The sequence below is a fragment of the Schistocerca gregaria genome, chromosome 7, assembly GCF_023897955.1.
Source record: "Schistocerca gregaria isolate iqSchGreg1 chromosome 7, iqSchGreg1.2, whole genome shotgun sequence".
Taxonomy (NCBI): Eukaryota; Metazoa; Arthropoda; class Insecta; order Orthoptera; family Acrididae; genus Schistocerca; species Schistocerca gregaria.
The window spans coordinates 115,783,357-115,927,535 of NC_064926.1; positions in this window are offsets into that span (position 1 = coordinate 115,783,357).

The window sequence follows — 144,179 nt, forward strand, 5'->3', positions numbered from 1 at the left end:
AGCAAGTATGGTGCGTCTGACACACCTGTGTCAATGTGTTCTTTTTTCCATTTCCAGGAGTGTATGTTCACGGTTAAAACTGCAAAGAAACTAACCAAAGGCAAGAAAAAAGTGTTGCAAATCAAAATAGAAACCAAATGGACGAACCAAATGTCTGAAGAAGAAAGAAAAGAAAGATTGGAAAGAATGAAAAAATACCAGGCTGATAGAAAGTCACTGAACATTAAAAACCGATTCAATTTACTTCAAATTCTGATGAAACGAAAGAAGAAGAGGAAGAAGAAGAAGAAGAAGAAGAAAAAGAAGAAGAAGATTTCAGGTTGATACATTCCAGCTTCCGCCTTTGAAAATTATTGTAACTCTAACAGATGCATTTGAACTACAGATTTATTCATATATTAGAGAGAATATTGTACTGTTTACTAATAACGAAGTGGGAATGGTTAATAAGGAAAATAACTGTGAGGAACGCTGCAGCAATGGTGAAAGTGTACAAATAAGAGCTCTGATTGGTCTTCTGATAGCAGCTGATCAGTATATGAGTTCAAAACGCAATAAGCATGGAATAAAGTGTTGTGTGTGAACCTCAAGACTCCAGTGCAGTAGTAAGACAAAAAACTACAACAAGGATGAAGTGTTGTTACGTGTGCAGCCCAAAAGAGGGAAGACTGCAGAAAACTGTTTGGAATAACTGGAGAAGAATCGTTTTGTCCAGCATTCATGTTTACAGTGAAGTTCAGCAATTGTTCTGTATGGAAACAAGACACAAAAACAGAACTTGTACAAGACTAGTTGATCAATATAATGTAAATATTTGTAACACATACACAGAATCTTTTTTCTAGAGTCCACCATTGAGTGAATTTTGAAAAACAAATAGAAATTTCCATATTTATCCACTTTAAATATTTGTATCTCTGTTAATAAAAATTTCTCGAAATTGTATTTGTATTTACTGCGCTTTCTTACTGAAAAGATAATATTATGAAGGAAATGTACCTATGAGTCTTGCAGACTCGTCTCTGATGTCTACAGTGATAAAATAGCTAGGCCATTCTAGGGGGAAAAATTCATAAGTCAATTTTAAAATCTCGTAGCCTATAATTCATTTTCAGAAAGTTCTTGGATAATGTAGACAGACAACTATCATTCTTAAATGGCTTCCTGTGTTCTGCGTACCTGAAATTTGGAGTAATCTGTGCATTTGTGTTAGTGTTAACTGTCCACAGTTTCTTTCAGCCCTTGTCTGTTTAGTATGATATCAACACTGTAAGGATGTTTATTGTTGTAGGCAATGGTATACCATTTTTAATTGTTGTGGATGCTTCTCTTTCAGGTGTGTGATAAGCATTTGTGGTCTGTGTGGTTATCATCTATGTACCTATGTTTGTTTGTTGGTATTGACCAATCTCTTTTTTTCTGTTGGAAGTCTATTTCATCTGTGTTTTAATCTTGTGGATCAGTTTGTCTATTATGTTTGTTTCATATCCACTGCCAGCGGCTATTTCTTTCATTGGCTGTATTTTTAAAGTTGTCCTCACTGACTTCAGTTTTATTCAATCACTGTAGAACATACTGCAAATTAGTCTGTTGTGTGTTAGAGCATGCTTTGGTGTTTCACATATGGCTGTGAATTTCCTGTATGTGGAACGATGATGTTGATAGTGTCCCTGTGTATTGTGGAGTATAAGAATTTTAATGTTTAGGCATGTTCTGTTTGCTTATTAAATTATATCTTTAGTTGGATTGTGTTGATATCACTATAGAATTATTGTATTTCATGGAAAGACAAATGATGTAATTTACACTATGCTGTCAATATATCATTCAATACTGCATGCGGTTTCACTACAGTTTCAAATACTTTGTTCCTAATGTGATTTATGAAGATGCTGAATAGGGGCTAAATGATTGGTGATCCTATACGGAAATTTATACTCTTCTGAACAGAACTGGCTGTAAGATGAGAAATAATTTTGTCTGGTTATTAATTTTACGTTATTTGTTATTTGTACAGCTTCAAAGAGGTTTGAAAACGTGGAGAAACAGAAAGTAAGTACAAAGAAGCTACGCATACCCTCTCTCCTACGATCAGCGATAACAAACCAACGAATAATACTTTATGACAAGACTTTTTCTACCTTATTACATTAAACTAAGAAATATTACCTGAAAGATAATTACACAATTTTGACCCGCGAATGTCAGATATACAACTGCAGTAATACAATCCCACGTAAACAAAATGATGTCCTGAACACAGATAGTTTCATTTTAGGCCTAACATTAAATGTGAGAAATATAGTTTATATAAATCGTTATTAGTTCACGAGAATAATGTGTATCAAAATATCAGCTGCACTGCAGGTGACAGATAGTTACTTGCACATCAGTATGTGAGAGTAATACATGTTGATCTACTTTTAGTAATACTCAGATGAATATAAACACTATAGTACTGAAAATGTATATACTATCAAGGACAATTTTTACCCATTATTCTATAGAAAATAAAATGAACGCACTGACGATGGTAAGAGTCTAGTGAAACCTGTATGAGAGTAAAACAAGAAAATGGTATTTGCACAAGGCATAGCCCTATTTATGTAGCACATTTCAGAAAGTAAACACAGACAAAATGTAAGCTTCAACAACAAGATAATGTGTGTGCTTGGAGTTTTTGTGGTGGCATGCCTTAATAAAATCTTATTATTTAACAAGCTGCATCATTTGGAATAAAGCACCCAAGCTTTTGATAGCTGTCTCCACCATTGTCATCAAAGTGGAGAACCGACGATTAAAACGACAGTAACAGCTATTGAATGCTTAAGTGATATATTTGAAGTGGCACAGCTAGTAAACTCAGAAGATGGTATTCAACAAGTCATCTTTCTTCCTTGTTTTTTCGTGACTGGTACAGGTAAGGACTTTGTGTGGTCACATAAGGTGATGTGACGTATTTTTCCCGTTTTATGGGACGCCAGCAACGCTTGTATATGAAGTGGCCTTACGACAATCACTGGAAAGGGAAAGTTACGTTACAACAGAAACCGAGGAGTGTAGCGTACTGTGTAACGTAATTCAGTGTGTCCGTTTCCCTTCTGTCCTCACCACACAATCAGACAATTTTCGTCACTCGATCCGAAAAATTAAGACAGCCGTTTTTGCCTCATTGTGATCTATAAATAATGGAATTTAATTGTGTTCGAGGAAAAAAAGGAAGCACAATTACTGAAGAAAGGACAGTGAAGGGAATCCTGGACCGGTACCTGCCCAGCTGAATAGTGCGAAATATGGCGTTCAATTACGCCTGCTCGGCCATTCTTACAGGCGGCTGGGGTGCACGGCTTGGGCTGGGGGTCCGGGGGACTGCAGTATTTCACCGCCGGCGCGCCCTGAGGCATGGCCGCGCTATACATCACATATTTCAGTTTCGGGCGCTTCGCTTCGCGTCGCCTGAGCCACCCCGCTGCGGCGCCGGTATTTATGGCGGCTGCCGGCTTAACGCAGACAGCGCCGCCGGGGGCCGCAACCCGCAGCACGCAGTCCGCCTGCTAGTGCGACTCTGGATCTGGTGCAGCGGCGGAGGCGGCATGCCAGGCACATGTTGGACTCATTGAATTCCTTTCGCTATAGTCTCAGAGAAAAAAAAAACTGACCAAATACGGCGGTGCCATTGCCTGGCTACACAGACGAATTCGTAACAGATTGTGTGGTCAAGTGACATCAAAATCTTTTGGTCCAGAGGTTATTTGAAGATGTAGGATGTACTTATGTTCGATGCCATGTAAGAAGCAGTGACATCCAATAGTTCACCAGCGAAAAACTATTGTAGCACAAAAAATACTAAAATGTTGCTGCTTATATAAAATACTCTTACAAGTGGAGTACCAGCTCCTTCCTTCTACCATCCTGGTTTTTAAAAATTTTCCCAATAAATTTGACATGAGAACTTAAACGTCGGTTTTTTGAAACTTACAACTCACCTCAAACTCCCACAATTTCCCCTAATTGCAACTCACAACCACTAGTCCATCACTGTATGTAGGTCATACCAATCCATTACTAGTTGTCCTTTCTCACTCACTCATTCATTCCCACTCATTCACATCACCTCTTTCGGTCTCTCTGATGTTGTGTCCATGTTACAGTCACAATCCCTTTCCTTCAGTTCAGCTCCTATAGTCTCCTCTCATTGTCACTGTCTCCTTCTTGTTCTCTCTTACTGGTAATGTCTCATTCCTTCCTTCCTACTGATGCTGTCTCTTCTCACTGTTACAATTTCCCGCCGGTCGCAGTGGTCTCGCGGTTCTAGGCGCGCAGTCCGGAACCGTGCGACTGCTAAGGTCGCAGGTTCGAATCCTGCCTCGGGCATGGATGTGCGTGATGTCCTTAGGTTAGTTAGGTTTAAGTAGTTCTAAGTTCTAGGGGACTAATGACCACAGCAGTTGAGTCCCATAGTGCTCAGAGCCATTTGAACCATTTGAACCACAATTTCCCACTTCCTTGTTGTCACTGTCATACACTCTGTCTCTCATTATCACTGGCTCTCCCTCACTTCTACTTTAACATTCCATATATTCCTCACCCAATTGGACTATCTCCTTCACACTTTTCCGAGCACTGTTCTGACAGTGTCCACTATGTTCCACTGCCTCTTCGTCTCTCTCTCTCTCCTCTCTCTCTCTCTCTCTCTCTCTCTCTCTCTCTCTCTCTCTCTCTCTCTCTCATTGTCTTTGTAAACCTATCTCTTCCACATTACAGCCACTGTCTACTATTTTCCAGCATTTATTACTTCTCTGTGTCTTCGTTACTACCACTGTCTTCTTTCTCACATGTGAAAATTTTTGAACAAATATTTAAAAGTGCTGAGGTGCACTTCAAAGTCCTTTAAATGAACAGAAATATTTGGCATTTTTGCATCGTTAGGAGCATTTTTCAGCTAGTTCTCTCCTTTTCTTTACTGCATCAGCGCATGTAACTAATACGAAAAGAAATGTATTGGTCAGTTAAATTTCAAATAGTTTAATTACGTGAAACTGAAGTAAGGCGAAACTAATTTTATACTTCAGAACGGATTTTACCTGCAAAGTTTTTGTATGTGTTTCAGTAACTACAACATGGGGTTTGTAGATGGTTACTGTGACGCGTTGCATTATATTTCTCAGTGACACATCAGTTTGTAAACTTTTCGTCTCACACCGAATCATACGTGCTTAGTTTACGTGCACAAGCAGGTAAATTGGAGCCTCTGTATCTTGGAAACGGATGAAGATATGGAGAATATTTTCAGAGTCGTTCTAGATCAGCGTCTTAGGAATACATCGTCAAAATTAAGCCATTTGCTGTGAACAGCCGACTTGGAATCCGCGACTGGTTTTTTACAGCCAAAAAGAAAAACAAGTTTTTTCGCTGTTTCCAAATAGTGGGACACTACACCGTAAAAATCTGAGCAATTTGCTGCAGTTATTTATTATTTACATTTCGCCTCATACCGGATTTTACGTGTAGAAGCAGGTTACATTCTAACCTGTGTATCTTGAAAACGAATAAAGATATCAGGAAAATTTTCAGCGTTGTTCGAGATCATGATTTTAGGAACATACCGTAAAACTTTCAGCCATTTGCTGCTTATAGCCGTTCTGGAATCTTCTGCTGGGTTTTGGTCCGCTGTCGACTGTGAAAACAGAGTAAAAGAGAAACTTTCTTGAGGACTTTTCCGAGGAAACGTCCATGAAGTATTGGTGCTTCCTGAAGTTTCATCTTGCCCACCCTAGCCTAATAAAATGCAATGGGTTGGGTTGTTTGAGGGAAGAGGCGAAACAGCGAGGTCATTGGTCTCATCGGATTAGGAAAGGATGGGGAAGGAAGTCGGCCGTGCCCGTTCAAAGGAACTATCCCAGCATTTGCTTGGAGTGATTTAGGGAAATCACGGAAAACCTAAATCAGGATGGCCGGACGCGGGATTGAACCGTCGTCCTCCCGAATGCGAGTCCAGTGTGCTACCATGCAATGCTCCATTTGCCCAAGGAGGAGGAAATGTGTAATATTCATATTTTCATCATGTACAGTAGGATAGAGCTACTAAGACGATTATTCTGTTGGGAATACGAAAGAACCCTAGCCCAAGGGTTAACCAAAACACTTGATCCTACGTTTTCATCATCAACCGAGATATGACCACCGTAGAATCCCGCAATTATGTGCAGCGTTTTGGAACATACTAGGTACACATGCTGTTGCATGCATACCGACTACCGAGTGACTTGTTATTGTTGTAAATCATGTTTTGGAATAACTTTTTGCATTCACAGAAAATAAGTATACAATGTAAAAGGACGATAAGGAACTTCTGTGATGTATGTTCGTGAACTGAGTATTAGCCGATTTCAAACTGCTTTTTGGCTTTTGTCTTGGTTTCTTTGGCCGACGTTTGTTTAATGATTTTTCTGACGTTTCGCCAGCACGAGTGGCTGGCATTGTTAGAGCCTTACCCTTCATTGCTGATGGTGGGATAGATGGTGAAACTTTGTCAATGCCAGCTACACGTGCTGGCTAAACGACAGGAAAATCATCAAACAAAAGTCGGCCAAAGAACCCGAGACAGAAGCCAACAGGCAGTGTATCAACAAGAGGCTAAGAAAGCCTACATAGTTTTCCAGTGGCTGTTTTTGTAACATCTTGTAAGCTGCAGCGTCCAGTTCCGTCACACTGTTCGATATCAGAGGCTCATAATACTAACTCACTCAAATTCGATGGTATCGTTCACTCAGTAGATATTTCACAAGAATATTAAATAATGGAAAACAAATTTGGAATAACAACAATGTGAATTAGGATAGTTTGCTACTCACCATATAGAGGGTGCTTTGACTGACAGACAGACATTTATCTGTGGACTGTTAAATTCTAATAGGCTATCAGACGATGTCATTCGTCAGTCAGTTACTCGTCGGTCCAATAGCTTAAGACCACGTAACACTACTTTTAAATGCCCATGTCTGCCACTCAGTGCCTCATATATAGCGTGTAGCAGTCTATCCTAATTTATAAGGATCGATCAAAATGTTTCAGTCCAGAATCGATATTTTAATCAGGAGAAACCACAATGAGCATTGAGGCCATCATCCGATCGACCACCAGGTTGTAGATTCGCTGCCACACATCCTCGGCCGACAGTAATCGTTGACCTTTCAGGACTTTTTAAAGGGACGAAGGCGTGATAATCGCATAGAGAGAGAACTGTAGGGCAGGAGCGTCTCGCACTCGAGTTGGCGTAATGGATGAGGCTGACCTCACAGAAAGACGTGCTCCCATGATCGATTCGCAACCAACATGGAACCTAGAACACTATTCCACATTTCGAAAGAAATACTTCCCCGTAAGCCTTGGTTGTCCGGTAGATATCTACTGGTGTTTGATCTTCAGCAGCCAACGTTGTTCCAATTTGGACGTATCTGGTAACAGCTAATTACTCCAGTTTGGACTCCTTTGGTAATGACGTCGCCACAGTTCGCGTTTCAGCATTTATTTCAAACACGTCGTCAAAATACGATTTCAGTCACAGTCGACAACACTCCCCTCAGTGCACCGCCCACTCGCTCTCTCACTCTGCTGACAGGCACATGACCCGCCACCTCGCAAATATCCCCGCACCACTCGAAACCAAACTTGAAGGACACTGCAACCGACAAGCTGTGTGTGCTTGAACAGTCTTTGAGACAAAGAGCTTCTGACGAGAATCTCTGGTTCAACGACGCCCATCGATAACTAGATAGACACTACCCTCGACGAGAAGTCTGTATACATGGTGCAGTCCTCCCGCCCGTAAGATGAAAACCCAGGGTTGGTGACGTAACTGAACCTTTACACAAATGGTTTCCTATACACTTGTCACTGACAAGTTTCAGCTAGCTAATACCTTACCACCAAGTGTTTCCTGAATCAGGAATGTGACTGGAAACAGCACCTTGATACCCTCACATAGTCCCAAGAGACGTGGCATCATCTTGGACGACACCTTATCGGCGCATTTGTTGTTTGCTCAAAAATGTTTCAAATATACTAGACAAACAATATGCAGAATGATGGAATGTCTACCTTTGTTGTATCGGGCAGCCTGCCTCCAGTGTGCACACAGGATGTTCTTCCCAGCCGCCTCGCAATTTCTTTAATAGTCTTGGTACAATTATCGACCGGCAAGATATCATTATTTACCAAACATTACACAGCGAGAAAAAAAAAGGGAACACAAATCCGAAAATGGTAGGTGTTGCCGGATGTGATTCGTGATGTGCAGTATTCATTGCAAACGTAGCCATCCAATCCATTGGTCCCAACGAGCTACACTGTTCGAATGAAACGTGATGAGAGCAGACCTGAGGTTGCGATTGACATGTTCAGCGAAGGGCGCTAGTGGATAGTATAGTATGTTCGTCGCATGGCGTATGACACTTCCAAAACGAAACCTTTTAAATTCTGTGAATAAGAATGCTTGAGCACTCATCAACACCACAGGTGCACCAAAAACAGACAACGCTTTGGACGGTTGTATCGTGATCTTGGAGAGCCTTGCTTTACACAGAAACAACGATATAAAACGAGAAAACCACCAACAAATGCCTATTTTCTTGCATAGTGCGACGGAGGGCTCCAACATAGCCAATAAAAACCATTTTCATGCGTGTCTCCGCTATCTCAGAATTCAATTCACCATTTCTGCAATTAATATTGAGTTTATCTCTCAGATAATACTGACAGTAGCTTTCTAAGCGCTTACCATCCTGATTCAGGTTAGGCCACATCCAACTTTCCTTAATTTTCATTATTGTGTTCAATGTACTCAGGTGTCCTCCACGTGTCGATCATGGAAGTACTTGAAGATAGCTGGGACTAAGTGGTTGGGCAATCAGAATGTATGTTTGTCATCATTCTTAGTTCTGTAACACAAGATTCGTTTACTCAACGAGTCCCCTTGTACTATCTCACCTGCTTCAGCACGGTTCTTAATTAGTTTCAACTTCAGGTCGTTCTTTTGCTCACCGTCCAAATTATGAAATAAATAATGTACTTCGGCATTCTACGAGTGACGTGCTTCCAAGATCAAAAGCTGCCTCGTTGGCTTGCTCCTCAGGCTGAAATATGTGACTTAGGGAGTTGACAACTTGCTTATCAGTTCCTTTAATATGCCGAACCTCAAAACGGAATGTATATATCCGCACCGCCCATCTTGCTAGCCTTCCTGTCTTTCGAGGACGCGATCACATCCAGCATAAAGCTTGGTTAGCTGTGGCCAATACAAGCAGCATATGTTATAAATAAAGTTTAAACGTTTCGAGACCAAAAAAGACGGATAACCGTTCCGACTCGTATACAGAGTACTTCCTTTCAGCCTCAGATGGAGCCCGGCTGCATTCAAACGGCAGCAATCCAGGGGCTCGATGCATCCGGTTGTTATCAAAATTTGGAACGCTCAGCACTGGATCTTTAGCCAGTACTGTTTTTGAAGCCTGAAATGACGCCTGCTATGATGGCACCCACACAACAGGTTCGTCCTTAGACTTCAAATGTTTAAGTGAAGCAGCCAGTTGCGCAAAATTTTGAAAGAAATTCGCCATTCCAATGAACTCTGCCATCTCTTTTCCACTCTTGGGCACAGGAAACCTCTACACGACTACAATTCGTTGCTGATCGATATGGACTCCCACATCAGAAATTATATGGCGAAAAAATGAAATTTCCTGACGCACGAAATTAATCTTCGAAGTGTTGATAGTAAGTCTCGACTCAAGCAACTGCTCAAGAACCTAAGCAACATCACGCAAGTGATAGTCAAAATTTCCACTATAAACAACCACGTCATCAAGATAGTTTTGGCAATATTTGTATTTCGATCTCCCAACACACCGTCCAATAAACGACACAATACCTCCGCTGCCGTAGTAAGACGAAAAGGCTCCCGTTTGTATTCGAATAAGTTCCACTCCATGGTAAATTCAGCTTTCGATTCTTCAGCCAAAGGTATCTGATGATTCGCCTGAGTCAAATCAGAAAGGCATGTAAAACAATTATTCAGATCACATAGTGGAACCGATTCTAAAACAACCTTGGCTTGAGTGCCCTATTGTTCATTACTGTCCGATAGTCTTGTCTTTAAGATTTCTTTACAAAAAACATAGGCGAATCGTAAGGAGATGCAGACGGCCTAATTTCCCCTTCAGTAAGCATGTTATCTACCAGCTTGCTTAATTCTCACATCTTAGGAGGAGACTGACGTATAGAAACCTTACAAGTGAGCTGTATGGTATATTAAGGACGGTCCGTAATCCCTCCTCCCCCCCCCCCCCCCCCCCAATTAGTTCCGTAAGCACCTCAAGAAAACGTTCTAATACCCTTAATAAGGCCTGGCATTGATCCTGATCTGAATGAGATGTTTAAAACTTGGGATCGCTGTCCTGAAAGTTACATATTCCCGATCGACACTGATATTGACACCATAAGAACTTAACGCTTGAACGGAATTGAACCTGAATAGCAACATTAGTATAACCTAACAGACAATGGTTTTTCTTAAGGAAATCACTGCCAAGAAAGTCACGCGTAGCCAGCTCTTTTGCAATAGGAAACTAAATAGGCCAAGTCAATTCCTGAATCTTGACACAAAGAAAAATCCTTCCTACCACTTGGATAACGTCCCCATTTACACTATGACAAAGCAAATCAGACCTCTGAATCCGTGGCTCCTTGAACACACGCACGAAGTGTTTATAGAATTTTTTTGGCAATAAGAGGAAGCGTACTGCCAGAGTCTAACAACAGACAAACTAGCTCTGTCTGAATAGTGGCAGAAATAAAATGCAAAGTGGTGTGCGAACGTGGTATAGATTTACACGTTCTTCTGATTAATGGCTTAATTTTGTTACACTACTCCCCTCTCCTCTGGCATCTATTTCCACTAGTTCCATTCCGTCCCTCCTGCATTCGCCCTCGAAATGCCCTTCATGATTACGTTTAAAACACCTTTCTTACCAGACACTTTGTCTCAGTCACGCATATATGCCCTTCTTTATTACATCCGAAACATACCGGATTTCTTGCAAGACCGGTTTTTTGGTCAGGTTGCTTACTCACTGCCTCTTCTTCCCGGTTGTAATTAGCACTTTCTTCCGCTATATCATGTCTCTCATCACTAAACGAAAACTGTTATATATGAAATCAACTCATCCTACTCCACAAAGTTTGAGGTTTATGAAAAACTGTGGCCTTTACCGGTTCAAATGGTTCAAATGGCTCTGAGCACTATGGGACTTAACATCTGAGGATAACAGTCCCCTAGAACCTAACTAACCTAAGGACATCACACACATCCATGCCCGAGGCCGGATTCGAACCTGCGACGGTAGCAGTCACGCTGTTCCTGACTGAAGCACCTAGAACCGCTCGGCCACAACGACCAGCCCCCTGACCGGTCTTCTGCACGAATGCCTTGCGCTATATTCTTCACGGTATCAACTTCAGAAATCTCTAGAAACAAAGCAGATGTGGCTATACGAACATGTATTTACTGCGCAAGACTCTCTGAACCGCGCTGCTCGAGATAAACGACAAGCGAGAATTCGTAACGGCACCGTTCTGCGAGTAGGCTCCGTAAAATTCTCCTCCTAAATTCACTCGAGGACATTGATGCCTTTCGTGATTACTCTATTAAGTCTATCAAGCGGATACAGAACCTGCAGTACTTCGGTATCTGACTCAGTACCTCACTTAAGTTTTGCAATCGCACACTCAATAACAACAGCTGTGCTACTTGGTCATTAGAATCTACCGCAAGACTAGAAATTCCTTCCAGTAGGTCCGAAAAAGGACTGGGTAACTTACTGTATTTCCCTTAACTCCCTGAAACATAACCTACATTCCAGGAATTATCTGACGCTTCCCTTGCCTACTCTCATACGTGATTACTTTCCCTGCATTCCCTAACCTCCAAATCAGTAGACTGCTTTCCAATTCTAACTTGATTACCGTGTCGCGCAATACGTTAATACTATCAGTAATCAAGTTTACATCCTCAGTATGATTTACTAAATGGTTGACCTGGGTCTTTATTCTACACACCTGAGATCGGCTTGGAACAATACCTTTCAATAGCTGTAAATTAGCATGCACGTGGTCAAGAACACTATCGCAACAGTCAGTCTCCTGGCCCAAAGTGTCGAAGTGTCGCTTTTGATCACAAGACGACCCTCCCCCCCCCCCCCCCCCACCCCACCCCCAGCATTCGGTGTAAGCGTTACGCTAACTGATCTGCACCACCGTGACGTTTTTCCCCTCGGATTGCAAGTTCACATTCTAGTTGCATTTTGGTCAAGTGTGATATTCCCAGCACATTCTTGGCCTCCATACTCTACACTGATGACGCCTGCGCCAGATTTAGTAAGAGCAAATATCAGTCACAACTTAGTACTACCATAGCACGGCATCAAAACCGCACGAATCTCCTAGAACAAGCTCTGCTACCATTGAAATGGTAGGAGTGGGAGGAGAGTGGTAGGGTGCCAAGCCACTTTACAAACGTATCTTAGAAACAGATCTACCATTAGTCTCTTCAAAAGTTTAAACACCTGAGCACAGTAGTCAGTTCAGAAGGCATTAAAGAAACTGATGAGGAGAATCAGATAACGTTGTTAACTTCACAACTCTGATCGCTGACAGTAAAATAATATTGACAATAAACAATGTTTACAAAGAATTCCAAGAATACTTAAGTATGGAATTCTCTCGTTAAAATAAATAATTACAACCCATAATTTCACAAATGTCTGTCTCGGTAAATCAAGATACAATGCTTGCAGATCCATTGACAACCAGGTGACAAACAGCAGTACTTAACTTGAGAGGGGGAGGGGGTGTTTATAGGCCAGAATACTGGTCTTAGCTTTACAAATGGTAGGTGCTTCAGTGAACTTCCTGGGATTTCTCTTTAACCTAGTCCACGTCTTGACCCTTGAGGTTAGAAAAACTCTTAACATAAACCTGTTAGCACCAGACAGAGACCAGAAGTCAAAGCGCTTGATGAAGATGTTTAATAACGACAGCAAACATACGTAAACCCCCTATTCCCACCGACACACACTCACACACGCACACACACACACACACACACACACACACACACACACACACACACACACAGAGAGAGAGAGAGAGAGAGAGAGAGAGAAAGAGAGAGAGAGAGAACATGCAGTGAAAAGCAATTCCGAGCATTAGAATGATCTCTTGGCATTAAACGCCACAAACCATTTAATTTTAACTTTTTAATTTGTTTGTCTGTGAATTAGGCCAATAGATGATTGCTCTTTCTCATACCAATTTAACAAATCTACTATTACAATTACCTGCAGACACTTCAAGCAAGAAACAACTATTTGACCAATGGAAACAAGAGCACTGCGTGAAGCAACTACGGATCAACAGCAGTTTAAGCCAGTTACTCGTATTCCACACGCACTCACTAAGTCAACAACCTGTTCACGAATGCCTTCATCGGTTTACGAGAAGCAACAGGGTCAGCGCTTAATCGTACTAGAACTATAAGCAATTTAGCTGCTATCCACCTAGTTAATCTTTATCTAAGGGCTGAGTAAAAGGAACTCCCTTGAAAGCACAAAATATTTAAAATATGGTGAAACAACAACAGCACATCGCAGTTCTTTAAATATGCACAGCGTACTAAATTACAGCCAACTGAAGTTAACGGGAGAAAGAAACTTAAACCGTAAAACGTGTGTAAATTACTAATACCAAATCACTAAGACCAACCAACTGCTTCGTAGCTAAGTAGGGCAATCTGGAGACAGAATAGTACATAATAGAGTAACAGTGCTCATACTTCTGCTGTAGCCAGACTGTGGGACACACTAATGCTTTAAACAGACTTCTAGCCAACCAAACGGTCAGCGCTGTTTGGGAACACCAGTGCAAACTGGCCGCTGAGACTCGAGCACAGTACTCTGTCGGACTCGTACTCAGCGGCCACTCCGGCTCCCCACAGTCACAGGGGAAAGAAAACACGCCCCTCACTGCTCCAACCGCTCACTCGCTCTCTCACTCCGCCAGAGGCTGCGTGACCCGCCACCTCGTGGAAATCCTCACGTCACCGTGGAACCAGTCCTGAACGACTCGAGAGCAACCGACACCCCGCCCACGCTTAAATAGTCTTCCACTCAGACCCTCAGGCTAGCGTCTCTGATCGGAAGACTAAACCACGGATGACCATCGACAATCAGAGGCAGTACTCTGGCCGCGAAGCCAGTGTAAAAGTCTCAGTCACACTATACCCTTACTAGAAGTCGATGTTAGGAGTCGGGTTACGTTGCATATACTCTGCTACAACGCGCTTAATGGCAAACTTCTGGATCGTGCCTTATACATTGTTATCCGTAATATTATTAGTTCGATAAGATTCTTCGATAGGCCTAACTGTTCAGAAAGCCTTGCAGGAGTGCCTTACAATTGCACAACGCCATATTATTTATCATATATACCATAGTAAGCATTGAAAATATTTAAAAATGTCGTCATAAACCTTTATTATTATCTCCAATAAGCATTCTGTGAAAATTAAACTTAACCGTTGTCATTCAAGTTCTCTGCATATTCTCGTTTCTACGTAACACGTGGTGCCCATCGACAGACGACTTGGTGGACACTTTAGTTGCAGAATTTTTCATTTTGATCGTTCAGGAAACATTCCTCTTCGAAAACCACCTCGATCCTTTTCTGGGATGTTGTTCGAATGATGCACACGTTTCCTCATCTGAGAGAAGAAGAAGTCACTGGTTGCCATGTCATAAAGTGTGAGTGTGTTCTACGATGAATGAGATGGGCGTTATTTCTTATGGTTCCACATTCCAGTCTGTAAAAACGGAACGCTAATAACGTAACCTTGTTGTCTGCCTGTTAAGATCGTTTAATCTCTTAATGGGTAAACGTATCAGGTTGACGTTTGTGTCAAGAAGACAGTGAGGCAAAACCGACTGGTTCGGTCAGACCAGCCTCTTAAAGATTTCCAGTTAGGTGCTGCTGTTGGATGGCAGTAGTAGGGAGATGGCGGTACTGGTGCAATTTTGACATCAAACTATTATGAAAATTAATTAAATTGAAAAATTAACTACCCCACACTGTCCAACCAATCCCCATCATTCATGATGTCATATATTTATGCGACTTTCTATAATGATACATCTGTTAATTATCTTCATTTCATAGATACTCCCCACAAGTATGATGTTAGGAATTTTCTGCCCAAATACCTAATGTGGGTCCCTCTTCCAAATAGTGTTCTTACAGATAGAAACATAAAAACCTTGTGTCATTGTGGAAAAAGTTGTGCTTTTTGAAAAGTTTATGGTCATAATGTCCCCTTTTCGGTTGTGGTATCCACAGTATTGTCATATGAGTGGAAACATGTTTACTTTTTACTTTTCGTATTTTTATTTTTTATTTTTCCTTCTTACAGTCATCATCCTACAGTGTTCTTTTGGTTCCTCCTTGTAGAATGTTGTTTAATAGTTGCTGAGTACAGCAGTGGTGTTTCCATTGGTGTAATCCCTTTTTAAAGTATCATTCCTTTACATATACCTACTATAAATTGCACCTTTCTTGTAGTGTAGCACCTTTACTTTGCCTGATATATGATCCTGTTACCTACTTTACATATGATTAGTCGTTCCATTTTCCTCTTTTACTTTTTGACAAAACCAATAGGGTCTACCATGTACAACCAATCATTTTTATAGACAATGGATACACTGGACTGATGGTTGCATTACTATGACACTTCTGTTTTGTAAATACTTCTGTTGGGTTAGTGAGGATTTCACAATATGCTTAAATAACTAATTTCTGATAGTACATATTGCATTGTATAACATAGTTTTTCATTAAGACTGAGTTCTTTTAATTGTGTAAATTAATAGGTGACACTTGTATCTCTTAGACAATTCACTCTGTATTTTAATATATAGTTATTGCTCTGATATAACCTTCACAGTATATATTTTAATTATGTCAATTAATATGCAACACTTGCATCTTTTAGACAATAAGCTCTGTATTTTAGTATGTACTTATAGCTCTGTTATAACCTTCACTGTGGTTGTTACTGCTTTATTTGATCATGTATTTTCCCCAGCCAGTATGTGGTTCCAACCGCTCCCTCTCTCCCATCTACGCTATTGGGGGGAATTTCGAATTTTGGGTGGAATTTCGAATTTTGGCTGGAATTTCCTTGTTCCAGGGCTGTGATGACGTCTCCCTCCAACCCCAGCCTGAGAATTGGCTGGAAAATGAAACACTTAGTGCCCCTTACAGGACAGGAACTCCAGTCCTTCTGGATAGAAAACCCAAGGGTACCCCTCAAAACAATTATACCACCAGAGGAGCTTGAAATTGTTAATAGCCAATATGAACACAACACCCAATAGTATTGGAACAACAGGGGAACGAGCACAAAGAACCGTTATCCAATGATGTCACAGAGTCACCCCCTGTGATGTCATCCAAGATGGCGGCTGTGACGTCACAGACACACCCACTCTGATGTCATCCAAGATGGCGGATTTTGGCGGGAAGAAGGTCAATTGGGCTACCTCCACTAACCTAACCACTCACCAAAAAAATGGCACCAAGTTCACATTGCAACAGGGTAATGTGTCAGATCTAAGAAATGGCACACAAAAAGGACTTGTCTTTATTATTTAACCAATTTCAAGCTGATAACAAAAGGTGTTCACTATACTTTCAACTACCTAGTTTCAACTACTTTTCAAGGTCTAGACCGCCACCTCTTTCTAGGAACTGGTACCGAGTTTGAATTCTGGCAATAAAGGAAGATCACTTCCGCTTTCGCTGCCAACCTAAGAAAATTGTTTCAAACGAAGCTCACCACCACTAACCTAACCAGGGCGCAACATTTTTCCTAGGGGTTTCTGGTAAAAGGACTCAGCCTGCACTAGGCTGATGGAGAGAGGAAGGAGTGTACTTTGTTTATTTGGGGGACAATTTATTTAGGTATGGAGTATATATATCACAGAACACACGCTCTGACATGCCCCACAGCATTCAGACCTACAAACTACTCATACATAACTGATGTATAAGGCTATACACACATGGTTGCTAATTGTAAACTGTCAGAATTAACGCATTGCAGAGCCTACAGACATGCAAATCACTCATAAATAATGCAATGCACTTACGTCTAGATAGCCAAACAACTCATAAATTGTCACAGTAATAATCCATCTAAAAGATTCTGCTTACTAATTGTCAACTGTCATACACCAGCCTTTATTTAAAGAATTACAGGCAACGCCACCACCCAGTGTATTCACAATGGAGTCCAGAGCCCAACTGACTTAGTTCATATCGATGCCACTAGAGGACACTGTAGTGACGTCTGGTGATGACGCAAGTACCATAATCTAAGATGGCGCTACCTAGTGGGTTCACCATGAGCTCCGGTTCCCAACTGTCTTAGTACATTTCGTCGCCGCCAGAGGACGCCTCTGTGACACCAGCTGATGACGCAAATACAGTTATCCATGATCAAGGCAAACAGGGTGTTCTCCAGGAACTCAAGTACTCGGTACTACCAACAGAGGATTCCGTCGTCCTTTACGTGACGTAAACCAAGATGGTGACGGAAAATGGTGGGAAAACGACTCATCCTGCTCTGGACTGCTGGGACGAGTAAGGATGCAGTGCACACTATTTATTTTCAAACAACTTATTTAATAATAGAGTATATCTATCACACTGATACAAAACATCCCCCTTGATGTGCCTGTGGTTATGTTGTACAGCCCACAGACACGCAACCAACTCGTAATTTCAGTTCACAATACAAAACTGCTCCTAAATAATTCTTCAAACTGATGTGTAGACATTCTCAGTGCCCGTATACTGTCTAAATAATGCAATCAATGAGCGCAAGCACAGGTCACCGCCCCTATCCAGTAGAGTTCACAGGAGGTAGCGGTAAGTGTCACATCCGTCAGATATCAGATTGCGCCCAGCCCCTGCTCGGCTTCCGCAAGCATCAGGTGGCAGCACCCCCATTCATACGTAACACACGAGGAATTCCTGTCCACTGGACACTGATGATGACATGAACACACGTACAGTCAATGCTGCCGTTAACTCTCCAGTTCGTAGGAAGAGGTGGCGGTCTGGAACTTGAAAAGTAGTTGAAAGTAAATTATTGATAGTATAGTGAACACCTTTTCTTACCTGCCGGAAATTGGTTAGATTATAAAGGCCTTTTTCTGCTTCTTTTTATTAGGTGTGATGCATTATCCTGTTGGAATTTGAACTTGGCGCCATTTTTCTGGGGAGGGTTTAGGTTAGTGGAGGTATCCCAATTGATCTTCTTCCCGCCAAAATTCAAACTCTCCGCCAAAATCCGCCATCTTGGATAACATCACAGGGTGTGTGTGATGTCACAGCTTGGATGCCATAACGGGGGGGTGCGTTCGTGACGTCAGGGCCGCCATCGTGAATGACGTCACAGGGGGTATGTATGTGAAGTCACGGCCGCCATCTTGAATGATGCGCAGGGGGGGGGGCGTCTGTGATGTCATCGTCGCCATCTTGAATAATGGTGCTTTGTGCGTGTACCCCTGTTGTTCCAATACTTCCAATCACATCAGGGATATAAAGTGGACGCAGGAATTCTGCAAATTCAGTTACATTCAGTCAGTCAGCATAAAGTGCCAGCCAAGATCATACAGTGCTGCCCTGCTGCAGTAGCAGCAGAATAGGAAGAAAAAAATGGGAGAATAAGTTCCCCTTGGTTAATGTTTGTGTTTACTATTGTGGGAAATGAAGAATTCTTTGTGCTGCTATTAGCCTTTATAACGGATTTTCTTCTTTGCTCATCACTGGATGCAACGTCTCCGGACTGTTGGGGGTCTGCAGCAGCGATGTGTCCCAGCCTGTCAGGACCCCTCCTGTCACACACCTGGTCAGCTCGGTGGAGCAGAGCAATGAGCTGTTAATGTCGGCTGAAAACACCCAGGCAGTACCTGACTGACAGAAGGGCACCAGGATTCTTAATCAGTGCGATAAAGGTCGGTACTGGTTCCCATCATATGTACCTTTGCAGAATATTTTAGTGATACTGCATGGACAAAGTGAAGATGTAGTGGATCAGAAAATACCAATTAAGCACTGAACACGATTACTGTTCACTTCTGCATATAATTTAACGGTTAGTGGTTCAAAGCATTAGCATATTGGTACAGAAGCATTTGTAGATGGAGGCTGACATGTTGTAACTGATATGGAGAACGTAGTGAAACGTGTTAAAGTGCAGTTTGAAGAGGTGCAATGTGATAAAGTCAGTCTTTCCAAAATGTACAACAAGCAGCAGTTAACCGCCGAGTGTCATCCAAACCGTCCTGTTCTGGATATTCACTGTCCTGCTCTAACTGTATCTGTTAAAACAGTGTATGATGACTCTGCACTCTGTGTGAAATCAGGTGACACATCCATTTATCTACAGCACTCCACCATTACAAACTTGTTCAGTCTGCATATAAATCTATCCATTGTGTTGGATAGGCTGAACAGATGGCTTCCTTGTACTGTAGCTGTGTATAGAGACATTGCAAAGTGTCTCTATATATAAAGTCTGCATGTGGACGACTTCGAACAGTGGGTCAATAAGATGCCAACGGAAGCTAACGTAGAGCCAATAGGCTTGAGAGAAATACGTACTAAATTCTGTGCTTTATTTTCTGTATTCTGTACTGGTTTTAAGATAAAGAAAGAACCTGTTAGTGTAGCGCATCCCATGCATGATTACTGAATAATGATGTACATAACCATGTATTTGTTTTTATTTCGTAACTGTTCTTATACTGCAATTGCTAAAGTTGTAAATATTCTTGGGCATTACCCGTGAAAGTGACAATAGAGAATGACGTCACGCATGTGACTGCTGCAGACGGGGACGAGTCAAAGCCCAGACAAACTTTAAACAGATCACAGCGTCGAGATTTACAACAGACGTTTCAAACCGATGATGGAGAAGTATGGAATACATCATTACTCGAAATTTACCCACCTGAAGGCGAGTATCGTGGGACGTCTGTACGGACAGTGAAAGCCCAAATGTGGATGCAATTCACTCTTTGTGGCTCACAAAATGACAGATATCTTTCCGACAATAATTGCACAGGAAAATCGAACCATACATCGCCCAGTAAAAATTAGACCAATTGATGTGATAATAGACCTGTAGATACAATATTCAATCATACTAAAATGTTGGATCCAACCAAACAGTAGTTTAATGTAGGTGATTTAGTACGTATTTTAAAACAAAATACAGCATTTGGGAAGTCAAATGGTTGAAATGGCTGTGAGCCCTATGGGACTTTACTTCTGAGGTCATCAGTCCCCTAGAACTTAGAACTACTTAAACCTAATTAACCAAAGGACATCACACACATCCATGTCCGAGGCAGGAATCGAAACTGCGACCGTAGCGGTCGCGCGGTTCCAGACTGTAGCGTCTAGAACCGCTCGGCCACCCTGACCGGCACTACTACAGATTTGGTTGTGTGTGTCAGGAAGAAATTCGTTATTTCGAGATTCTGACGTGTAATTCTGCAGAATACATTACCGAAGACTACGTGAAAATCAGGAGAATGCGGAATTGTGCGTCTGGATGTAGCAGGAGGACCTGGAACTCTCTGGGTAGCCTGTTTAATAAAGAAATACAAATAACGTCTACTATATCGACTCATTCGGCAACCTGTGACCCCTACAAAAATTACGATAATTCACAGCCAAAAGACGTGTCTTCTACATTTTTCGACGCTACCAAGACTTTAACAGATACCTGTGTAGTCATCTATCCATTATTTTCTCATGACACTTACGAATGATATGTAAGAACTTGTATTAAGCATTCACTCACCACTTAATACGTAAATGCAATGTCATACACACTTTCTTTAAAAGAACGATCATCTGTATTACGTGCGAATTTCTTCGCAGCAATTGATTTAAGCATTGAAGATTGGAGTATCGCTCTGATTGGACTGGAGACATAAAAAACTATCACAATTATCACAGAGACTAACAATAAACTATATCTGGAAATTACTGTTAGAAACGAAACTGTGGAAATTGAACTTGGTGTATACAGTTTCTAAAAGGGATTGAGCTCCGTGCAAACATCAGTACACTTAAATCTGAAATAAGGATTGTGAATGAATCGATTGACCATAAACATAAAGATTTAGTAAGCTCAGTACACGACTTCACAAAGGGCCAGGTTTTGAAGACGAATCCCAGTAAATTTTACTAAACTGATCAGATACAACAATTACAACAAGTGTTGAGTGTATTCTTACCGTCAGTTGTAACAGGATATAACTCCTATATACCTTTCAGTGACAGTTCAGGCATTGGAATATCTGGAGCCGCGTATTGTGGACCAGAAAAATCAACTTCTTGACTTCGTGGCGAGGAAATAATTGTACGACTGCATCTGATACATGATGGACGTAAAACCATCACTGACAGCACAGCACTTCACAGCAGAACTGAAACGTAATAACAAGTGTGACCTACGAGTTTGTTAAATCAGTAGTCTTGAAACCTCTCAATGACTTCGTCGTTCAATAATTGTCACCTAGTGTAATATGATGAGGGAATCATACGCCAGGAATACTTCTCACGTAAATCTTATGCTTCAACGACGTTTAACAAGAACGATAAAATTAGGACTATCACCAGCAAGAAGACGTTTTAACTCTTCCGTGTAAGAGTTTCATGTATCTGGATGTATCATTTGAGAAAAAGGGTGGCAGTCAAATCTTCCACGTAATGCTTTGGCATACCTGTTCCAGGACTTATGGGGACAGAGAGTGATCGCAGATATAACGCCGGGATTCGTCACAGCACCACCCTCGGATCCGAGTAGTGCATAAAATGCTGGGTGGTTACTAGACGAGCCTGTGGGCAGAACAACAGAAGACTACCAGCCATTTATTGCATGCGTACTTCTAATAATGCTTATAGGGTACTTTGAGGACATTCAGCGAATCAATATGAATCCTAAACAGGAACTTATTCTCCTACGGAATACAACGGATAGCAACTCATACATTCAAGGAGGTCAAGAGGAGAAGCAGACCATCATCAATAAAATTATATGGAAAATGCCACGCATCACTGTGGCTGAGGAGGAGCGTTTGAAGTTTTTAAAATTTCTAGTTACTGGTACAAACCTGCCTCCAAAACCAAAGTAAGTTCGTTTGAGACGTAACCAAATCTGTAGGCACTGTTAGCCACGTTTTTTATGAAAAATTTCGCAGCAGTAGAACCAGCAGTTTTAGAGAAAGAGTACATTTTAGTCGGAAAACAACAATTTTTAGCTCTGTTTACAGATCGGAAAAATATTGACTCTCCAGAAGTATTAGAGCCAGAGCAGTGAAAGCATAACTATAAACTCGGAATCCATCAAGTGAAACATTGGCCGAAATGTTGTTGGAGGATACATGTGAATTAAACAAAATTTCTAATTATTCCTAAACATTCTGTAAGCACTGTACTGATACGTCTGACGAACTGAAAGAGGACGTATTTTGTTGCAGTCCAATATTTGACTATTTCAGATGGAAGAAAACACCGACAGCTTTTTTTCAAATATTGTGACCGATTCCAACGACAATACACAAGTTGTATCCGTGTCACTTAACTTGAAAGAGCCTTATATGAGATAGAGATACAAGATCCATTAAATGTTTCAGATGAACATTCAACTTCCTTGAATGTAAACAAAGGACCTCATCACGTGGCATAAATTTACGGAATAGGGAGAAGATGATTGTTGAGAGCAAAATGTATCCCCAGCGCAAAAGAAAAAAGACTGACTGAAAGGGCGAAAGCATCCGCGGAACTGAAAATAAAATAACTGGAGTCGGGTACGAATGAATATAAAAATTTATTGCTACTAAGCATAGCAATTCGTACAAGAACACCCCATCCTACTAATTAAATTGGGTAAAAAAAGGATATGGAATTCGGGAATTAAATGATGGATGTAAAACTAAAAATGAGAAGTTTAAGAGTATGTCAGAACAGACATAATGATCTTAGAGGTATGATATATCGTTAAAGTATAACTTTCTTAAAAGCAAAATATCACCTTAATTAATACAATTTATATTTAGTTGTCTGGCAACGACCTTGCCGCAGTGGATACACCGGTGCCCGTGAGATTACCGAAGTTAAGCGCTATCGGGCGTGGTCGGAACATGGATGGGTGACCATAGAGCCGCCCTGTGCTGTTGCCATTTTTCGGGGTGCACTTAGCCTCGTGATGGCAATTGAGGAGCTACTCGACCGAACAGTAGCGGCTCCTGTCAAAGAAAACCATCATAACGACCGGGAGAGCGGTGTACTGACCACACGCGCCTCCTATCCGCATCCTCAACTGAGGATGTTACGGCGGTCGGATGGTCCCGATGCGCCACTTGTGGCCTGAAGACGGAGTGCTTATATTTAGTTCTCTCTGTCTCTTCGCTGCTGCAATCCTGTCGACTGTGGGAGTATAAATGACTTTTATCACACTGATTCAGTACTATGCAGAAGTTTTACCTAAATAATGTACATAAGTACTATTAAGTTTCACTGTTTCACCTTAAAGGAAAAATAAGACAGCACGTAACGGGAAGCATTACAATTACCATCTAAAAATATTTGCTCTTTATAATAAATGAGGAATGACTTAACGTTCCTTGATGTGTTAAAACGTTACGCGATATTAAACCATTACAACTGTGACAAAGAGAAAAATTATTGTAATAATTTGAGCCAAAAATGTATTACGGATGTAAGTTAGCGTCACTACGAGTTTTGCACCTGCACTGATTAGTTCTCTGTAACGTGCCAAATAAGCGCAAACTAACCTACAATTAAGTCTGAATTTGTTATCGTCATTTAAAGGGTGCCTGTTAATCAAAATGTTATAAAACCTTCACTAGCATGTGCAGCAAAAATAGTATTAATCTTCTTCTACAACCTGCTGAGGAGCTTCGGTAATATTACCGTGTCGTGTTTTTCTTGTAATAAAAATATCTAAATAGTTCAAAGTCATATCCAATTCGGTGTCGCTCCTCTCCGTCCCACAACCGCCTGCGCCGCGGCTACGTCTAGCAAACAGCGGCGATTGCGGACGAAATTCGGTCACTTCGCGGTGTATCTGAGCGAGCAGGCGGCCCATTTCGCCGCGGTGGTCTGTCGCTATCGCACCTAAGACAAGGCCACTTAAGAGATAATTAATTCTCAAAACAAATTATAAAGCTGGAAACTACTAGAAGCAAGATTTAGTAAGAATGTTATTTGGTTTTATAAAAAATCTAACACTAAAGAGGTAAGGCAAATGATTGCGATTGCAGGCGGTGACTCCCTTGTGGGTCACTGCCACGCACCACATCAGGAGCTCGACAGAGTTTGCTAAGGTACTCGAAGAGCTGTGCACTGATGAGAAGGACCGACTAGTCAGCTTTGATTTTACGTCCCTTTTCATCCGCGTGCCGCTTCTTGAAGGACACTTCGATGAATATACAATCTGTCTCTTACACCATGTGCTAACTACCACCTATTTCAAATGTGGGGGAAAATTCTATGAACAAATAGATGGGATTGCCTCGGACTCTCCCTTAGCTCCGGATATTGCCAAACTTTACATAGAGCACTTTGAAGGTCTGACATTGGATGCCGCCCGCATAAAACCAAAGGCCTTCTATAGATAAATAGACTATTATTTTGTGGTATGGTCACATGGCAAGGAAATCCTGCAGGAGGTTCTACGTAATGTCAGTGGCATAACTGAAAATAACAACTTCACCATGGAAGCAGAAGAGAACGGTTGCCTATCCTTCCTGGACATTTTAGTCAATAGAAATTCGGAGGATACGTTGGGACACTCGGTCTACAGGAAAAAGACACACACGGACGTTCATCTTAATGCTGTGAGTTGCCACCATCCAGCACAATGCAACTCGGTACTAAACACTTTGGTATATAGAGCCATGTCCATCTGCGACAGGGGTAGTTTGCCACAGGAGTTGCAGCATATGCGGGATAATTTCCGAAAAAACGGCTACGGTGAGACGCGGATAAGACGCGCGTTAATGCCATACCAAGGGGCAGGAGGATAAGGAAGAAGAAGATGAAGCAAGTCGTGTGGCGTTCCTGCTCTACGCTGGCCCGCCAACAGCCTAAACCGCAATAATACAGAAAAGTCACGGTATAAAAGCCATCTTCCACAGCCGGCTGGAGTGGCCGAGCGGTTCTAGGCGCTACAGCCTGGAACCGAGCAACCGCAACGGTCGCAGGTTTGAATCCTGCCTCGGGCATGGATGTGTGTGATGTCCTTAGGTTAGTTAGGGTTAAGTAGTTCTAAGTTCTAGGGGACTGATGACCTCAGAAGTTAAGCCGCATAGTGCTCAGAGCCATTTGAACCATCTTCAACGCAACGCGAAAAGTAAAGGACATACTTGGCTATACCGAAGAAAGACTCTTTAGCATTATAGATGCCGGGAATCTACAGTATTGAGTGTGAATTTGCAAGGCAGTACATGGGACAAACACAACGGTGTTCATCACATCGCTGTACGGAGCACATCAGAAATGTAATCCCCAACCATCGGCCACGCCTCTCGGCACCTGTCTCCGGAGGCGCGTGATTGGCCCGCCTGCAGAAGAGGACTATACAGATATCCTCGCTTGAGAATGAAAGATACGAAACTCGTCGAAACTTTGCGACAAGACGACGCCACCACTCGGCTGATCACCCGAGAAGACAAATAATTATTTTCAGTTTTACAAATGGACTTTAAATTAATGCCGGCCGGACTGGCCGAGCGGTTCTAGGCGCTACAGTTTGGAACTGTGGGCCTGCTACGATCGCAGGTTCGAATCCTGCCTCGGACATGGATGTGTGTGATGTCCTTAGGTTAGTTAGGTTTAAGGAGTTCTGAGTTCCAGGGGACTGATGACCTCAGCAGTCCCATAGTGCTCAGAGCCATTTTTTTTTATTAATTGTTGATCAACTTCGTTGAAAGGAATGGCGACATACTGGTGTCAAATCAAAATATTTATTGCGTAAGGTTTGTATAAGAGATTCTATTTACGTCAATTTTATTGTAAATGAATGTTTCGTAAACTCGTTTGAGTTCACGACAAACCCACGATGGAACGAGATATGAGAGAAACGCAGACGGGAGATGAAACACGAGAATGGATGGACGCCACCTGCATGCGGAGCACCGAAACCTGAGCCTTCTGGCGAACAACTGAGCTCACTGCGTGACATTTTGAAGTATTCCCTGCAACGTTCAGGTGTTGGTTACTTACGTCTTCACAAGAAATGGTTTGGCCCGCTGTGCAAACCTGCACCTCAAGGGGCTGCGAGGTTCGCCGTCTGCACCCCGAATTGTCGTGCAGTCTCGCCGCTGCCCAGAAGAAGGGCAGCAGAAGCACTACTTACGTATACATTGTTTCTGACGTCAACGGGGAATTTCATGCTGCCTCTCTGTAGTGGTAGGGAGCTGCGTTGTTTTGGGAGTGGTAAGGTGCTGGACCAAAACAACAGTAAATACTGAATTTAATCAACCACAATTTATTTGACGAAACAGTTGCGCAATTTGAGGACCGAAGACACTTGACTCGACAGAAACAAGGATACAAATTTTAAAAAAATCATTGTTCCAATGAACCGCCAGCGGCTCCATTCGTAAAAGAAATAGCAGAATACAGTAACACAGTAGGTTTGGCAAATTAAATTGATTATTCAAAACAATGCCCATAATAAAAAGCAATTTCTCTTCCGGATTACTAAAGAGATTTTACAACGTTTCGTCACAATTATCTTTAATTTTCTTGCTAGGACAGGCCAAGCGTTTACAAGAGGTACGCACACTAAGTCATCTTATGTAGGTCTTGAGGTGTTTTAATTGTCCTCACACATGAACATTCCCCAATGTGACTGATCAGAAGTGAAAGGCATAAAGCCTCGGAAAGTCTCACTGAAGCAAGCTGCATACTTCAAAATCAGTCTTCTGCCAAAGACCAGTTAGGGTTCAAATGGTTCAAATGGCTCTGAGCACTATGGGACTTAACATTTGAGGTCATCAGGCCACAAGTTAGGGAGTTAGTCTGCCATTTAGCGTGGTCGACTGATCGTAACAGATATAAACACATCGTCAGTAAACCTTAAAGGAGTACAAGGGAAGAATATTATTGGTCAGGCAGCAAGACACAAATAACTTTTCTAACAAACAATGCTCTGACCGTTACCCTTACAGCACAACTTGGGATTATGTTTACACATTATTCACAGCCATCTAGCAAGTTAAGAGGCATCAAACTAAATGATCTCGCTTAAATTATCTCCGAAAATCACAATACAGATGCATCATTTTGCCAAAGGGAATTGTAGACGAATCTATCACATGTGGCCATCCATATAAGTATACTCAAGAGCAAGAGAGAGAGAGAGAGAGAGAGAGAGAGAGAGAGAGAGAGAGAGAGAGAGACAGAGAGAGAAACACGCACCACGAAGGAATTATACGAATGGGGCGCTGATCGGTAGATGCGATGTACCACGTACAGACAAACAAATGATTACAATTTCAGAAAACTTGGGTAATTTATTCAAGGGAAACGGCTTCAGAAATTGAGGAAGTCAATAACTCTTTGGCCAACTTCTGACGCTTATTTAAGCAGTTATTCGGACTGAAATTGATTGATAGATTTGTTGGGTGTCCTTCTGAGGGATATAGTGCCACAGTACGTCCAATTTGCGTCTTAGATCTTCAAAATCCCGAGGTAAGTGGAGGGACCTACTAATGATGCTCTCAGCCTTCTCAATTCGCATGACGTGTTGAGTGCTATTAACAAGGCATTTCAAATCGATTCCATATTTCCGGATCTCCAGAAGGCTTTTGACACTGTACCACACAAGCGGCTCGTGGTGAAATTCCGTGCTTGTGGAATATCATCTCAGTGATGTGAGTGGATTCATAATTTCCTGTCAGAGAGGTCACAGTTCACATTAATTGACGGATAGTCATCGAGTAGATCAGAAGTGATTTCTGGAGTTCCCCAAGGTAGTGTTATAGGCCCCTTGCTCTTCCTTATCTACATAAACGATTTGGGAGACAAACTGAACTGCCGTCTTAGATTGTTTGTAGATGAAGCTGTCCTTTATCGACTTACAAAGTCATCAGAAGAACGAAACAAACTTAAAAACGATTTATAGAAGATATCTGAATGGTGCGAAAATTGGCAGTTGACCCCAAATAACGATAAGTGTGAGGTCATCCACACGAGTGTTAAAAGGAATCCGTTAAACTTCGATTACACGATAAATCAGTCAAATATAAAGTCCGTAAATTCAACGATATTCCTAGGAATTACAATTACGAACAACTTAAATTGAAAGGAACACACAGAAAATGTTTTGGGGAAGGCTAACCAAAGACAGCGTTTAATGGCAGGACACTTAGAAAATGTAACAGATTTACTAAGGAGACTGCTTACAATACGCTTGTCCGTCCTCTTTTTAGAATACTGCTGCACGGTGTGGAATTCTTACCAGATAGGACTGGCCAAGTAGATCGACAAAGTTCAAAGAAGCACTGCAAGTTTCGTATTATCGCAAAATATCGGAGAGAGTGTCACAGAAATGATACAGGATTTCGGCTGGAAATCATTACAAGAAAGACGTTTTTCGTTGCGACGAAATCTTCTCACGTAATTCCAATCACCAACTTTCTCCTCCGAATGCGAAAATATTTAGTTGTCACCGAGCGTCATAGGGAGAAACTATCACCACGATAAAATAAATCGGAGCCCGTATAGAAGGATATAGATGTTCGCTATTTTCTCGCGCTCTACGAGACTGGAATAATAGAGAATTGTGAAGGTGGATCGATGAACCCTCTGCTAGGCTCTTAAATGAGATTTGCAAAGTATACATGTAGATGCAGATGTAAAATTGGGGAGAGATCCGGCGACCATGCTCTCCAAGACAGGGTTCGGAATGCGCGCAGAAAAACGGTACAAACTCTGGTCGTCTGTAGCCAGGATTTTGCCATGAGAGTCCACAAAAGGAAAAGGTTGGGGGGAGGGGGTCTGGCGAGTGGGGGGGGGGGGGGGGGGGGAGAGAGAATGTCACCGCTGGACATCAGGGCTCAGTTCGAAGCAGGCCTCATCACTGAAGACAATCCTACACCTGTCAATGATATTCCATGTCAACCACGTGTCTGGAAATGCCACTGAGATAACAGTCTGACTGTCACTCGTCATACGGCCCCACATACACCGCAGGAGCATTATGAGCTGGGCCCTCCAAGCAGTCAGTGCCCAGCCAAATAACTATTTCCTTTTTTTCTCTTTTTTTAACAGGCAGAGAGAGATTATGTTGTAGTGCATCTCCGAATACTTTAAGAAAATCTCTCTCGGTGTGTTTAAATTCATACATTAAGAGGGGAAATTCACCGTCTCGTAGAAACACGCCATCATACACTGAGATGAACTAAGTCATGGGATATCTCCTATTGTCGTTACAGGCCTCCTTTTGCCCAGCATAGTGCAGCAATTCGACAAGCCGTGGTAACTTCCTGCAGAAATACCGAGCCATGTTGCCTCTATAGCAGCTAAAATTGCCAATGTGTAGCCAGTGCAGGACTTTGTACCCAAACTGACCACTCGCTTTTTTTGAGCAACTGGTGTTTACAAGAAAGACGGAAATTAACTTAACCAAAACATTACCCTAAGTAGATGTACTTAACAGCAGTTTGATTTTTTTAAATTTTCTTTTAACACGGAGAGTGGGGGGTCCAACGCTCAAGAGCCATGCAAACGTTTCAACTCTCACAAATTTAAAGCTACCCCTGATGGCTGTAGGAGACCTACAAACAAAACACAAGCTCACTAAACGTATGGCTAAACTAAAGCCCGATGTCCAGCGAATAATATTAAAGGAAAGGGTATCTTGATTATGGTTTAAGCACAGAATCAACGCCGTTGGTTTCACAGCGTTACACAGAGTAGTGCAATTCGCCAGCTTGCTCTTTATAGCCGGCCGCGGTGGTCTCGCGGTTCTAGGCGCGCATTCCGGAACCGTGCGACTGCTACGGTCGCAGGTTCGAATCCTGCCTCGGGCATGGATGTGTGTGATGTCCTTAGGTTAGTTAGGTTTACGTAGTTCTAAGTTCTAGGGGACTGATGACCTCAGATGTTGAGTCGCATAGTGCTCAGAGCCATTTGAACCATTTTTTTGCTCTTTACAACATCGATGTTTGCAAAACGCCTCAGTCTGTGCCGCCTGGCCACCAAGAGCGGTTGCATAGCGATTTGATTCACGGATCCAGTTATATGGCTCCTTCTGTGTATAGCGATTTTACGAATATGACGTGTGGAGCCTGAAGATGGCATCTCAAGTTCATAAAATAAAGATCTACAATACATACGGCTGTTGGTAAATTATTGCATCAAGAAATGTAAAGAACTTGGTCACAAGAAGTAACTTACGCCTGCAACTCGCTTATACTCCTATCCATGGAAACTATAAAAATGGATCTACGTATTTATGGATATATGTTCCAAATCTACTCCTAAACTACTGGACCGATTTCACCCAAAATCGTTACAAGTATTATTTACTGTCTGTAAAGAAATACTGTGCGGGTAAGAACCACCCACATATAAAATGGGTGGAGGTGGAGGTGAAAAGCTGTGTATCCCACGACATGGAAACACTCACATGTTGTGATTCAGCGTTTGAGAATGAGGGCACTTCGAGACTTACAACAAACTTTACACGTAATTTCTAACTATTATGAAACATTTTCGCTCAGACGCATCCACAAAATGATGAAATAAGAAAAGTTTCCCGCCTACTTCAGTTTCTCAGCTCTTGCTGTAAAACTGCTGCATGAAGCATGACGTTTTCGTTTATTACTAATTCTTACTAAACGTGTTCGTGACATATTTTTCGGACAGTATTCACATATATCACTGAATGTATCAGAAAAAATACAAAAGCCCGCCTGGGTGGCGGAGCGGTTCTAGGCCCTACTGTCTGGAACCGCGCGACGATTTGTTTGAAATTTCGTTATCTTACGTCTTCCAGCTCTTTAGTATTGTCTGAAGTTACGCTAACATTCACTGGTTCCCTTGAAATCACCGTAATCTATGTCGTGCGCAGTTTGATGTGCATGACGTAGTTGGTCACTATCACACACATCCTTGAAGCGCACAAATACCGGTTTTTGTAACAAGTGAACATTCTCCTCCCTTGAATATCGGTAGTTGTTACGCACTGCACTATCATACTGCTGCGGACTTATTCGACATCTGTTAACAACTGCTTTCTCATTATACTGCTGCTGATCTGCAGATCTGCCTGTGAGTGGACATGTGGCTGCTCCTTCAGCAAGGTCCGAGCAGGCACATGGGGGGAGGGGTTTATTAGTTATTGGGAGCTCCAACGTTAGGCGGGTGATGGAGCCCCTTAGGGAAATAGCGGAAAGGTCGGGGAAGAAGGCCAGTGTTCACTCTGTCTGCTTGCCGGGGGGTCTCATCCGAGATGTGGAGGAGGCCCTACCGGCGGCGATAGAGAGCACTGGGTGCACCCGACTGCAAATTGTTGCTCATGTCGGCACCAATGACTCCTGCCGTCTGGGTTCAGAGGTCATCCTAAGTTCGTACAGGCGGCTGGCGGAGTTGGTGAAGGCGGAAAGCCTCGCTCGCGGGGTGGAATCAGAGCTAACTATTTGTAGTATCGTTCCCAGAACCGATCGCGGTCCTCTGGTTTGGAGCCGAGTGGAAGGCTTAAACCAGAGGCTCAGACGATTCTGCGGAGAGCTGGGGTGCAAATTTCTCGACCTCCGCTATCGGGTGGAGAAATGTAGGGTCCCCCTGAATAGGTCAGGCGTGCACTACACGCCGGAAGCGGCTACGAGGGTAGCGGAGTACGTGTGGAGTGCACATGGGGTTTTTTTAGGTTAGAGAATTCCCTCCCTAGGCCCGACAAGACGCCTCCTGAGACGCGGCAAGGCAGTAGGCAAAATGCAACAAGGAATAACAATATTAATGTGCTTATAGTAAACTGCAGGAGCGTCTATAGAAAGGTCCCAGAACTGCTCTCATTAATAAACGGTCACAACGCCCATATAGTACTAGGAACAGAAAGTTGGCTGAAACCAGACGTAAACAGTAATGAAATGCTAAACTCGGATTGGAATGTATACCGCAGAGATAGGCTGGACAGTGAAGGGGGAGGCGTGTTTATAGCGATAAGAAGTGCAATAGTATCGAAGGAAATTGACGGAGATTCGAATTGTGAAATGATTTGGGTGAAGGTCACGGTTAAAGCAGGCTCAGACATGGTAATTGGATGTCTCTATAGGCCCCCGGGCTCAGCAGCTGTTGTGGCTCAGCACCTGAAGAATAATTTGGAAAATATTTCGAGTAGATTTCCCCACCATGTTATAGTTCTGGGTGGAGATTTTAATTTGCCGGATATAGACTGGGAGACTCAGACGTTCATAACGGGTGGCAGGGACAAAGAATCTAGTGAAATATTTTTAAGTGCTTTATCTGAAAACTACCTTGAGCAGTTAAACAGAATACCGACTCGTGGCGATAACATATTAGACCTTCTGGTGACAAACAGACCCGAACTATTTGAATCAGTTAATGCAGAACAGGGAATCAGCGATCATAAAGCGGTTACTGCATCAATGATTTCAGCCGTAAATAGAAATATTAAAAAAGGTAGGAAGATTTTTCTGTTTAGCAAAAGTGACAAAAAGCAGATTTCAGAGTACTTGGTGGCTCAACACAAAAGTTTTGTCTCAAGTACAGACAGTGTTGAGGATCAGTGGACAAAGTTCAAAACCATGGTACAATATGCGTTAGATGAGTATGTGCCAAGCAGGATCGTAAGAGATGGGAAAGAGCCACCGTGGTACAACAACCGAGTTAGAAAACTGCTGCGGAACCAAGGGAACTTCACAGCAAACATAAACATAGCCAAAGCCTTGCAGACAAACAAAAATTACGCGAAGCGAAATGCAGTGTGAGGAGGGCTATGCGAGAGGCTTTCAATGAATTCGAAAGTAAAGTTCTATGTACTGACTTGGCAGAAAATCCTAAGAAATTTTGGTCCTATGTCAAAGCGGTAGGTGGATCAAAACAAAATGTCCAGACACTCTGTGACCAAAATGGTACTGAAACAGAGGATGACAGACTAAAGGCCGAATTACTAAATGTCTTCTTCCAAAGCTGTTTCACAGAGGAAGACTGCACTGTAGTTCCTTCTCTAGATTGTCGCACAGTTGACAAAATGGTAGATATCGAAATAGACGACAGAGGGATAGAGAAACAATTAAAATCGCTCAAAAGAGGAAAGGCCGCTGGTCCTGATGGAATACCAGTTCGATTTTACACAGAGTACGCGAAGGAACTTGCCCCCCTTCTTGCAGCGGTGTACCGTAGGTCTCTAGAAGAGCGTAGCGTTCCAAAGGATTGGAAAAGGGCACAGGTCATCCCCGTTTTCAAGAAGGGACGTCAAACAGATGTGCAGAACTATAGACCTATATCTCTAACGTCGATCAGTTGTAGAATTTTGGAACACGTATTATGTTCGAGTATAATGTCTTTTCTGGAGGCTAGAAATCTACTCTGTAGGAATCAGCATGGGTTTCGAAAAAGACGGTCGTGTGAAACCCAGCTCTCGCTATTCGTCCACGAGACTCAGAGGGCCTTAGACACGGGTTCACAGGTAGATGCCGTGTTTCTTGACTTCCGCAAGGCGTTTGACACAGTTCCCCACAGTCGTTTAATGAACAAAGTAAGAGCATACGGACTATCAGATCAATTGTGTGATTGGATTGAGGAGTTCCTAGATAACAGAACTCAGCATGTCATTCTCAATGGAGAGAAGTCTTCCGAAGTAAGAGTGACTTCAGGTGTGCCGCAGGGGAGTGTCATAGGACCGTTGCTATTCACAATATACATAAATGACCTGGTGGATGACATCGGAAGTTCACTGAGGCTTTTTGCAGATGATGCTGTGGTGTATCGAGAGGTTGCAACAATGGAAAATTGTACTGAAATGCAGGAGGATCTGCAGCGAATTGACGCATGGTGCAGGGAATGGCAATTGAATCTCAATGTAGACAAGTGTAATGTGATGCGAATACATAGAAAGATAGGTCCCTTATCATTTAGCTACAAAATAGCAGGTCAGCAACTGGAAGTAGTTAATTCCATAAATTATCTGGGAGTACTCATTAGGAGTGATTTAAAATGGAATGATCATATAAAGTTGATCGTCGGTAAAGCAGATGCCAGACTGAGATTCATTGGAAGAATCTTAAGGAAATGCAATCCGACAACAAAGGAAGTAGGTTACAGTACGCTTGTTCGTCCAATGCTTGAATACTGCTCAGCAGTGTGGGATCCGCACCAGGTAGGGTTGATAGAAGAGATAGAGAAGATCCAACGGAGAGCAGCGCGCTTCGTTACAGGATCATTTAGTAATTGCGAAAGCGTTACGGAGATGATAGATAAACTCCAGTGGAAGACTCTGCAGGAGAGACGCTCAGTAGCTCGGTACGGGCTTTTGTTAAAGTTTCGAGAACATACCTTCACCGAAGAGTCAAGCAGTATATTGCTCCCTCCTACGTATATCTCGCGAAGAGACCATGAGGATAAAATCAGAGAGATTAGAGCCCACACAGAAGCATACCGACAATCCTTCTTTCCACGTACAATACGAGACTGGAATAGAAGGGAGAACCGATAGAGGTACTCAGGGTACCCTCCGCCACACACCGTCAGGTGGCTTGCGGAGTATGGATGTAGATGTAGATGTAGATGTAATTACGTTTAGTACTGTCCTTTACTACATTTCACAGGAGACGGGATTTGTGGCTCCCTGTCCGACTGAGATGATGAACTACATGTATCGACACCTTTCACTTCTTAAGCACGTATCGTAATCATTGTACTTCTGATGTATATTGGCATAAACGTCACCGCACATTCCACTGACGCGTTTTGCAGAAACGCTAATAATCTAAGAAATTCCTTGGGTTCCTTGTCTGACGAAATTTCAGCTTCGGCAACTGTTGTTGTAGATATAATGCAACGTTTGCTTTGTTTATCGTTGTCATTGCTCAGTTATGTGTCTACACCACTGCTGCAAGTTCTCGTCGAATAAGCAGTTTAACTACACTCCGTGACCGCATGCTTTGCTCACCTTTGGATACCTTGAGTCCCACCCCTGTTTCCTCTAGCAGCCAATACTGTAACTGCGTGGCAGACAGTATGTGGGGCGTCGACATGCCGTGAACGTTATTGGCCTTTTCCGAACTCGTTCTCCAGGGATTCCTTGTAATTATCGGACAATGCGGTATTTTTTGGTTCAAATGGCTCTGAGCACTATGGGACTTAACTTCTGAAGTCATCAGTCCCCTATAACTTAGAAATACTTAAACCTAATTAACCTAAGGACATCACACACATCCATGCCCGAGGCAGGATTCGAACCTGCGTCCGTAGCAGTCGCACGGTTCCGGAATGCGCGCCTAGAACCGCACGACCACCGCGGCCGGCTACTTCCTCTATTCACATCACGTTTTGCAGACGGCATTCACATATGTCACTGAATGTACTTAGAAAAACATTTCGTTGTATGATCCATAACTCATGAGATATGACGTCATAAAGACTGAAATGCGTTCAAAACTTCCACAACGGAGATGTCGTTTTAACTTAGTACTTCTTTACTAATAACTCTATTCACAATATTGAGACGTGGGACTTGCGGAAAGCAGGAACGGTGTGGACGGGGCCTAAACAGTTACCGTTGTATGCACAAAAACACATACACTTTACTTTTAAAATAACAAAACTCTCAACAATCGTTCTTAGAAGATTTTACTACACTGACGGCTGAAAGCCTTATTAGATGAATAGCAAGATATTGTTGGCTGAAGGCCACAAGCAATGTTACACATAATCAACGGCTGAAGGCCTGATAAAAAGGTTCAAAAGTATTCGTCGGCTGAAGGCCAGAAGCAGTTTGAAAAATACACAACGGCTGAAGGCCTAAACTACTAATAAGGCGGACAATTACACTTTAAAAATACTAAAATCCTTTCTAATAATAACCTGCAACAAGCTACAGTGATGGCAGAAGGCCTCACTAAAACAGGACTGAAAATTATTTGTCGGCTGAAGGCCACAAGCAATGTTACAAACAATTAACAGCTGATGGACTGATTACGAAATGACTCAAAGTTATTGGGGGCTGAAGGTCACAAGCAATTTTGAGAATACTCAACGGCTGAAGGCCAGAATTACAAGCAAGGAAGGCAGTAGCATGTTAAAATACTAAAACCTTTCTAAAACAATCTTAACGACCTGTAACAGGCTATAGCGACGGCTGCAGGCCTTATTAAGAGAAAACTGAAAATAATTTGTCGGCTGAAGGCCAAAAGCAGTGTTACAAACAATTAACGGCTAAAGGCCCGAATTACAAGTGGGGAAGGCAATAACTTGTTAAAACATTAGGGTAAATTTTAAACAATTACGCCAACTTGTCCAAATAAGACGTAGTGATCCTAAGACAGTGCTCCATGGACAGACCTGAGGAAGGTGACTACAGCTGTGTAAGCGGTGAGACAGGCAGCCAAGAGTTGTATTCACGTAACAGGATGGAAACTCACACTAGGGGTACCTTAAGCGCCAACGGACGACTAACCAATCCGCCTAGCGTCCGATCACCGGTACAACGATGGAATATTTTTAGGCAAGGGCGAAGAGACAGACAGCACTACGTCTTCAGAAAACAACCAAGGCCAAAGGAAACACTAGAACCAAGATAGACCTCCCAAGAAATATGCACAGTACAATAAAAGAGGCTGTCGAACTACACACCGTTTCGGACAGCAAAAACACGACGAGGAAAGGTATGCTGCCGGAAAAGCACGCTAACCTCCAGGGCAGGTAACTGGGACGTTAGCGGCCACAAGGCAGAAAAAACCGCTGGTTGTACTTCACTAATAAGAATAATACTAAATTCAATGATGAATAACAAATAGAGAAAGACGGCTGCAGTATTTCACCGCCTCGGAGCACTTCACTCGTTCGCGCCAGGCTCAGCGGCCCTGGGAGGAACAACTCGCCGACCAGAGGCAAGATCTCAGAATAGTCGAGGTTGCATAATCAGCTGACTCTTCACTCAATCGTCCAGGGTTTGGTGTGCAACGAAGTCGTCGCTCTCGCAGCTACCCCTCCTCGATCCGGCAGTGGCAGCACACCGACAGCGGACCTCGGCTTGCCTTCACACTGCACGGACCTGGTGATCCCGAACCGAAATGATGTCCGTTCGCAACTCCTCACCAAATCCAGTACGCAGACAGCATTAAAATAACAACTCATTCAAAACCACAAGATACACACGAATGCGGGATAACAATTCCACCAACAACTCACAATACTAAAACCAGTGCCGGCCGTGGTGGCAGAGCGGATCTACGCGCTACAGTCTGCAACCGCTCACAGCTGCGGTCGCAGGTTCGAATCCTGTCTCGGGCACGGACGTGTGTGATGTCCTTAGTTAGATTTAAGTAGTTCCAAGTTCTAGGGGACTGATGATCTCAGACGTTAAGTCCCATTGTGCTCAGAGCCATTTGAACCATTTTTGAACTAAAAACAGTCACTGTGTAACAACACGGACGAAGTATGAGTCGGCGCTAACACAGAGAATCCAGAAGCGCTAGGAAGACCAAATGCACGTCGTCCGCTGCGACGACCGTCCGAGCGACCAACCAACGGTCGTCCGTACTCAAGTTAGGCAGGGGAAAGATCCCAGTATAAATTGTCGACTGACAGCTTATTGCCAGGAGGTCACTTCGATGGGCAGACACACACACACACACACACACACACACAACACACACACACACACACACACACACACACACAGGTGAAAGTTGCGCTACTCGAATATGAGGGTCCACTCAACTAAAACTCGCTGAATCCAGGCCTTGGCGTGGCCGTGCACTCTCGCGGCCACATCCTACCGTCGGACAGTGCATGTGTGTCGCCAGCGGTCGGGCGAGTACAGCCAGTCCGGACCTCACTATTGCTCCGTCCTAACTCACCTAACTCGACACACGACGACCCGAACATAATAGAGGCCGCTCCAAAAATGGTACCACAGTACGCGCTATCGATAAGCGCTGCTGCTGCCACTCACGGACAGACAAGACGAGTAAACGTAGCGGCGACAGTGAACATACTAAGATAGCCAAACGGCACTATCGCTGTTACAAGATGCCAAGCTATGAACGGCATCAATGCGAGTAGCACACGGCGCGCACGTATTTCGCAGTCTGTAGCCATACATAACTCTGACTGTAACAGCAAAATTATATCGTTGAACGGTACCTAGTTCAGGAGATACGATGTCATAAACATTGCGTTGCGTGAAGAGGAAGTTTTTGGGCAAAATTCGTTACTCATACAAATGAAATATGTGTGCAAGTACTAGTGAAATTTGTTAAATATATTTGAATTATATAGAATGTGCGTTTTCGGGCCAAGTCATGTTTTAAAAGGCCATCCTCAACCCCTGGAACGATTCCAATCAAATTTAGTACGCATATTGTTTACAGTCTGTAACGAAATATCGTAGTGGTAAGAAGCACCAGCCTCCTATTTGGGTGAGTGTGACAAAGTGAAGAAAGAACAAAGGGCGAAGAGATTGACGAACAGCAAGGATAAATCTGGATAGGAGGAGGAGGATATGGACAGAGATAGGGTGGCGGAAATGGACAGAGAAAGTGGAGATGAACAGGGAAAGAATAGAGGAGGAGATGGACAGAGACAGGGGAAGGAAGTGTCAGGAAAAGAGATGGGGGAGCAGGAGATGAAGAGACGGAAGCGAAAGAGGAAATGGTCATAGAAAGCGAAGGAGACGCACAGGGAGAGGCGAGAGAAGGAGATAGGCAAAGAAAAGAAATGAGAGCAGATAACAAGGGAGAGGGGGAGGAGAAGATGCAAAGACGAGGAGAGAGAAGGAGATGCACAGAGGAGGAGCAGCAGATTCACTAAGAGAGAGAGAGCAAGAAGTGGACAGAGAGAGGAACAGAAGGAATGTACAGAGAGTGGACAGAGAGGGAGAGGGGTCTAGATAGAGGCAGGGAAGGATGAGACGGGCCAATAGAAGTTTGGAATAAATATAGTATATACCTAGGCAAAGTTGTTTACTCAGCCACTATGTATATAATCACTTAGGCACAATTACACCAGAATTTAAATGACTGTCGGAATTAGTTGGAATCAGTACACAACAACAAATAATAAATAGCAAGCAGCCATATTCAGTAGTTGGTTCAGAGACCGTAATTCAGATCGAATGGACCATCAATTGCTCACAGTAAAAATACGTCGATAGATTGGAGCATAAGTCTAAGAGAAACACTACGAGCTAGAACACGTAAACCACAACTGGCCAAATCTGTGGATTACAGAGAACAGCAATTAGTTATGACTGGTCATAGACCGGGCACACTAAAATATATTAATATGTCACAATTTCGTTCTCTAACTGAAATACGACGCAACAATACACAATAAATAGCTACTGGCCCAAATCTACAGATTACATGCAACAGAAATATATTGAATAGTCACATAAATTTTTTCACAATATATCCGTACATGTTAAGAAGCTACGGTGTAAATAGCTAATCCACAAAAGCCAAAATTTATACATGTTCTACAGGCACAAGCACGTGCAAAATTACTGACGGGAACAGTAACTGAAGAAATAGCACATGGAACTAATATGGCGCGAAGAAAATAGAACATGCATTAGGAACACCTTCCTCCAACCTCCCCCTCAAGCTTGAACATGCGGTGTCAGGGGTCGTGAATCTATTTTGAGTTGGCTAATGTACATTTGGAACGACTTATTGGTGGATGGACCTTAGACTGGAGTGCCATTCAGCGAGGTCTCCTTCCCTTCCTTAAACTGAACCTCAACCTGCAGCCCCAGACTGATCATCGTCCCCAATTCAGTTACTGAGTTGACGTCGCCTTACAATGTGGCACCCATTCCTGACAGCAGCACCCATGGGTGTTTGCAAATTTCAAATATATTTCACACGTATTTCACAAATTTCACACATATTAGCGACTTTTGCCCGGCAGTTTCATTTTCTCGCACCTCAAAGTTTATGACACGTATCTCCTGAACTACATGTTGTAAAATGACATAATTTTGCAGGTAACTCCATTTCTTCTGTCTGTAATATGTGTCGTTAATAGGGTATCTCCTTAACTGTGTGTTGATCAATGACGTAAGTTTGCAAGTAAATCCAGTGGTATATCTGATTTCTGTCTGTGACACTAAAGTGAACAGAGTTAGTAGCCAAAAAGTAATAAATTCAAATGTCATGCATCATGCAGCAGTTTTTCATGCATCTTAGTATTTGGCATCATATCTCCTAAATTATCTGTGATACAATGACATAAGTTTTCAGATGCATTCAACGGAACACAGGGATACTGTCCCTCAATTTCGTTCTGAACAGAGATAGTAACAAAGAAGTAATAAACCTATATTTCATCCATGATGCGGCAGTTATTCACGCATCTCAGATTTTATGACATATCTCCTGAACGTCTTACAACGGTATAATTTTACTAGCATATTCGATGGTACATGTGAATTCTGTCTGCGAAATGTGTCACGAACACAGGTAGTAGAAAAGAAGTAACAAATGGAAACATTGTGGTGCATGTGGCAGTTTGACAGCATGAAATATAAAAATACAGTAAAAGATGAACTTTTTCCTTAAATCATTTTCTGTGGCTTGCAGAGAGAAAAATTTCATAAAGGCTTTAAATTATGTGTCAAGTTTGTTGCAACTCATCAAGTGCTCTAACTGTCAAATTGAGAATGAATTAAGTATGTATTTTCGAGTGTTGTGGGCTACACTACTTTTTCACCACTACACTATGATAGGTAGGTAGTTCTTACCCCAAATGCGATGATTTAGAGACGCTAAGTAATATGTTTATCAAGTTTTATGGTCCAGTGGTTTAGGAGATGTGGAACAGATATATATATATACATATATATGTACATTGATCTTCACAATAGCTATGTATAAATTGGGCATTTAAAATTATACTTATAAACTTCGAGGTGATGTAAAAGGTGTTTTGAGAAACAAAATGACGATAGGAACCCATGTCTAGAAATGTCATCCAACAATGTTACCGAGCATCGAAGATGTATGCGCCGGCACCTTGCCCTAGACCATCCTTCGGTCAGCAAGCATGACGTTGTATGTGAAGAGACTGGGTAGGTATTCGGTGATTGCAAATGACTGTACAATCGCCAGCGGATAAGATGGAGCTTGCTGCTGCATAGGCAGGCCTACTTCCTATGAATGTGACGCTCTGTTTGCTGTTGTGGCTGACAGTGTCGGGCCTGAGCTCCAAAGTATTGTTTTCAAGAAACCCTATGTGATCTCCAATATGTTTCGTATAGAATACAGGACGTAGCAGACAGAGAACGACAGCGTCGAAATTTCCGGGATGGACGTGAGCATACGCAGGAGCCATAGCCGTATACTGCAATGGAGTGTGCGCGAAATATGTAGGGCAGCTGTGTGCTTATTGAATTTAAAGGTCAGGAGCCATGAATGCAACAAATCAGGGAGGCACCATATGTGTAGACTCTATGGCAGGCATCAGACAATAGGGTACAAGAAATAAACATTACCATATATTCTGTTGGTACAGGAAATAAAATATGTTGTAAGAAGTAAACAACATGTTAAACAAACGATAAAAGCTAAGTGATCCGTTGCAATCAAGACTTTTTTCTTCACTTGTTTAGATTAGTGTATAGGATTTCTGGAATTTCTTACAACAAACTTTCACCTCTTACGAATTAAACACAATCACAGTAGGTGTTCAAAATCCCAATAGTGTCTAATGTCTGCCTATCCGTGACTGCTGTACTCACTTAAAGATGCTGCACAAGGTGCAAACAACCTCATATGCTGCATGTAGCTTTGTCACTTGTTCTTCCCCTGAATCCACCGCCTTTTGTACAACACTACTTAATTCAGACAGCCTCATAGGAACAAGTCTAGCGGGTTGAGGTAAGGTGACCATGATACAGGGCCACCTCAACCAAACTAGCAATTCCCAAACATCCGTTCAGTCTGGGTTCTGGCAGCTTCATCGAAGTGTGTGGCTGCCACCTTGTGCATGAACCACTTTAGCATTCACAATCGTGTTGTATGGAGTCCATTCCATTTCCAGTCCTGTTATTTTGAAAAGAATTACAACTCCTCAAACTGTATAGCATATCTAACGGATCCGTAGCATCAAGAATCCTTGATTTCCCTAAATCACTCCAGGCAAATGCCGGGATGGTTCCTCTGAATGGGCACGGCCGACGTCCTTCTCCACCCTTCCCTAATCCGATGAGACTGATGACATTAAATGTCTGGTCTCCTACCCCAAATGACCCAACTCATTTACGGTAATCCACTTCTCTTTAATCTCATCCAGCAGCTTGGATTTCAGAACTCTGAGTAGGTCTTTATTGCTAATTGGATCAGTCCAGTATCACGTCTTATTTACATATTTTCCAAAATATTTGTGCAGAACCCCTTGCCTCGGATTGTATGGCTTATCCTGAATAGCAACTTGTGCAAACGTTCCTGAACTGATGTTAAACAGTATATTCCAATAAATGCCTTCTCAAACTCTTCATAAGTTTTATAGGATTAGCTGTCTCAAATGCCGACAGTGCCCCATCATTGTGAATAAGCCCATTTAAACACTTATCGTTTGTACATCAGTCCATAAACGTGGAAATGGGTCTCTCAAAGCAATAACTCTTATACAGCAGACTCATCTTTACCAACAATAATACTTTCACTGATCTAATTCTGAATGAGCAAATGGAGTCATCCACCACCATCTTCCTAAATAACTTTCAAACCAACTTTTGAATAAGCATGATATTGCCATGATGGTTATATCAATCTTATATGGTGATTCATCAAAAGAAATTATTCAGGTTCTATTAATACAATACAGATTACTTACACTTTGACTGTAAAATTGAGATTTATACGATTTTACTAGTTGGGTATATAAAAATGCCTTTTATAGCTGATTTCTCTGAATAGTACTGATCAATAAGTAAAACAATTTATACTATTATTAATCAGTATGCATGTGACGCCGTGTGTACCTAATATGCTGCAAAACACCGAGCACAAAAACGCGTTTTTCCGCTTCTTGTACGTCAGGGTCCGTTGGTAATAAAATGGTAGTGTCAACTGTTTCTAATAGCTGTTGAACTAGGAGCCATTTATATTCCCAGCAGAAGGATCATCTTGGTGTAGTATACTACGGTACAGTTCAAAATATAAATATTACGCACCTCCTCCTGCTTAGGTACATGGAGCAAATCGGTTGGCTCTTTTTGAATTTGATGTGATCCACGATGGGTATGGTGGGACTTCCGGAGACACCATTAGTTCATGGGAAGTTCCTTGAAGAACCCTAAAAAATGGGTTTTGACTACACTTTCGCAGTCACTAGTGGACCAAAACCCGGTCGAGAGTTCCAAGACAGCTAGCACGGAAAATAGCTGAAATTTTTAAGATATGTTCCTAAGAGTTATCTCGAGCAGTCTTGAAAATTTTCTTGATACATTTATCCGTTTCCCAGATACAGAGGTACAAAATTACCCGACTTCTGTACGTGAAACCCGGTATGAGGTGAAATCTAAATAATAAAGATCTGCAATAAATTGCTCAGATTTTAATAGTATATTCTCTAGGAATTTCTCTAAAAGCACAATCTCCACGTTTACAAAAATATTTATCCGTTACCGAGACACAGACCCAAAATTTCTTTTCTTGGTACTTGACTCCGCGGCGAATTCTATGCACAGCAAGTGGCTAGAATTTTTGCGACCTATACCTAAGATTTCTATCTCTAATGAATTTGAATTTTTTTTCATATTTTAATCCTTTTCCAGGATACAGAGGTTCAAAATTACAATACTTATACACGTAAAATACGAAATGAGGGGAAAACACTGTTTATAAAGTGACGTAGGGGGGAGAAATATGCCATAAATTGTATCCGTTATTATCTCTGGACCCCATATTGTAATACTGAAACTCACGAAAAATTTTTGTGGGTATAAAATCCAGTCCGAGATGTAAAATCACTTTTGCGCTATTTCAATTTTACCAGCTGCCTAATTCTATCTTTCTCAGCATCTTTAAAAAATTTCCGAACGTTTGTGGTATGGAAACATGTTACAACTTTTTTATGGAAACAGAGAAGAAGACAGCGTCAGTGGCAAAGAGACAGAAAGGTAATAAATACTGGAAGGACGAAGGAGAACATGTTAGTGTGACAGGAATCGGGGGACAAGTTGACAGTGGCAGAACAGTTCTAGAAGAAGAGTGGTTGGAACAGTGCTGAGGAGGGGGGGGGGGAAGGGGCGGAGTAAGGAGATAAGGAGAAAAAGAGAAAGAGGGAGTGGAAGTGGGTGACAGTCAGTGATAAAGACACACAGAGAATATGAAAAAGACAACGGGTAACAGAGATATAGTGACAGTGAAAAGAGACAGTAACTGTAGAAAGGAAGGAATGAGATGTCAGTAGTAGCAGAGAGCAAGTGGGAGAGAGTGGCAGTGAGAAGAGATTGCAGTAGTAGGACAGAATGATGTTAACTGAAGCTAGAAGCTGTGACATAGTAGACAATGACAGGGAAACATAAAGAGACAACGACAGTGAGTTGGGCCGAATGAGTGAGTGGGAAAGGTTAAATGGGGTTGATAGTCAGCTACTTGCTGTGAGGGACTCGTGGGTGTGAGTTAAGTTTAGGGGAGCTTGTGGAAGTATGAGGTGAGTTGCATGTTTAAAATACTGAGAATATATTCGTATGTCAAATTTTCTCGAAAAGATTTTAAAACCGCAGACAAATAAACAGGGATATATTCATAAGTTTTGTGCTTCGATAGAATCATTTTGCCACTGGTAGTGTAGAGTTCAACTCAAGATTCGATATCTAATTTCAGTACCTTCAGTGTATTAGAAAATGTATCTGTATTTTATTCATCTTTTTTTTACTATATATAGTGTAGGTCATCTAATGCCCATGCTCAATGCTGACTCTTTTTGTGTACAAACATTATAGCTTATCTTTTACATTCTAGTCCCTCCTCCACAATTGTGTGGTCTTACTGCACAGGACCCAGGTCTGATTCAATCTACTGTCAAGTATTTTCCCTTAGTGGGAGCAATGGTGTGGAGTGCACTCAGGCTCGTAGGTGCTAGCCAAACACCCCTCCATAACGCATCATGACGCTACATGGCAAAGAGTGAAGTAGCGGTCAAATGACTTTCCTTGGTACTTCAAGGTTTGTACTTGAAGCACGTCTTGCATTATAACTGGCTAAACAGTAAGTTATATCACAATACAATTTGTAATATAAAATGAAACTTTAGATTAGATGTTGACACTCGATTTTATCGCTGTATAAAACAAAAGAAAATCAACAGTGTTTTATTGTGTTCTAGAGCTTATTTTCTAATGCTTATGCTTAATTTTCATGCAGTTACATGTACAAATATTTTATCTCACTAAAATTTAAAATATTTGAAATTCCTTTAGAAAATTCATACATATAAAATATTTTTATTCTTTATGTATAATATGTGTCTGTAAAATCTTAGCTATTCATTCGAATGTCATATTAGAAGTTATTGTACATAATTTTACTTGTCTCCTCGACCGCCAAAATAACTTAAACGCTGTAGCATATTTTACTCTGCTCATATACTGTGTACAGTTTCTATACCTTGACACCTTTACAGTTCTGAAATCTTTCAAATTAATGTCTTTGTTGTAAATAATCTTCACAGGTTGTCCACCGGATCACGTTGTGCAAATTCCACAATATTTCCTCGGAGCAACTGTCCGACATCTTCAGGTGGTAAACCTCGCTGGTGGCTAGGTACGACTGACCGTATCCGCACGTCGACGCCCCGTTCGTCTATGTTACTTACCTGAAGATGGGTCAAATTTTGTAAACGTTGAGTGTGTGTGCTACAGTAAAAAATGGAATGGTGTGAGTCAAGCAATTTCGACTGAATATAACAACACTCGCGTACTGCACATGCAAATATGTGTTAACTTCTTAATATAAAGCAGAAATACAGTACAATCTCGACTAGCAGCCATATACACCACGTAAGCTACTGATCATTTCATGTTCTAGTGATTTCTATACCATTTCATGTGTATTTCCGTGAATGTAAAAATAAGTCGGACGTTCGTTTACAAAAAATAAGGCAAAGGTCAACACAAGGTAATCGAGCAATTAATAATAAAAAGTACATTCCTTGGTTAGACAAAATTAAGGAAAAGACGAAGAAAGCTCATATGACTCAATAACACAAATCATCTGTTTATATGGAGCGGAATATTGCAAAATGGCAAAATAAGCTTACGTAGCATTTAACGAAGACAATGAATAAATATTGTCGAAATGTTGTGGGTGGAAGATGTTAATATACGGAAGAACACCCTTCACTCGAAGATGACTAGATGAGGAAAACGTGAAGTCAGGCAGATGAACTTTTTGAGAAGAAATTCTTGAATGTCAAGGTGACAGTAAGTCCCAAATATTCAAATGAGGCAATGAGTGAAAAGCATCACATTCATCATCAAAGATGTGAAACAACGGCATTTGAAATGGTATGGTAATGTGATGTGTTTATACAATGTTGGCAAACTAAATAGAAGAGAAAAAGAGAAAGACCCTACTCAAACTGGAAGAGAAAAATGTAAGTGGATTAACAAAGAAGAAACTGGAAAGAATATTTACACATGATCGAGAGTTTTGGATGCCAGGTATGCGAGAAACAGCTTAAAGGACAGTAACGAAAAGATGAAAAGAAATTACATAACTATGAAAAAAAGACTATTTTTGTTTATCCTATTATAAAAAACCATAAATGGTTATCATCAAACAAGGTCCCAGTACTTTAAGTCAAAGAAATTTATACTAGTCATCTTAAGACACATTTGTAATAAACCGTGGTCTAGCGGTTCTAGGCGCTCAGTCCGGAACCACGCGACTGCTATGGTCACAGGTTCGAATCCTGCCTCGGGCATGGATGTGTGTGATATCCTTGGGTTAGTTAGGTTTCAGTAGTTCTAAGTTCTAGGGGACTGATGACCACAGCTGTTAAGTCCCTTAGCGCTCAGAGCCATTTTTTTTTGTAATAAACCAGAAACTGGTAACAGTCTGATTTCAAAAAACTTTTTCATACCATATTAGTGACTGGTTGTCGTTTTAATCATATTGTAGGATTTTATATAATAGATTCAGAACATATAGCATATGACGTTATGGTTAAGAGTAAATTTAAATATGTGGTCATAAATCAGTGATAAGTTTGTACAAGCAGGAGGCTCTGTCATGAGAAAAACAGGTTCCCAAGTTTATTTACTAACAAACGGTAAGTGGAGACATACACGAATTAAATGTTGATATGGTTTTCTTTTCATTTTCACTGAAAAAGTTTGTACAAAATACAGAGTGCTGTCGATAAAAGTGCATATATTTTTATATGTGGTACCTTAATATCTGGTTGATTTTGCTCTGTGTCTACCAGACTTCCCACAAACACACGACAGACTTTATGATCTTATGTTTGCTGCCTGGTCGTAACTGCACCACTCAGTGGAGTTCCCCTGTCAGTACAGACTATTATTTTGCATCCACAGGTCCAACTCAACACCTGGCCTGCTGTTGGGTTGGGTTGTTTTGGGGAAAGAGACCAGACAACGAAGTCATCGGTCCCATCAGATTGGGTTCAAAATGGTTCAAATGGCTCTGAGCACTAAGGGACTTAACATCTGAGGTCATCAGTCCCCCTATAACTTAGAACTACTTAAACCTAACTAACCTAAGGACATCACACACATCCATGCCCTAGGCAGGATTCGAATCTGCGATCGTAGCGGTCGCGCGGTTCCGGACTCATCGGATTAGGGAAAGAAGTCGGCCATGCCCTTTCAAACGAACCATCCCGGCATTTGCCTGAAGTGATTTAGGGAAATCACGGAAAACCTAAATCAGGATGGCCGGACGCGGGATTGAACCGTCGTCCTCCCGAATGCGAGTTCAGTGTCTAATCACTGCGCCACCTCGGTCGGTGGCCTGTTGTCCAGGGTAAAATAAGCATTAATGGTTTGCTCTTACCCTACATACTCGCAGCCACTAGCCAACATAAAAACATACGACTTGTGGTAGTTACAATCCTTAGTCAACAAATGACATGAATACTGACGTAATGTTGTATAGAATATCATACTGAGTCAGAAATGGAAATATATGCACTTATATCCGTTTCACCCTGTATGTTATGGCTGAGAGAGAAGGAAAATATGCAGCAAGCTGTTGGTGTTTCTACAAAGAAACTCCGTGGCGGTACAGACTATGCAAATACAATTAAATAGTTGTTTAAAATACTGGTAGTGCTCTCCCCATGTCCGAGCTTAGCTTGGATTTTATGGAAGTTGCATGAGAAAGGACTGCTTGCATAGTCACACGATAGTAGACGCCTTAGGGAGTCCTGCAAGTGCAGTTGACTATTGAGTTCATTTACCACATCTTGCATCAACAATAACATAACAAAGAAATCTTATCAAAATGCGTTAACTTGGCCTGAAAAAAAAGTGGGCAAGTCAGCTTTAAAGAATTGCATTAACTCGTCACGTAAAGGTTTCAGTTTAGCTTAACACATTTTGGTTCGATTGCGATCTTATGCTATTTGAACGAGTAATGTATATACTGTTGCTGTAAGAGGTGGTATATAATCTGAAATCGATGTGTCAGTTCGTATGAAGGTCATGTACTAGGGAAGAGTACGGTTGAAATAACCGTAATTGAAGTAAACTGATCATTTCATTGTTAACAAATCGAATTCAGTTATTACTGGCATTTTCAGAAGAAAATTGTGATCTGGGTAAATTCCGATTAATTTTCATTGTGAAGTACTTCGTCTTTGTAGAACAGTATTCAGTGAGAGTGGTTTATGCTTTTTACTAGAAAATGGATTTTGTGGAACAGCCCTCAGTGCTCGTGGTGGAGTCGAAGACCATTTTTTATTTTTATTTTAGCAGGGAGTAGTGTCGAACACCAGGTATCTTGAGGTGTTACCGAACTAAATTTACCTGACAGCTAAAATTAGGCTATACTTGATTGTGTTCTCTGTCGCTTTTGTGTCGTTATAAGGATCTATTAGAGGTAACAGCATACAGAGTTAATAATAGTCATTTACTACAAAACAGAAGTGATCTTTCATCTCAGTTGTAACAAATACTGGGAAGAATAGTTAGCTAGAAGTTATGTGATGGAAATTTGTTCGTTAGTGATCAAGTGGCAGCGGCACTAGTATTATTTTGGAACACGTATCAAGTTCAAATAACACTAAAATCAGTATGACTCGTAGCATTAAAGCAAAGAACTGGATTATTTATTCAGTAACTATTTGGTTTAAAGAACATATAATTACTAGTATCCAAAAGAAAGTTTAAATCATATGTTTCGAGAGAGAGGCTAATATTACGTTACAACAAAATACAAAATGCGAAACAACAGGGAAGGAAGGACAAGAAACAATGTATTTCATGTGCAAAAATATGATAGTTTAAACTAGGCGTTGAACTAAAGTATTTCTGAAATGCCGTCATGTTCCTCAGTAAGACGTTATTGGGTAAAGATTAACATATGAGTTAATGAAAATAAAACACTGAATAACATAAAATAAAATCATATCATCATGATATGCCACTGATATGTCTTAAAAGGAATTGACGATTTTCATATTCATAGTGTGTCTGACCAGCGAGTTGACAAAGTTTTGCAATCTTAATACTCGCAGTAGCAAAAGAAATGGTAAATGTTAATTTTTTGTAGAGTTCAATTTTGGAATAAATGTTTACCACCTGATTTAGATACTGTATGGTACACGATACTAAATAGGCAGAATTGGATTCTAAATCAAAGTGTATGCAATTTGTAATAACCGAATCAGTAATACTACTTGTTCCAATTTAATTTGTAATAAGACACGCGATCTTTATGTGTACTTAAGTAATTTTCTCTTGCTGACATTCATGTATATAAAGGGTGCAACTGATAATACATTGTATTATTATTGTGTGCGACGACCACTTGAACTGCATATAGATAGTTTCATCTAATTTACGAAGACTGTGCGCTGCTAAGTGTCAAAATATTACTAATTTCTGTGAGAGCTTACCACGAACCACTACAAATATTTAACAATGAACACAGCATAGGTACAGAGATACTGAGTATAGATTATTACAGCAGTAGCTGTCATATATTTGATTTCAAAATTTTGGAGAACTTTCATGAATTTTAACTATTTTTACATGGAGAACACTCATTATTTGAGCCACTTTGCTTCAGTGCAGTCTCAGCACGAGTATGATTTGCCTCTAAATTTTCTTTGCAATTTGAGTGTAATATTGTCTATGAAATGCAATGTAACTCTGGCATAAACTGGCAAACTGAGCACTCGTGTTTACTTTCCTTGAGAGGTGATATCATTTGTAGAAATTACCACTGACTGATGTATAAAGTTTGTTTATTTATTTTAATCATTACAACCAGTTAAACTAAGGGATTGTTAATCGAATTCTGAACTTAAATGGGAAGTGTGTAGCTGTGAATGCTACTTCCTCTGTGTGTTTTTTGGTTCCCCTTCTACTCCACAGCTACTTGCGCTGCACCTTACGTCGTTTTAGCTCAGAAAAATCGATTAAAACTTAAGTTGATACGTGATGTCAGTTAGTTGATACAGAGATAACACTACAAAAGAAACTGAATTTTCTGTACGATTTCAGCTGGTCAATACGAAGATAACAAAAGGAACTGAAGTTGTTATACACTGAAGAGCAAAAGAAACTCGTACGCCTCCGTAATAGCGTGTAGGGCTCCCACGAGCACGCAGAGGTGCCACAAAACGACATGGCATGGACTCAAATAATGTCTGAAATAGCGCTGGAGGGAACTAACACCATTAATCCTGCAGGGATGTCCACAAATCCGTAAAGATAGTAGTGGGTCGAGATCTCTTCTGAACAGCACATTTCAAGTCATCTCAGATATACTCAGTAATGTTCATGTCTGGTGGCCAGGGGAAGTTTTTAAACTCAGAAGTGTGTTCCTGGAACTACTCTGTACCAATTTCAGACGTGTGGGGTGTCGCATTGTCCTGCTGGAATTGCCCAAGTCCATCGAAATACACAGTGGAAATGAATGGATGCAAGTGAACAGACAGGATGCTTACTTACGTGTCACCTGTCAGAGTTGTAGCTAGACGTTTCAGGGGTCCCGTATCGCTCGAACTGCATACGCTTCTCACCATTACAGTGCCTCCACCAGCTTGAACAATCCCCTGCGGACTTGAATCCCCTGGATTCAAGATGTTGTTTCTATACCCATACACGTCCATCCACTCGGTACAATTTGGAAAGATCAGGCAACACATTTCCATTCATAAACAGTCTAATGTCGGTGTTGACGGACCCATGAGAGGTGTCAACCGTTGTGTCTTGCAGTGTCGTGCAGTCATCAATGATACATGTGGGCCTTCTGCTCCGAAAGCCCATATCGACGACGATTCGTTGAATGGCTCGCACGCTGATTCTTCTTGAAGGCCCAGTACTGAAATGTGCAGGAATTTGCGGAAGTGTTGCACTTCTACCACGCTGAACGATCCTCCTCGGTTGTCGTTCTTGCCGGATTCTTTTCCTGCCGCAGTGATGTAGGATATTTTAATCGGATTCTTGATATTCATGGTACACTCGTGAAAAAGTCCTACGGGAAAATCCCCACATCGTCGCTACCTCGGAGATGGTGTGACTCATCACTCGTTTGTCGACTATAATCCCACTTTCTACTCATTTAAATCTTGATAACCAGCCATTGTAGAAGCAGTAACCGATTTAACAACTGCGCCGGGTTTCGTCTTATATGGGCGTTGCCGACCGCAGTTGCGTATTCTGGCTGTTTACATATCTCTATATTTGGCCGAGCCGAGCGGTCTCAGGCGCTGCAGTCAAGGACTGTGCGGCTGGACCCGGCGGAGGTTCGAGTCCTCCCTCGGGCATGGGTGTGTGTGTTTGTCATTAGGATAATTTAGGTTAAGTGGTGAGTAAGCTTAGGGACTGATGACCTTAGGAGTTAAGTCCCATAAGATTTCACACACATTTGAACATCTGTTTTTGAATACGCGTGCCTATACCAGTTACTTTGCGCTTTAGTGTATAATTCTAACTGGTCGACTCAAAGATAACAAAAGAGGAGGAACTGAAGTTATTATACGATTCTAGTTGATCGATTCGAAGTTAACAAATGAGGTTGAGAGGCAGTATGTTAGGGATCGGTAAGCTCTTGGTATAACTTCATATGATTTGAGGAAACAAATTTATGACAAATTTTTCTTATGTTTCCAAGATTTTCTTCCTTATGGTTGTTGCTACCTTATTTCGGCACTAAAAAAGTATATTTTCATACATTTTGACTGTATAAGGCGTAGCTAAACAGTTATTTTCTTGCGTATTCGTAATAACTATCTATTGTCGAACATACATAATTCGGAGACAGCCCATGTCGGTACTGCAGAACTACCCTGGGATGAGCGACGGTTTGCAGGGCGACACAGCGGGTCGTCATACGGGCTGACAGTGCGCCGTCACCCTGAACGTATATCTCCATTCTGGAGCCCGGGGCAGAATCTAATTACCAAATCGACTGAGCGAACCATCAATCAGCTAATGAGCAGCTGTCGCCCATCGACCAGGGACGCAGCTCGCGCCGGCTAACGCTGTCCGACGGGTCTTCCGCCACGTGACCCGCGCGTTAACACCCATCACAAGCGCTACGGCCGTCTGCTGTCGTGCTGTGCTCACCAAGGAACACTAGTGCGATACACGTTGTCCTCTACACGTAGCTTATACAGCCAACACTCTCAATGGTATGTTTCACATATTCTGATCGATAATTGCTTCCGCCACTTTCTCATTCAGTTCAGCACGGATCTCGGGTTTGTTTCATGGGGAGAGTGAAGGGAGGGTTGGAAGTAATCACAACTATGAACTGTCTTCTCCGCTTCCCGCCTCTTCCCCGCTCCACAAATCCGTCACCTCCGGTATTTACGTGCTGCAAATGACTACCATTTTAATAATAAGAGCAAAAGTAATAAATGTTTTAATACCTATAGTAATGGTAAGAATGATAATAAGTCTTTGCATGAGATTTTGGGACTGCAGCCGGATGGTATCAACCACAGTATTTCGACTTACAGCCATGCAGCCACATTCAGGTGAGTGTTCCAAACGAGATTGCTGGCCCACGTTGCTTAGTTTATATAATAAATTAGAGGGGAAACACTTTCACATGGGCTACCGCTGAAAGAGCGTCTTCTGTCGAGGTAAATCACAATTTCCAATACTGGAACGTCGACTGTCTAATTGCGGTCCCAAGGAGTTAAAATTCACGTGTCAACATCAAACATTGTCGACGCTAAACGTGACGTTAAGGATAAAAATGAATTCTTTCGGATGATATTATAGAAATCATCCCACATCTTATCCAGTTGAAGTCCGCTCTGCCAGACTCGGTGGGCGAGAGATTCTAGGCGCTTCAGTCCGGAAACGTGCAGCTCTTACGGTCGCTGGTTCGAATCCTGCCTCGGGCATGGATGTGTGTGATGTCCTTAGGTTAGTTAGGTTTAAATAGTTCTAAGTCTAGGGGACTGATGACCTCAGATGTTAAGTCCCATAGTGCTTTGAGACATTTTTTAGTTCGCTATCACGATTAATAAGACCTAGCTCCAAAAGTATTTCCTGATTACTTAGTACAGTATAACTCCGCCTAACCGAACAAGAAGGATGGAGGGGGGCGGGGTGTATTCGTTTCCCATAAATACATTCTCGGTTAAGCCACAAACACCTAATTTGTGCTACAGTAGTTTCGATTACAATTACAGTACACATTCCCGAAAAGTCTTGAAAGTCAAACGAATTCTAAAATCTTTTTGTAGCTGCACATACATCCTTTATTAAAGATTAACATTACATTTTTAGGATTGCCGTACATCAGCATTCAGTGTACTGTACTTAATAGTTACCAGCAAATGAACGGTTCATCCAAAGAAACTCTTTAACGTTCGTTTGTTTCTTGTGCCCTCGACACGTTTCATTAGGATATCATATGGATTGACCCACTGCATTATTGAACTAACCTTAGGGCAACATATAATAACAGAAACGCATCTACTATAGTTTCTGTGTTACTCTGTATTCAGTAGGTTTTTGGAATGCAGAATAACATCTAGAGCTTTAAAACTATTATCAGCGCAGTCACGTCGTCTACAACGCGTCAGCATTTGACTGCTTCAGTCTTTCTAGAATTTTTTAGTCCCTCAATCCTCGTGAATAATCTGCCAGAACCCACCCGTTAATCCACCTCGCACATAAGCACGTCTTCGCAAAGAGAATTCTTTTGATGATATCTGACAAGTTTTTAAGACTTTCTATCTTGTCTGCATCAAGCCTGTCATACAGTTTTCTCCAGAACCTTCGAAATGTTTCCGTTTTCACACTATCCCAGGCTTTCACACACCGATTGTTACGTGTTTGTAATTTTCTGCCTTCATCATACCATTCATGTCACTATTTTGCACGACGGTTTAACGATCCTGCAACTTCTTAGTTCGCAATGATGAGTAGGTGCATCGTCAATCAATGATATAATATTTTAGGCAAACTGTTTTCAAGCAGAAACTTTTCAAATTTCGGTACCAAACTGTTACTGAACCACCCGGTATAATGTTGACAAGATATACAAGAACTTTCCTGGGTGCTATAAAAGGTAGTAAGTTAGCGCACTTTCGGTAACACTGTAAGTAGGCTGTTTTGGTGTTTATATTGGTAACGCCACGTAGCGCTGTGTATGAAAATCACTGGCTATGCTGTGTGCAGTCTGTGGCTAGTTTACATTGTTGTCTGCCATTGCAGTGTTGGGCAACTGGATGTTGACAGCGCGTAGCGTTGCGCAGTTGCAGGTGAGTCGCCAGCAGTGGTGGATGTGGGGAGAGAAATGACGGAGTTTTGAAATTTGCAAGAATGGATGTCATGAACTGCTATATATATTATGACTTTTGAACGCTATTAAGGTAAATACATTATTTGTTCTCTATCAAAATCTTTCATTTGCTAACTATGCCTATCAGTAGTTAGTGCCTTCAGTAGTTTGAATCTTTTATTTAGCTGGTAGTAGTGGCGCTCGTTGTATTGCAGTAGTTCGAGTAACAAAGATTTTTGTGTGGTAAGTGATTTGTGAAAGGTATGGGTTAATGTTAGTCAGGACCATTCTTTTGTAGGGATTATTGAAAGTCCGATTGCATTACCCTAAAAAATATTGTGTGTCAGTTTAAGCACAGTCATGTACAATTTTTCTAAGGGGACGTTTCAACAACTTTCAAGACGCGAGGATTTTTCGACTTCCCGATACTCACTGGGGGCAGTACGCGTGCCGGAAGTACACTCTTGATCGGCCAACTTTATTGTTAACTCCGAAACGTAGCAGCGTATTGAATTTTTCTTTATTAGTAAATATTTCTCAGCACAACCTACCCTGATACACTCTCGAAAGCTTTTCCGACTGTTTATGGCCACTCTTTATATTTATATAGCGTGAGACACATAAGACATTCCCTTTAATCTAATATCATTTACCGAAAACCTCGTTCCGATTCCTGGAGCCGTCACAAAATAGAGGGGGGCGCTAAGTGTATATGTACTGTTTATCGGCGACGAATGTACGAGTTCAGGCACAAGAGCGGTCGCACTCTGGGCGCAGGTCGGAAGAGGATTTGGGTAAATGGTTCCTTGCTACAGATAATTTCATTCGCAGTTTCTTTTGTCTGGGATGAATAGTTAGTTTTTCCCACCCTCGCATTTCCAATTAGCCTCCAAGGTGGAGCCAATCTCCGTGCAGCAGAGCCGACCAATTGTAGCAAACCGCCATCAGGACGGCGCCTTGCCCCGTACAGTCGGTAACGTATGCAGCTCTGGCCTGTGGGGTTTCCACGGACTTTTTGGCCTCTCAGAATTCGAATTTCGGGTTCTCCGCAGTGGCATTCGTAGAACCAGATTGCCTCCTGGTACTGCATCCGATTACCCACCTGCTTTTCACCTGTTCTCTTTGCTCCCCCTGTCATAGTAGAGATGCACATTAGATTCCAGGCAGTGTCTTTCTTTTCTACGTTCGTGCCAACACCTCGATCAAGTAAGGAACATTTACATGTTTGGTTTATGTTAATCTGTGTTCCATATAAAGAAGGTAAAACCAATTGCAAGTTTTTAGGACGGCAATTATCTGTTAAACAGTCACACTTACCAGACTTCTTTCTCATTATCATTTTTGGAGGTGAACTTTGATCAGATGATTTAATTAATAAATTCATGAGAGGCAAGCCACCCCTCGCAGGATTTATATCAAGTACATTATAGCACTGTGTTACACACTGAGATAGCTGCTCAAGACATCACTTAGTTCCACTAAGATGGACGCAGAGACATTATGGGCAAAGTTTAAGTAGATCGTAAATCGTAGTCTGGAAAGTTATGTGCGTAGTAAGTGGATAAAGGATGGAAAAGCCCCACCAAGGTTTAACAACGAAATTGAAAAAATGCTGAGGAAACACAGGTTGCTGTGCTCTCGGTTCAAAAGAGAGCACGCAAATGACGACAAGCGAAGATTAGTGGAGATTCGTGTGTCTTTGAAAAGATCCTCCCCCCCCCCCCCCCCCCCCCCCCCATGAACCATGGACCTTGCCATTGGTGGGGAGGTTTGCGTGCCTCAGCGGCACAGATGGCCGTACCGTAGGTGCAACCACAACGGAGGGGTATCTCTCTGAGGCTAGATAAACGTGTGGTTCCTGAAGAGGGGCAGCAGCCTTTTCAGTAGTTGCAGGGGCAACAGTCTGGATAACTGATTGATCTGGCCTTGTAACACTAACCAACGGCTGAAAACAAGGGGAAACTACAGCCGCAATTTTTCCTGGGGGCATGCAGCTTTACTGTATGGTTAAATGATGATGGCGTCCTCTTGGGTAGAATATTCCGGAGGTAAAATAGTCCCCCATTCGGAACTCCAGACGGGGACTACTCAAGCGGACGTCGTTACCAGGAAAAAGAAAACTGCCGTTCTACGGATCGGAGCATGGAACGTCAGATCCCTTAAAAGGGCAGGTAGATTAGAAAATTTAGAAAGGGAAATGGATAGGTTAAAGTTAGATGTAGTGGGAATAAGCAAAGTTCCGTGGCAGGAGGAACACGACTCTTGGTCAGATGAATACAGGGTTACAAACACAAAATCAAATAGAGGTAATGCAGGAGTAGGTTTAATAATGAATAAAAAAAAATAGGAGTGCGAGTAAGCTCCTACAAACAGCATAGTGAACGCATTATTGTGTGAAAGATAGTCACAAAGCCCATGCCTACTACAGTAGCACATGTTTATATGCAAACTAGCTCTGCAGATGATGAAGAAATTGATGAAATGTATGATGAGATAAAAGAAATTATTCAGGTAGTGAAGGGAGACGAAAATTTAATAGTCATGGGTGACTGGAATTCGAGAGTAGAAAAAGGGAGAGAAGGAAACGTAGTAGGTGAATATGGATTGGGGCTATGAAATGAAAGAGGAAGCCGTCTGTTAGAATTTTGCACAGAGCATAACTTAATCATAGCTAACACTTGGTTCAAGAATCATAAAAGAGGGTTGTATACATGGAAGAATCCTGGAGATCCTAAAAGGTATCAGATACATTATATAATGGTAAGACAGAGATTTAGGAACCAGGTTTTAAATTGTAAGATATTTCCAGGGTCAGATGTGGACTCTGACCACAATCTATTGGTTATGAACTATAGATTAATACTGAACATACTGCAAAAAGGTGGGAATTTAAGGAGGTGGGACCTGGATAAACTGAAAGAACCAGAGGTTGTAGAGAGTTTCAGGGAGAGTGTAAGTGAACAGTTAACAGGAATGGGGGAAAGAAATACAGTAGAAGAAGAATGGGTAGCTCTGAGGGATGAAGTAGTGAAGGCAGCAGACGATGAGTGAGGTAAAAAGACGACGGCTGGTAGAAATCCTTAGGTAACAGAAGAAACATTGAATTTAATTGACGAAAGGAGAAAAAATAAGAATGCAATAAATGAAGCAGGCAAAAAGGAATACAAATGTCTCAAAAATGAGAAAGTGCAAAATGGCTAAGCAGGGATGGCTAGAGAACAAATGTAGGGATGTCGACGCTTATCTCACTAGGGGTAAGATAGATACTGCCTACAGGAAAATTAGAGAGACCTTTGGAGAAAAGAGAACCACTTGTAAGAATATCAAGAGCTCAGATGGAAACCCAGTTCTAAGCAAAGAAGGGAAAGCAGAAAGGTGGAAGGAGTACATAGATGGTCTATACAAGGACGATGTACTTGAGGACAATACTATGGAAATGGAAGAGGATGCAGATGAAGATGAAATGGGAGATACGATACTGCGTGAAGAGTTTGACAGAGCACTGAAAGACCTGAGTCGAAACAAGGCCCCGGGTGTAGACAACATACCATTAGAACTAGTGACGGCCTTGGGAGAGCCAGTCATGACAAAAATCTATCATCTGGTGAGCAAGATGTATGGGACAGACGAAATACGCTCAGACTTCAAGAAAAATATAATAATTCCATTCCCAACAAAAGCAGGTGTTGATAGATATAAAAATTACCGAACTATCAGTTTAATAAGTCACAGTTGCAAAATACTAAAGCAAATTCTTTACAGACGAATGGAAAAACTGGTATAAGTCGACCTCGGGGAAGATCAGTTTGGATTTCGTAGAAATGTTGCAACACGTGAGGCAATACTGACCTTACGCCTTATCTCAGAAGAAAGATTAAGGAGAGGCAACTTACTTTTCTAGCATTTGTAGACTTAGAGAAAGCTTTTCACGATGTTGACTGGAATACTCTCTTTAAAATTCTAAAGGTGATAGGAGTAAAATACAGGGAGCGAAAGGCTATTTACAATTTGTACAGGCACCAGATAGCAGTTATAAGAGTCGAGGGGCTTGAAAGGCAAGCAATGGTTGGGAAGGGAGTGAGACGGGTTTGTAGCCTCTACCCAAGGTCATACAATCTGTATATTGAGTAAGCAGTAGAGGAAACAAAAGAAAAATTCGGAGTAGGTATTAAAATCCATGGAGAAGAAATCAAATCTTTGAGGTTCGCCGATGACATTGTAATTCTGACAGAGACAGCAAAGGACTTGGAAGAGCAGTTGAACGCAAGGGACAGTGTCTTGAAAGGAGGAAATAAGACAAACATCAACAAAAGCAAAACGAGAATAATGGAATGTAGTCGAATTAATTCGGGTGATGGTGAGGGAATTAGATTAGGAAATGAGATACTTAAACTAGTAAAGGAGTTTTGCTATTTGGGGAGCAAAATAACTGATGATGGTCGAAGTAGAGAGGATATAAAATGTAGACTGCCAATGGCTAGGAAAGCGTTTCTGAAGAAGAGAAATTTGTTAACATCGAGTATTCATTTAAGTGTCAGGAAGTCGTTTCTGAAAGTATTTGTAGGTAGTGTAGCAATGTATGGGAGTGAAACAAGGATGATAAATAGTTTGGACAGGAAGAGAATAGAAGCTTTCAAAATGTGGTGCTACAGAAGAATGCTGATGATTTGATGGTTAGATCACGTAACTAATGAGGAGGTATTGAATAGAATAGTTGACAAGAGGAGTTGAGAAGAAGGGACCGGTTGGTAGAACATGTTCTGGTACATCAAGGGATCACAAATTTATATATGGAGGGCAGCGTGGAGGGTAAAAATCGTAGAGGGAGACCAAGAGATGAATACATTAAGCAAATTCAGATGGATGTAGGTTGCAGTAAGCATTGTGAGATGAAGAAGCTTGCACAGGATAGAGTAGCATCGAGAGCTGCATTAAACCAGGCTCAGGACTGAAGACCACAACAACAACATTGAAAAGATATATGCGTCAAGCATACAACAGTTACCATTGTGACACAATAGCAAAAAACTGGCAGAGAGCTCAAGAAATTTCTAGTCCTATCTAAAATCGTTAAGCGGGTAGGTCTTGTCTGGTGTGGCAGTTGAAGATAGCAACTTCAGATTGCTGAAGTTCTAAATTTAACGTTCAAGAAAACGCTCGCATTCGAGAATCGTACAAGCATACCGTCATTTGACCATGGGATAGACACCCTTATGGATGACATAGTAATTAACATCCCTGAGGTAGACACAACTGAAAGCAAACAAATCTCCAGGTCAGTGTGATATCCTGCTTTAAAAATTCTCTAGGGCATTGGCCCCGTAGCTGCCTTGCATTTATCGTGAATCTCTCGGCCAGCAAAATGTCCCAAGCAACTGGGAAAAAGCACAGGTGGCTCCAGTATATAAGAAGTGTAATAGAACGGACCCCCAATACGCCTAACATCAGTTTGCTACAGAGTTCTTGAACATATTCTGACACAACAAATTTTCTTGTGACTGAGAAGCTTATGTCCGCGAATCAGCATGGTTTTACAAAGCGTCGCTCGCGTGAAACCTAGACTGCCTATTTCTGACATTAGATACAGCGTACTATGTATGAAGGGTGAGCCGTGAATTTCAACATTCAAAATCTTTTCTTGAAGAATTTACTTTATTTACTGGCGATTCACATTGATCATTGACACATTTAATCACACTAAGTTAGCACGGAAGTAGTTACCAGGAAGTAACAGATGGAAAATTACCTTTAACTGTGAATTTATTCCTAAAAGCTTTTTCAAAACGGATTTAAAATTATAAGCAGAAAAACACACTCCAAACATCAAATCACAATTTTACAAATGTGAATTTTATTCCTAAAAGCCTTTTCAAAACAGATTTAAAATTATAAGAAGAAAAGCACTCTCGAAATATCAAGTTACAATTCTATTTAGAGGAAAGAACAGTATTAACAGTAGAAGCTTTAGGGGTGAGAAGCTTGACTGCTCCCTAGCAACACGGCCGTAGTCATGATCACTCACAACAACCTGTGAAAGAGTACACTGGTGCAAACCTGCAACACACCAGATTACTTAAATAAAAATTTTAAACAACTCACACAAACATGGTAACTATGCACCCTGTAAGAGGAATGGAAATAGTACAACACTCAAATTATTTGCCACCCAAAGTGCAATTTTCTTTTTAGGGCTCTTACGGAGGAAGGGTGGCAATTTTATAAAGATGACTTTAAATAAAACCCATAAAATTCAGACTTACATAAAATGTACGACATGCTCTACATTACACATATACTGCCCCGCAAAATGATAGGCAAGATAACAACATATTTCAGGAATTCGGCCTTTACCTTAATTCTATAAATTCCTTTTGAAGATGACTCAGTTTTTATACATTTTCACGTAATAGGGGCTATATTTACAATTGTACATGAGTAAAAGCCTAAAATCGTATGTTTCTTCTGTTAATTCTGTGTATTCACTTAACCCTAGAGGAAGTCTACGCAGGGAATCTGCCAAAATATTCTACTCCTCTTTGATATCCAAATCAACCTTTTGAAGGAAGAGACACTACCTGGCTAATATTTTGTGTAATAGTTTACATGACAGTAAAAATGAAAGTGCTTGATGATCCCTTCCTCATAGGAAATACTGGAATTCGAGAATTCCCACACCACTGCTTCTTTCTTTGTCAAAGGGACTGAATAAGACGTAAAGCAGTTTCATGGAGGTATACTTCCATATGATACACATATCCCTTAATTGCTCCTGGTTTCTTTTCAAAAACAAGTAAATATTGCGACAACAGTGTACCTAATTCTTGATTATGTGCATATGGTAAACTAACACATTCGTGCGTCTTACTTGGATAGCGCGAAAAACTGTTGTTTCTTCTGTCATCTGTTCTTAACTGCTAATTCACGTAAAGGGCTTTTGGATAAATCAGATGGATAATCACTTTATCTGCTAGCTGTTTGTTTTCATTAAATGAACTGATATTACGTTATCACTTGACTAAATATAACATTTGCCCTTGCCTAGCTCAATTTTCAATCGATTTTTCCTGAAAAACCCAGCCCTAGAATAAGTTAACAATTAGTTTTTCCATCACTAAGAATGTACAAGTGGTCGCAGCCCCAGAGAAAGTTATTGGAGTGGAAGTTTATAACATGTTGCATTCTTATTTACTTTCTATTAGCTTTTAAAATACGGCAGTTCTCCTCAGGTGAAGTACGTAGATTTACTTTGTCTTTCATTAGGTTTAACAAGCTGTACGAATTAAAATTAGCATGCGTTCCTTTTTCTAGTATCACATGTACACGTATTGTTCCCGTTTTTGCACTAACAATCGCCTGCACCTGATCGTTTGTTCGTTACGAAATAATTATTTACTTAGCGTCTTGCCCGGCTGCCGTCTATGGTCGGTGGTTGGGGGTGGGGGGATGTAGACAGGGTGCGGTCGCTGCCTTTAGTCATTTCTACAACGTGATAGGTATTTTTCCACGTTCTATTCCGAGCATTACTGGGGGCGGCGTTCCACTGGATTTGGCTTATGCCGCTTCCAATAGCCGCTTTTTTTGGTAACTGTTATCTATGCATTAGTGTTTATTCCTGTTCCTACACACTTGTCGTGGGACCGTGACAATTATTCCAAAAATTACGATTATTTCTTGATTGTGAGACACGGTATCCTGAATTGTAATTTCTATCATTTTTATCTTGAAAGCCATTACTCTGACGATTTTCGAATCCTCCATTACCATTATACCGCTGTGGTGGAGCATATGAATGCCAACAGCACTGTGGGCTGACATACTGATTTCTGCTATTACCGCCATTGTTGTTATTATTGTTGTTATCGTTACTACTATTATAAAAATCCTTCAGTTACCTCCGAACTCGACTAGCTTCGGTTACATTCATTTGTGTTTTGACTGCTCTCATAAATGAGGTCCATCGGATCCATCACTGTGAAAAAGTGTTCTAGATCATAAGTTGGCATAATTACCGGTTTCTCACCAACGTTACTCGGCAAACGGGTTTTCAAAACATCGGCATGTGATATCGGATTGCTCCAGAATCTCGTCTTGGTCACGTATCTTTCGAAATACTAGTTCAGTCCCCCTTGTTTCTTCTTAAATGGCTGTGGGTCGAAAACACCCGTTCGTAGTCTTTTCCAAATTCCGTAGGACCAGTATTTCTTCTGGGAGGTCTTTCACATTCTTCATACGTTCGACAATAATCTACCTCTTCGGCTGTCCACAATCTCGAATCACCTTGTGTGAAACCAAAAACGAACCGAATCTCCTGCATTTCGTAGCATTGCCGAGGTAAAACATTTCTGAAAGCTCTCACAAAGGCAACATTCAGTTATTTAGCTCTGGAGAATTTCTGTTTATTTTTTTGTTTTGATAACGTTCTCCTTTTCTCATTGTATCCTCATGGTAGAATCTGTCCAACGAAGACAGAAAACAACCAGTATTTCAACAATCACTGTTACAGCTACATTACTTTTTACTTACGATTCGAAGATTCCAGGATTTGGTCCCTTTTTTGTAGCAGTGTATTATATTGCATATTTGCTGTTTTATGTCTAATGAATTAGAATTTTTGAATTAGAAACGTTTTATCAGTTTTAAATGTGAAGTCATAAATGGTAGTTAATGAGATGCTTCTATAGCTTGATGCCGACAGACAGCATCAAGTAGATCTCAAGTTTAGTAGGAATTTTGGTAGTAAATGTTATTAGTCATATTTTCTTCTCAATCTTCTGAAGGGGAAACTTTACTGCTTTTTCCTGCTCCTAATTGGTGACCAGGCTGCCTAATGAAAGAAATTTATATGTCGATTTTACTCGACGTTATTTACACTAGCCCATTTACCTAACTGTTACATTGGGAGGAGCGATCTAATGTTCGCATCCTCTCTCCATCCACATACACAACAGATAACAAAAAGTAACAGTCACATCTATCTTCTCTAACAGCATCTCTGCTGCAGTACATCGCATATATATATATATATATATATATATATATATATATATATATATATATATGGAAATATCTAGAAAACGTCATTACAACAGTATACAGGAATATCTGAATACTACTGAACAATAGATCAACATTGTCTGTACATACCAATGGAAAACAGCTGTATGTTGGAGTATGTCCTCAAAGAAAATTACAGAACTGACGATGTTCACTATATTAAAGCTCACACAACAAATATGTTTGTAAGCTTCCATTAACATTTGATCTTCTTAGAATGTTTGGTTACTCTTATCTAACTGTTCATCTAACAAGTAAAGCTGCCTGCAGAATTTAAAACAACAGAATAATTAAATTTAACAGCTATCCATTCGGTTAAGTTGTAAGCATAAAACCCAATTTCAAATTCTGCAAGAATGTGCAGAAGGATTATTCGCAACATAAACCCAACATGATGGTAAATGCTTAAACAATAGCATAATTCAGGAAATAGAATGTGAAGATTGAATCCTTAAATGCTGTCGCCCTGTAGAATTACAAGAAGCAATGATGGTGAAAGGCATAGTTCACAGAATAACTGTATTTATTAAAGTTTTTATGTTAAAACAATTGGATGATTCGGATATAAATTAAAATTGTTGACTAAAAATTTAGTTGAATACTATGTTGTTGTTGTTGTTGTTGTCTTCAGTCCTGAGACTGGTTTGATGCAGCTCTCCAGGCTACTCTATCCTGTGCAAGCTTCTTCATCTCCCAGTACTGCAACCTACATCCTTCTGAATGTGCTTAGTGTAGCATCTCTTGGTCTCCCTCTACGATTTTTACCCTCCACGCTGCCCTCCAATACTAAATTGGTGATCCCTTGATGCCTCAGAGCATGTCCTACCAACCGATCCCTTTTTCTGGTCAAGTTGTGCCACAAACTTCTCTTCTCGCCAATCCTGTTCAATACTTCCTCATTAGTTATGTGATCTACCCATCGAATCTTCAGCATTCTTCTGTAGCACCACATTTCGAAAGCTTCTATTCTCTTCTTGTCCAAACTAGTTATCGTCCATGTTTCACTTCCATACATGGCTACACTCCATACAAATACTTTCAGAAATGTCTTCCTGACACTTAAATCTATACTCGATGTTAACAAATATCTCTTCTTCAGAATCGCTTTCCTTGCCATTGCCAGTCTACATTTTATATCCTCTCTACTTCGACCATCATCAGTTATTTTGCTCCCCAAATAGCAAACCTTCATTACTATTTTAAGTGTCTCATTTCCTAATCTAATTCCCTCAGCATCACCCGACTTAATTCGACTACATTCCATTATTCTCGTTTTGCTTTTGTTGATGTTCATCTTTTATCCTCCTTTCAAGACACTATCCATTCCGTTCAACTGCTCTTGCAAGTCCTTTGCTGCCTCTGACAGAATTACGATGTCATCGGCGAACCTCAAACTTTTTATTTCTTCTCCATAGATTTTAATACCTACTCCAAGTTTTTCTTTTGTTTCCTTTACTGCTTGCTCAATAAACAAACCTGCTTTAATCAAGGCTCTTCACTGAATGATGAAGTTGGTTCCTTTCTTATTGGGGTTTGCGCAATGATTAATATTTCCTGACTCTGTGTTAAGTCTCATTTCCGCGATTTTCGTATTTAGTGGACTACTGGCTCCTTACATGTACTCACAAGGAAATGGAAAAATAACAATATTTTCCTTGAAGTTCTTTGAAAGTAACTTCTCCCTACATCCATGACCTAATGTTTTTCTACTGGTTTAACATTGCATCCGTGTTCTCCTGGCGCACTGTTATCTGTACACAGGGTAATGTGGGGCTAAATAAATCATTTCAACTTTCTGAGCCCCAAAGGGGTACTAATAATTATAATATTATACATCTTAAATTGTATTGGAGAATAGGTCAAAGTTATAAGTTTTATGTGATACAAGCACGTTGCTTCAAAATTCACTCTCCTTCATTGTACATAAGAAAATGTAGGATCTTGAAACACCGGGAAAATTAAAAACTTGTGGAGCTATTTGAGTCGTAAATACGCTTATGTGAATCATTGCCACCTATCATTCAAGTACACGAAATATGGAAGATTACAATTCATTTACCCTTAATGTTCCATTAGTTGTTACACGCGGTTTCCACGGCAGCCCCCACAAAAATTTCGTGAAACCGCTCATTGCACTTAACGCAATTGATCCAGGCCTGTTGCCTCACACACCTAGGATTGCAGTTTTGATGATACAGAAACCACCAGGTACGTTTTTCTCCTGATACTCAGCCGTCGGTGATGTAGATGAATCATCCTCTCCATTTGGAGCTATCTCTTAAACATCCAGCACATTTCTGCAGCGCTTGATGTTCCGCCTTTGGGAGTTTTGAAAATTCAATTTTCTCTTCGCTCTCGTAACACTGAGATGATCTAACGAAGTCAGGTAGCAAGTTGAATTCTTCTCTCTCCTGGCACGTATGGTACCGGTAGCTTTCTTTGGAGTTGTCTAAACAGTATAAACTGAAGAAGGTGATGTTGATGATTACTGACTTTCCCAGTGTCTTGGAGGTTTAGAAAGAGTTGCAGGTTCTAGGTTTACTTCGGATTTTGTGATAACAGGACAAGATACATCATTCAAGTATGTAAACGAAGGGAGGAATTTGCGTGATGGTATTTTTTGTTAGTACTGAATGGGAAAATTCTTGTACACTCAAATCCCTTCGCAGCATTTCCTAAACTAGCTTCACGCCTCCAGGCGACGTCAAAATTTTTACCAAAAGCGAGTTTTGTAGTGGAGGCTGACGGATTATTGTGTGTCAATGAATTGGTTTCTTGATGGTAATACGCCTTTAAGTGCATGAAATCAGTTACGTCCAGGGAGTGCAGAATGTGCGCAGTTGCGGTGGCAGGCACACCAGTTCAATGTGTTTTTTACACCTTATTCCAAGCATTGGAGAGAAAGGTGTGAGCTGTGACCGTCCAAAAGTAGAAGACATCTGCCTTCTGAACGGTGCTTGTTTAAGTGTTCGTGCCAACTCAAAAACAACGCTTATGTAGCCCGCATCTCACATAGACACATGAGTACCTGGAGGGGTTCCCAGTTTGTATTCTTGTTGCATTATTTTGCCTTTGAAGATGATGAACGGTGCAACATAAGTCCCAGTAGATTGTAGGCAACAACGACTGTCACATTTTCCCCTCCTCCAAACTTGTCAGTTCAGCTACTTCTCTTTTTCCTTTTTCCCGCTCACAACTTTTTTTAGGCCTATTGTCCATGGGAAAGCCGCTTTCATCAATATTATATATATTTTGTGGTTTATTTTCCAAATTAGATTCATATAAGGCAGGTTTCAAAATCATGTGACATTTTTTAACTGCTGCCTCATTTAATCCCATGCTCGAACGTTAGAAAATGCCTGAGGTTTCCGTAATGAATTATCTTTCGTGTGTCGTTTTATGAAAGAAAGAAACCAATCCTTGCCAGCCACTTTCATGTCTTCTCCCCATGTAACCACTATGTCATTGATTTTGGCGTATTGGTACCCTGTCCTTCGAATGCTATGTGAGGTATGTCCAAAACCATGGCTAGATAATCTTTCCCGTCTTTCAATCTAATATTTTTCTTGTTCTTCTAATAACACACTTGGATGACCCATTTTTCTTTTTCTCTGAGTGATCCCTTGATTCGTTTGGATCTGTTAGATTGTTCGACAGAAACGAGTTTTCTGAATCCGCCTACAGAGCGTCGTAAATTGCACATAAAGTCCGGCTGCTGCGCCAATTCTTACATGCCTTTCTAAAACGTTGGTTATACCGTTTTCCATAGAGTCTTCTGACCGTTGTAAACGTGAATGGCTTCGTTTATATGTGAGCCGTAGATGTGTCCAGCTCTTCGAAAAGCGCGCCAGGCGGATTGCTTTCGCTTCGCGTCTGGTGTTTGTCTTGGTGCTTTCGGTTTGGCGCGCTGTTTGCATCGCTACCCGTATTTTTCCGAGTGTTTAAAACCGGAAGATGGAAGGTAGTTTGGAATCTTTCGCTAAATTACCTAACCCGATTGGACTTCTTTTGAAGGATATAGAGGAGTTAACTATTAATTCTTTGAATAAGATCGAGGAGGTACTTTGGTTACTGGTTCACTTTGAACAGCACGCCCACTACAGCTTTACTCCACTCTTTAGCCAAAGGAGGGACTTAGAGATCTTGTCTCCAGAGCTCTCGCTGAACAGATGTCCTTGCTTCAGCTTAGGCAGAAGATTATTAGTGAGACATTTACTGCGGGCTTTAGGAAGTATTTAGAGGGTACAGAGGGAGTGCGAGAGCCTACAGCAGTATATGGAGAGGGTGAAAGTTGCCTCACAAGCGCTCTTGGTCTATATGTCTGAGGACCAGTTGGTTTCCGCAATCTTGGAAGGGATGGCTGCTGCAGATAAATTGCATTTCATGTTCGAATCCCTTCCGGTTACATGGGAGGATTTGCATGGAGCAATAGTCACCGCGTCTGCGTTAAAGCTGCAAGATGAAACAGGGGGCGCTAAGGTTTCTGGGCCCGTAAAAGAACTTTAGGTGGCCTAGGAGTGCGCTCGGGGTAGAACCACCGGGGTTGAGACAAGGCGATGTTTTCGTTGTGGTGAGAGATCGTCCTGTTCCTCATTGTAGTAAGAGTAACAAATGACATAATGGAAAGCGGCGCGCCTTTTTTGGTAAATTTTCAGCTTGTTGTGGGCGTGCCGTCGTAGCCCTGTCCCGATCGCTTCTTCCCTATATTTATGTTCAACTTAACCACGAACCCATTTGAGCCTTGTTGGACTCTGGTATTACCTACTCCTTACTTAGTGAGGCTTGGTTTTTGGAGTTTGGCCACCTTACTAAACTTAAACCCCGGACGATCCCACTTCGGAGATGTCGTGTCGCTAATGGTCAGGTATTGCCTCTGGCGGGGTGGCTTGAGCGTAGTGTCTCGGTAGGGCAATTTTCCTGGCCAATCACCTTCGCTTTCGTGACGCGTTTGCCAGTGAACCTGGTACTTGGCTGTGACTTTATTTCTAAAACGCAGCTGGTGTTCAATTATTTCAGTGGGCTTTCCTTCATTAAGTTTACTCCTCTGCGGACGATCGCTCTCTGAGAATGTCGGGAGGCGTTGTCATCGGTGGTCTCTCCCTTTCCGGTAGGTTATGTTGATGAAGTGGATATTAGCCACCTTTCGCCGCAGCAAGGTCAGGGGATGCGTGAGTTATTAGGGGAGTTTCAGTATTTACTGAGAGATAAACTGGGGAGTGACAAACATTCTGAAATATGACATTCGTTTGACTGATGACGTTCCTGTTAGGCAGTGCCCGTACCGGTTGTCTCCTCCCAACATTAAAATACTACGAGGAAAGGTACGTAAAATGATTCGTCCCTCCACATCTTCGTATGCCTCCCCGATATTTCTGATCCCCAAACATCAAGGGGGGGGGGGGGGGGATTTCAGGGTAGTAGCAGACTACCGGCTTCTTAATGAGAAAGTGATTTGGGAATCAGTACACCTTCCCGACCTCCACAACTGCTTTACTTGGTTTGCAGGCGTGACTTAGTTTGCTGTACTTGATTTGAATCAGGCCTGTTATCAGATTCCTTTGACTGAAAATTGTAAGCATGTTACTGCCTTCTGTACCGATTGGAATCTGTAAGAATTCAATCGCGCTCCATTTGGGTTTGCTACTGAGGCTGCGGTTTTGACAGGTTTATTAGATAATGTGTTGTGTGATTTAAAGTTACGTTGCATCTGCTATTACTTAGACGATCTAGTTATTTATAGTAGGTCATTTGAAGAACATATGCTTCATTTGCGTTAGGTCTTGGGTAGGCTCCAGAAGACCGGTCTAACGGTAAAACCATCTAAGGTTACGCTGGCTAAATGGCAAATTTCCTTTTTGGGCCATATCGTTTCGGGGCAGTCAGTCCGGATCGATCAGGATCGCACGAATGCCTTGCACGCCTTGCCCCCTCCTAAGGATAGGCGGGGAGTGGCATCGTTCATTGGTATCGTAAACTATTTTAGGCGTTTCGTACCTGATTTTGCCACCTCAGCCGCACCCTTAAATCAGCTCTGTAAGAATGGTGTTCGTTTTGTTTGGAGTCCCACACAGCAGGCTGCCTTTGAGCACATTAAAACGGCTGTTGCCAACCCACTGGTCCTTGGGGTTCCCGACTTTGAAAAACCCTTAGTTGCGCAAACGGACGCGTCAAATGCTGGAGTTTCGGCTGTTCTTTTACAAGGGCCATAGACAATCTTTGGCTTACGCGTCTCGCAGGTTAAATGACGCCGAGTCGAAGTACTCAGTGTATGAGACCGTATGTCTTCTTATCGGCCATTGAAACCACTGGCAGCTGTTGGCTCTGACGAGTATTTGAAAGCGTGACGTGTTCCCGGCGCTGGGGTGGAATGTGAGAAGTTGAGTACTGAAGAGAAGGTTTTCAAGTTCTAGTGAATTGAATGTTTCTTCACCAGTGGTTTTGTTGGGGTCGTCCCACCACACTTTTCGTTTACCTGTCCGCGGGCATGTGGTGATTGCTTCTCGGTCGGGCCGTTTTCATTCACACCTCGATTGGATGATTTAGTGTTGATGTCGCAGGTCTATGTGGTTCGGAGTCTGAGCAGGCACCGCCCTTGCTAGATCTTCTGGTTTTGAGTAACTTGGGGAGATGACGGCTTCTAATGGAAGTTTTGGTGCTGGTCTGCTATGGCCCTGTAGACCACCAGTAACTATTCCGCCTATAGTGATTTGGGCCCCTTTACATGTGTCATTCCCTCACCGAGCTAATGAAATTTTTTTTGGGAACTGCCTTTAAGGTTTGTGTGCTGGCTTATTCACATTTATCTTGTAGCAACTGACAGGTGTAATATAAGTTATTTAATTGGCTAGAGACAACTATTTTAACTTTAGTACAAACTAGCTACTTAAAGGTTCTTTTTCTTTAAGTAATTGTTCTCTCTCATATATATATATATATATATATATATATATATATATATATATATATATATATATATATATATGTTAAGCTTAAAATCTTATTATTGCGAAGTTGTTAACGTCTTACCTTGCAATCTTCTTTCCATAAAGAAAATTTGTCAGCTATTGGAAATTGTTCTTGAAATTTTTTTTTAAATCTAGACTTAAAAATTTATTGAGAAAGTCTTTAAAATAAAAAGGTATCTTTAGCAATGTGTGTTATTTCACCAGCACCTCCTGTCCCCTGCTTCCACGATAACGTTTTGGAATAACATGTGTACTTGAGTTGTTGTTTGTGAACGGTTCTAACTGATGGTTCAATATGTTCGTATCATTTGAAAAAAAAGCGAAAATCAAAAGTTATTTTTATAATTACTAAATTAGAATCTCTTACTAATTACTATAGCCTAAATTAGAACATGACGGAATTATCGTTGGATGTTATAATAATTGGCTGCATGAGTACTCCAGTGAAGAAGAAATAAGGCATCTTACATTCTAGTTTAGAAAGACTCACAGAGACAAATTCACAAAGCCCCATTGCCTCATATTTTTAAAACATAAGAGTTCCTCAAATTCGCTACAGATGTCACTTCTTGTTCTGATGACCGACGTTATGGACCGTATAAAACTGGTAGGTGAAAGATTTGTAACTAGCACTCATGTATTCGTACACGAGATCTTATTTCCAAGCGACTTAATGTTGCATCTCGGATTTTTGTAAGCAGCTCTGTCTTACCCCTTATATTTCCTTCTGGGTGGTTGCTGTCTCGGTTAAATATATTTGGAAAACCCTTCTTGCAGATAGTAGACGACTTCTCTAGCAAAATTTCTGTAACATAATCGTGTTCTAGTTACGTACATGGGCTGCGCAGTAGAATATTTCACTATCCCTTTTTGCTTTGGATAATGACCATATTAAAATCTCTTTTCAAGGCAGAATCCATCCAGAGCAATTGCTTTATCAAGCGCCTTGACGTTTGAGACCGAATATAAATTTTATTGGTGACGTTCGAAGTTTTCATTTCTTCACTATGAACTTTAGTTCCCTTCTGTAGTCTTAGGTTGCCGTCTGATACCTGTACAATTTCTAAATAGCTTTCCTCTCCATGTTCTCTAAATCCAGTATAGCTATTTCCTAACATACGACTTATGGTCAGTATTACCTTCTATAGCTTCACTTTTCTCCTCGACCTATACTAATCTTCCTCGTAGTCGGCTTCTACGAGATATTCCATTCATCTGTAAATAATTCGTGGCAGTGTTTTGCAACCATAATTTGCTAGTCTCAAATTTAAATTTAATATTTGTTATCACTTGCTTCTTCTGAACTTAGTGTTGCTATATTATTCTTAAAGTACGAGTGAATTCCCATGCTTCATATACCTCGCAGACGGCGGAATAGCTCTCCCTTAATAAAGGGTTGTCGGGTCTCCAGCCGGGTGGTAACGTTGATATCTCGCGACGTTTCGGTAAGTTTCATACTACCCATCTTCTTACGCCGGCAAAGCCTACAGTCATCTAGAGCTCCTCCTTGTTTGCTATCCCAAGAATGTCGATAATTCTTGAGAAGGTGCCCAGAGGAAGCACACGTGTGTGGATAGCTTTAAGGTAGCAATCGCACTCGCTGCGCAATTACCCTAAGCAAACTGTAGCACGTAGATGAGAAAAGATATATAATGTTTTCAAAATGGTTTTCGTTGGATAATATTCAGAGTTAGGATTTGTAAGTACAAGGTTTGACACCGTAAGCGTTTCGTAACATTTTTGAAAGAGTGATTCGTGCTACAAAAATGTTGGCAATGGTAGGTTTTTGTGTATGACTTACAATTTTAACAATGTATATACCGAGGTCAACATTGTGTTTAAATCTAACAGCCTGAATCATAATCCACATCCTTTGCTTGTATTGAATATGAAAATGAGTAGTAAAGTTACCCAACAATGAAAGAACGTAAAGGAAATGAGGTCTCTACGCAATATATATGTTACCCAACAATGAAAGAACGTAAAGGAAATGAGGTCTCTACGCAATATATATGTGCAGTTCACGGTTTGAAATCGATTTTGGTGTAACAAACGTTATCAGAGCAAAATTACTTCAAATAACTAATTTTATCCCATTGCACGACTGGCATTATTCAAGTCAAGATATAATTTCATTAAGTAAACATCAGGGCCAAAAGTTAATCTTTCAGTACCATCTTAATGCCGTTGCACAAATGGCGTTATTCTCTTAAACTTGATTGCTGAGTCAAATACATTTTGCATGTCTGGCAAAAGGGAGGAGCAGTCAGATGGAGGTTTGTTGAATAATTAATTTGGAACAATCTTATCATTGATACTTTCACTAATTAAAAAGGAAACAATTTTGGTTAGAAACTTTCAACTGCTCTGTAAAATACTTCTGATAATATCATATCTTCCACCTCATCTTCATGTGCTTCCAGTTCCCCTGCTATAATAATATTTTGCAGTTCATTTCTCTTATTTAATACTTCTATATGTTTAATGGTATAGATCTCCCTTCTTTGTTTACTACTGGCTTACTGTTCTGGCCCTAATATCAGATAGATGCTTATCTTTTCTTAAAGACTTGTTTAAATTTGCCATTTGCACCACCATCCTTTCATTGTTTTTGCAGGGCTCTAATGCTTTTCACCTCTAACCATGCCAGCTTTGCTATTTTACACTCTTTGTCACTTTCATTTCTCTAGACTTCTGTATTGCCTTCATACTTCTGCATTTGCTGCAATTTTATTTTTTATCACTTCGCTAGTTTAAACTTTGTCTTATGTGTTATCTAATAGTTTTTGCAGAACACCGTCTTTTTGCCTCTAGGATCTTCTGCTAACTCCATTGCCTTTTATGTAAAAGCTCCCCACTCGTCTTTTACTGTAATCCTTTCCTCTGTTTTTGTGACTCACTGACTAAAGCCTCCTTTGAAACTCCAAATAACCTATCATTCTTTGGATTTATCCAAATCCCATTCTCGTTATTTTACACCATTCTGTAAATTTACGTATTTACTCTCTAGTTCGTAGCCAATAAATTATGGGCAGAGTTCACATTTACCCCAGGAAATGTTTTGCAGTTTACAGTATAATATATCCGAAATTTTATAATTTTTCCCAGAATCTTTCGTCGAGCAATTGGAGTAAATTTTCTCGTACCCAAAGCTTTTACGCCGTACGTCCTAGTATCTATGTTTTTCCGTCCTGTATCTGTGACAGCCCTTTTTAGAGATGTCAATTCCTCCGCAGATGAACTGGCTACCCTAGTATTCATTATCATAATATCTACTGCAGTACAGAATTTCATATGCACCTCATCATTCTTCACTGTTTTATTCTCCAACCGCTTTCTACACTGATTCTTCCGAGCGATTCCTTTAAACTCTGCTATTCAACGTTCCTAAATTGTGATATGAATCTTTGTCTCCTGCTGGGCACATCTTACAATCCAATATTTGATTTCTAAAACACAGTCTGACCACGATGCAATACAACTGGGATCTTTAAGTGTCTTCAGGACTTTTTTAAATATACGTCAGCCTCTTGTGATTATAAGAGTGTTATTGCCAGCAGAGATTCATATCAGAACTCTATTAATCTTTCTCGTCTCTCATTCCTACTACCCGTCCTATGTTCGCCTTTAACACTGCCTTCTATTCTCTCCCCTACAGCCGTGTTACATTTATTTATGAGCATCTGATTTTCATCTACGTTAATGCACTGAATAACATGGTTAGTATCCTTCCATACTCTTTCTATTAGTTCAAGTTCTCCTTGTGATGTCGGCAAGCATATCTGTTCTGCTATAAGCGTCAGTTTTTCTTCGATTACGAAGAGAACAGCCCTACCATTTAACTGTTCGTAATAACTGAATCTTCGTATTACTAATGAATTCTATTCCCTTACAACATCTTTTGATTCTCTTAATGTAATTATATATTCGTGTGATCAGAAATGCTTCAATTCTTTCTATTTTATATCCCTTCCTCCTTGCTGTATCTAGATCGAACCTTTGTATTTTTTCAGAGTTTCTGGTATCGACACCACGTTGAAACTTCCTAATATTTCACACCTCGGCACGAAGACTGTTACCCATTCGTTGATCATTCTGTCTTTTCCCGTGGTTATCCCTTCATTGGCACTCTCCTCGTGGAGTTCTGAAAGAGTGACAAATTGTAAATATTTCACTAATGTAGAACCTCCTCTGTCAGGCTCCCAGTGGAGATCAGAATGAGAGACAAAATAGGAATCTCCTTTATGTCTTTTTTACAGTTATAGACCACGTGACCTGAGGTGTTCATTATACGTCTTTATTCCAGCGGCTTCCATTGGCTTCTGCATTCTTATTCTGTTGATCATTGCTGATTTTAGTTTCCCTCGCCAAGGATAAGAGGTTGTTCTGAAACTCTGTCTGATCCTCTGACCGCTTTGACCATTAGCAGAGCGAGCGTGACTCCTTGTACTTTCCTCAACCTCCCAAACAATTATTTTCCCGGAAGGAAGGACTAACCCTTTTTATCCTTTCTTGACCCATTGCTGACTACAATGAGTTAAAATTATATTGGGAGTGTAAAGAGATAGTGTCAGTCAATCCTCAGGAAAATAGAACTTGTCGTATTCATGTGTAGCTGAGTTCAAACTCTATGGTCGCATGTTCCAATCCTGCCACCGGCATGGATGTGTGTGATGTCTTTAGGTTAGTTAGGTTTAAGTAGTTCGAAGTCTAGGAGACTGAGGACATCAGTCCCATAGTGCTTAGAGCCATTTGAATCATTTTGAGTTCAAACTTCTCAAATTTCTAATCGTCCAACGGGGTTTCACTGCGTTGTTTCAGTTGAAAGGTACGTTGTTTTCCTCACGGACGTCTCCATTGTAGTTCTTTACCTGTCTCTCATCACATCATTGTGAATAAAGACTCTTAACTTCATGTCTAGAAAAGACATCTCTCAGGAAAAGTAACGACTTGTGAGGTTAGTTTTAGTGACAAAAGAGGAAATAATTCAGCAAATTGACATTTACCTGATATGAACTGTCTTCCTGAGGAGTACTGGTAAGCTGCGTTGATGTTTTCGCTGCCAGTACGAGTTTTTGGAGTTATTATTTTCGGGAGACAAAACAGAGCGATCTTCTTTTTCCTAAAGAATAAAAAGTACAGGAGGCACGAGACGCTGGCTGGATTTTCCGTTGCAAAGATCATGAATATTTATAAACTCTGTAAAACATTAAATGTACTTGGCACAGAACTAGAGCCACCAGGAGAGTAATTCCGCAGAGTGGGAAGTTTCGTGTCGTCTGGTAGAGATGGCGTTCAAAATATGCAACTTAATTTTTTAGAATAAAATTACGTGCAAAGATGACAACAAACTTGGAGCTACGGCAAGTGACGACATTTCCCTTTCAGAAAACTCGTGACGAGTTATGACCTGATATCATACTATTAGGATGAGGAGGACTATTATTGTTCCATTAAAACAATAGATAAAGCATTGGCATTAATCACAAATTACACCTCAACATTAATTTCTGGCATGATATGCTTCTCGCTCTGGGTTCGTCAGTACAAAAGGCGTTATCGACAGCAAAGTTTTCGTCCACATAGCATAGATTATAAACGGGATTATCTGGAGCACGTATGGGGCTCTCTAAATCTTGGGGCTATGGGGATAGAAATCAGAAAATATTCTACTGAGCAGCCAACGTGCGCAGCTCAAACGCCATTGTGTTACAGAAGCTTTGCTAGACAAGTCGTCCACAAGCTGCAAGAAGCGTTTTTCAAACATATTTATCCCCGACAGTAACCACCCAGAAGGAAATAGAAGGGGTAAAATAGTACTACTTACAGAAATGGATAATTCTGTTTCAAATAAGATCTAGAATTCGAATAAACGACTGTTAGTTATAAATGTTTCCGCTACCAGTTATGTAGGATCTATCAAGTCCATCAACCGAACAAGAAGCGACATCTCTTGCAAATTTGAGTAACTACTTACATTTTAAAAATAATTACACAATGGAGCTTTGTGAATCAGTCTTCATGGGACTTTCTGAATCAGAATATAACGTGTATTATTTCTTCTTTGCTGAAATATATATGTAGCCAAATTATTATAACTTACAACGACAGTTCACTCACGTTCTAATTTAGGCCATGTTTACTATCCAGAAATTTTATATTAGGAATTATAAAAAAATTAATTTGTGTTTTTTTCAGACGCACACGAAGACATTCATGTTCACAATGATCAGAACACTCGATGGCACACAGTATAAACAGTATTTTACATGGGCATGTAAGCATGCAGGCTGCAGCTGAACTATATAATCTATAGATTCAGTCAAGAAATTCGGTTCCTGCAAGGAACAGAACAGAATCAAATGTGTCAAGTGATCACTCAGAGAAGAAGAAAAATGAGCCATCCAAGTGCTTTATCAGCAAAACATGATAAAGATTGGGTTGAAAGATTGAAGAGCTTATCTAATCGTGGCCTTAGACAGCCAGTGTACCAGTGTATCAAAATCATTGATATTGTGGTTCCATGGAGAGAAGGTACGAAAGTGGCTGACAAGTATTGATTCTATTCTTTCATGACATGGCATATGTAAAATATTTGATTAAGAAGTCTGTGGTACTTTCTAAAGCTCAAACCATGGGATCAAATGAGGTATCACTTTAAATATGTAACTAATTTTTGAAATCTGTCTTACATGAATTTGATTTGCAAATTAAACACTAAAACATATATACTATGGGCAAAAGCGCATTTCCCATGAACAATAGGCCAGTAAAAGTTGTGGGAGAAAAAGGAGAAAGAGAAGTTGTTGAATGTACCTCACAGTTCACACCTTTCTCTCAACGCCTTGGGAGCTACATAAACAACCACATTGAATTTATGTGTCTGCTTCCATATAGCACACGCATTCTGCAGCTGCTCTACAGAATTGTTTTGAAGCCATTAAAGGGGTATTACCACCAAGAAGCAACTTCAGTTACTCACAATAATCCGTCAGCCTCCACTACAAAATTCGTATTTGGTAATACTTTTGACAGCACCTGGAGGCATGAGCTATTGTACGAAATGCTGTGAATGGATTTGAATGTACAGTAATTTTCCCTTCAGTACCAACAAAATACCACCACACAAATTCCTTAATTCATCTTCATTCCTGAATGATCTACTCTATTGAGTTATCGCCGATTGCCATGCAACTCCTTTTAATCCTTCAAGACATTCAGAAAGTCAGACTCATCAACATCACCTTCACCAGTTTCTTCCGATTTGCCAACTACAAAGAAAACTACCGGTACCACACCTGCGAGGAAAAGAGAAACTTAGCTTGCCATCTGACCATCAATTCACCTCAGTCTTACGAGAGAGAAGAGGGAGTTGCATTTGAAAAATTCCTTAATGAAGAAAATCAAGCACTCAAGAAATGCGTTGCATGTTTAAAAGAAACCTTTAAATGAAGAAGGTGATTTATCTTCATCATCCCTGGAAGCTGAGTATGAGGATGTAAACGTGTCTTGTATTTCTAAAGCATCAACAATTACGAGAACAGATCTGTGAATAAAGGGGATCAGTTGTGATAAGTGCAGAGTGTCGCTGCTGCCTGTTGCAAGCAATACTGCTGTGAGAATTGCCTGTAAGAACTACTGGAACATTTAATAAGTGTAACTGAAGTGTGATCTCCATTCTTTGTATAACTGAATGACAGGTGGGAATGATTCACATAGCCCCATTTACGATTCAAGCAGCTCCACAAATTTTTAATTTTCCCAATGTTTCAACATTATATATTTATGTATCTAAAATGAAGAAGGGTACGTCTGAAAAGCAGTGAGCTTGTATCATACAAAACTTATAACTATTACCTATTCACCAGTACAATTTAATGTGGGTAGTTAAATAATTAATATCACTTTGTGGCCTATTCAGTTAGCCCCACCTGCACCAGGAGATCACAGCTGCAATATTAAGCCAGCAGAAACACATTAGGCCATAGATGTAAGGAGAAGTTATTTTCAAGAAACACCCACGAAACTATTGTTATTTTTCAATTACTTCGTGAGTATATATAAAGAGCCAGTAGTTTACCACATACAAAAGTCGCAGAAACTCGTCTGTAAACTTAAAAAAGTATTTGGCAATGTTAATCACTGTGTAAACTGCAATAAGAAAGTAACCAGCTTCATAATTCATTGAAGAGCCTCAACTAAAGGAAATCCGCTTGTCACCAATTAAACTGTCAGATTCATATCAAGTATATTTCCATTTTTAGTAAGTTTTTACTGTTTTTAATGACTATGGTATTTCATACACTCGTTTTGTTTTCATATGTAGATAAAAAAAGATTTTATATACATACCTCAAGTTAGAGTCTCCCTCATACTTGTGACTTTGTTATCATAGCCAATAAAAACCTGTAAGTTTCCACTTCAGGTACTCAGTATGAAATTCAAACAGTGCTAATATTATAGTGTGCTTAGATCTGACATGAGCGCCGATCCTCCCTAATGTTAAAGAAAATTGAAGCTGTTGTACTGGCTCACTTGGTGGCAAATTACAGGAGAATTCAAATCAAAGAATAATATTTGGGGCTTCTGTACTTGTTTCATGATTGAATTTCAGATTGTTGTAGTGTAACATTGAACTATGTAGTTGTTTGGCATTACACTGCCTAGAATTCTATAGATCACACAGCAGTCACTCTCCTTTATTAAACTGACCCTGGGTGACCACTTTGTTAGAGTGCTCTCTGTAATGACAGTTGAGGAAACTATCAGCGAAAATTTAATTTGTTTATTTTGTAAGCTGCTTTTGAGCTCATAAGGCCTACAGCAGAAAAGTAACCATCGTCATCAAGGAAAAGCCAGGTGAACAAACAATGTAAATGGATGTAACAGTCGAAATATGTCTTGCAAAGCAATTAAGGTACAATATATTAATGAAATTGATTCCACGACACTCGCAGGAAAGGACAAAATTAAGTGGTGGATTCAACATACTGGGACTTAATTTAGCAATTCAAACGAAAGATACAAATCTTGTCACAAGAGTAAATTCTCACAACTAAGGGAACATTGTATGTTAAATTCATTATAATTTGACATTTTCTGTTAGCTACTCCATAATGTACTTTGGAATTTTCTGAATATTTTGGTATATAATATATTAAAATCAGACAGTTGTGAAACCTTCAAAATAATATTTTGAATGTTGATGTGTGACTGTCAAATTTAGTGGCTAAGCATATACCGCCACAGTTGACCAGTCACGTTTTAGGAACTACACAGTCTAGAAGGCTGTGACTGCTTTGTTTTGTTCCTACTGCTACATCTCAGAAGTTGGCAGTACGAATAAACAGATCAATCCTTTGTTTCTGATACTAGTTTTCGCTGAAAGCAGTGTGATTATCGATTATTTTTTAGCAAACTTACTTGTATTGCTTTTTATAAGTAAATGAAATGTCCAAGCATCAAAGTAACTTCCAGAAACGCAAATTTGCGGCTAACAGGTATGTGAAAACTGCATTTTCTTCTGAAGTGCTTGAAAACACGTGTTAGCAGTGAAGCAAACCATGATAATAGTTTCTGAGGTGGCCACGCCCCTAGTGCACCGAAAAGGAAAGTAACTTTACAAACGAATGACAGTAGTAAAAGTAATTATATTAGGAACAATGTCGTTATTGATCTGCAGATCCTTGCACAAGTTCTTTCTGAAACTGTTTCTTGCTGCCTTTGTGGTGGTGAAGTTACACTTAATGAGGGTATTGTAGCTAGAATAGATGTTGTGTCTAAAGTAACAATTAAATGTTAGAAGTGCAAAAACGAGAAAACATTTCATACTTCATCAAATTGTTCTGGTAGTGAATTATATTAAACTAATGTGAGACTGTTTTATGGCCTTAGATGCATTGGTAAAGGTGCAAGGGCGGGTAATATTCTCTGCACTGTGTTGAATTTTCCAAAACCATCTTCTAGGTATATGAAACATGAGACAGCAATTGGGGACTATGTTAATGCTGTGGCTGAAGAATCAATTGTTGCGAATACATCAGAAGCTGTTGAACAAAATGAGGCTGGCAAAGACATCAGCATTACTGTGGATGGATCATGGAAAAGCGTGAATTTAGTTCTAAAATTGGTTTTACATCTGCAAAAAGTATTTACACTGTTTACACTAGAAAAGGTTCGAAGTTCTCAGTAAATACTGCCAAGGTTTTACAGTAATTCAGAAGAAGAGATTACTTCATAAGCAACATTGTATAATAAATTATGATGGCACAAGTGGAGGAATGGAGTTAAAAGGAGTAGTTAACATTTTCCAGCGTTCGCAGAAGGAGATAGGTGTCAGATATGTGAATTACTTAGGTGATGGAGACAGCAAGGCTTTCATTGCAGTACAAAACAGTAAGCCATATGATGTTCCTATACAAAAAGTTGAGTGTGTAGGACATGTCAAGAAAAGGATGGGACACGTCTGTGTAACCTAAAAACCAAGCTGGGTAATACAAAACTGTCTGATGGCAAGACAATAAAATGTGCTGGAAGACTAATGGAAAAAGTAATTGATGAATTACAGGAATGTTATGGGAACTATGATAGAGGTAACTGTGAAAATTTAGAGAAGTTGAAAAGAGTTGTGTGGAGCACTTTCTTTCATCGAATATCAACCAATAAAAAGCCATGTCATGCTTTGTGTCCACCTCCACCAAACACTTGGTCTAAATATAGTACTCAAAAACTGTCTCAATGATAAAGAAATACTTAAGCAGCCTATTTATGGTGCCTCTGATCCACATACAAGGACAATTGACATCACACACCACATGCACTTTTTGCCTTGTTGCAGAGGAGAGGGACATGAGAGGCGAAGTGGCACCCACCATCCCATCCACCCTCACACACACACACACACACACACACACACACACACACACACACACACACACACACACACACCTGTGTGTGTGTGTGTGTGTGTGTGTGTGTGTGTGTGTGTGTGTGTGTGTGCATATTTGCCTCTCCCAATCAAAATCCAATATATTACCAGCCATTAAAAACGATAAAGCCAACCAGAGTGCCCCTCTTCTGCAAGCTATGTTATTTTTGTGCACTACATGGCGACCAAACGAGAATATAGTTCGATCCCAACAATAATAGTCCAATTTTCCATACAGAAGTTCTGTGTCTAATAATGAATGAATATTCTGCCTGTGCAACAGAATTTCACTAGCGCTGTAAAAATAATCAATTTTACTGCTCAAAATACATGCATTTTGCTCTGTACAGTTACAAAACAAATGTAGCCCATCTGGGTACAGTAAGACATTTACTGTATCTTCTGCTGCCTCTTCGTACTAGTTTTCAAGAGTATCCAGCTGCCAACATTCAGCTACATATCACGAAAAGACATATACAAAATATGGTACATGGAAGAGATTTTAAGTATTTGGACACGGTAATACATATTCTTGTACAAAATCCTTGTCTTTTGCTGTATATGCTTTGCACACAAGAAACAACACTTTTTCATTTTTGGTTGTTGTAGTTTTAATAGTATACAGCTTCGTCTTTACTCAATAATTTCAATCTAGATCCAAATCATGTAATTGTTTATCCAGTTACTAATTTAATGAATACAAAGAAGATATGTTCTAATTCGTACTAACTCCTTCTTTGTGAACTATGTATTTTCCCATCTAAACAGCTATCTCCAGTCAGACTTGCAATTCTTCTAGGCAAGGCTGTTTAAGGATTATGACTTCACATTTTATTTCCTGCATTTTGCTATTGTTCAAATATACTCCATGTTGCTGCGAGTATGATGCCAACACTGCTTCTTCACATTTTTCCAAATTGGGCTTTATGCTTTCATCTTAAGTAAATGAATAGCTTTTAAATGTAGTTATTGCATTGTTTTAAATTCTGCTTACAGCGATACTATTGTTAGATGAAAGATTTCACTCAATAACAATTACATAAATGTAACCAATATTTTAATAAGATCGAAATGTGTGTGCTTTAGTTAATTCTGTAATTTTCTGTGAATAGATGCTCCATCATACAGCCAATCTCCTTTGGTATTTACAGTAAATGTTGATATCTGCTACTGTGCAGTCATATGCAGATATTCCTGTATACTGTTATAATGGTACTTGCTAGAAGCTTGGCTAAGATAAAATCGAAGCCATGCACTACAGCAGAGATGCTGTTATGTAAGAGACATGTAACTATCATCTATTTTCAAGGTGGCTGAAGGAAGAGTCTGTGGTTGATCTTGATGAAGAGAGGAGACTAACATTTTATGTCCTCCTGATGTACCATTTTTGTTAAAAATATTGGATTTTGGGTTAATATAAATAGCATCGTGTAAATCACCCTGGTTCTCAATTTATTTGACAAATAGTTCATCCCAACGATCGAAATATGAATTTCTTCCAGTAGGTGACATGGCCAACAATCAGCAGCGGAAAGAGAGGAAAAATTCCCATTGAGAAGGAAATAAAACTGAGAAAATTTACTATCAGATTTTCTACAAAGTTGAGATCTGTTTGATGGTGTTTATTCGGCACCATGCTGCAAATGTATTTCATTAATTTCCATTTATGACTTCACGTTTAAACATCATAAACGCTTTCCATTTCAAAAACTCTAATTCATTCGCCAGACAGTAGTAAAAGTAGAATATAATACACTGGTGACTTATCAGTGAAAGGGATAGTTTGAACGAGCCATCTTAAAGAGCTAATAAAAACATAAAAATACTAATGGAACTAGTCACCTGAACATTGTTTCATCAAAGTCATGTTATTATACAAGCGGAGAACAGTTTACAAACAATGGAATGTAAGTGTCAGTGCACCAAAAGTAGTACTGCAGCCGCTGAAAAGGCGTAGGATGACGTCGCAAACTGATAATGACCTATCGTCAGTCATAATATAACGAGAGTATAATAAAATAGTCAATTCTGTCTTCTCATGATAATCCAAGAAAATTCACCTAGTTGTCTTACTGAGTCCTATTAGAAACGCTTTACCAATGGTCCGAAGTTCGGTTTCAGACATGATGAATCGCGGTTGTGGGCACCCGAAGAGGCAGATCGATGTCGAACGTATGAAGAATCTGACAGACCTTCTTAGAGAAATACTGGTCTCAGAGAATTCAGAAAAGACTCACAGTCATCTAACGTAAAACAAGGCGGACTGCGCTCGAATTTCGTAAGATACATGAACAAGACGAGATGCTGGATCAATCTAATATCGCCTGTCGGTGTTTCGATCATATTAGAGAGTCGTTTGCCCGGCAAAATTGGTGAGAAACTGGTAACTGTTCCTACTTTCTCACAATCGTTGGATCTGATTGACCTCTTTTGTGAGAGTAGTCAAAACTCAAATGAGCGCAACAGAAAACAGTCTGGTCCACAGAAAAAAACTTTGCTTGATCGGCGAATCAAGCAGATGGACACACACAGATCGGAGGTGAATTATTATATATACTTTATTTTGTCCGTACATATTGTTAGTGAAGTAACCACTGAGACCACATTGACATAGCTCAATCATGTCACGGGGGAAATTCCAACTACTGCCATAGTTCTTTAGTAAAAACAATGAATGACTATTCCATTTACAATTTGCTACTGGATCAGCGAAATGCCAAACCCTGAATAAGGTAAAGTTTTGAAAATCTGAACTTTCAGATATAAAGTGGTGGTGACATCTAGAATTTACTTTTTTATATTATTCATCTCATTTAGCATCGGTTTATTAGATTCTTTCAGTCATTTATCGACAATCGGCGTTTGGTCAACGTAAAACACAATTTGAAAAATTTCTTGCATGAGTTAATATCCAATTTTAGTCCCCGAGTTGTCACTAACGACTTCTTCAGTAATTAATTGTGAAAGTGGAAGGATTTAAAAATTTAAGCAGAACTATCAGTTCTGACTTTCAGCAAGAAGCATCAACACGCTCAGGTCAGCAATTATATCTAGACAATTGAACTGAGAATAGTTAAAACCGAAGATTTGCCTTTTAAAAAGATTACCACCTTCCACCTTAAGATATTAGAGCATTGCGAAACATTACAATTATTTAAATACTGGAGTTGGCCAGAATATTTCTGTAAGATTTACCAAAGGAATGAATTGACATAAATCTAAAAGTTGTATTAAACTTTTATTAGTAGTGGAAAAAATAACCAGAAGTGATGCCTAAAGATCTTTATTTGCGTTTTGTTAGGACTTTAATTCATACACTTTTAACACTTTAAGGATTTGTAAGTAATTGATGAGATATAAATGTTAAAGTCATATCTTTTCTGAAGGTCATATATATTAGGCAAGAAGAGATATTTTAGTTATTTAATTCCACATTGCTACATGCTAACTTATGTATACATATGACACATCTATCGAGAGAATTCAGTACAAAAAAGGACGCTTCATTAGTAGTGAGTTGGCTTGTGAATCTGCTGTATTGTATGTTGATGATTCTGGTTTCTTTCTTTTAAGCATAAACTTAATAAGATACATTCAATTGAAGATGTGCTGTAGTGCCGGGTGACAGAAATACCAATTCGATGAAACACACGTGTCACATAGTTTTCAGTACAGTGTTTCTAGGAATTTGTGTTCTTCTGAGAGCCGGCCGGAGTGGCCATGCAGTTCTAGGCGCTACAGTCTGGAACCGCGAGACCGCATCGGTCGCAGGTTCGAATCCTGCCTCGGGCATGGATGTGTGTGATGTCCTTAGGTTAGTTCGGTTTAAGTGGTTCTAAGTTCTAGGGGACCTGTGACCTCAGACATTAAGTCCCATAGTGCTCAGAGCCATTTCAACCTTTTCTTTTGTTCTTCTGAGAGATTGTGTAGAATTCTATTACACCTCTCGACACGTAATTATCAATCGTACTTATATTTTTTCTTGATTTTCTCGAATACTGGTACGTTTTAACAGTGCTAATATACGAGGGCACTAGTACGCTGCAGTTCGGACAGTGTCCACGTTTTCATCACTCGAGATCGTGTTCATGTCATACTTATGTAAGGCATCGTTGAATGATGCTTTCGATTTTCTTCTGTTTGAGCTTACACATCGTTCTCAGCACTCAGTATTTGATGTGACTACTCAGATACTCTGCAGTTTGTATCCCATCACTCCTGCAAAGCAAAAGTAGTTTTATACGTTCTGTAACATTCCTTATAGTACCTGTACTCATACATGTTATCACCGCCGTATGAGTGTTGATACACTCCTGTGCATTAAATAAATCTAGAAATTCGGGTCTGTTCGTTTCTAGGGGGTCTATGACGTTAGCGTCACGAGTTAGTTCTCTATGTGCTCCAAGTAATTTTCGGACAAGATATTCAGAATAATGTCACACAAATCCGTCTCTGGTACCAACTTTGATAATGTCAGTTTTCCAATCTACATCTGGCAAGCTGACCTCAACTTGCATACGACGGCATGATCAGGAAACATACTCACGAAAATCTTCAAGTTCTCTATGAAGCGTCCTTCCACTACAGCTCCTGACGAAAGGGGCCTATAAAAGCATCCAGTTACCATTTTTGATCCATCTTTGATCGTTAACTTCACCCATATTAATTTACATTCGGAATACAAGACAACCTAGCTAAATATTATCAAATTGCTTACTGCAATTATTACACTGCCAACATTGGTGACTAACCTATCTATACGATAAATACTCGAACCTGAATTCAGAATTCGTTGCTATTCATTTCCGATTTGAAGAAATTTTCTGTTCGCAATACTATATGAGCATTATAACCTTAAATAAGAGATACTAATTCTCGGACATTACCATGGTTGCTCCTGCAGTTTACTAAGACATATTAACCTCACAGATTTCCTTCCCCATAAATGTAATTCAGCAAGAACATCTTAAACTCCGCATCACATATCTTCAATGTAGAATACAATTAAAGCCCCGAACTCTTCTCATTCTTCAATATTTAAAAGTACTTTACTCTTTGGAATCAGAAACAGTGAAGCAAATCCAGACAGCACGTTCTTATGATCTGTAAACATTGTTACAAACGATCTAAAATGGGATAAAGTCCGCCGATCAGTAGTTCTCTTGGGGATCACACGTCAAGCATCGTGGTTTATTCTTTAGAATTTTAGTCCCCTGGGGAACCAAGACTAATATTCTGATCTATTGACAAATTTCAGTTGGCCTCAAAAACAGTCATGGTAGTAGCATCAGAACTTACAGCTCTTCTCTAATGTCTTCAGTTACCTATATGCGTTTTCTCAAACACAGCAGTGGTTCCTGAAGTGACATTGCCTCAACACGTCTGTCTTATGGAGCATTATCCTTATTTTTAATGCAGTTAAAGGCCACTAGAAACAAACTCGATATTTATGATTTAAATGAATGCTAAACCCCTTACCTCAATACTAAGTGGATGATCAAAAGTTACACTTATTATCGTGTAAGGTCAACAAGATTAAATTAACACAACTATTCAATAACACCCCACTCCTCTAAAATATACGTAAAAACCCTTACCGTGAAAAACCACTTCATTTGAATTCACAGACAACACACTCTCAGTCTCTCCCTTCTTGGTGACAGTGTGACGAAACGTTTTAAACCTTACAAACACTCTACTCGTCGCTTAACCCTCACGTAAACGAACACACATTAAGTGATTGGCCAGTGACCCCAGGACACAGACTCCCGGCGTTGTTACGGCATTTCAAATACGTCCAACTACATATATTAGATTTGTTACAGTTGCATCACTAGAATGAAATCCTAAAGCATAAAGCATTAAAAAAACCTTCAATTTTTTGGTGTTGACAGAGTTGTTTAAGCCAAGTGCCTTTTATTTCAAGTTTTAAGCATCTCAGCCGTCAAAGTTTCGCTCTACAGACATTGATAAGGTCGATATAAGTTATTGATGTTGAGTTAAGCTTTAACCACAACTGAGTGCGAGGAGAAAGACTAACTACGTCGCCACGATGAGGAGAGACGTGAGAGAGGGTATGTTGTCTCACTGCTAAAAATGATAAAATGATGCATCTTCAGGCAAGCGTCGCCAAGATAATCACCACCTATAGTATAAATAACGCACCGAAGTAACTAATTTATGTGTAAGCATATCGTACAGTTCTTTACATTCAAACACATTCTTTACGCTATTTATTTTTCAGTAGTCACATAACATGATTTTATCACGATAATATAATGTTACAGCTGTTAGTTCACTGAAGTTGGCAGAAGTCGTAAGTATAGGATAGTCGACACGATAACATGTTGGGAGCCGAAGACCAACTTGGCGCCGAAAACTTACAGACGTCATTCCACTCCTCGCTGCTGCCAAACTTTGCAATTTAACAGTCATTACAGTTGTTCATTGCCATTACGACTAATATTTTCCTTGTTCTAAATTGCCCCGAGCTAAAAGCGCAATAGGTATTTGCAAGTACAGCGTTTGTCGCATATTAGTCCGTCAATCACATCGCGATTACCAGCAACGTGCGGGTCACGGCTGCACCGCAGGTAGTGCAATAGAAGTGCGCGCCTCAATTTCGCGTTCCTGTTTCTCGCGATGTAATTAACGTATTGCAATGGAAGAAACGCCATTGTCATTTTGATTTCTCACGTAATTGATTATTGTGTTTCAACCAGTTTTCACAAGAGTTTACAATGTCTCTTAGTGTTTACTTTCTTTATCCCCTGACGCACAAACAAAAAAAAAAATTGTTCAAATGGCTCTGTGTACTATGGGACTTAACATCTATGGTCATCAGTCCCCTCGAATTTAGAACTACTTAAACCTAACTAACCTAAGGACATCACACAACACTCAGTCATCCTGACGTACATTTATATCAGAGAAAGCTGTTTCTCAGTATATACTGTGGTATCAGAGGTTCTGGCGGTGAAAAGTTTAGGTGGGACACCATGCATATCACGCTATGATTTTGAGCTATTCATGGATGTTGAAGTAAATTTCTTTGTTTCTCCCAGTCTTTCTTTTTCTTGACAGTCTCTGGAGTGTATGGATATGTACAGTGAAAACTAAGTGTAAGGTTTTTTCTAAAATGTTTAAAGAAAGAACTATTAGCCGATTCGTGAAGTTTTCTCGGTGTATCGTCCAATTAAAAACTACGTGTTAGAGCAACAATTTTTTTACTTGCTACCTTTTAGTGAATTGCATGGCTTCCTTTGGAAACATATCTGTTATACATTCTACGAGACCTCCTTCATAGTGAAAAAGCAACAACAGCATTTTCAGGAAATGTTTGTGGGTAATCTGATAAAGAAGTACCGGATTCTCCTAATCTATCAGTTATCAGAAAATTTCAAGAAATACTGATACAAAATGTCATCAGGTCCCACTTTTAAATACTTGAAGACTGTATTTAAATTCCGTTTCCTGTGTCCGTTATTTTTTTAAAGAAAAGCTTAGTATGGCAGCTTTGTATGTTCATTTCAGACATGTGTGACTGTCCAAGGCAAGTGCTCCTCACATACCAGATACATTGGTGCTGTAGTACATTGTATTGATGTTCAGTCACAGAATGTAGTGAACGTTTAGTTGATATCGGAAGGAGCTCAGCGTGTCCTTAATGTGGTGAGTGGAATGTGGATTTTGAACTGTTTCTATGTTTTAAATAATTTCGTAAGTACTTTTTTAGCCAAACTGAGTCACATGAAAGCCACCTCATAGTTATGATGCAGCAGCGTTGTTTACTATGACAATTTTGAAGCCAATATCTCAAATAAATGACATTTTTTGTCTTTGCCCTTATCTCGTATTTTATCATTTCTTCTAGTTCAAAAAAATATTTTCAATGGAATTGATTTCATTAATTCACTTCATACATAGGCTACGTATGTTCTGTTTTGAACGACAAGACTGCGCTTTTGAACTTTCAATTGTAAGATATGCTTTTTAAATTTTATTAAAATCTCTGGCATCATTGAAATAATACTTAATTAAATTTTTCACTATGGCGTTATAACGATATCACTTGTGTATGGTGATAGTTGAAACTTTGTCTCAAACTGGATAAACTTCTCATCACTGTTAAGCAAATAACTGAACCTGGCGATTCAAACAGGCTTTGAGGTCCAACTGAAACAGTCACGTGTCCCACTTACTATTACCACAAGTGTGTAATAAAATTCGAGCTTACTTTCCATGTAAAAGCCCTCTTGGGAAGTATTGTTGGTATAAGATGTGCAGAAGGAAAGATGTGATGGAGAGCGGATTAACTACAACTTATAAGCTTCCCTGTCAACCTCTTGACTCGTTTGCAACAACAAAATCCTTACGTGCCACGAGGTCTTTTACAGAGCTCATGCTTCCAAAAAGTGAATGATTCATTCTGGAGGGTGGATTGCAATGGATCCATTTCCCATTTTGCCTTTTCCCTCTCGATTACTAATTCTGAAAACTGTGCAGTATAAAACTTACAAGAGAGGTAATGTAGAAGTAAAGCGATGAACTGAGTATTGCTAAAGTAAGTCCAGAGGAAGACAGATGAGTGTCTCTGTCTTGCTATAGTGCTTTATTCACTGGGTTGGCTGTGGAAACAAACAAGGGCGTACCCAGGATCTGAAATAGGGGGCACGGGGGGGGGGGGGGGGGGGGGGAGCAGGTCATACTAGTCTCAGGAAACAAGGACTCAAGACAACATACAGCACTTCTTATTAGATAAAAAAGTAAACCAGTGAAAAAACTGCTTTTAATAAACATTTTAAATACAAGAATGCACTTGTACAATCCGAGAAAACATATCTCGTTAAATAAAAGAGTAAACTAGTAAAAAATTGCGAATGTCTTCTGCTCCTGGCTGGGTACGCCCATGGGTGCAATACTTCTGCAGTAGAAGTAGTGAGAGAGATCCGCCGTGGCCCGCCTAATCCCTGTGGGGCGCCGGACCGCAAATGCTGCGACCTGGCGGCGGCGACGCGAACTCTACCGCGAACTGTACGCTGCTGCCTGGCGGCGCCTGCACGCACGTGGTTGGCAGAACCGGCGCGGGCGGCGTGACCTGTGGCTCAACAAGGTACGTGGTATCTTCAGTGAATCATTTCGAAATACACTGACTGAAAAAATGGCGGCACCATGAAGCAGTTGTGCGACGTAAACGAAACTTAGTACACGTGTTTGTACATCTGAAAGATGTTGTCTATTCAGATTTCAGGCCAGATGCATAAGAATTGTGCTTGCATCACCTCTATGAGTATGTAAATATAGTTTGATTTAAATACATGCTATAACGGTCATGAGCTTTAGTTGTCTTTGAAATTGGATGTGGTGAGTTGAATTCAGTCAAGAATGACTTTATAGCGACGAAGATGCCATTATCAACGACACACTTATTTTGAACGATGTAGTAAGGGTGTACTGAGATTGTACGGACACAATAAGACCACGCTCTGGTCGGGCACCTGGCTTTTCCGAGAGGGAAGACCATCATGTTCGGCGTATGGCTCCGGCGCATCTGCAGTAGCAATTGAGCAGGAGTTGGCACCGCAACGACACCACCGTCACGTATCAGTTAGTCTAAGGACAGTCCCGACACAGACGCCCTGTAGCGTGCATTACACTGACCCAAAACCACCGAGTTTGCTGCTTCAGTAGTGTCAAGCAACAGATTATTCAAAGCCAGGGCGGAGGATGTCACGTTTTCCGATGAAAGCTGGTTCTGCCTGGTGCCAGTGATGGCCGTGTGTTGGTTAGAAGAATGGCAGGTGGGGACCTGCAACTGAGTGCGTGCTACACACACTGGAGATACACCAGGAGTTATGGGCTGGTGTGTGATTTCATACGATAGCAGGACCACTCTTGTGGTTATCCCATAACCTTGACTGCAAATCTGTATGTCAGTCAGGTGATTCAACCTATTGTGCTGTCATTCATAAACAGCATTCCATGGGGTGTTTCCCTACTGGATAACTCTTGCTCACATGTCGCTGTCGTAACCCAATGTAATGTGCAGAGTGTCGACATGTTGCCTTGGACTACTCTGTAGCCAGATTTGTCACCTATCGAGCACACTAGGGACATCATCGAACGACAACTCCAGCTCCACAAGCAGCATTATAGGTCCCTGTATTGACAGACCAAGTGCAACAGACGTAGAGCTACATCCCACAAACTGACGTGCGGCATCTGTACGACACTATGCATGCACATTTCGATGCTTGCATGCAAAATTCTAGTGGTGACACCACTTATTAACGTATCAGAATTTCATTTGTGGAATCTCTTACCTCGCACTAGGGTCTTGCAATATTGATCGCTTAAGGATGTCCAAAACCAACCCACTGTTTTATTCGAATGCCGCATGGATCAGTATGTTGAATGATTCGAGCAGCTGGTCAAACGAGACTAGCAACGAAGCCCCTTTCCAACTTCGTCCCGTGCAGACAAGGCAGTGTGACACGAGAACTTTGCATTCCATGTCCTTCACCGTAATCATTCAACATTTGACGCTTTCAGGCCCCTTGTAATGCCCTACCAGGTCTGACAACAACACTGAAAACGAAGAGTATTAATGCACTCTGGGGCCAATAATGCACTTTGGAGTCGTATCTATCACAGTGAATTGTAGCTAAAGTTATTTACATGCCCGTTAAAGGTGGGTACGAGCGCCAGTCTTCTGGGCGCTGCACGTTTCTTGTCAGGTACTGGAACATCAAACTGCTTCTCACAGCATCGCAACTCCACGTAATGTGGCAGCCCTCACCGTTAGAAATTAACATACGCAATGCAGAGCGATATTTGTAAAATGGGGACATCCCGGCCACAGACCCGACAGAGTGTCCTTGGTACGGAAGAACGTGCATACCAAAGTGCTTAGAGCCTTTTTCAATTGTAACCGTTAGGTACGATCTGGTTACGAAAGTTCTCTCTATGACAGAGAATAGACACTAGATCTGTGCCACACCAAGCCCATTTTTTGACCACTCCCCAGTTTCAGATTCAATAGCTCTTAAGTTCGTTTCAAAATGGCGGACTATAGTGTGAAAATAGACAAAGGAACAATTGATGGTCATGAAACGGGTGGCACCACACACGAGTGAAGTACGTCAGATTGTAAAGCCGAGCTGACGACATTTTCTAAAGGCCAAACGTAGCAAGATTGTGTGGATGGTTGGGAACTATGCATAATTTTTGCTCACTCCTGCAAAGCCACATATCGAAGGCTTCTTATACGTCTGTTGATAAAACGTTAGCGAATTAAGAATCGCTCAGTGTGCAGATTTATTTATGTATTATTTTATGTAGCTCACAGATTTGAGGGTCCCCAGGTAAAGTACTTACAAGTCTGACAAAATGGAAGACGATTAAGAAGGAAAATCAGTATAATGTTGGTATTTTACTTTATTTGACTCGACATTCACGCGATTTCATCCCTTGAAGAAGATAATTCCTTTGTTGTGTTTTAATTTTCTGTTCTGTTAACTAGGATGACGAAATACAAGAAGACAAAATGTAGAGGGTCATTTTTCTCTGTTTCCAGAATGAGTAATCATCCTGCAGTGGAGTGTGCGCTGTTTTGATTCTTGGAAGCTTATAGCTGTGTGCCGGACGGGGTTTCGAATCTGGAAATTTTGCCTATCAAGAACTGCTATACCGTTGGAGCTTCATTTTCAGTAAAATATCGGAATAATAGTATTTAGTTCTTCCTCATTACTATAATGGCAACAAAGTCAGAATGCGGAGTGAAATAAATTGACAAGTACAAAGAAAAGTGACTCGGTAGTTATGCTCAGGACTGCAAATTCAGAGGGCGGTGGTTCGATGCCCAGTAGGTCTGAGGTTCTTTTCTGTCACTTTTCGCCCTTTCGCCTCAGGCAATAGTTTTTAAACGTGTAAAATATCAAGATCTCATGTTTCTGAGTCGACGTTACACCGTAGACCTCCCCAAAACTGGCATGAGTTCCAGGACCGGAGGTGCAGCAATAAGTTGCCTTCTATGGGACTTAGTGTAGTGAAGCTCTGTGATTTTCAAACCGACCTCCGGATTAATATCAGCTGCAGTCGGCATGCCTAGAATGGCCAGTGCTCTGTTTTATACGCTGCTGAGTCAAAATTCATTATCGCGAACTTAGTGGTGCGTTGTCACAATTCTGGATAGCAACATAGCAGCGTTTCTGCTTGGCGTGAATTCGGCAAGCCCTTAGTAGTTTTCCGGTGGTATGTGCCACCAGATGTTTACTCACGGGTCACGCTATTCACGTAAATTAGGTGCATGTGCTTTATAGACGTGATGCTGGCCCCCCAGTAGCGTCCTAAATATGTGCCATCGGTCGTATCCTGACACGACCATGAACTTGTCGCAACAGTAAACGCAATCCTTCCAACCAGACGATACGCTTCCATAAATCCGCGGATCAATCTCGATGATCCCTTGTGCACTGCAGTCATTATAACAATTTTTGGGGTCAATGTGGAAACACATTGGCATAGGATGAATGGCTTGTGCTGGAATACTCAAACGGTAAGGCACACACACTGTTGCTTTCACTTTTCCGAAGACTAGCTCAAAATCTGGCATCGTCTAGGTGTCAGTTTATTCCAATGTTCATCTCCTCCTTCCCCCTGTCCCTGCCCATCTACTGACTCTTTTCAGTCCATTTCGTCCTGTTCCTAACTGTGTCTGTCTCCTCCTTCCCCTACTAGTGTCTATCTTGTCCTCTCCTTCTCTTTGTACTCTCCTCCTCCTATCTCTTACCATCCCTCCGCCTCTCGGGCTGTCCCCCTCCACCAACTCCTTTACCCCTCCTCCTCCTGTTAGTGAATATTTACTCCTCCCCATCCCATTGTCCTCCTGTCTGTTTCTATTCCCTCATTCTCCCCCCCTGTCCGCCTCTTACTCATGCCCTTCTCTGTAAATTACCCCTGGTCCAGTAGGAAGTACTTGGTTCTCAATAATGGAGAAGTCCAACGTTCTGACCCTAGATGGGTAAGTCAGACCCGACCGACTTCCGTGTCTTCCTTTGCCAATGACGCCATTGGATTTAATATGGAGGGGCATGTGTTCAGCACACCGCTGTCGCGGTTGCTGTCGGTGTTTGTGTCCTTGCAGCCGGTACTATGCGGTCGAGTAGCTCTTCAATGGCCTTGGGATGCTGACTGCACCCCCTACCGGTCCTTCAAGAAGGAGAAATTCCTGGCAGTATCGGGAATCGAATCCGGGTTTCCCACACAACACCCAGCAGCGCTGACAACTCAGGTATAGGTACAACATCAGCACGTTCGTCGTTTTTAGCTGCACAGTATTTGTTTCCAGACAGTCAGCAATAAATGTGCAAAAGTTTATTGAAATCGATATAGGGGTTTAGGGGGACAGAAGATCTCAACATCAAAAAGATAATTAATTTAGTGTAATGAAATTTCGTTAATACATTTACCTTGGTAACATATTTAAGTGATTAACACTGCAAGGTCACATGTTAATTTATAAGCACAAGATACGCAATTGAAAATATGCAATGCTGGTGCATTAATAACAGGTGTAACGCCAGAATGTTGGGTATTGGAACTTTGTGGTAAGGTATTATGGAACCAAACTGCTGAGGTCATCGGTCCCTAAGCTTACGCACAACTTAATCTAACTTACGTTGACGACAACATACGCACCCATGCCTGATGCTGTACTCGAACCTCCGACAGGGGAGGTGGCGGGGGGGGGGGGGGGGGGGGGGCGGCATGACAAGACGCCCTAGAGCGTGCGGATACCCCGCGTGGCGCCAGAATGTTGAATGAAAGCATGCAACCGTACTTGCAGTGTGTTGTACAGGTGCCGAACAGTTTGTGGGTTAGAGTTCCATGCCTGTTGCACTTGGCTGGCATAGTCAATGCTGGTTGTGGATGACGCAGTAACTGTCATCCTATAACTCCCATATGTGTTCGATTGGAGACCTATCTCGTGATCGAGCATGCCATGGCAACATTTCGATACTCTGTAGAGCACCTTGGTTACAACAGCGGAATGTGGGCGAACGTTATCCTGTTGAAAAACACCTTTTGAGATGCTGCTCAAGAATGGCAGCACAACAGGTCGAATCAACAGGCTGACGTCAGGGTGCGTGGGATAACCACCAGAGTGCTGGCGCTGTGATACGGAATCCAGGTTCGTTGCAGGTGCTGAGCTTGCTGTAGCTTGACACCACTGAAGTCGCAAACGGCGGTGATTTGGGGTCAGAGGAATGCACGCTGCCGGATTTCTGTCCCCGAGCTGTCATTGAAGTAACGTATTTGTAAGATTTTGTTGTGACAACTGCTGCTCAAACTGCTGATGCAGATGCGGTACGATGCCCCAGTGTCATACGCAGAACACGATGGTCTTCCCCCTCGGTAGTGCCACGTGGCGGTCCGGAGCCTTTCTTCTTCCAATCGTACATTCTCTTGACTACCGCTGCGAGCAATGATGTACAATGGCTACATTGCTAGCAAGCGCATCAGCAGTATCACAGAGGGAACAGCAAAATTCTCATAGCCCTGTTTATGAACTCGTTCAAACTTAGTGAGGTGTTGATAATGTCGTCTTCGTCGCGTCAATGGCACTCCTAACTAACATCAACTCACCATGTCCAGTTTCAAAGGTAGTTATCACTGATGTTACAGCGTGTATATAAAGCAAACCTGCTTTTCACCATCATTGTGGCGCCAATAGCACCACTCTTATAGAACTGGAGCGAAATCTGAATAGACGACATTTTTCAGACGAAGAACTACGCCCATCAAATTTCGTTTACGACCCACAACTCTTTATTGGTGCTGTGATTTTTTTCATCAGTGTAGCTCCATTTTTATAAAATGTATAGATTTGAAAATTGTTTCATTTCGCACGCAGTATCTCAAACTGTGCAGTCAATTACTATTAAAAATGTTTTCCCTTTTGTCTGGTTGCGCTATTTGTTACGTGTAATTGTTTTGCGTATACGGCTGTAATAAACGAGTTTAAGACGTAGTTTTGTGTCTGAATGTTGCTCCCACCGGAAACGGATGAAATACAGTGCCCCACATCCGCCAGTAACCAATTAGCGTTGTGCAGAGGTACACGCAGAGGATCACGTCAGCTAGAGTGGCAGTCCACATAATCATGACAAACGGAGAGACTGGACTCCATCTCGAGAGGCGAAGCACAACATGGTGCTATCGAGCGAGGTGGTGCAGTGGTTAGACACTGGACTCGCATTCGGGAGGGCGACGGTTCAATCCCGCGTCCGGCCATCCTCATTTAGGTTTTCCGTGATTTCCCTAAATCGCTCCAGGCAAATACCGGGATGGTTCCTCTGAAAGGGCACGGCCGACTTCCTTCCCCGTCCTTACCTAATCCGATGAGACCGATGACCTCGCTGTCTGGTCTCCTTCCCCAAATAACCTAACCCCCCCAACAACATGGTGATCAGAAAATGTTTGCAATCACCATTCGTATGTTTAATGTCAAATTTTAGAAGCTAGAACTGCTTGCACCGGCACCGATCTCAGTTCTAAAGTCACGGACTACATGAACGCCTAACTGTCCTCACATGGGAGGGCCTTCATTTCCCCAGAGAGGTCTCAGTCACTAAGAAGGAAAATCAATTTTAGTTTGAACGGAGTTGTTACGTATCTCATGCACTGTCCTATAGGCCTGTAGAAATTGTTTTCAGATTTTCCATACGCACTGTTTCCCGATTTCTTCCAACATGTCCAAAGTTTGTGTTAGTATCATCCCCGCCGAAAGCCCGGGGACTGAGTGTTTGTGTTGTCCTCATCATTTAACCATCATCATCATCAACATTCGTGACACTGGCTATACAGGACTGTGTAAAAGTTTGGTGTAAAATTTACGATATTTTACTGACCCTGACGACTGCGCCGTTGAGCACCCTACAGATCAAAACATCATCACATTCCACCGAAACCACAAATTTTATCACTAATGCTGAATGAGGGTGTTATTTTTTACTGACCCTGACGACTAAGCAGTTGAGCACCCCACAGATGAAAACATCATCACATCCCACCGAAACCACAAATTTTGTCACTAATGCTGAATGCAGAAATTGCTTTATACACTTGCTCTGACACTGTAGTGGAGGTTTCACTGTCACACACATTTCAATATGACAAATCACTTTGAACATCTTTTGCTGTATCAAAACATACGGCCATAAGAGGAAACATTGTTACATGTTTGTCATTACTAATATCTGTACTGATTCCGACATAATTAACATTTGATAGTTTATTTCTCGCACTGTCTTTAAAGAAAGCGATATAAAATGTTAGCTACTGCTTTAGTTTTAATTTTTGTGCTTGAAAACTGAACTGGTACCTTTGAAACACTAAAAATCTCAAATACGATTACTGATGTTCATGTGGAAGAATAGTAGAAACAGTGGCGTTTTAGAGCACGAAACGCAAATTTGGCTTCTGGTGCAGCAACCGTATTCGATTTTGTTTGATTGGTACTAATGTAAGTGGTGAATTGTTTCGAAGCTGAAGCAGAATTCACAGTTCTTGTGTTTTTCTTGCTTCTAAAATTATAGTTGAGCGCTCTTTTCCCTCTTTTGAGGTTTGAAATACAACTGCAATTACCTGATTCACGATTAGTGGGTAGTTATCATCTAACATCCTAATTAACGTTTTTGGGCCACATTGAGTCAATGATGGTTTACTAGACTGAACCTAGGTTACGTATACAAGGTTGTTACAGTATATGTACAATGTTATCTTTTGATTAGTGTAGAGGACATTTCAGTTTGCTCGGTTATGTTCTAGTAATGCGATTACTGGTCGAACAGGAATCGTAAAAGCGAGCAAGAACAGCGGACTACAAGCAGCACAGGGCCCAAAGAGTTTACCTTAACGGTTAGCCTCAAAGCTCAATTACCAATATTATAAAATTGTTTACGTGCTGGTTGTAATATAAAACTATCATAATTAAATGTTACTTGATAGTTTTAATGACTATGACAATAAATTATGCATGTCAGTGTATGTACCGAAGTTACTTACCAAGACACTTTACAAAGAGCCACAAGTACATTTTTTCCTCTATTAATGTTTTTAAATCCATCTATATATTCTACTTAGAGGTGAACTTTTCGTTTCGACAACATTTTCGTTTTCAAACTCTATGTGACGCTGTCCCCAGTACCTGTGGTTCAGGTGCAGATCCACAACTGAACTCCACGCAACTGAATATTAACCTCATACGGACCGTAGTACATGAGATGTAAACACGAGGCATGCACCAGAAAAATGTGAATTCACAGAGAATCTTTGATGTCACCGCCAAACACCACACTTGCTAGGTGGTAGCCTTTAAATCAGCCGCAGTCCGTTAGTGTACGTCGGGCCCGCGTGTCGCCACTATCAGTGATTGCAGACCGAGCGCGGGCACACGGCAGGTCTAGTCTAGAGACGCTTCCTAGAACTCGCCCCAGTTGTACAGCCGACTTTGCTAGCGATGGTTCACTGGCTACATACGCTCTCATTTGCCGAGACGACAGTTTAGCATAGCCTTCAGCTACGTCATTTGCTGCAACCTAGCAAGGCGCCATATTCCGTTACTATTCTGGACAGATAATGTTGTCAATCAGGTACCGTCAAGAGCGACGTTGATCATTAATGGATTAAACTTAAGTATGAAACTAATTACGTCCTCTTTCTGAATTCTCATTCCTTGTCATGTTCCAGACCTCACTTCAGTATAGCTCTTCCCTCTTCACGCCGGGCTGTGTGAGCTAAATGCGTGCATTTCGGCCTCCACTAGTAACACGGTGTTGGCTCTTCTGCCAACAGAACAGAATCGATTATGTCATTGCTTTCGCTGTCAATGTTGGCGCGATATATCGATGGTCTTGATCAGAGAGTAAAATAATATGGACTATTTCGTCAGCCACGATGTTGTCATCTGGAAACTTCTCTTTGGAGGAGCAGGAAGGTAAGGTACATTTGCGAACTTGTATGTCTTCAAATATAAACTCGCACACTGCAATTGTGGTCCAGCATCACCTTTAGAATATTTCAGGAGAAATGAAAATTTATTCTTCATCGGGACTCGAACGAGCATACCCTGCTTGTCGAGGGTGGCCGCCTTAAGCACTTTGACGCTGCGAGCACCCTTGCAGAAGAGCTCCAAATCACCACTTTTGTTGGTCTCTATACGTGCCCTTGTGCTAGCTTTATTCTCCCGCATTTACCGCACATGTTCAGACGCTGTTTACTGTAATTTTTCCTTGCCACGGCATGAAATACTGTGATACAGTATCTGTGTTACACTATGCTTCCGAAATGAAATGAAATGAGCTTATGGCGTTGTTGGCCGGGAGGCGTCTTCCGGGGAAGTTCTCTTCGTCCTGCACATTTGTCTTCTAGCACGAAATCGTGGACTCTCTGCTAGTAGAACGCTATTTAATTACGTCCATCTTTATTCGATACAACAAAGTGGGGATATTCCTCTTTCACAGTGCCTATCGATCATGCACTTAACCAGGTGAACCGACTTGCCTACCTCAGCGATACAGGTAACCGCACTGTAGGTACAATGGAGGGGTGTCAGTGGAGAGACAAGAAAGGATGTGGTTTCAGAAGAGGGGCTGCAGGTCTTTCCGTATCTGCTGGGTCTGCCGTCTGGATGACTCTGTGATGTGATCTAGTAACGTTAGCTGACATGCTCTGCCGTTACTGGGAATGGCTAAAAGCAAGGGGAAACAACAGCCATTCTATCTCCAGAGGGCATGCAGCGCTACTGTATGGTTACAAGACGATGGAATCCACTTAGATAAAACATTTAGAAGTAAAATAGTACTCTACTTTGTCGTCGTCAAAAGAAATAAAACTGGCATTCTACGAATCGTACGTAGTGGGAATCATCCAGTAGGAGCAGGACTTTTGGTCAGACCAGTACAGGCTTATAAATACAAAATTAAATAGGGGTACCGCATGAGTTTGTATAGACCTGTAGATATTAAAAGGCTTCAGTTTGATTTTACACTCACGGAAAATAAATTGCAACAGCAGAATTTGAATGCAAGCAAGCAAAACTTGCATGTACTGTCTTGTACGGGAGCCGGACCTCGGTTTGTGGAATGGAGTTCCATGATTGTTCCACTTGGTCGTTCAATGCAGCGACGCTGTAATTGTCGTTAGATAATGTCCTACGTGTGCTCGACAGGTGAGAGGCATGGCGACCGAGCAGTCCAAAGCAATATTTCGACACCCTACAGAGCATCTTGGGTTAGAACTGCGGTGCATGGGCGAGCATTGTCCTGTTGGAAAATATCTCCTGGAATGCTGTTCATGAATGGCACCACAACAGGTCGAATCACCAGACTGACGTATGAATTTTTAATCAGTGTGCGTGGGATAATCACCAGAGTACTGCAGTTGTCGTAAGTGCACACTAGATCGTAACTGCAGTTGTAGGTCCACTGTTCCTAGGACACACAGAGGTTGGTTTCAGGTCCTCAGCTGTCCTACTTCTAACCAACACATCACTGGCACCTGGCCTGAAGCAGCTTTCATCAGAAAACACAACATTTCTCCACCCTGCTGTCCAATGGGCTCTCGCTTGACACCACTACAGTAGCAAATGGTTATGGTTTGAAGCCAGTAGAATGTACACTACAGGGCGCCTGTCTCTGAGCTGTAATTGAAGTAACCGATTTATAATAGTTCGAGGTGTCACCGCACAGCTGCTCCAATTGCTGCTGCAGATGCAGTGCGATGCGCCAGACCCTCACGGTAAACACGAGGTCTTCCCTGTCGACAGAGCCACGTGGCTATCCGGAGTCCGGTGATTTTGCGATAGTGCATTCTAGTGATCACCGCTGCCAGCAATGATATACAGCGGCTATATTCCTTCCGAGACTTTCTGCAACATCGCAAAAGGAACATCCAACTCAGAGAATCCCTGTTACACGATCTCGATCATACTCTTTGAGATGTTGATGATAGCGTCTTTGTCGCCTTAAAGGCATTCTTCATAATCATCAACTTATCATGTCTAATCTCAAGCGTAACTAATGCTTATGAACGTAAGATGAAGTATTGAAGGTGAAAAAGGGTCAGGTGGATAAAAAGTCGAGGCGTGGTACAAGTATATTTCTCCGAAATGAAGTCCAGGGCGTAGATTTTTCCAACGTTCCTCTTGCCGTTACTCTGTCATATCTACGAGGAAGGAACGGCAGCTTTGCCACTTACCGTGTCTCGCAGCAACGGACTTTGAAGGACTTACTACGCAGATAATAGGAAAATGACCCATACATATCCTTCTCCCTTTTTAACCGCTCACTCAGTCCACTTGATCGAAGATTTTAACAAGTGAAGGATTAACACAAGATGGTTCTGTAGATTGTGCCACATTTAAAAGCTTCCTGTTAAGGAGCGTATATTTTTGGTGTAATTGATGTTGCCAAAGTTAGGAATAAGACTGTCTGCCCTAATAGCTAAGAGGTGTTAAGCACTTTGGGGCAATTCACGTTGACACTTGCTACTTCCCACATGCCTCCTTAAATACTCTAAACAGTCAATATGATAGCACTCTGGCGAGTTATCAACGCACAGCAGCGCTACCGTACTTTGTAAATACTGCTTGTTGGTGGCCAACAAATTTACACAGTCTATGCTGTTCCCATGTATGAAGCACTATTGGGACGTAAGCTGGTAGACAACCATTCACTTACTCTACTGCTACTTCCATTAACGGGTGTAATAACTCGATGGTATGTGCTATGTCCGCTCACCTCGAATTGTTTTATGACTAGTGTAGTGTTATTTGGTATGCTGTATATCCTTGACTGAGATTTTCTTGCAGGGATGAACTTCGTTATCCAAGAGAGAAGTGGTTTATAAGACAGATATTTATTTACTAGTATCGACTCGTTAGGCTGGGACCCTTTGTGGAGCAATTTTAAAGTGGTGCCCCTGGATCGTTGTACGGCCAACATGAAGCTTGTGTGATTTGTGACTGCAAAACACCAGTCCAAGTGCCAGTCCAAATGATACAGCTTTTATCGCTACAATGTTGGGGTACGGAGTGTGGGGGGATCTTTGCCCAGAGACTGCTGTTGTGCCGTGACGGTCTTTCCGACTGGGTATGCGACACATGCACTTTTAAATCAACAAAATGAATTTTCGCAGCCTGTACTACGCCGGGGAGAGACAGTGTTGAGCCGACGTATAGAGCAGGACACGTAGCAGTGTTACAGATTGGCACTGGGCAGAGAAGAGGCCTGTGACACCCGGGGCTGTAGATGTTTCCGTAACTTACTTTCATTACGTTACACACTAATAGTCCAGGGAAAATATAGCAGTCACTTCGCTGGTGCATTGCTTATATTGTTTTGCGAGGCTGTGCTTCTTGTTTATCGGTGTTTTTGTTAGAATAATATGCTTCCGTACTGCTTATAAATTCTTTCTTAGACTGGAGGACGAGGTATTTGGCTATCACACAGCAATCTCCGTATCTCCCAAGTTCGTGGAACTCGTTAATTCGTGTTTACTGCCACAGTATTGTCGAACGGAATAGTCATAGAGGCAGTCTTCAAACTAACATACAGCTGCATTCGATAAAACTCAATAATAATAGTTCTAGACATAGTTATGTAAGAATGGGTGAAAGAACTCAAGAAATGTGGGGTATGGAAGCCAATCCGAGAGGGCGTTGCCAAAAGCTACCTCTACATACCACACTTTGCATTTGCGAAGGACCTGGCGATATTAATGGAGGATGAGCAGACTGCAGTCAAACAGCTGGAAATATTCCAAGAATGTGCAGAAAAAGTAGGTTTACCAATTTCATTTGAGAAAACTGAATTCTTCTGTTTAAAAGCATATAATTGCAAGCTTTAAAACAAAATATGGTAAAATTAACAGACTCCCTTTCTTTAAATACCTTGGAGAATTCATCGAACTGACAGGCACAGAAAAAATCTCACAGCAATATCGCCTCCAAAAAATTAAAGGAGGATTTGAGTTAACGGAAAACCTCTGCAACAACAAAAAATCAAAGAGGGGTAAAAGTTTGGCACTACAATACTGTCGTAAAACGATCAACCTATACGCAAATGAAACACTAAATTAACAGAAAACAACAATTTGAAGTCATCAAAAAAGAAGAGAGAAATATCATCAGGAAAGTTCTAGGAGGAAAACATACCCAAGACGGTTATTGACTACAATCAATTAAAACAACAGAAAAGTTTTCAAACATTGAAATTAACACTAGGAAAAGGCGAATGGAACTCTTTGGCCATCTCAGCCGACTACCAGAAAATCGTTTGATGAAGAGAATAATAGATTATGTAACCTCACTTAAGAATTCCACACCATGATTAAATGAAATTCGAAAGGACCTAAGTAATGCAAACATAACACCAGCCGAAATTCCGGAGAGAAACACCTTCAGCCACAAAGTAGACAAATGGGAATCTGTATCAGAGTAACCAAAAGAAAAACAGTACAGACCAAAGTGGTCGGATGAGCGTGAACAAGCCTTTTTGGAAAAAATGAAAGCCTATGTGAAGAACAAGAACTCAAAGAAAAATTTATCGAATTACTTGCCTGATGTCTTCCATTTCTGGGGAGAATTCGCCAATAACAATAATAATAATCATAATAATGCTGCACTTCCATTGTGTTATTACTCCTTTAGCTTTACAGACATTTTCGCTTTTTTTTTTTTTCAACTATCTGACGACACCACCACTATTGATAATGCTGCTGCTGCTCACATGGCAGATAGACGACTGACATTTGGAAATGTTAATTCATTTTTACAGCTACCTGCCCACTGCACTGGTTATTGATACTGGCCCTTGTATCACATTTTGACAGGTAGATGACCCACATACGGAAGTATTTGTTTCATGCACAATTCCATAGCTTTTTCGTTTCGCTTTCTAGCAGTCCGGTTGCTATGGGTCTGTTTATCGATTGTCATTGTTTATTTGTAATTACTATTGCTGTTTGAGTTTATGTATTACTCTTGTTATGTGGAAATAGAGTGTGGAGCTGTGGACACTAGAACATGGATTACCAAGTGGAGAAATCGGAACATCTCCGACATATTCTTATGAGATATGTAGAGGGTTGACAACAGCGAAGGCAGCCAGAATCATTTTCGTCGTGTGTGCGATTGGCAGAGTTCAGGAAGAAAATATTTTTTTCCGTTTTGAGAAGGATCGTTTTGGTACTAGTGACTCTCCACGTTCAAGAAACCCTTCGGAGTTTGATGAAGATCATTTAAACGCATTAATCCACTATGATACACGTGGGAACTGTCAACTGTGGTGAAGTCTGATCATTCCATCATCGTGCGACATACACATGCAGTAATAAACGTTCACATGTTCACATGTTCTAAGCCAAATCACAGAAATCATCTTGTGGCCGTATGTGCATATCTGCTTGCTCGTCTCGATTGTCTAGTGAACAACACGGGCCTTTCCTATCGTGTATTGTTATGACTAACGATAAATAGTATCTTTACGGTAAAATAAGGAAAAAAGAACGGTTGAGTCCAAACAAGCAGCATCTCCTACTACAAAGACCGGAATACATGCAAAAAAGATAATGTGGTGCCTCTTGTGGAATAACGACGGTGTAGAGTAGCAAGAAATGCTTCTACAAGAAGTAACCATCACTGCTGACATTTATTATTCACAACTGAGAAGCCCTGAAGACGCAGTCCAAACACAACGACCAGGAATACTGTGAGAGGTGGTGCTACTCCACGTTAACGCCAAGTCCGCATTCTGCTAGATTGCCCGACAATCCTTTATACGTTTTGTGCTGAGAAGTCACTCTGCACTCACCTCTTTCTCCTGATCTTGCGCTTCAGATTTTTATCTTTCCCGCTATGTGTAGAACAAGCTTCGAGGAACTTCCTTTCTGGATGAAAATGTGCTCCGAACACGGCTCCATGAGCTTATTGCTTCTTCAGTCGCGGAATCGAAAAGTTACACCAGTGTTGAAACACAGTTGTAAATAGTGAAGGAGAATATATCATTGATGACTAAAGTCGCTTACAAGTGTACCTGTCGTGTTTCCTTAGCTACTGAGAAACGCTCCCAACTTATGACTCAACCCAATATTGATTAATATTTTCAGCTATCTTGCTGCTGCCTGCTACCGCTAAAAATGTCTTTTTTATTTTTCATTTTATTTTATTAGTATCATTTTTTGTAACATTGCTGGTTTATGTTGCTACCGATGCTGTGCTGCTGGCGGACGCCTGGCACCGCTGCTGCTCACCCAGCTGATAAACTAAACTGAGTGTCCAGAGAGATCCAGTGCACAATACTGATATAGTTTTGTTTCTTAACTGGGGTCAGGGGCCATGGCCGTAAATTACATAAAAATCTCCCAGTTCTCGCGCTCTCATGCTACTACTAAAAGCTACATACAAATTACGCGACCATGAGACTTCCTATCACAGCTCCAAAACACAGTAACATGATTGACACAGATACGCAGATGGCAACTATTTCTTTTTTTTTTTAAAAAAAGAAAAGAAAAAGAAGTGCCTAAACAAACACGAAACGAATGCCGATGCTTCGAGAAGTGAAAGGACTTGCAATAGGTTCTGCACATAAATAAATGTAACATATTGTGTGTAAAAGAGGCGAAATGATCTGTTACTTTCAGATTACGCGAGTATGAACAGTATGAACCACGAAACACCTCATGAGCAGTGCAGGGGTTAAGGCAGTCCCTTCCCTACTTTGCGTCAGACTAAGGAAAAGAGGACGAATGATCAAATTCCGTTATTATTATAAGTCCTCTGGACCCAGGCATTCACTAACCATGTTCGTAATCAAACTTGTACTTTCTTGTGTAATTAAAGTTCATTCATACTCAATAGAGTATGGATAAAGAAAATTCTTTGTTCACAGTGCTGAAAATGATACCATTCCCAAATATTTTAATCTTAAATGATAGATAGGAGATAAGCACATTGCACCCATAGCCCAACAGTACAAAGTTGTTCTGTTTTACTTCACAGCCACTACATCATACTTAATTCAGAAGCAGCCATTTTTAAATAAAGGCAACAAAAAGATAAGAAGCATGCCATAATCCCTGTCATGATTCTGTATATTGCTTACGGTCCTGTAACTAACGTAAGACTCATGATAAAGTGTCAAATCAAACTGGAATAGATTAATCTCCACCGCATTATGAAATAGCAATTAGTACCGGTTCTTTCCTACTTTAATTTAACTCTAAACGAGAAACCACTATGAGATCAGGTTTGACTCCACGAAGAACGAGGGACACATTTCGCTACTCGTCTGGGTCGAGTGGCTATCATCCAGCTGAGACAGAGAGAGGAGTTTTTGGTGCAGGCCCTGTGACAGATTTCGCTGCCACTTCAGGAACCAGCTGCAGACTATGAGTATGATAAGATGCATTCGCAAAACTGTAGATAAAGGCAAATGATTTGTCACATTTTTCAGCAATTTCAACTTTCATTCTGAATATTTGCTTGCAGTTACAAATTCAGCTCAGGAACAGATGAACACTCGTGTTGTCCTGTAGTATTTGCTATCTGTACGCACAAAACTTTGGTAATCATGGTACATTTCCAGGAATGTAAATGTTTTGCCCAGGTACACGTTCATTTGAATCACATTCCCGATCTCCTATCCAATTTTTTAACTCACTCATTTCAGTAATCATTCAGTTTGTTTATGGTGAATGTGATTACACATGTGTAAAAAACTTAATTCATGGAGATCATTGTTTAATATCATAGTGAGATGAATTCGTTTACCATTCGTTTGATGGGTGATTGTTTACTTCTGCCAGATATTACAGGGCCAAATTAAGTCGCTTAAAGATTCCAGTTAAAGTACTGCCTCCACATGCTAGGCAATGGCTAAATCTACATCTACATCTACGTCTACATATATACTCCGCTAGCAACCGAGCGGTGTGTGGCAGAGGGCACTATTGGCATCAAATCATATCCCCCCCCCCCCCCCCCCCAATTCTGTCTGTTCCACTTGCGGATCGCGCGAGGGAAAAACGACTGTCTGAACACCTTAGTACGAGCTCTAATTTCCCGTATCTGTGAGTGGTGATCATTGTGCGATATGAAAGTTGGTGGTAATAATATATACTCTACATCCTCGTTGAAGATCGGATTTTGGAAGTTAGTGAGCAGCACCTTCGTTTAGCACGTCGTCTATCTGCAAGTGTGTCCCACTTCAAACATTCTATGAGACTTTTAACGCTTTCACGAAGGCTACATGTACCAATTGCGAATTTTGCCGCTCTTCTTTGGACCTTCTCAATCTCTTGCATCAGACCCAACTGGTAAGGGTCTCATTCAAACGAACAATACTCTAAGACTGGAGGAACTAAAATATTGTAAGGAATTTCCTTTGCTGAAGGACTGCATCGCTTCAGGATTCAGCAAGTCAACCGCAATCTATAGTTCGCCTTAACCGTTACGTGTGTAATCTGATCGTTCCATTTGAGATCATGTCGTATAGTCACACACAGATACTTAGCAGATGTTACCACTTCCAAAGACTAAGCATTTATTTTGCAGTCGTACATCAATGGGGATTTTCGCTTTGATATACTCAGTAGGTTACACTTACGAATATTGAGAGATAACTGCCGGTCATTACACCACGCATTTATTTTCTGCAAATCCTCATTGATTTGTTCACAAATTTCGTGTGAAACTACTTTCCAGTAGACTACAGCATCATCGTCAAAGTGTCTAATGCCGTTGTCAATACCATCAACCAGATCGTTTATGTAAATCGTGAAAAGCACCGGACCTATTACGCTGCCCTGGGGCAACACCTGAAGTTGCGCTTGTTTCTGTTGAAGTCACCCCATTCAGGACGGCATAGTGCTCCCTGTCTGTTAAAAAAACTTTCTATCCAACGGCATATGCCATCGGATAGACTATAAGCGCGCACTCTATGAAGCAAGCGACAGTGCGAAACAGTCGAACGCCTTTTGAAAGTCGAGGAATTTGGCATCAACGGAGCCGGTATCTAGAGCCTTTAGTATATCATGCACAAAGAGGGCCAGTTGTGTCTCGCTTGACCGCTGTTTCCTAAAACCATGCTGGTTTCCGCAGATGAGCTTCTCAGAGTCTACAACAGTCATTATGCCTGGACATAAAATATGATCCATGATTCTACAACAAATCGATGTCCGTAAAATTGGCCGGTAATTAAGTCCATCCGATTTTCAACCCTTTTTATAGATTGCTATGACCTGGGCCGTCTTCCAGTCCCATGGAACTTTCCATTTCTCCAGTGATCTCTGATAGATGGTGGGTAAGAATGGTGCTATATTTGTAGCATAACATAAAATCTTATGGGGCTACAGTCAGCACCAGATGCCTTCCTGGTGTATGGGATCTTAACTGCTTTACAATCCCAGATACCCTGAACACTACGTCTGCCTTCCTTGCGTTTGTTCGATAATTGAAAGGGGGGATGGTGCTGCATTCCGCTTCCTTAAACGAGATTTTGAAAGCAAGGTTTAGAATTTCAGCCTTCTGTTTATCATCGTCCGTTACATTAGCCGTACTGTCAACAAGAGAAGGTATTGAATTACTTGTAGCGTTCATAGATATTATGTACGACCGAAATTTTTTGGGGTTATTTTTTGAATCTGCAGATAAAATATTGCTTTCAAATTCGTTAAAAGAATCTTTCATTGACCTTTTGACGACTGCTTTCATTTCGCATGATTTTTGTTTGTGACTACGTTTAAAACGATTTTGCAAAATTCTCTGCTTTCTCAGCAACTTCCTCATATGTTTGTTGAACCAAGGTGAATCCTTTTTGTCCCCTATATTTTTGCTAGGCACATATTTCTCTAGCAGTTAGTGGACAATACCTTTACAGTCCAATCAGTAGCTTTGTGGCCCGCGGTGAATGCTTGGAGCTGACTGTGAAGATGTTTCCCAATGAGACTTTTATTTGCTTTCCCAAATAAGAAAACTCTACGCTTTTTTTCATACCTTCTTCTTGATTAAGTTTCTCAAAAAGATCAGGTCTGTTTGTCACCAAGATATCGACTTGGGTTTCTAACCAATTGTTCAAGGTAGTATGTTGAAAGCGCTCCTAGAATAACTTGACACGACTCTTTGCTTCTGCCTCCTGTGGTAAACGTGTAACTTTCCCTGTCAGTGGACGTCAGATTAAAGTCTCCACCTATCACTAAAGGATAATTGGGATATTTATTTCCTATGTACTCAAAACTTTCCCTGAAATCTGCTGCGACGTTTGTTACGGATGCTGGTGGTCTATAAAAACATCCTAATACAATGGTCACTCTGGAACTGCGCGATTGCTACGGTCGCAGGTTCGAATCCTGACTCGGGCATGGATATGTGTGATGTCCTTAGGTTAGTTAGGTTTAAGTAGTTCTAAGTTCTAGAGGACTGATGACCTCAGATGTTAAGTCCCATAGTGCTCAGAGCCGTTTGAACCATTTGAACAGTCGTCACTCCTTGTCTGATTGACAGCTTTATCCAGACTATTTCACAGTCTGACCCAGTATCGATCTCAACTCCGTTTAAACAACTTTTAACTGCAATGAACACCCCCCCCCCCCCCCCCAATAGCATCAGTCCTAACCTTCCTAAACATTGTCCAATCAGTTCAAAATTTCAGTGCAGTTTATGTCTCGTTTCAACCAGCTTGCGGTACCTAATACAATATTGTCATTACTAATGTTTATTTCAGAGAGTAGCTCGGGGATTTTGCTACAGACTCTTCGACAATTTACTAACATGAGATATAGCATAGTTAAATTCTTTGGAATGACCTGTTTAGGTGAGCCAACAATTTTTACAGTGTGCACACCCATATCAGTGTTATGAACTGGTAATTTTTCAGGCCAATCTAAAAGAAAAACCGTGTGCACGCCACAAGTGCTGTGCTACCCATGTAGATGCTTCCTGTGTGTAGTGAAACCCTGATCTATCTAGGGGCATCCTACAATCTTCCACCCCATAGCGCAGATAGAGGAATCTACAACCATTTTCGTCACAGACGTAGCCTCTGGTTTAGATTCTCCACTCAACTACAGCCTGCGTACGATGTTACAAATCGTCAGCTTGGCTTCCACTCCTCGAGAGATGGAGGCCGCCTTCGCCAATTTAGCCAGCCGTCGAAAGAATCCAAGGAAATCCTCGGAACCCCGATGATTGGCTTCGTTGGTGCTGACATGTGCAACAATCTTCAGCTGGATGCACCACGCACGCTTGATAGCTGCCTGAAGAGCCACATCCAGGCGAAGGGCCTCTGGCAAGCACACTGAGTGAACGTTCGACTTCTTCCCCACCCTAGCCGCTATGTTTATGAGGATCTCCACGAGCCACCTAACATTATAGCTCCCGATACCTAAAAAACCCCTATCCCGACGTGTCTGTCCTGACCTTGCTGAAGGAGCGGCCACTATCGTGGCAGAAATATCGTAAGTGAAAATAAAGTGCTAACCTGTATAAAAACACAGTTTTATAAATGCAATGAACGTGCACAAACTGACAGGCAAGAACCCCAAACGGATACCGGTACTTTGAGAATGATGGATAACGCTTAAAAAACAATGCTAGTTACCAAGTAATCCGTCCAATACAGGAACTACTGATTGCCAGGTGAAGCATCCTTGGATGTAGCAGTTGCTATAAAACGTGTATCCTGTGGAATTTTGTGCCACAGATATGTGTTCTCGACTTCGTAGCGTTTTTAAAACGAGCGCTGTAAAATATCTTTACCATAGTAATTACAAGAAAATGAAGCCCATTTTGTTTCTTACAGAGCCCTGGTACCTTGCCACAGAATTCTGTGCTTATAAAGTAATAATTACTTCGTATTTACACAAAGAGTGTCATATATCAATCATTTACTATTCCCATGTAGTTTTCATGTAACATATAGCGATGCAACTGTAGTTCACAAGGGTTGTGAGGTGACAAAAGTCAGTGGGTACCTGCCAATGTGATACCAGCCCCAGTTATGCTGGGCGTTGTCCAACAACTCGACTTGGCACGGACTCAACAAGCCGTTGGAAGTCCCCTACAGTAAGACAGTGTTCTTCTGCCCCTAGACCCGTCCATAATTGGGAAAATGCTTCTGGTGCAGAATGTTGAGTACGAAAAGTTCTGTGGCATTCATATATGGCGATCTGGATATCAACATTATTTGCTCGAATTGTCGAGAATGTTCTTCAGACCAGTCGCGAACAGCTGGGCTCCAGTGACATGAGATCGTTCGTTGTCTGGGAACGTGAAGTTCATGATTGGCTGCAGATGGTGTCCAAGTAGCTGAACGTCAACAATTAATTCAGTTGGACCAGACGACCTAATTCATTCCATGTAAACACCTCACACCATTATGGAGTGCCTAGTTGAGAATTCGGATCCATGGTTTCGTAGAGCCCGCAACGAAGTCGCGCCCTGTCATCAGCTCTTACCAGCTGGAACCGGCACTCATATGACCAGGCCACGGTTTTCCAGTCACCTGGGGTCCAACCGATATGGTCATCAGCCCAGAAGAGGTTCTGAAGGCGATGTCGTGCAGTTAGCAAAGGCATTCTCATCGGTCGTCTTCTGCCATAGCCCAATAATGCCAAATTTCCCAGCACTGGCCTGGCGGACACGTTCATAGTACGCCCTAAATTGATTTCTGGGGTTACTTCATGCAGTCTTGTTCGTTTGTTAGCACTGACAACTCCATGCTCTAGATCGTCAAGTGAAAGCCGCTGGCTGCCGAGTTGTCCGTGGGGAGAGGTAAGGCCTGAAGTCTGATATTCTCGGCGCACTCGTGATCCTATTCCTCAACGGTTTCCGCAATGGAATATCTCATACGTCGAGCTCCAACCACCATTCCGCATTTAAAGTCTGTTAATTCCAGTGGTGAGGCCACAATCAGTTTGGAAACCTGAATACAAGTGACAGCTCCACCATATCACTGCCCTTTTGTACCTACTGTACGCAATACTACCACCAACCGCGTATACGCATATCGCGCTATCCCATAACTTTTGTCACCTCAGAGTGTAAACCCCAAAAAGAACTCGATCCTACATTATACTGCAAATCATGTGAACATTGTAGAAGGATAAGTTCAATGCGTTTCAATAGAAGAAATATGTCTTAGTTCTCGTGAAACTGTGTTAAGTGAATTTCTGTCCCTGTAGTCGAAGAAGATTATGTCAGCATAGTGCTACCACCATTGCGTATTTCTCGTACGTGTCATAAGATAAGAGCTAATGTGACACAGTCACTTTTATTTCCCCCTTGTTCAATACAAATATGCAATAGCTGGGGTAAATGAATCTCTGAAGTTCGTTTTGACACCATGTTCAGTTGCTCTCAGCACTTCTAGCACCGTTTTGTTGATGTTAATAAGCTACGTATAAAATAGGACCTAAGAGAATTTAACAAGTTTAAATCACCAACAAATAGGAGGAAACTGCAGTAAATCTACTAGTAGCATACGGAGATATTGTATCTAGTGTTATGATAGCATATGTGACCTACGCACGATGTAACGTCTCTTTAATTGCGAGGAACTAGGGGACAGCACTCAGCGGCCTTCTAAATTTTGGATGAATCACGAGATTGACGACATAATTATGTGATTGGAAGTATCAGCATTTTATACGAGGGCTGGAACTTTAATATTGCAACTATTTAATTACTTCTTGTACAAATTAGATACGGGTTTTAAAGTTTTACTGACCATCAGAGTAGTCACCACCACAGTGTATAAACCGTTGCCAGCGATGTGGAAGTCGTAGGATACTCTAGGTAGTGCGAGTTGTGTTGACAGTTCGAGCGGCGCGGTGTATTTCCCGATGAATTTGTAGCAGTTCTGAAGTGCATGCCTTGAAGAGTTTCCTTCAATTTAGAAATCGAGTTGAACTTAGGGCTTAAGTCAGGGAGTGCAGTAGGTTGTGTAGCTCTTAGCAACCCCATCAGTCAAACAAATCAGGAACAGCTTGCACTCTTTGTCCTGCAAAATTATGCTCAGGTCCTGCAGAAATTGTTATCGCTTCTATCTCTAAGCTGGTCGGAGGTCGTGTTCTAAAAATGAACGCCACATGCAGATAACATTTGTTCCCGATTTCTAGTATGTGTTGGCCATCTGACATGACCATTTGGTCTGTCCTTTCTTGTAGCTGTTACAGCCTAGAGCATTAAGGAATTTCAATTTTGCCATTTATTTCCCGCATTATTCTGTTTCAAAATAACTCCACGTCTCCTTAGATATATTTAGGCATTAGTACTCCCCAACGTTGTTGTGAAATTTCTGTGTAGAACTTGAAGTATTTTGCAAATTAACTATCACTGAAATTAGTCGTACTGTCAATTTTAAACTCTACAAACGGCTTTTCTGGTGGCAGATGGGCAGTGTTCACTCCACCACGTTCAGTTACAACATAACCACTTTTAAGCGGACCCAAATGGAAATGGTGAATTGTGAACATATTTTTCGTATATCCTTATGTAAGTAAATGCCCCCCACTCTGCAATTTTCTGTAAGTGCTCCAATGAATGACCAACTTCTATTGCTGTTTAAAGTAAATTCAGATATCTTGCACTGTCCAGTCTGTGATAAACATTTTGCATTTCCTTTAGGTTTTCGTCTTCTTTAAAGGCAAAGAGAGAAGATGAAGCGGGAGCTCATCATAGAGCCTATGCCTACCGTCATGTATTTTTTGACTTTCAGTTGTTAAAAAACAGAGGATTTTTTTCTGGTAGGATTCACGCTCAGCTAGTGAACGAGTGAGAAGCACGCCATTTTAAGCGGGTAATTGTAGACAGCCATTTTGGGGTCGTTATGAATAAGTGAGGAGTATGTATTTCGTATGTGCACCGTTTAGAAAAATACAGTATTGTTTTATTAACAGAAAGGTCGTGTGAGTTGTTATTTCAAATAGTACAATAATTACAAGAACTGAAGCCCACCTGTGTACTTTGAAAAATTACGAAGATCCGATAAGCTTCATGGGAACACGGTCAAGACTTAAAAGGTGAACATGGCGACCAAACGCAGCATTATAAAGAATGGTAAGCACAAATCTACAGTGGAGAAAGAAACTACTTCGCCCTGCAAAATAATATGAACTAATAAAAATTTATTTCCGGGCATAGCTCAGTTTATCGTGCTTGTCATTCATGACGAAAAATTAATCTCATTAATTCCATATATTTTAAAAAGCCTCGCATTTCAACATTTTATTATCATCTATTCTATTATTTTATTGTATTATAAGTCGTATCCAGATTTTTCCCATATGCTGTGTTTAAAGCATTCCGCAATGGTCTGCACTTTTTCTGGTATCGGTTTCTATTCTTCGTCTGTGAAAATGTTTTCTCAAAATTCTTTCTTTTCTTCATTTATTTTTTCTACCTCGACCTCTTCCATTTCCAGTTCTTGTCGTCCAAATAATTCATTAACTGCTGTTGAGGAGTAACATTTTTAAATAGGGAATGGTGAGTCTGTTTGATACTTTGATTCTATCTCTTAAGACATGCACAATAACATTCGTGGGATACAATCGTAATACGGCAATATCTTTATTTGGCGGTATTGTGCAGAACCATGTCCTAGATTGAGAAAAATACGTTTCTCTAGCTCCAATATAACACCTACGTTAATTTTTATATCGTCTTTTTTGTAGTCTATGTAAACAATCTCAACTTATTTTACAAAAATGGTTCAAATGGCTCTGAGCACTATGGGACTTAACTTCTGAGGTCATCAGTCCCCTAAAACTTAGAACTACTTACACCTACCTAACCTAAGGACATCACACACATCCACGGCCGAGGCATAATTCGAACTTGCGACTGTAGCGGTCGCGCGGTTCCGGACTGAATCGTCTAGAACCGCTGTCGGATAATTGTTAGGCGCATCATAAATTCCGTGCTTTAATATTACACAGCTTCTCTTCTCTAGTTCTTCTTGGCAGTACGCTTCTTCACAGACTGTAGCCACCGTAACATTGCCACAAAACTTTTCTGTAATTAGTGTAAGCACATTAAAATTGTTCTTGATGAGGTGCATGCCATTCTCGGTGTAATGTCGGTATCGAGAATGCCCAGGTCCTCCAATAATCACCAGTAACCAAACCATTCGTCTATTCCTTTTGTCTTCTTCGTAGTTAGAGAGGAATGTTAAGCTTTAAAATGTGTGTGAAATCATATGGGACTTAGCTGCTAAGGTCATCAGTCCCTAAGCTTACACACTATTTAACCTAAATTATCCTAAGGACAAATACGCACACCCATGCCCGAGGGAGGACTCGAACCTCCGCCGGGACCAGACGCACAGTCCATGACTGCAGCGCCCTAGAGAATGTTAAGCACTTCGTACCGAGACAATCTGACGCTTTCCACTACTACAAAACACTGATTGAAGCTTGTCGCTTGTTATACATCCTAAAGATTCAAGATGTGCTGGTCACATGATAATGTCATCACTTCTGGCTAAAGCTAGCAATTGTAGGACGCTATTGGGTGTTGCGCTCTAGCTTCACACAATTAAAAAATCTTTACATAGTGTATGTGAGTCACGTATGTTGCCATAACACTATATACATTATAAGCCTATAGTAGATCTCCTGTTTATTGGTGATGTAGCCTCGATAAAGTCTCTCAGGTCCTATATTAATATCATAAGGGTGCCTCATTAAATGACGGCAACAGGACCAATTCTACACCTAACATAAAATCAATTTTCGTTTTGGCTGGAACTTGCCAGAACAGTGTCCCAACATCTCCCAAGGAGTTTTCTTTAACCCACTGGGACAAGTCAGCACCGGAGACTGAGAATACTCTGGTGACCAAAATTAAAGCAACAAACTTCTGTTTCCCCGTTCTATGTCTAATTCGCGATCTACTTATACAAATTGTTGGCAGATGTCGTTACGATAATTTTCTGTACGTAAGATGGCCTTCCGTACAACGGACAACCGCGCCAACAATGGTGTTACGGCACCTATCAAGTGGGGTAGCGTTTCTAGGGTAGTCCCACATCCACAATCGATGTGTACACAGTCACAAATGGTGCAATATGGCACAGAGAAGACGCCTACAGAGTCTGCTGTGGAAGGTCGTAGGACGAATGGATGCAGGAGAGTCGGAAACCGATGTGGCACCTATGGCTTAATGTGAATCCTGTTGCTTCTCGGATGAAGCGACAGTTCGAAACTGTATCCTGAAGACCTGGACAGTGCCGACCACGGTGACATCAGAAAGAGTGGACCAGTATCTGCCTGTAAGGACACGACGGTACTGCCTTAGCACTGCTGTGCAACTGGCGTCTGTCGTCGCAGCATCCCTTGAACGTTTCGTATTCGGGCAAACGGTGTACAATAGGCTTCATCACAGTGGCCTTGATTGTTGTAGACCTTCTGTCTGTTTACCTCTGGCGTGTCTTCACAGAAGGGAATGTCTAGAGTGCACCTGTGAACATACCACTTAAATGGTCGACTGGTGCGCCAGTGTTGTTTTCACAGATGAGTCCAAATTTGTCCGATTCTCAACGGATGCGCATGTGCAGTGTACGTGGTACACGATTATAGCACCCAAAACACTGTGGAAACGGACCGATATCGAGGAGGATGCCTAATGGTGTGGGCAGGTATTATGTTGGCCACTGTAACATCTCTTGATGAAATTTTAAGGATCAATCAGCAAGATTTAACTGCTGTCAGGTACTGCGAGGAGACCACAGGTGCGGTTACTGCGTGGTGCTGTGGGCCCAGACTTTTTATTTGTGGACGATAATCCTCGACCTCATAGGAGGTCACACCCCATATTGAGCACATTAACCAATTGTCATGTTGTGTGTTGAAGCATCCCCAACTGTCTTGTGGTTCCCTTTTTAGGTACTCCACGTCGACGTCTACTCGTAGATGCGTATCGTCGGTAGGTTTTCCGGCTTTACTTCCTGACGTGACAGTGACGACTCTCCGATGAGGTGCGGGCCATGTGTTTTGCTATTACTGCGAGTCTTGTAAATATAGCTTTTATTTAGTAATTTACCAGGCTAAAACTCTCCCCTTTTATGATTAAGACAGCCTGCGCCACCTTTCTGGGGGAGTGGGGACGTCAAAGAGTCACAAAAGTCTATATTAAGCAGTCCGTAAAACACGTAAACGTTCACTTCAGTTAGCGTATTAGTTAATGCCTACGCTTTCCGCTAGATGGTGCTGACTTACTGCTGAATAGCTTTGATTCCGTAAAACGTTCACTGATTAGTACTAGATAAATGAAATAAGTACAACACTCTTGTATTTCACTTTCACTCTACGTTCAAGGATTAAAATGGTGATGGATGATGGTCTATTGAAAGGTTCCTAGCCTGGAGGAATCTAAATAGTTCGCAGATGCCCATATGCACGAGCTCTCCGTCCAGATTAGCAACTAACGGCACACGACTGACAAGGGTTCCCCGCCCTTTAACGAAACAATCAAGGAATAAAGGCGGCAATAATGACGATCAGGCCTTTTTATAGGTTTTTCATCACAAGTGTTTAACGTCACTGCCTTCTCCATGAGGGAGCTTCTGTGGCTTTGCTGCACTTGGACGTTAAACTACTTGCTGATATAGTATAATTTTGATCTGCAATTACCAAACTCTGATTCTACACTATCTTCCCCTCTAAAAATTCTGTTCTTAATTTTACATTATTCTTTCTATAGCTTTTATCACTTTAAACTGAACTGAGCTGCTACAGTGTGCAAATCCGTTAAGTTCGAAAAAACGAAAAACGTTTTTGTCTACCGTTATTCATGTTGCAGTTGACCACATTCGGTACTCTTTACATTGTCTCTAGTTTACTGCTGCCATTATGTACTGGTAAAATGAGCACAGCCTTCCAAAATAGCCGTTTATGCTTTAATTTTGAACACATCATACATTTGTATTAAACCAAAACATATATATAGTTTTCCACTGCACGGCACCAATGAACTTGACAGTGGGTGAAGGGATAGGTAGGGGCGTTGGGCAAGGAACTTTTTGTGTGTATGTGTATGTCCAATATATCCAATTTCAGCTCTGTTCCGAAGTTTCATCACGTTTCATACTCTCTTTATGAGGCGTATGAGAAATACGCGATGGTGGCAGTATTATGTTCACAAAGTCTTATTCTGGAGCAGGTCCACAAAATTTACATAACACAGTTTCACAACTGCTGGTATTTCCTCTATGTAACTCTATTTAAGATCCCCTTTGTCTATAATTCTGATAAGTTTTGGCAGTACAATTTTGGTTCAAGCACTTTGGCGTTTTGTAGCAGAATTCTGTAACATTTTCAGATTAGACATGTGTCGTTCTTTGTTGCATGGATACTGTGTAGTAATGGTAAGTGCTGGACATTCTTGGAAAAAATACGTCAACATCACCCTCACTGCTCAAAAATGAAGTCGTTACCGCTTTATAAACAAAGGATACCATTGCAGGGATGCGATGCTCTATAAGGAGTAAAATGGGAGTGGTTTACTTCGATAGTTGTAATTGCTACGTTTTCAATGCTCCACATAGTCCAGAAATAGGATCTGTGACCCCTAACTCCACAAAATACAGCTTTTGTAACGACTGCACCACCCAGACAGTTTTGCCCATCAAGAAACGATTACTGTGTGTGAAAAACATGTTTTCTAATACTTCGTAATTAGCTTCGTTTTGTTAAGCGTTATCCATCATTCTCAAAGTATCGAAATTTGTTTCCCGATCGCTTAGACTCTATTTTTTGTCGATCGCATATCGGGATGGCCATTGCGTTTATGGGGCTGTAATAGGAAATTTCGAGAGGCCGTGAACTTTTTATGTAGTTTAACAGTTCAGTTAGAGGCTGAGGAAAAGACCAAGGTCCACCTAAAGGAATGGAATTGCTTCATCGCGACAGGAATTCTGTATCGTAGTCCTATGTATCTGTTGTGGTTGTCTAAAAATTGCTGCTTGTGAAATGTATATGATGTGCTGACGAGGTACTGCTTCCACTAGTATGATCTATCAATAACGGATATCTTACGTTATTTCATACGCAATATATATATATATATATATATATATATATATATATATATATATATATATATATACTCCTGGAAATTGAAATAAGGACACCGTGAATTCATTGTCCCAGGAAGGGGAAACTTTATTCACACATTCCTGGGGTCAGATACATCACATGATCACACTGACTGAACCACATGCACATAGACACAGGCAACATAGCATGCACAATGTCGGCACTAGTACAGTGTATATCCACCTTTCGCAGCAATGCAGGCTGCTATTCTCCCATGGAGACGATCGTAGAGATGCTGGATGTAGTCCTGTGGAACGGCTTGCCATGCCATTTCCACCTGGCGCCTCAGTTGGACCAGCGATCGTACTGGACGTGCAGACCACGTGAGACGACGCTTCATCCAGTCCCAAACATGCTAAATGGGGGACAGATCCGGAGATCTTGCTGGCCAGGGTAGTTGACTTACACCTTATAGAGCACGTTGGGTGGCACGGGATACATGCGGACGTGCATTGTCCTATTGGAACAGCAAGTTCCCTTGCCGGTCTAGGAATGGTAGAACGATGGGTTCGATGATGGTTTGGATGTACCGTGCACTATTCAGTGTCCCCTCGACGATCACCAGAGGTGTACGGCCAGTGTAGAAGATCGCTCCCCACACCATGATGCCGGGTGTTGGACCTGTGTGCCTCGGTCGTATGCAGTCCTGATTGTGGCGCTCACCTGCACGGCGCCAAACACGCATACGACCATCATTGGCACCAAGGCAGAAGCGACTCTCATCGCTGAAGACGACACGTCTCCATTCGTCCCTCCATTCACGCCTGTCGCGACACCACTGGAGGCGGGCTGCACGATGTTGGGGCATGAGAGGAAGACGGCCTAACGGTGTGCGGGACCGTAGCCCAGCTTCATGGAGACGGTTGCGAATGGTCCTCGCCGATACCCCAGGAGCAACAGTGTCCCTAATTTACTGGAAAGTGGCGGTGCGGACCCCTACGGCACTGCGTAGGATCCTACGGTCTTGGCGTGCATCAGTGCGTCGCTGCGGTCCGGTCCCAGGTCGACGGGCACGTGCACCTTCCGCCGACCACTGGCGACAACATCGATGTACTGTGGAGACCTCACGCCCAACATGTTGAGCAAGTCGGCGGTACGTCCACCCGGCCTCCCGCATGCCCGCTATACGCCCTCGCTCAAAGTCCGTCAACTGCACATACGGTTCACGTCCACGCTGTCGCGGCATGCTACCAGTGTTAAAGACTGCGATGGAGCTCTGTATGCCACGGCAAACTGGCTGAGACTGACGGCGGCGGTGCACAAATGCTGCGCAGCTAGCACCATTCGACGGCCAACACCGCGGTTCCTGGTGCGTCCGCTGTGCCGTGCCTGTGATCATTGCTTGTACAGCCCTCTCGCAGTGTCCGGAGCAATTATGGTGGGTCTGACACACCGGTGTCAATGTGTTCTTTTTTCCATTTCCAGGAATATATATATATATATATATATATATATATATATATATATATATATATATATATGGTGTGTCAAGAATGTATACATACTTTGAACTGTCATAGACAATTTATTTCCCATTCTAAAAGGTTAAATATCTGCGAGAAAGTAATGTTATGTTTCTGCAACAGGTGGCAGCAGTGGCAGGGAAGTAACTGCAACATGGCTGACGTGCGTTTGAGCTTCGAAGCGCGGAAGCCGATAATTAAGTGGTATTGGAAGTTTGTGAATGAAGCTGCAGTTCGAAGACAGTGGAGAAGTGAGTATGGTACAGAACCACCTTCAAGGTTAACAATTACACATCTACGAAACAAATTCTAAATTCATGGAACAGTGTGTGATGTGCATAAAGGTCGATCAGGCCAACCTCGTACAGCTACAAATGATGATTCTACAACTGCGGTCTAGGAACTGTTTCAGCGTTCGCCTCAAAAATCTTCAAGGCAAGCGACACAGTTCATTATCATATTCGTGCAATATCTAACTGGAATTCATTTCCGTCCGTAAAGCAGCAGCTTCCTTGTACTGAGTGTGTTAATTTATTATTTTGAGCGTGTTAATTTATTATTTTGGCGTGATTTCCAAGATGTCCAGAGGCCCCTTTTCATCATGTACCAAGTAATGCATTTTGCTGTATTTATTGTTGCTAAGATATCTGATTTACGATCATGATTTAACAAGAAGCTATCTTTAACAAAAGGTAACTAAGTGATGTGTTTAGACAATAAGCAGCACAAGGAATCATTTCGTGATTTTCCAAAGCTTGATTCTATTTGTACCTGGTAGAAGACAAAAATAAAATTATGCAGCTTGTCCAGTGAAATGTTCCAATGAACCATCTCTTCTTCTATTTTCCTCATATTTACTCCTGTATTCTTAACGTCCGAGAATTTATTTGTAAATAAAACAATGCACAACAGAGCAGGCTGTTTTTGTATAATCTTCTCTAAGTGTCAAATAATGCACCCGATAGTGCGTATCAGTCCACATCAAGTGTCGAAACACATCTTTTATTAATAACTTACGTAATCACAGAGGACGTTATGCTCTTTTGAACTGCATCAGACTGTGCTTTAACATGTCTAATTACAGATGAGGAATGTTGCATGACATCTGAAACGCTGACTTATCCAGAATGTACATTTACTCCCATTAATTCTTGGCTTAGTTTTTTAATACGTTCACAAGAAGTAGCATTAAAATGTCTCATATCTGTAGTACTCACTGCAACATATTTCGTCGTTGTACCGTTTATTGTAGGATTGTGTTTAAACACTCCTCGGACTGATCGAACAACTTACTCGTAGGTTGGGGAAATCTCGGATTCTCTTCGATCTTTTGATTGGCCTGCGACCTAGTGACCTTTCTTGGTACTATGACCCGTTTTTAATGCACTGTGAATTTTAATAATAGAAATAGCTGTTGAACATGGACTGAAATATCTCGTAAGGCAGAGGTCATATGTAACAACGGCAATAAATAAATACGTAAAAGATCGCTATCATAATTCTGTCCAATCTGGTGCTTGCACTCGTCCTGAACTTAGTGACACCTGATGTTACTATTTCCAAGGCTGGTCTTGTAATTTATTCTCAGATAAAAATTTGTTTCACTTTACTACAATTTATTTTATTTGTTCAGCATTTAGTTCTTCATTAATCTCAGTGATTATTTCAACTGAATATTGCTGTCTTGTATTCCAACTGATAAAAATCAATTATTCTAATCTGTTAACAGGGATTGATTTCTCACTTGCAACCTTTTCTCATAAACAAATAAAGAACAAAACAGTATGTTGAGTTAAATTAAGTAAACACGCCCATCATTGCACATGACTTCACATGCATCCTCCACTCCAAACACAGCACCGCTCCTGGTCACGACCGTGTCAGCTACTGACATCTCAAGGAATATCCCCTGTCCTTCCTGGCTGCCCTTGCTACCCTGTACAAAGTCCTACTCTCCACTGACTTTTACCTTGTCCTGTGTAAGACTTTCTGTGTCCTTTTGTTCCATAAACCCAACAAATCCCCTTTGACACCTCTTCCTATCGTTCCATCTATCTCTCCACCGTGTTCAGTGAGGTCTTCAAGTCCATCCTCTTCCACCATATTTATCGCCACCCTAACCAGCACCACATCCTTCCCCTTACCAGTGTGGCTACCAGCCCTCCTTCTCACCCTACTACCGGCTCCTTAACCTTGCCAGTTTTCTTTCCCTCCAACTTAACTCCCGTCGCTCTTCTACCTTTGTTTCCCTCGACCTTAAGAACGCCTACGACCGAGTCTGCCATCCAGGGCTCCTCTTAAAACTGATCAGTTTCGTCTGTCTCGTTGCCTCCTTCCTCTCCCATCGTCCCTCCAGTGTCACTATCCACAATACCAACTCCCGTATTTTCTATCCCACCACCAATGTGTCCCAAGGTACGATCTTTCCCTTCTCCTCTATCTCCTGTATATTGCCGATATTCCCAAACCTTCCCTAGCTGTTTACCTCCTTCAGTTTGCTGATGACATTGACTTCCTCGCCCTTTATTCTACCCTTCAATGGTCACAACGTGCCTTTCAGACACACCTTGACCAGTTCACCACCTGGTGCAACCCAAAGCTCCGTCGCATCTACCCTTCCAAGAAGTATGCAATCATCAAAGATCATACCACTCACTCCTTCCAGATCCACGATTTTTGCGTCATCATTTATGGTCGTCCTATCCACCTCCATCCAACCCTGAAATCCTTGGCCTCACCCTCAACCATCACCTCACCTTTACATGCAACACAAAATCCCCAGTACACTGTGCCTCATGAAACTCCTGTCTGGCTGGACATCGGGACTGCATCCTTCCACCATCATTTACACCCACAAATCCTTAATCAACCCCATCTTCGTTATGCCAGTGTTGCTTGGATTTCCACCACTCTCCGACTCTATAAAGCCTTTCAAATCCTAGAACGCCATGCAGTCCACCTCGCCTTCCGTATCTGCCTCCTATGCCCCACGATAATTCTCTATGACCTCATCCCCTTCCCCATCTTCTTTCCCTGAACGCCTCTGCACCCTGTACATCGTCTACAGACTCAGTCCTCCACAAAGCCTGGTGTCTTCCCTCCTCTCCACCCCCAGCCCATTGGTGGGCCTTTACAGATGTGTCCCACCCTCTATCCATCTCCCCACTCTCCACCTCCTTTCCCAATTCAACTTTCAGCACCAACCCCTCCTGGATGATGATTGTGTCCCTGATCTCTAACTCTCCTACCAATTGTAACCATACCTCTCCTCTCCTACTCCTCAGGACTCCCTCTCCCCACCCTTTCCCTTCCCCTGAGCAGTTGTCATCTCTCCTACACCCCATTCCTTTCCTGTTGCCCCCTTCTGTGTCTCTGTGCTCCCTTCTGCCTTGCCTTCCCTCTTCACCTCCCATCCCACCCATCTCCTGCCTCCCTTTTTTCTCTTTCTCCCACACTGCCCAGCCTCCCCACTGCATGTTCCTTCTTTCTGCCTCCTCTGAGGCTTGCTATCTCTCTGTAGGTCCCTACCAGCGGCTTTTATTCTTAATGTGTGTTCTGTCATTTACAGTGGGTTTTTAAGTGTCTCTGACTCTGTGTGTTTATATACTGTGGCTAGCTTTTTTTAACTTGTGTATCTCACCCAGTGTATTTTAAGTGCCCCACAAATCACCAATTGTGTTGTTTTAACTTTTTCTCGACATTTTTAGCTGTTCCCCGTGTTAGTGTCTATTTTAACGTCCACTGTCTCAATTTACTACTCATATTTCCTCCTTTTTCCGCCTTTTTTATATGTCTTGTAAAGCCACTTGTTTGAAGACCGGCAGACTGTGCCGCTAACAGCCTTTCCCTGGCATATGGGGCAGGGACATGAAATTACAATAAAGGAAAAAAAAATCAGTTAAGTAGTATTATTTGGCAGAAAACATTTTCGATTTTCTCTGTAGTCTGTACTTAAAAATCAGCATAACTATTTATATATTCACACATAACTGTACTGCATAAGGAAAATTGTAGATTTTTTCAAAAACACTAGAAGTATTTGCAGTGGTAGAAAGTAACGCTGTTTCCGCCAGTGTTTCAAGAAGTTGTCGAATTTTAAGCAGAGCCATAGCTTACTGTTATGACTAGATCATAGTTCTTGCACATCCCTTGCACTAGCGCCACTCGTCAAACGCCATGTGATTGTTCGAATAATCTCGATAATCGAAGGCTGTGGCATATCGGGCAACCTCTAGCCGGTCGGACTCAAGAATCGTCTGCCAAGCCCTAGGTTTTTTACTGCCAGTATCCTTGAACAGGATGTATCTGTATGTGATTTCTTACAACTGCATTTGTTTAAGAGAGTCGTTCCTGGCTGGAATCAGAATGATGTGGGTCAGTTTATGCATGACACCGAGATGACTAGCTAGTTTCATCTACAAGCAACAGAAATTTAATCCATGTTTCGCAATTTAGTCCCATTTATTTCAGTCTTCCTTCTTACTGCAGTGGATTCTTCTCACAGCATAATTACAGATATGAGCTGCATGTAGACTTGAACGTATAGAGACATGTTAAGCATCTTTGAGGTCAATTATGACCTAGGTTCTGGTCTTGGCTACGCTCGGGCACTACAACCAGTGAGGGCAGTCCCATCCAGTAGGGCTGTGCTCGTTCTCTCTTGGATTTTGTCCTCGCTTTCTGGGTCATGCAGGACTCTAATAGGGACTAATATAGTGATAACAATCAATTGGTATCACCATCTAGGAAAACAGTTACAGATTTTGTGTTTCAGCCACTCAAGTTTGACAGATTCCTCCACACAGCCGATGGATTTAGGTTTCTGCATTGACTGGAACAATCCTCCCCAATTTTACCATTGAAAAAGTAATGATTTGCCCTTTCCGAAATTTCTGGTATTCAAGCAATTGACGTAAGTCACAACTTGACATGCAATAAGGAATACTTTTTCTTTGTCAGATTGTGTTTGTAGGAGCGTAGGAGGATATTGGTCGCATATAGCGCTGGAGAATAAATTGATGAATTTTTGTATCATTTGTGGGCTCACTGGTTATTTGAGAGCGTTATGTTCTTGAACAGTCGTCTGCCAGAGGATCAAAATCTACATGTTTAACATATTACAAGCTACGGGACGTGATTTGTGCTTTTGGGGCTGTGATTAAACCACGAGTACTATGCTAACCACTCCCTCCTCTCAGACTTGTTGTCAATGGTTTTACGTCCCACTATCCTGGCCTTGAGTAGTCCCATTCCTTTTTTTCCAATTTCTGCTACTTTTGCACTTTCTGCTTTTTGGGAATAGAGTGGGCCGGCAGGGCAGTGGATGACAAAATAGGAACAGCGAACAAAATGTTGCGTTTTATTGCGAGGACATTAGACGAGGTGACAGATCTACCAAATAGACTGCCTACCCTACCACTACATTTATCCATCTTCTTCTGGAGTATCCTTATAAGAAAGAATTGACGGGAGACATCGATAAAGTTCGAAGACTGGCAGCTCGTTTTGCTTTATTTTGAAGTAGTGTGGAGAGTTTCAAGGATGTGATAAGCGAATTAGTATGGCGATCAATGAAAAAGGGCGTTTTTAGTGGCAGCAAGACCTTTTCACTAATTTACAATTGCTAACTTCCTCCTCATCAAGGGAAAAAGACTATTGTGAGAAAATAAGAGATATCAGAGCTCGCTTGGCAAGATTTGGGTTTTCCTGTTTCCTGTGTGCCGTTGGAGAGATGAGTGGTGAAGAAATAGTCGAAAAGTAATTTTATGAACCCACTACCAACACTTGAGGATGAATGTTTGAGTAATAATGTGAATGTATAAGTAGATACTAGGTTCCTTCCTCATAATAACATGTACCTATACTTTTCCCAAGATATTCAGTTACAGTGTCTCCTCAGGTGTGAACAAAACTTTTAAAAGTTCATAGATATAAGCGGTATTGTTACGACCAACTGCGACATAGTTGTGTATACAAACAGTGATCCGATACTGTCAAATTATTTTTATTGCAGTCTTTGATCACAAAATCAATTCTTTAAATGATGACCGGTTTCAGTCTGTAATGACCAGTCTGTAATGACCATCCTCATATCTACAACATAGAAAATATATACACCTAGTGAGCAGTGTGTCTTTCAACATAATACAGTAATACATATCACAATATACTATCATTCAACCAGGGAAATGTACAGATAAAATATGGTAAAATGTACCTTTTTTCACTATGTCCTAAAGTGATAATGCCATAATGGTATCGTCAAAACATATAAACATAATCAGCACACCATCATCACGTAGATCTAATATAAGGTGTAGAACAGGCCACATCGTTCACACAGTCATTATTGCAACTGGTTACTAAAGTACAGTAGCTACTAGAAATCTGATTGCCTGGATCCTCCCTAGATGTCGCTATTGTGGGCTTAGATGTACTCATCATTTACGCAAAAAAACATAATCTGATAAAAACGTATTAGGTAAAATATATGTAGCAGAGTTTTCAAATTCATAACTATCATAGAAACCAATTGTGATATATTAAAAGATGAATATAGTTACCTATATAAAATTATTGAAAGGAAATATATGAAGATAATTTACAGCCAACAGTTAACATATGTAATACATTGCCTGTAGCAACCTATAAATACACAACATCCTGGCTTGCCACACAGGGCGCTAAGCATTTATCTGTCTTTCTTCAGACGTCATACAGACAGTTTATCTTTCATAAACCTTTTCTTGTGTAACAATGGGAACCCAAGTTTCATTTCATTCTACAACAATTTTCCCTCCTTTTGAAGACTATCCCTAATTTCAGTTTAAGTTTCACTTTTATCAGACCATTTAAGAATTGAATCGACTGAAATGGACCTCCAAGAGAAAACTGCTGTTAAATCTCCTTCCTCACCAATTTCTTTAAAACATTAAAAAATCCACCAAATAATTGTAATGGATAAAGTACTTCTTTCTTCTTGTTTTTAATTTTGTCTATTATTAAGAATATGCGTTTCCATAATGAGTTCACTTTATAGAAATGAAGTCAATCAAATAAGAGTGGATTGAGAAATAAATGGGTGTTCTATTCTAGGCAGAATACTGTTCCTTTTTTAATGGTGATAACATAGAACAGTTTTGCCGAATAACTATCGATAAAATGTTTATTTGATTTTCCATGTTATGTTGGATAACCCGTTCCATTGGTTCCAATAATACTAAAAAACATATAATGCTGTGAATAATTTGAATTAATCCATCCAACTCAACATATTATTATTAATTTCTGTTGGCTTCCTTTGAATATTTAGTTTAAATTATTTTTTGTTACTCTCATTTACAAGAGATGAGTAAAATTTATAATTCACAATTTCATTTGTGATTTATTAAGAAGAAATTTCATTTTGCCATTTTTAAATTTACTATTACACAAGCACAATTGTAATCAATCGAATAATCATTCCCATCATTTACAGTAATTATAAATTTGTGAATAGTATTAAAAATTGGAATATAAGTTGGGTAGTTTTGTTCATAAATAATTGGTCCTCTACATTCTGCATTAGTCTCTCTATGAAAGTGATCAGTATATTTCACAAACATTACAGTAGGAAAATGAAAATTAATATTTAGCAATGCAAAACTCAATAATTTTAGAAATACCTTTAGCAATAATTTTTCCATTAGCTTCAATAACCTCATCATTAAAGTCTTGAATTAGCCCATTACTACCATCTTTATTCGTTTATGAATAAGTTACTGTCACTTTCTATTAGGATTTTTGACTGAATAATTTTTACAAACTTTTAAACCAAATTGAGCAACAGAAATTTCTCTCATTTCGTTATAAGACAGCAGGCTAGCGAATCCTTGAATGCATGTGCTGGCATCGTACAAGACATTAATTTTTAATGTAATACTTGGAGTTAAAAAAGGTGAATAAAATTGAGTAATGTAAAATTTTTATAAGTTTCTCTTCTTGGGACAGTTAATCGTTTTTACAAACAAATAAATCATCACTAAGCTGAAATAAGCTACTCATTTATATTAATGATATTTAGTTGTAATTTAATGACAGAGTGGAAACCAAAAATAAGAATTCCAGAAAACAAACTAAAAAAACTTAGTAAACTTGAACCAAATTCTAGTCAGTGCTTAGTAATAGAATCAAGTGGTTGTGAGGAAAAACTTAACGATTGATAATTGTGTTCTAGGATTGTTAAACTGGCATAAAATTAATAATTGTACATTTATTATAAAAGTTTAGATAACCAAAATATAAAGGTTTTATTTTAAAAAGGAACAAGGATGAAAAAATAATGAATAATTACTACTTTTATTAGGAACAATTATAAAAACATTCTATTAGGCGAATGTGAAAATTAATTCAGTTGTATTGTTTCATGATTTTGCTCTCGAAAATTAAGGTGTGGTTAAAGACTACACTCCTGGAAATGGAAAAAAGAACACATTGACACCGGTGTGTCAGACCCACCATACTTGCTCCGGACACTGCGAGAGGGCTGTACAAGCAATGATCACACGCACGGCACAGCGGACACACCAGGAACCGCGGTGTTGGCCGTCGAATGGCGCTAGCTGCGCAGCATTTGTGCACCGCCGCCGTCAGTCTCAGCCATACGGAGCTCCATCGCAGTCTTTAACACTGGTAGCATGCCGCGACATTCACTATGATGAGGAATACAGTTATCCTTAAATATAATTTGCATTAGTAACATGTTATGTACTTCGTAAAGATGTTTACACATTATTTATTCTGTTTTGTTTTAATGCTCATGAGTGAAGTTGATGTTTCAGTAATTATTCTGATCTTTTATGTATTTACTTATGTCATAATTCCTGTAACACTGATGTACATGTTTATTTCTATTCTTTTGTAAAGCCCGTTTTACTACAAATGTTATCTGTACTATTATGTTCTTTAATGATATATTTTGTACCTTTGTTATTGTATTCTTATGTTATAAAATTGTAATTGACACTAGTTCATCAAATTAAGTAACTTGTAAATTACATTTCACTGCACACGTTTCTGTTGCTCACAGTATATGGACAATATGTGAGAAGAAGGGACTGATAGCGTTTGCACGTGTGTTAATAATTCAGGGACTGGATAACAGCATTGCTGATTGTAAGGGCATTTCAAAAACAATTTTTGTGAGTGCACAAGTGGTGGTTATAGACTTGCTATATTATCCACAAGACTCTTCAATGGTGATTGTGCGCCTGCACAGTCAAACAGATGGCTGCTGGCCATCTCTACAAGGACTACAGTGGGTCTACACTTTTCATGACACACCAATACCATTATTTCTACAAGGACTGCAGTGGGTCTGCACCTCTGGTGGCCCACCAATAGTAATCTCTACCAGGACTACAGTGGGTCTGCTCTGTGATGACCTACCTAACAATAGTCTTCAATGTCGACTGACTCTGCTGTGGCCCATTACGTGTCTGCATGTCAAGAGTCAGCACTCTCTTTCGTTGGAAGGGCAACACCACTTCTTAAAGACTGCTTAGAAATCCACTAGTTCCAACTAAAATTTCTTTTATTGCTCAGACTTCGAAAAAAACACTGCAGTTTTACTGTGATGAACGATCAGGACTGTCTTTATGAGTTGTGAGAAAATTTTAGCTTCTGACCAACATTGTATCAATAAGTGTGTGCATTTGAAATTTTTGTTATAGTAATTATGAAAAATTTTATCAAATCATTATTGGGCACTGCGCAAAACAATTTGTAAATTTTTTTTGTTGGGAGCATGGGGGCTATGTAAGTAGGCTGTTTGGGTTTTCTTATTGGTAACGCCACATAGCGCTCTGTATGAAAAATCACTGGCTGTGCTGTGCGCATTGTTGTGTGCCATTGTAGTGTCGGGCAGAGGCAGCTGGATGCTAACAGCGCATAGTGTTGCGCAGTTGGTGGTGAGCCACCAGCGGTGGTGGACGTGGGGAGAGAGATGGCGGAGTTTTGAAATTTGTAAGAATTGGTGCCATGAACTGATATATATATTATGACTATAAAGGTAAATACATCGTTTGTTCTCTATTAAAATCTTTCATTTGCTAACGGTGTCTATCAGTAGTTAGTGACTTCCGTAGTTTGAATCTTTTAGTTAGCTGGCAGTAGTGGCGCTCGTTGTATTTCAGTAGTTCGAGTAATGAAGATTTTTGTGAGGTAAGTGATTTGTGAAACATATAGGTTAATGTTAGTCAGGGCCATTCTCTTGCAGGGATTATTGAAAGTCAGATTGTGTTGCCCTAAAAACTATTTTGTGTCAGCTTAAGCACAGTCTTGCACAATTTTTCTAAGGGGACGTTTCAAACATACTGTTGGAAAGAGAAAACTCTTGACGTTTGCATTGTTTCCACTAGGTATCAGCAATGTGCAACCACTTCAGTTCTGGCAAAAAAAGTGTTTGGGACAACAGCATCGGTTTTGTATTCTAACTTTTGTGCAGAACAGGTCAGTAGTAACTGTTCAACGCAGCTTTCATATCAGGTATGGTGTGGATGAGAGTATTAGATGGTGGAGTGAACAATTCCAAGAGACAAACTGTTTGTGTGCAGGAAATTCGCCAGGTCATCCCCGAGTGTCTGAAACAGACATCGAATGCATCTGCTGTAGTTAGACATGGAGCCTAGAGAAATCTTTTTGTCTTCTAGCTCGAGCTGTACATGCCCCCCAAGTTGATCTGGCAACTGTTGCCCCAACATTTACATTTGGAACCATACAAAATTCAGCTAGTGCAAGCTCTTCAAGAAGATGACAATCAACAATGTGGTCAATTGGTTGCATTAGACCAAATGATTCAGCCTTATGATACTGCTCTCAAAGGTCACTGAATCAGACTATGCAATTATTTCTTGTGAGGGTTTATAAAAGACTCTCTTTATTTGCCTGCATCACCAACAACAATGAATGAACTAAGCCATAGCATAACACAAACTGTGGAAGCTGTAAGTCAAGGCATGCTAGCTGCAGTGTGGGAACAATTTGAATTCCACATTGACATATGCTATGCATTTCAAGGGGGCATGCTGAACACCTAAAAAATTTATTAAATACCTTTTTTAGTTCACATTCATCGAAAACAAAATTCAATGTATGTGTCTACTAGTTACAGAAATTGGATGAATCTTTTTGACACAGCCTGTATAATGGTAAGACAGAGATTTCGGAACAAGGTTTTAAATTGTAGGACTTTTACAGGGTCAGATGTGGACTATGACCACTATTTATTGGTAATGAACTGCAGATTAAAACTGAAGAAACGGCTAAAAGTCAGAAATTTAAGATAAACTGAAAGCACCAGAGGCTGTAGAGTGTTTCAAACAGCATTTGGGTACAAATGACAAGAACAGGGAAAAGGAATGCAATAGAAGAAGAATGGGTAGCTTTGAGAGATGGAAAAGTGGATATAGCAGAGAACCAAGTAGGTAAAAAGACGTGGGCCAGTAGAAATCCTTGGGTAACACAAGGTATATAGAATTTAATCAATGAAAGAAGAAAATATAAAAAAGCAGTAAGCAAGTTAGATGAAAGAGAATACAAACGGAAAAAAATAAAATCGACAGGAAGTGCAAAAGTCTAAACAGGAATGGCTAGAGGGCAAATGGACGGATGTAGAAGTAAATAAAACAGAAAACGTAAAGAGGCCTTTTGAGGAAAGGAGTCCATCTGTATGAACATCAAAAGCACAGATGGGAAAACAGGCCTGAGCAGAGAGGGGAAGGCAAAGAGGTGAAAGGCATATATAAGTGATACACACAAGGGAAACGTACTTCAGGGCAACATCATGAAACTGGAAGAGGATATAGAAGAAGGTAAGAAGTGAGATATGATAATGTGAAAAGAATTTGACAAAGCACTAGAAGACTTCAATCGAGATGTGGCCCTGGGAGTAGACAACAATCTGTTAGAGCTACTGGTAGCATTGGGAGAGCCAGTCACGACAAAACTCTGATTTATGAGGCAGATTACACACCCTCAGACTTCAAGAAGAATATAGTAATTCCAAATCCCAAGAATCAGGTGTTGACAAGTGTGAAAATTACAAAGGTATCAGTTTAATAAATCATAGTTGCAAAATACTAACACAAATCCTTTACAGAAAATGGAAAAGCTGATAAAAGCCAACTTTAGGGAGGATCAGTTTGAATTCTGAAGGAAAGGAAGGAAAACAGGAGCCAATACTTACGCTATGAAATCTCATTGAGGATAGACTAAGGAAAGATAAACATGTTTACGGCTTTTGTAGAATTAGACAAAGTCTTTGACAAAATATATACTGGAATACTCTCTTTCAAAGATCTAAAGGTTATAATGGTAAAATACAGGGAGCGAAATTTACAATTTCTACACAGACCAGATGGGAGCTATAAGACTCGGCGAGGTAACCACTGGTCAAGAAGGGAGTGAGTCATGAGTGTAGCCTATCCTTGATGTTACTCAGTCTCCATATTGAGGAAGTGGTAAGGGAAACAAAAGAAACTTTTGGAGTAGGAATTAGGGTACTGGGAGAATAAATAAAAACTTCAAGATTTGCCACTGACTTTGTAATTCCATCAGAGACTGCCAAGGACTTGGAAGAGCTGTTGATGCACAGTTTTTTTGAAAGGAGGATGTAAGATGAACATGAACAAAATCAAAATGAGGATAATAGATAACGGAATATAATCGTATTAAATGTCCGACCCCAGTAGCTGTGTGGTCAGCGCCATAGACTGTCAATCCTAAGGACCCAGGTTCGATTTTCGGCTGTGTCGGAGATTTTCTCCACTCAGGGACTGGGTGCTATGTTGTCCTAATAATCATCATTTCATCCCCATCGACACACGAGTCGCTGAAGTGGCCTCAAATCGAAAGACTTGCATCCAGCAAACCATCTGCATAACAGGAGGCCCTAGTCACTTATTTATCGAATTAAATCAGGTAATGCTGAGATAACTAGAATACGAAATGAGAATCTTAAAGTAGTAGATGTGTTTTGCTGTTTTGCAAGCAAAATATCTGATGAAGATCGAAGCAGGGTGGATACAAAATGTAGACAATCAGTGACAAGAAAAGCATTTGTTACGAAGAGATATATTTTTAATGTCAAATGTAGATCTAAGTGTCAGGAATCCCTTTCTGTAAGTATTTGTATTGAGTGTAGCCATTTATGGAAGTGAAACATGGTCGGTAAATAGTTTAGATCAGAAGAGAATAGAAGCTTTTGAATCAGAAGAATGCTGAAGACTAGATGAGTAGATCATGTAATTATGAGGAAGTACACAGTAGAATTACGGAGGACTGACATTTGTGGTATAACCTGCATAAAAGAAGGGATCGCTTGGTAGGACACTTTCTGAGGCATCAATGGATCACCAACTTAGTACTGGAGGAAGAGTGTGGGGTAAAAATCTTAGAGGGAGACCAAGAGATGAATACAGAAAGCACATACAGAAGTATGTAGGTTCTAGTAGTTGTTAGTAGATCATGATACTTGCACAGGATAGAGTTGCATAGAGAGCTGCATCAGACCAATCTTTGGACTAAAAATCACAGCAGCAACCATACGATTTCTATAATGAAAAGTATAATATTTTTTGTTAATGTTTTCAATAATTTATTACTTTCTTCCAGTGGTCTATCCTTATGAAAATCATGCAATGTTTTTTGGATATTCTATATTGTCTTCTAAAATATAACTGTATTTGTAAACATGTGATGTTTTATATATTTTTTTTAGAAATAAACATATTTAAATGGAAAAATTGTGACATTGACCAAGTATATAAACTAATTGTGCCCTAATATGGGAGATAGTTTAATTGCTTTCCCAAATCAAAATTTTTCATTCTTTTATTATCTGATTAATCATTTATTTTAAATTTTTATGAAATTCCTACCTGAAATTCTTTTCAAGCAACAAAATCAGGTCATAATCGTTCAGTAAATATCATGCAGTAAACTGCAAAGTTGGATCGAGTTTATAAGATTTAATACATATATCTCTAAAATTTTGAAAAATATCTGCCAATATCGAAACATCAGATTTATTATATAATTAATTTATATTCATCTAAACCTTTTCAAACTAACATTGTATATGATAGTTTCTACCTTCTACATGTCTTAAGTCTTGAATAAAAATATTTTTTGTGAATCAAAGTACCGCAGTTAATTTTTCTTCAGAATTCATATACTTGTAAGGATAAACTCCATTCTTAATCAGTAAATTTAATTGTTCATCTTTCAAATAATTTTATGTTTCTCTGAATTGTTCTTTCTTGAGATTAGGAGCTAATTATCAATACTTATAATTTGAAATCTGTCAAAAATCTTAATGTTATTCCATCGTGAAGTGTTTTACTAAAAGAAATATATTTTTATTCGTTATTTGGAATAATATCAGTATTCAGATTATGTAATGCCATTTGTTAAATATCCAAGTGAACATCATAATTTGTTAAACTATGAATAGAAAATGGAATAAATTTAGGATTTTAATGACAAGAATTACTACCCTCATGAGCATTCCTCTGATTTTTCTGTTAAGTGACTATGATCTCTCACTTTTTTCTTCATTAGAAATTTCTTTTTCACGAATAAAACAATTCTTTTAGTTTTTAATCATTATTCTTTCTTTTTTAGTTATTTTCGTTGGTACACTTCCATCCTATACTTATTTAATTTATCTACCTTATTATTTTACAATTTCAACGAATTTTTCTGCAGCATCTTTACGAGTATACATTACAGCATTTTTATAGTTACTATTACAATATTTGACATAAATACTAAATGACAGAGGTAGATTAAGATGACCTTTTTCAGGATTTGTCTGTCATGGGCTAATATTACTTCATAAACATTGAAAATCTTCTTCATTTACAAAAGTTACTAATGGCAAAAGTTTATAATATTCTAAATAAACTCTCTTACCTTTTATGAGGATAGGTATTTTTGCTTCTGTATGTTCTTCACAATCATTTTCGTGATTGTCTAATTCTTCTTAAAAGCTAAAATGTTAGAAACTGCTATCCCCAAAATAAATTTGGTGTCCACTTTCAGTTGACTGAGGACTAATTAAGGTAGATAAATTTTTTATCCAACAAAAATGGTAATAATTTCCTTTTAGAATTAAAAGAACACTGATATATTCTTGTTTATTTTCTGTATGGCAATGAGGATGTACCACAAAATGGTTCGCATATTCATGAATATTAGTAGAAGTATTTGATTGTCTTCAAGTTTTGGAATGTCTGTTAACTGAGTAGGAAAAATAATGGTTTCTTTTCCACAATTTTATCAAATTCTAATCCAATTTTTTCATATTCCTTAACTCTTACCACATCACATTCTGCTGGATATAAAAATGACATAATCGAAAAAAGGAAAAAATTTAACAATTGATTTAAACATTAATTACAGCTTTTGTCTTCTAATCGTTTTTGAAGATTGGTATAAGAAACTAAAAATTGGTTTCTCACTGTTAACAGTTAATTCTTCCATTTCAATTAATAATTTACTTGTTGCTTTTTGATAATAACCTTACAAATCAGATATTGTTAATAAAAATACATGACTCATTTTAAAATTAAATTCTTAAAATTACAATAAAATTTCATATTAGCTTCAATTGCCCTCCTTTATACTAAAATATTCTTGAATTTGATGAGCACTTCATCAATTTGTTTAAACAATTCTTGTGGCTCATAAGTATTACCATTGTTATTAATTTTATTAGGATACAGGGATTAGTGATCACAAGGTCATTGTAGCTAGGCTCAATACCATTTCTTCCAAATCCATCAGAAACAAACGCAAAATAATTTTATTTAAAAAAGCGAATAAAGTGCCACTAGAAGCCTTCCTAAAGGACAATTTCCATTCCTTCCGAACTGACTATGCGAATGTAGACGAGATGTGGCTCAAATTCAAAGATATAGTAGCAACAGCAATTGAGATATTCATACCTCATAAATTGGTAAGAGATGGAACGGATCCCCCGTGGTACACAAAAAAGGTCCGAATGCTGTTGCAGAGGCAACGGAAAAAGCATGCAAAGTTCAGAAGAACTAGAAATCCCAAAGATGGGCTAAAATTTACAGACGCTCGAAATTTGGCATGTACTTCGATGCGAGATGCCTTTAATAGGTTCCACAACGAAACATTGTCTTGAAATTTGGTAGAAAATCCGAAGAAATTCTGGTCGTATGTAAAGAACACAAACGGCAAGACGCAGTCAATACCTTCACTGTGCAGTGCCGATGGTACTGTTATCGACGACTGTGCCGCTAAAGCGGAGTTATTGAACGCAGTTTTCCGAAATTCCTTCACCAGGGAAGACGAATGGAATATTCCAGAATTTGAAACACGAACATCTGCTCGCATGAGTTTCTTAGAAGTAGATACCTTAGGGGTTGCGAAGCAACTCAAATCGCTTGATACGGGCAAGTCTTCAGGTCCAGATTGTATACCGATTAGGTTTCTTTCAGATTACGCTGATACTATAGCTCCCTACTTAGCACTCATATACAACCGCTCGCTCACCAATAGATCTGTACCTATAGATTGAAAACTGCGCAGGTCGCACCAGTGTTCAAGAAGGGTAGTAGGAGTAATCCATTTAACTACAGACCTATATCATTGACGTCGGTTTGCAGTAGGGTTGTGGAGCATATACTGTATTCAAACATTATGAATCACCTCGAAGGGAACGATCTATTGACACGTAATCAGCATGGCTTCAGAAAACATCGCTCTTGTGCAACGCAGCTAGCTCTTTATTCGCACGAAGTAATGGCCGCTATCGACAGGGGATCTCAAGTTGATTCCGTATTTTTAGATTTCCGGAAAGCTTTTGACACCGTTCCTCACCAGCGACTTCTAATCAAGCTGCGGAGCTATGGGGTATCGTCTCAGTTGTGTGACTGGATTCGTGATTTCCTGTCAGGAAGGTCGCAGTTCGTAGTAATAGACGGCAAATCATCGAGTAAAACTGAAGTGATATCAGGTGTTCCCCAGGGAAGCGTCCTGGGACCTCTACTGCTCCTGATCTATATAAATGACCTGGGTGACAATCTGAGCAGTTCTCTTAGATTGTTCGCAGATGATGCTGTAATTTACCGTCTAGTAAGGTCATCCGAAGACCAGTATCAGCTGCAAAGCGATTTAGAAAAGATTGCTGTATGGTGTGTCAGGTGGCAGTTGACGCTAAATAACGAAAAGTGTGAGATGATCCACATGAGTTCCAAAAGAAATCCGTTGGAATTCGATTACTCGATAAATAGTACAATTCTCAAGGCTGTCAAATCAACTAAGTACCTGGGTGTTAAAATTACGAACAACTTCAGTTGGAAGGACCACATAGATAATATTGTCGGGAAGGCGAGCCAAAGGTTGCGTTTCATTGGCAGGACACTTAGAAGATGCAACAAGTCCAGTAAAGAGACAGCTTACGCTACACTCGTTCGTCCTCTGTTAGAATATTGCTGCGCGGTGTGGGATCCTTACCAGGTGGGATTGACGGAGGATATCGAAAGGGTGCAAAAAAGGGCAGCTCGCTTTGTATTATCGCGTTATAGGGGAGAGAGTGTGGCAGATATGATACACGAATTGGGATGGAAGTCATTACAGCATAGACGTTTTTCGTCGCGGCGAGACTTTTTTACGAAATTTCAGTCACCAACTTTCTCTTGCGAATGCGAAAATATTTTGTTGAGCCCAACCTACATAGGTAGGAATGATCATCAAAATAAAATAAGAGAAATCAGAGCTCGAACAGAAAGGTTTAGGTGTTCGTTTTTCCCGCTCGCTGTTCGGGAGTGGAATAGTAGAGAGATATTATGATTGTGGTTCGATGAACCCTCTGCCAAGCACTAAAATGTGAATTGCAGAGTAGTCATGTAGATGTAGATGTAGATGTATAAATTATCATTCTTGACTGAAAATCAGAAGCATTTCTGTTAATTCGTTTCTATGATTGAAGGATTATCGTAACCTAAAATATAATATGCAGATAAAATTTCTAGTAGCTTTTGTTTTCTTCTTGATATTTACCTAAAGAAAGCTTTTTTAAAATAATTATCTTTATTGACATTACCCCTCATCTTCTCATCAACTCATTAATTGTTGCTCATTAAGCTGAGAACAATTTTTTAACTTTCTTGTTTTACAGATTTTTGGAAGATGTTCTAAAGATTTCTTATTCACCTCATCATCATTAATGTTAATATTTCCCCAGCTTGATTCATAAGATTGATTTTTGAGTTTTTTATTCAATTCAGTATCGTTATTATTAATATTGTAAGCAGTATTTAAACTAAGATTGCTTAATTTCCCTTTATTAAGTTTGAAGTAACTTTTTAAAGTTCTTGTTTCACGGATTGTTCGAAGTTGTGAAATAGTTTTATATCTTAATTCCCTCTTCTCTTATTTCAAACTAAAATAGTCTATAAGTTCTAAAAGATCTAATCTAGCTACATTTGAATATCTTGTTTTGCCCACAGAAATTTTCTAAATCAGTGTAACTTGATGTATGTTTTTTTTACAATAATTATCTAAGTATTGACATAGCTCCACTTTTGAGTAGATTTTTTAAATTTTCATTTATATACAAAATTAGATTATTATCTTTTTAAAAATGTTTGTAGATGAAATGAACCTTTGAGCTTTTAAATTAAAATTTCAGCTCTTTGTATGGCTAACCATGATCCAGGAGAATGTATTTATAAGGATCAAAATTTATAAATTGTTTTTAAATTTTTAAATAAATGATAATTTCTTTTGTGAGTATAGATAATCACAATCTGGTGGATTTTATTTAAAGAGAAAAAAATTATTAGACTTTTTATATTTCTAAATAAATTATTATTTTTTTGGAGATATAAATTTTTGAATGGGGATACAATAAAACTTAAGTTTTGGTATTAAACCTTTGAATTTTCAAAAATATTACAATTGATTAATTTATCGATTCTATTAATTAGTAAATTAAACTGATTATTTAATAAAATGGAATTTTTAATATATTGCTACAGAATTGGCATATAATATCATCTTAGAAGATCATTTAAAAAAAGGTAAGATCCATTGTAGAGAATCCACAGAATGTAACTCAACATTGAACAAACTTCATATTTAAAATCTGTGAAACTAGAAATTACAAAAAAGATAAAAACAGGTTAAAGTTACCCTTAAAGTGAACCTTTCCTCAGACCATACGACTGACCTACTCAGGCAGCTGCAGTGGGACCTATGGTTTAACGTTGACTCCACACAATGTTTTCAGTTCGGTTTTCTCACTTCAACACATAATATGAAAGGCGAAAGGTGTGAGAAGCTGTGGATCTCAAAGGGATTGCTTCCCCACCTTTTGCAACCATAAGTAGACTGCTGTCATTTACCTATTATTGATTAATATTGTTTGTATAGGGACTTATTCCCTCACTACAGTCCTTGCTTTCTCTCACCTAACTTTGCCTACATCTGCATGGGATTCATCAGTTACACATGTTTTTACCTTGATACATTGGAAACGTGACTCATATTCGTATTGAAAGATGAAATATGACCTATTTTATACTGTATTTTTGGAGTATGTAGATATTAAGAATTTCTTCTTCACATTGGTTTCACATAACTAGAAATCTCCAGGAAGTTGTGAAAGAAAACGTATCTCTTCCATTACTTTTTTTCAAACTGTTAACCAAACATGTAAAGTCATTCATTAACATTTCAAAAGGAAGTTGTAAGTAAGCAAACTTAATGGTAATCAAATTCAGCCCTAATTTAAATGGTATCTTTTCATTAAACAAATGAAAATAAGAAAGGAAAAAGTTGTTTGTTTAAGATGTGTTCCGAATACCATATATAAATTTTGTCACAAAAAATGGTTCTGAGCACTATGATATTTAACTGCTGAGGTCATCAGTCCTCTAGAACTTAGAACTACTTAAACCTATGTAACCTAAGAACAACACACACATCCATGCCCAAGGCAAGATTCGAACCAGCGATCGTAGCTGTCGCGCGGCTCCAGACTGTAGAGCCTAGAACCGCTCGGACTCTCCGGCCGGCAAATTTTCTCACAATTAACTACTACCACCACTGGTGTATTTATCTGTGCTGGCGAAAACATTACCCTCTTCTTCAATCTTCACTCAAGGGACATCATGCCACACACTTGATGTTGCATCGAATGCAATATTGTATATAACGTTGTCGTGCAGAGAAGGCGGCTTTTTATGTGAAAAAGAGTGGGAGGGGGTGCCACATGTTATGTCAACAACATTCGGATAAGGGTAACAACACTCTTTGCGTGATAAACAGGTTAGGCAAAGAGCAATAAAAGATAATGTTATAGAGGGGAAACGTGACGATATGCAAGAGCATGCTGTTTCTCCTGATAAGTCATAACGTTCAGAATTCCTTTTCACTATCTCACTGACGCCAATGAAGGTTGAAACGTGCTACAGCTCCGGTAAATGTCACCACAAAACAATTAACCCGTTTCTAAACAATTTGCTGCAAGAGATATGGGTTATGTAAGTTATTATTACTTTAATGGTGGGCTGCTAAAACACGTGTGCACATACACTCCCTATCTATGTGTCAGCTCATACATTATGTATGTCGAAAATGTTGAGGCCTTCAGAGCTTTCTGACATTGCGATAGTTGGTGTGCATTTCTAATTTTTTCAGTCGTAAGTTGTTTTGACTATATCCTAATTTTTTTCATCAATAGTGTCCAGTATTTCGGAAGAACTGTCATCATCATTTACTAGTACTGGGCTAGAATACCAGACACGCCACCATACACTTGTGATTTGTGTGACCTTCTTTCTGTAATGATAGTTCAAATGGTTTCTCTCAAATATCTACTATGGATGTTATAAGTAAATTCAGTGCAACTGCTATCCAGTTGAGTTGCTATATTTTTTTAAAAAATTCGACACGTTGTAATATAACGGGAGTGCTAGAATATTACTGTAGTGAGTGACGTCAGAAGTGGTGCACAGGCTTAGGCATGCTGCCGAATTAGGTATCTACTGTAAATGACATCAGAGACAGGTTGGGTGCAGAAAGCCCAAGTTACATTTACGTGGAACCTTCAGAGGAACAGCTGATATCTAACGACAAATTTTCTCCAGTAAACGATTTAACGTATGCACTAGATGAAAAGAGCCACTTGGACTCGATGTTAAACGTAAGCACACGCCGATTTAAGTGTTCGAATACGCAGATATTAGCTGGCCACACACGACCTGATTTTAAACATAAACCGTGGATATATCTGACAGATTCTCCAAAACCAGGCCCGTGGGTCAGTGGAGTGGCAATTGCCAGCTGTTCTTGGAACTAGAGATCCCGTCACTTTTGTTGGACACACAAAACGGTCTTCTGTGACGGGCTGCGTCCAGATAATCCGTCAGTTTTCCTGTGGTTTTCAGGTGATAAGTTTTAGCTGCTGCAACCGTGACAAAGGAGTGCACCAGTGATGAGATAGGAAATACTATTTAACTTTTAGACGAAACACCTTGTTTGTGGAAAGTGACACACGAAGATTAGATGAAAAGAAATGTATAAAAGAACAAGGAAAAAAAAGAAAGTGACTGTTGAAACATTTCTATATGCTATTCGAACTGTGGGTCAAAGAGCAATAAAATTTAAACCACAAGATTTGAAATGCAGTTCACAGAAAAGAAATACTTTAAATTGTGAGCATATTGTTCGTAGTTGCTTTATAATAACTGAATGTAATGGAACGTATTTACAATCTTGCTTGCTGTCTGCATCAGAATTAAAGTTTCATTTTTTCGGAATCCCGTAGTTGCCTATATTTGCGATATATAAATTTTAATTGTAGCCCAAAAGTGCGTACAATCTTGCTCTGTAATGGCGCTAAGACGTAACGTCCTACGATGTCATTCTGGGGCTCGACGACCCTTCGAACAGCCGGGTGTTGACACATACGAGAAAAAGTCCACAGCTCAGAAGTTCATGTGACGTGGAAGGTGGGTTAGTGACGTCACATTGACACCAAATTTCGTCACATCTCTGGCCAACGCTGCCGTGTTCGTATTACACGATGGGAAAGTCGTCACAGCACCTCTAAAGCACTTTTCAGCCGTTCAATCGACACCTCAGCGATGCAGGCCGCTACTCTGATGCTGACATTTGAAATCACGCCATTTTGTTACAAGTCTCCGAGGAAAACATTCCAGGCATTACGCCGCTCAAA